At 40.3% G+C, this 144,179-nt stretch overlaps 1 protein-coding gene across 1 annotated transcript; it reads left to right on the top strand.

Annotated features, from left to right (window-relative positions):
• The first annotated feature begins 65,970 nt into the window (after positions 1-65,970).
• On the top strand, positions 65,971-142,858 carry LOC136884715 (uncharacterized). The gene is made up of 3 exons (XM_067157000.2): positions 65,971-66,054; positions 80,130-80,267; positions 142,345-142,858. Exons 1-3 carry the CDS (start codon positions 65,997-65,999, stop codon positions 142,713-142,715), a joined length of 567 nt encoding a protein of 188 aa, XP_067013101.2. The 5' UTR covers positions 65,971-65,996; the 3' UTR covers positions 142,716-142,858.
• The last annotated feature ends 1,321 nt before the right edge of the window (positions 142,859-144,179 follow it).

Here is a 144,179-nt window from a genome sequence, read left to right as displayed (position 1 = left end):
CCAGATCAAAAGGGTGAAATATAGAGGATTGGCAGCCTTAGCCTCAGTCAGAAATTTGCTAGTCAAGTACCCGGGGATCAGTTATAAAACACTGAGACTTGTGTTCAGGTCGGTAATCGTTGGGAGGGTATTATACGGCTCAGAAGTTTGGGGGCTGGATGAGAAAAGAGAGGAACTAAGAAGGATTGTTAGTAGTTTTGCTAAGTTAGTAATGGGCTTACCGAGGTGTACAGCAAATGTAGGGGCGGAATTAATGTGTGGGGAGGATTTGGAATCAGAGGGTGTGAAAAGAATAGTTAGATACTGGATGAATTTAAAAAGACAGGAAGGTGGGAGAGTATTACAGGCAGCATATGCACAGCAATTTAAGAGCATGTATAAGGGTGGATGGTTAGAAAAAATAAAGGGATATTTGGGGAGGATAGGATTAGGACACCTGTGGGGGGAGGTTTGGTCGAAGACAGAAGTGAGAGGGATGAATATACTGGAAAGGAGAATTAGAGATATCCATAGGCAGAAATTATTGGGGGAAAGCAGACTAAGAAATTCGCTGACGGTTTTGACGAAAATAGAGGAGATAGCAGGGTTGAATATTAGATACGTCGATAGGACAAAACGGTATGGGATGATGTGGTGGCTTTTAGGTCTGCAAAGGAATACAGGGTGGTTACAGGGGAGGGATAAGACAAGATGTGTACTTTGCGGAGATGTGAATGATGATTTTCACTTGCTAAGAGACTGTGAGGTAACGAGGGGGTTAAGACATGGATTATTGAGTGCCGAGCATCGGGAAATATTGGGGAGAGGGGATGAGAACGCAATCCTGAGATGGATTATTACACAATGGGAGAAAGGGGGTGAATTGAACAGGTATTTATGTGCGACAAAAAAGGCATGCGAGAGTAAAATGAAGGAGAGTGAGTTAGAGGGTAGGCAGGGGAATAGGGGGGTGGAATAGTTAAAATTCTAATGGATTTGGGAATATAGGGATAGAGTACTTAGTTATGTGGAGTTGGGAAATGATACAGGATTGCATGGTCTGTTTGTTTTAAAGTTAGCTGGAATGCAAGTGCTGAAATGCTGAGTGTTGTTGTTTGAGGTCAGGAACAATAATGTGACGCAAGTACAGAACACAATAAGGACACTGGATGAATATGTTTGAACATTGAGTGAGGGACTGCTACAGCTAATGACTGCTAGATATTATTCTTATTATTATTATCCTTAGTATTATTATTATTATCATTCTTTATTATTTATTTTACTTTGCATGTGAACATGTATAGGGGCGAAGTCGCCTGTTATGTTCAATAAATGTATGTATGTTTGTTTTAAGACTAGTTACCCTTCGTGATGCAAGAAGTAGGATTTTAAATCACAAGAATTAATTTTACAGTCGGGTGTTATTTTTGATGAGAGAAACAAGATTTTAAATTATGTCCCACACCACAAACTATTGTTTAATAGCTAGATGCCCTTCTTGACGTATAAACTATTAGTATCCAGCCTCTTACATCATACACTATTGTTTTACGGTCGGTTGCCCTTCCTGACGTTAAAGGACTAGGATTTTAAATCGCAGTATACGCGACAAATCTGTTGTAGCGGGTTTTATAACTAGATGTCCCGGTACTGGCATATAGCCTACTCCTACCGAAGAAGCCTGCACAAGGCTTATCACCTCCATCCGACAAACGAATCACCCTCAACACTCTTGTACCCGCAATCATTCTCGCTACTTCGGGAGATAGCAGGTTCGAACTCCTACTGTCGGAAGCCGTAAAAAATAGCAAATGCTAGGCGAGGGACCTGCGCGATCGTCATAACATGATCTAGCCGGATGCCCTTCCTGACGGCATAAGTTGCCAGGATTTGAATCGCGGTATCCATCATTGTGTCTGACTTGCGTGTATGCAAGCTCACGCGTATTTTTTTTGCTGAGATATCATGCTACTTCCGTTCGCCAGCTATAGCGGAAACTCGCAGTACTGCGTCTATTTCGTCTTACAACTTGGAGGAGACAACATGTGTACATATAATTTATGATCTTTCATCCCCCTATTTTTTTTAAAAAAGAACATGTAAGTATGTAGTATCTCACAACATTCTTATCCGTGTGCGTGTGTGTGTGTGTGTGTGTGTTTCGAGAAAAAAAGAATAACGTGTATCAGTGTTCTAGTCGTGTTGCAATTACTAAGCGAGTGACCGAGCGAGTTGGCTACGCAGTGTGCTTTCTTGATTTTCGTATGACATATATCAGTGTATTTGCAATTACTAAGCGTCTTAGCAGTGCGGTGAACGAGTTAGCTACGTGGTATAGATTTTTTTATTTTCGCACTAAGCAAATCATTTGAAATGTTGCCGAGTTAGCTATGCGATATGTGCACAGTGTGTTTTTGATTTTCGTACTAGGCAAGTGATAGGCGAGATAGCTATGCGATATGTGCACAGTGTGTGTTTTTGATTTTTACACTAGGTAAATCATTGAAGTTGTACTTTTGCTCTGAACACATCAAACAATGTTCTTACAGTGTTCGATTCTAGTCTTGCTATGTTTCAATCTAATTTCCTTAGAACAAAGGTATCCCCCAACATGTTGTATCGGATCACATGTTAAGGTTAACGACATCGAGTGTAGTGTTCGATTCTAGTCTTGTTATGTTTCAATCTAATTTTCTTAGAACAAAGGTATCCCCTAACATGTTGTATCGAGTACAGTGTTCGGTTCTACTTGTTTAGTGATCTGAACACATCAATCAATGTTCTGATCACATGTTAAGGTTAAGGACATCGAGTGCAGTGTTCAATTCTAGTCTTTTTATGTTTCAATCTGATCTTCTTAGAACAAAGGTATCCCCTAACATGTTGTATTAAGTACAGCGTTCGATTCTACTTATGTAGTGTCTGAACACACCAAACAATGTTTTAATCACATGTTGAAGTTAACGACATCGAGTACAGTGTTCGATTCTAGTCTTGATCACTTATTTTGTGTTCTGAACACATCAATCAATGTTCTGATCACATGTTGTATCGAGTACAGCGTTTGATTCTACTCTTCTTATGTTTCGCAAGTCTAAACATGTACAATAATGTTATCGCTGCACACGCTTGCCTTCGCGATGCAGGTTTAAACTTGTTCGATATAAAGCTATGCCTTGACATAAGAGGCAGAGGTAGAGAAGGAGGAGGAGGAGAATGATAAGGTCTTAACAGCCTATGTATAGTCGTCATTGTTTAAAGATGACACCTGTCTAAAGAATTTTTCAAATTATCCACCACCACATTTCAGCTAAAAGGGTAGCATGGTGCTCTGTTGATTAAGCACATAGAATTTCAATTTGCTCTCCACCGCATGCATAACAGCAACCGTTATCTTGCGCAGTAGCCTCTAAGCTAGCTTTCTTCATAAGAGTAGCCGCCATCTTGTGCGAGCACCCCCTAGGATGTCTCATAAGGAGCTATGTATAGCCGCCATCTTGCGTAAGCATCCTTAGGGGGGCGTCTCTAGCCATCTTGTGCAAGGATCCTTAAGCCGCCTCATAAGAGCAACCACCATCTTGCGCAAGCATCCCTAGGGTGTCTCATAAGGAGCCTTGTATAACCGCCATCTTGCGCAAGCATCCTAAGGGAGTCTCATAAGAAACTATGTATAGCGATCATCTTGCATAAGCACCTTTTAGGAGTCATGTATAGCCACCATCTTGTGCAATTAGCGTCGAGTGATGGCTGCTGTAGAATTTTTCTTTTTAAATTATCCGCCACCATTTTTCAACTAAAGAGTGTAGCACTGAGGTTTGCGATGTAAGATGGCGGATGACAGCTGACAAAAAGCGCGTGAGTTTGTTTACTAAACAAGAGCACGTGGAATTTTTTCAATTTGCCGCCACCACATTTCAAAGGTATCTAGCTAAAGATGGAAGCACGGTGCTCTCTTGATTAAAGATGGCGGATGACAGCTAACAGAACTTTTCAAATTGCCCGCTACTACAGAGAGCAGCACGGTGCTCTGTGGATTAAAGATGGCGGATGACAGCTGACGAAATTACCCGCATGATAGCAGCACAGTGCTCTATTGATTAAAGATGGTGGATGACAGCTGTCAAAAAAGCACGTGGCTTTGTTTCCAAACAAGAGCAAGTAGAATTTGCCGCCACCACATTTCAGAGGTATCTAGCTAAAGAGTACAGCACTGAGGTTTGTGATGCAAGATGGCGGATGACAGCTGTCAAAAAGCACGTGAGTTTGTAAAGCACGAGGAATTTGCCACCGGCATAAAGAGGGCAGCACGGTGCTCTCTGGATTAAAGATGGCGGTTGACAGCTGCCGGAAAAGCACATGGGTTTGTTTCCAAACAAGAGCGCGTAGAATTTACCACCCCCACATAGAGGGCAGCACGGTGCTCTCTGGATTAAAGATGGCGGATGATAGCTGTCAAAAAAAGCGCATAGGTTTGTTTCCAAACAAGAGCATAAAGAATTTTTCAAATTGCCTCCAATACATTTCAAAGGTATCTAGCTAAAGAGTGCAGCACTGAGGTTTGCGATGCAAGATGGCGGATGACAGCTGTGACGTACCACATTTCAAAGGTAAGTAGCTAAAGAGGGCAGCACGGTGCTCTCTGGATAAAAGATGGCGGATGATAGCTGTCAAAAAAGCACGTGGCTTTGTTTCCAAACTAGAGCATAAAGAATTTCTCAAATTGCCGCCACTACATTTCAAAGGTATCTAGCTAAGGAGTGCAGCACTGAGGTTTGCGATGCAAGATGGCGGATGGCAGCTGTGACGTACCACATTTCAAAGGTAAGTAGCTAAAGAGGGCAGCACGGTGCTCTATGGATTAAAGATGGCGGATGGCAGCTGCACGTGGATTTGTTTACAAACAAGAGCATAAAGAATTTCTCAAATTTCCGCCACTACATTTCAAAGGTATCTAGCTAAAGAGTGCAGCACTAAGGTTTGCGATGCAAGATGGCGGATGACAGCTGTGACGTACCACATTTCAAAGGTAAGTAGCTGAAGAGGGCAGCACTGTGCTCTATAGATTAAAGATGGCGGATGACAGCTGTCAAGAAAGCACGTGGATTTGTTTATCTCGCGCTAGTGAGGTTAAGTTGGTAGCACTAAGGTTTAGACCCGCCAAGATGGCAGCACTGCCGATGACAGGTGACGAATTTGTAACTACTGCGATAAAGAGGGCAGCACAGTGCTCTGTAGTTTAAAGATGGCGGATGACAGCTGTCAAAAAAAGCACGTGGCTTTGTTTACCATGCGCTAGTTAGGTTAAGTTAGTACTACTGAGGTTTTAGACCCGTCAAGATGGCAGTACTGAGGTTAGCGATGCGTTGTTGTCTGTCAAAAAGCACGTGGCTGTCAAAAAACACGCGGATTTGTTTATCTCGCGCTAGTTAGGTTAAGTTGGTACCACTGAGGTTTAGGCCCGTCAAGATGGCAGTACTGAGGTTAGCGATGAGTTGTTGTCGATGATAGCTGTCAAAAAGCACGTGGCTTTGTTTACAAATTCAAATTTCCCGTGGGTGGTGGAGGAGACCTCTGGGAGATCTCTGGCTGTGGTGGTGGTGGAGGAGGCCTCTGGGAGCCCGGTGGTGGTGGTGGCCGCAGAACTGTCCAATTATACTACTAGTAGTGAAAGAAGAAACATACCCCCGTTAACACTTTTGGTAAAAAACGTTAGTCTCTTCTTTTTGTTACTTTAACCTTTCCTCCCTTCACGTTGAAACTTCTCGTCAGTACTACGGAGCCGAGATTCTTAAATGCAGCTTATCATCCGCGACTTCAGGGGTTACTTTCGTACGTGACCGGTAATTAATTCACACTCAAACCGGAAAAACAGCGAGGCTCCACCGATTTTCCGATTACTATAAGTTTTAGATTTTCGATTCCTGTCATATTAGCTCCCAGCATCACTGTAACCCTTTCTTTACTTGTTAAAAGTTCTCACAAATCACAAATGCCGTATTGCACAGTTAATGTTCCACAAAATTCGAGTTACTTACAGAGTGTTCTTTGCTTCAAGAGAGGAAAGCTTAGCTTCGAGAAATCGAGAACGTGTAACCGAATTTCGAGTAACAGAGAAATAAATACACGTGAAGAATGGGACAAACGGCCGGGAAATTTAAGTTAGTTCGAGATAATGAAAATTCGAGATATCGAGGTTCGACTGTACATGTTATCTGCGTCGAGTTTCAAACACAGGATTTCAAAATACTGTAGTAGATGTATTTTTCCTTCCTTCCCCGTAACATGCAGGTAACATGTTTAGAAGATATGGTTCCGAGAAAAAAGATACAGTACGAAAGTATGTTGTCGGATAGGCTACCAAAAACCTTGCTAATACTTGGATTTCTTGGTTCCTTTTTAGCCTCGGGACTATGATACTGAATGAATGTATGAAGTTTTAACGTACCGTACACGCAAGCACATTAATGGTGTCCCGACATAAACAATCAACACTGCCCCACTCCAGTACTGAAAAGGAGGGGAGAGAGTAAAGGGATAGTGTTGAAGGCCACTCCAGTACTAAAAAGGAGGGGAAGGGAGTGAACAGGTAGTGCTGAATACTAGTGATGGGCAAAACTCTCGTTCGAGATACTCGAGACTGACGTCACCACTCTCGATGCATCTTCGAGGTCTACATAGGGATGGGCATAACTCTCGTTTGAGATACTCGAGCCTGACGTCACTATCTCGATGCATCTCGAGGCACGCTCCAATTGGACCTCAGCCAGGACGAATATGGTAGAAACAGAAATGATTAGTGAACATTGAACTCGAGCTGATAGCATGGCTCAGTTAGCTAAATGGCATCGTTGGGTATTATCCTCCGCTACGTTTTGTGGTGGTTCGAACCTTCTCTTCAAATATTTTTGTTTGTTTTTGTTCTGCAATCGGAGTTTCGGCTACCAAACACACGCCTGTTCTTGCAGAAACAACCAAACCGCTAATAGAAGGAATTCTAACGTTGATGACTTTATAAAATAACCAACAGATAATAAAATCTCTTCCACTTGAACACATGCAATATAAACCAATCATAATGTAAACAAACCTGATTACCTCGTGACCATGTTATCAGATGAGTTAGCTTTGTATCTGTATTGCACTGAAAATAGTACTCATAATAATGTTATTTGTTTTACGTCCGTCCTAAATGCTGGTTCTTGACAGACACCGGGGTTTGGAATTATGTCCCGCATGAGTTCTTTAACGTGCTGGAAGCCAACGACATGGAATTGTTACCTTTAAAACAGTAGGTACACTGACAGAAGATATTGAACACACTGTGATAGAAATGTACGAGATTCGACAGAGGGTTATCGCATTACTCTCTGTTTTATGTTGTGCGTTTTGGTTATTACATATTACAGGCTTTGCTTCTCTGGGTCTTGTGTTGTACGTTTTGGTTATTGAATATTGCAGGCTTTTTCTCTGTTGTGAAGGTATTTTCACAGATATAAGGTTGTTTGCGAAAACAGAATAAATCATATTATATTTACCGGTTCAACTCTATAACGAGCCACTGGAGACCACGGATCCCTTGTACCAATATACACAGAAGGTTTTCCCTGAACAATTTCCGAAAGTTTGTCGATGGTGATCGGCTTCATCCTGTATATGTGCCTTCAGGTCTGGTAATATTGTAGCTGGTCTTGAATGATCCTTTTCATGGAAACGATCTGTTTGTTACCATACTTATATAAAAGTATCGATAGTCCAGAAGGAGACTTAAACCGTGAACAAGTCACTTTTAAGATACATGCATACATATACCGGTACCAGTATCTTTATGCCATTACCAGTATATTTTCCTTTCTGTTCAAATTATTATACAACTCGATGCGTCGTAAAAGAAATGGTTTCAATAAAATCTTAAAAATATGTCACACTCTTCATTACTATTTATTTCACATACCCAGTCCCCGAACCATAGGAACTAATCAATGAAGGAAAAAATATCTCACCTTGCCGAGAATCGAACCCGGAGGCCGTTGGACCAAACGCCAGCACGCTAACCATTTCGCCGTGGAAACGGACAGTCCACAAGTAAAATGCAGGAAGTACAGGTAGGTAAGTTGACTGCGAGTAGATTATAAATAAGTGGGCGTATCGTCATTAGTTGTTACAATGATGTTATTTGCTTTACGTCCCACTAACTACATATTAAGGTTTTCGGAGGCGTCATTAGTTGATCAACAGGCGAAGTATAGTTGAGGGATAACATACCGTATGTGCATGATGTCCCGATTCAACTTTGAGATAGGATTACGAGTCATAGACTGCATCAGTTGCTCGAAATGCATCGAGAGCTCTCGATACGTTTCCTAGCCACTGCCTCGAGACAAAGAGCTCATGCGCCTGACGTCACTATACGACATCGAGATAGCATTATGAGGCACGTATTGCATCGCTTGCTCAGAATGCCTCGAAAGCTTTGCATCACGCGACCCATCACTACTGAATACACAGTGTGTGTATTCCGGCGTTATACTATAACATTGTAATAAGATTGCTCCTATCCTATCACAGGTGAATCGAGGACGTATTATTGGCATGTGGAAGGCTCACATGGTCCCCCAAACAATGGCACAAGCAATACCATGCAGTCTTAAGACAGTTTGGAGATGGATAGAAATATGGCAAGAACGAGGTGAAGGATTGGTAGACCCGATATAACGCAACTACAAAATATTCCTGACTAGTATAAAATACTTTTCGGTTAAAAATTTCCTTTACCTCTTAATACTGTAATTAACAGAGTAGGCTACTTTTTAATTATTTTTTTATGTTAAAATGCTATTTGTTCGGGGCGTCCACCTATAGAGTTCTTTTGCCCCTACTTGCACAATATATGAACCTGCATGTAATTGGAATCGCGGAAGTGTTGAGTGTTGAATGTGAGAAACGTTAAGGACGACACAAACACGCAGTCCCCAGGCAAGGGATATAATCATTTACAATTAAAACCCCCTGACCCGGCCGGGAATCGAACCCGGAGCGGCCGGACGCGTTGGCCCGTACACCGCGGGGCCGGACGAAGAGGTAACCTAATGCTGTACTTCAATACATCCGCCACTGTGCCCATTTCGATCACAACGAAGTCTTGTAGCGGGCTGTCTGCATGCAGTCCATGCAGCAATGCGTTATGCGAGAAGGTGAGTCATTGTGCCTTCGACACTACCCCTTCACTCCATTCCCCCATGCTTTGTACTGGATTGGCCTTCAATACTACCCCTTCGCTCTCTCCCCCTCTTTTCAGTACTGGAGTGGGGCACTGTTGATTGTTTATGTCGGGACACCTGTACCTACTGTAGCCCTGTCTGTATGCATGATAAAATGTGTCTGTTGTATTATCGCCAATCACTTCTTGACAACGTTTAATGTAATCTTTGACACAGTTTACGAAATCCAAAGTGCTGGTGAACAATGGAGAATACACTGCCATACGAAATGTTCAGCATGCTGGCAATTTCCTGCAGTGTTATGCGCCGAATCTCTCTGTATGCTTAAGTCATACTTTATAAGTCATATTGAACCATACTGTTCATGGTCCATTGGAGGCAATATGTAATTCATCGGTAATGATGGAATGAAATGGCGTATGGCTTTTTTAATGCCGGGAGTGTCCGAGGACATGTTCGGCTCGCCAGGTGCAGGTCTTTTGATTTGACACCCGTAGGCGACCTGCGCGTCGTGATGAGGATGAAATGATGAAGACGACACAGACATCCAGTCCCCGGGGCAGCGAAATTAACCAATGATGGTTACAATTCACGACCCTGCCGGGAATCGAACTCGGGACCCCTCTGACCAAAGGCCAGCACGCTAACCATTTAGCCATGGAGCCGGACATCGGTAATGATTATATGAGCCAACAGAAAAAGGGCGTGAGGTGTAGTCATAGCGCGCTGGGGAGAATCAACGCGTCAGTTCTGGGCATGGCGATGTGCGTGAGCAGGGGCGGCCGTACCTTATGTGCTGAAGTGCTGCAGCACACTGTCTGTTGGAAAAATAAATTAGTTTAAAACTATTATCTACAATCAAATACAGTGCATTGAAAAAGATGTCAGCCAAAGAATAAGAAATTATTGAACTCCCCTCACAACCAGGTGACTACTGGTGCGCTCCACGCCGGGTGCTGTGTGGTCACAGCTCAGCGAGAGCTAAGCTTTTAGCCAGAAACCAGGAGCTGTGCCTTTTGCGCATGCGTGCCCAACGTTTCCGATACAGAGAGATAGGCTGTGGAAACAACAGCCGTCAGCCGCCAAGACATCACTTCACAGCGATTCTTTCGTTCGACCACAGACAGGCAGCACTAGCACTAGTCACACTTGCATTACGACCAATATGAGAAGGTGGCAGCTGGCACCCTCTTTACTCAGCGATAGTATCTATGAGGGGATTGCTCAATGCAAACAGGAAAACAAAATACTGTAGAGATGTTCCCGCCAGGTCTTTTAATACCAAAGAGGATAGAATACCACCGACTTGCCTATTCCATAGCCACATTTATAAATCGATGAACTATAAAAATTGTACTTTTTATGTTGTCAAAATAAGGACATGGTATTGTTATTTTCTTTAATTAAAATGTCTAGTTTATAAATGTCACTATAAAAACATAACATGTAATTTTGCATTACGCCGTTGCTGGTTTTATTTCAATGATGTTGATGGCATTGGGAAGTTCTGTTTTTGCGCGCTCACACCAAGTGTTTGAGTTCGTGAATATTTTGACATTGCAGGTGTTATTTTGTGTTTAATTATATAGTTTTTTTTTTATGAGGAATGTGTATATGTGTTGGGGTTGTTTGCGTGTTTGTTCAGTTTGGAAAACTAAGTGGAGAGCCTCTTGAAAACCTCATACCGGTATGTTTCTAAATATTTTTATTTTTTGGAGTGCGGATGGGTTACAGCACACAGCTGATTTTCTGCACCAGCCGCCACTGTGCGTGAGAAGGACAGAGAGAGGTGATGTCAAGCGATTTACTTATGCCAATCCACTGGCGAAAAATAGCGGGAGACTTCAGGGTTGATGGGACAATAAACTTTAGATCTATCTTCGCCCATAGACTGAATCTAGAGTAACTTATATAAAACGATGGAGAAACCAGGAATAATTTCCTGAGTATTATGATATACTTGATTATGCTAATTATCATCCCTGCAATTATAATGTGTTCGCGATAAAGACCGTGAGAACCAAGCTTACTCTTCACAAGGGAGTTAAGTGGACTTCAAGTGTATTTGCCTGGGAAGAACACGGCATGGCGTGGCTTGTCGACCTAATAAATACTGAGTTCTCGGAGCAGAGAGCCCATTCTATTCTCAACTCTGATCTTGGAAGTGCGTAATGTGTGTCGGTCGCGCTGAAATTTAATTTGTGTAACAAAGTGAAATTATTTGAACAGTGTTCGATAGTTTGAGAACTATTCTATTGTTTGGACGGTTAGAACACCGGTCAGCTACTTCTAGGCTGAATAGTAAAGCGAACAGCAATCAGATAATCATGTTTCGAGCCAAAGACATTCTCTGTCTAGCTATAGTTCCGTTTTTATGAGTTTCGACTTGACAGTTAGCCGGAAGTCAGGCGGTGGTGCCAAATTGCTACTAATACAAATAGCTGATTGACGATACACAACACGAACAGAAATGTAAATACTGGAATATAAGTCCATAATCAGTTATTCTTTGTAGCAACATATATGATTCACACAAGATGAATAATAATAAACAATGCATTTAGGATTAGGCTACAAGATAAAAATATGTCAATGCTCGAACAGATAAAACGTGAGAAAATTAAATTAAATTTCTACTCACCATGTAGAAGATCTCGCATTGCTGTTAGATTCAGTTTTCCGTAACGAAGGAAATAATCCTACAAAGCGAATATACCACTCATTTCTGAGTCACTATCGGCATTGCCATCGTCCGTTGAGGTTTCACTCTCGCTTGACCCTAAAGAGATAATAAAGTTTTCAACATAATCGTCTGTGAGACTTTCTTTCTCCCAAGCTTTAATCATCTCGGATTTCATGTGTCTCACAACGTTGCTCCAGCCCTCCGCACTTATACGGCCTACGGCTTCGAAAATAAGTCTTTCAACTTCCAAAACTGTAAAGAGTCGGTTATTCTCAGCTACATAATCCTTCACTTGGGCCCAAATCAGTTCTATGGCGATAAAATGGCAATGGTATAGTGGAAGGTGAACTACTTTATGCCCGTTCCTTCTGGCCATTTCATCCACCATATAAACTGGGCACTGGGCCTTGTTTTGTTTCAAGATATGCATAAGATCCCCCTTTCCCATGCCATCGCGAACCGAAATATTGTGCTCCTTCAACCACTGAATCAACTCATTCTTTCTAGCCGCCATTGTTGGTGCTTTGTCAAGAATGACTCCCTAACATTACAAACAATATCCCGGGCCTGGCTCCTTAGTGGAGTACCGCGTCCGAAGGGCTTTCTTCTCTTGGGAGCTTCATCCTTAGACGTAGGCGTCAACATGACAGAATATAAAATTCACACACGGGCCTAAAATTAACCTACTATATAACTACCGAAAGAAATATTAAACTAAGCTACTATATAAACTAGATGACCTGTTACACACTATTCACTACAATATAACGCGCTATACTATTAAAATACTAAACAATTAATTTATAAACCCTACATTACGAAACATAAACGAACAACAACGTAGCACAAAGAGACACAAAGACCGCGAAAAGAACCTAGCACAATACAACACACAGCTGATAGCACGGGGTTACAGTAAACAAGAGATCGACAACACCGCTGACCGGAACTGGAGTCTAACGCGCTCTGTCGGAGTGATATGCTGCCTAGGATTGTCTATTGATTAATTAACTTACCCTCCGCCAAAAGGCAGCGCTCAAACGTCAAGTCGAAACTCATAATAACTCAACTATAGAATCGCCCGCTGTGTAGGCTTAACTACAGTAAAGCTATTGCTCGAAAGAACTGTGCTGACTTATATCGAATCATACAAATCAGTAGTCTCAGTAATTGCGCTTCTCGGTGTGGACAGGAAATAAACTGCTGATGGTTAGGGTGATAAAAAAATTGAAGCTGGAACTTTGTTTATAATAGCACCAGCTTTAGTAAGCATAGATGTAGGAGGAAGGAACTAGCATCAAATATTGTTTTGTAGCTTGCTAGGATAAAGGTGCGTGTGCGGTTGAGCACAAGACTTTACCAAAGAACTTTCCGGAAAGGGAATAGAAGGAGCAACGATGCTAAGGGGAGATAAACATAGACGAATAAGAACGTTAATTCTGCGTCTCATTACAGTAAGTGTTAGCCCGCTCAAATGTAACCGTCAGTGAGCGTTGATATCATACTGCCATCCCAGTCGTACGAGAGGGCGTGAAGAAGACAACAAGTGCCGCTGGGAGAAGAAGATCGACGGATCAAGCAGAAGCCAGCAGTAGAGGATCATCACGGTCAAACAGAAGCCAGCAGCAGAGGATCACATGGTCAAGAAGAAGCAAGACCATGGTGCAACCGCAAGTGATGAACCGAGAACTGTGGACCAGTGACGACTGCAGGACCATGGAGGGCTAGGCGCCTATGGTCCGAGATGGAAGACCGCTGAAGGTCGTGTAACAGATAAGGTTGGACAGTCTCTATTTTTATTGAATGGATTAGGGACAGGATAGCTTCGCATATGTTTGTAAATACTTAGTTAAAGCCCTTCACGCAAGAATGATGTATTTCTCACACTCAGGACTTGCATGCGTAGGAAATGTAGCTTTATATCACGGATTGTTAGTTTGTCTTATGATGAGGGATTTAGAATAGAGATAGTGTTGTTTGTGTAAATGGATTTGTGGATTATCTCAGGGATATTGTTTATTATTTATTTATTTTATGCCTTTGTATGTGGCGAAGTTAGGGCTCACGGGCCTCTCTTACACTTAACAAAAACGTAGAGTACATAGCCACATGAAATAGAAAAATAGAATTGTTAACAGTCTCTAAAAACGACTTACTGTAAATTAATGGATTAATATTAGCCTATAACTTATTATAATGTTTTTTAAATAATTAATATTATCTGTTTACATCACCTAGCTCTAAATCATACTTGCACTTATATACACTAACATTGATACAATTTGATCACGTATTTAAGAGGAATTATAGATAAGACCGTTTAAATGAAACTATTGAAGTGCTATTGCGTATACTGACAGGGAGAGTGTTCCATAGCCTTGCACCAGACACTTGAAGAGAGTTTTATTTTCATGCTATGTGGAAGAATGGATTGTTTCACTTTTAGGGGTTGGAGAGATGAATATACCTCTCCGCAGACACTTATTATATGGTCATTCAAGTTTAATGTGTCATTCATGACAACGCCAATTTTCTTTTTACAGACTTCTGAAAAGGTATAGCTTCACTGCAGAGCATGAGAGTAGGCTGTTGTGTGATGTTTAGCGTATTTAAAAGCCTAGATTGTCCTATTATTATAGCTTGCGCTTTCTTCGGAATAATTAATAGGCAGTGCTATTTTGCATACGAGCTAATTAAATTTAGAGTCCAGTTCAATTCGTGGATTGCTTTGTCAGTGTCGGAAACTTTGAAGTGTGAGTATATCTGAAGATCGTCAGCATAAAGGTGGTAGTTGCAGTCATTCAGATGAGAAGAAATGTCATTCATATAGATTAAGAATAAAAGAGGTCCAAGAACAGACCCTTGGGGAACGCCAGATAACTTAGTCCTCCATTCTGTAGTCGTCATCTTTGATACAACTTGCTGTCGTCTATTTTTGAGGTACGGGCCCAAGAGCTCAATAGCAGAATGAGCCATGTGAATTTTTTGTAACTTGGCTAACACTTTGTCTATATTTACAGTGTAAAACGCACTACTGAAGTCAAGTAGGATAAGTAGTCAGTTTTCGTTCGTCCATAGCCCGTCTAATGCCTTCCGTGATTTTGATTAGTGTTGTTCCAGTACTGTGTCCTTTCTTAAAACCAGACTGTAAGGGATCAAGTACAGAATGTTTTTCGAAGTATTTAAGTATTTGTATATGCATAATTTTCTCCAAAAACTTAGAAAGTGCTGTAAGAATGCAGACAGGCGGTAGTCAGATGTATTGCTTGCAGGAGAGTTTTTTGGAACTGGCATAATGAGTGCATCTTTCCATATCATTGGGATATTGTCCGAAGTAAGGCAGGTATTAATTAAATGCGTTATGATATGTCTTGCAGTACAGGGTCATTAAAAGGAGAGGGACCAGTACGGTCTAGCAACATCGTTAGAGAAACCTCTTGAACTAAGTCAGCTACTTAGATATAAAATTTGCATGCGCATGAATTTCAGGTTCAGTTATAATAAGATCAGATGTCCTCAACATTGTAGTCAGGAAAGTCATCACTGTAGTTCCCTCGAGTTTCCCTTAGACATGAGCATGGCACGAACTGCGGACCACAGAGTCCAGAGATATGGTATACAGACCAGAAGTAGTGATATATGACTGGCCTGTAGATGGTGTGGATGATAGGCCCATTGTTTGCGTGAGCACGCAGGATAAAGGAGATAAAGAATACGTTGCGATATTGATTGGCCTGTACATGGCTCAGCGGATGAGCCCATGATTTACGTAAATACGCAAAAGATAAGAGTGATAAAGTGTACTTTTATATGTGATGGCGTATAGATGGCCAGGCAGAGAAGCCTCATAGTTTGCGTGTGTACGCAATGTAAGGAAGTTGTTACGATTTGTAACGGCACAAGTAGACAGACGAGCATTGTGAAGGGCCTGTATTTTATGGCAGTCTGCTCAGCTGTTGTAATGGCTGTCGTGGTGACGTGTGGCCGTGTGGAGGACCTCGGATGGAATGGGGAGCTGTTGATGACGTCACGTTTGTTTTGGTTTGGCGACAGAGAGAGAGAGGCGAGACTCTCACCCCACAGCAAGGCCAGACATTACCCCCAAGGAGGCCAGGGGCTGGTCGAGATAAGACGGTCTCTGTTATTTCCTTATGCTGCAAGATCTCCATATTTTATTATTGTACATCTCTTACAGGTTTATTGAAGCTGTATTCATTTGTGTGCGTTGTTATTATTTTGTTTCACTTTGTCGGATTTGTACGTAGACGAAAGAAACGGAGCGAAACAAATAGTTGTTGAATCCAAAAAGAAGTCGTGGGAAGATTTTAGTAAAAACCTGGAAAGGCTAGGTCAAGCAGCTGGGAAACCTTTCTGGACAGTAATAAAGAATCTTAGAAAGGGAGAGAAAAAGGAAATGAACAGTGATTTGAGTAATTCAGGTGAACTCATTATAAATCCCATGGAATCCATGGAGAGGTGAAGGAAATATTTTGAACATCTTCTCAACGTAAAAGGAAATCTTCCTGGTGGTGTTGCAAACAGCCAAGCTCATGAGGAGGAGGAAAATTATGTTGGTGAACTTACGCTTGAGGAAGTGGAAAGGATGATAAATAAACTCCATTGTCATAAAGCAGCAGGAATAGATTAAATTAGACCTGAAATGGTGAAGTATAGTGGGAAGGGAAGGATGAAATGGCTTCATAGGGTAGTAAAATTAGCATGGAGCGTTGGTAAGGTGCCTTCAGATTGGACAAAAGCAGTCATTGCATCTACCTATATGCAAGGGAACAGGAAGGATTGCAACAACTATCGAGGTATCTCATTGATTAGTATACCAGGCAAAGTATTCACTGGCGTTTGGAAGGGAGGGTGCGATAAGTAGTTGAGAGGAAGTTGGATGAAAACCAGTGTGGTTTCAGACCACAGAGGGGCTGTCAGGAACAGATTTTCAGTATGCGCCAAATAATTGAAAAATGCTACGAGAGGAATAGGCAGTTGTGTTTATGTTTCGTAGATCTAGAGAAAGCATATGCCAGGGTACCGAGGGAAAATATGTTCGCCATACTGGGGGACTATGAAAGTAAAGGTAGATTATTAAAATCAATAAAAGGCATTTATGTTGACAATTGGGTTTCAGTGAGGATTGATCGTAAAATTTCTTGGTTCATGGTACTTACAGAGGTTAGACAAGGCTGTCATTTTTCACCTTTGCTGTTCATAGATTACATGGATCTCTGCTGAAATTTATAAAATGGCAGGGAGAGATTCAGTTATGTGGAAATGTAGTAATCAGTCTGGCCTATGCTGACGACTTGGTCTTAATGGCAGATTGTGCCGAAAGCCTGCAGTCTTGAAACAGGTGCGATGAGTATGGTATGAAAATTAGCCTCTCGAAGACTAAATTGATGTCAGTAGGTAAGGAATTCAACAAAACTGAATGTCAGATTGGTGATAAAAAGCTAGAACAGGTGGATTATTTTAAGTATTTAGGTCGTGTGTTCTCCCAAGATGGTAATATAGTCAGTGAGATTGAATCAAGGTGTAGTAAAGCTAATCCAGTGAGCTCCCAGTTGCGATCAACAGTATTCTGTAAGAAGGAAGTCAGATCCCAGACGAAACTATCTTTACATCAGTCTGTTTTCAGGCCAACTTTGCTTTACAGGAGCGAAAGCTGGGTGGACTCGGGATATCTTATACATACTTTAGAAGTAACAGACATGAAATTAGAGAGAATTATTGCTGGTACAAACAGGTGGGAACAATTCCAGGAGGGTGATCGGAATGAGGAGATAAAGGCTAATTTAGGAATGAACTCGATGGATGAAGCTGTACGCATAAACCGGCTGCGGTGGTGGGTTCATGTGAGGCGAATGTAAGAGGATAGGTTGCCTAGGGGCATAATGGACTCTGTTGTGGAGGGTAAGAGAAGTAGAGGGAGATCAAGACGGCGATGGTTAGACTCAGTTTCTAAGTATTTAAAGATAACAGGTATGGGACTAAATGAGGCCACAGCACTAGTTGCAAATAGAGGATTGTAGTGACGGTTAGTAAATTCACAGAGGCTTGCAGATCGAACGCTGAAAGGCATAACACTCTTTAATGGTTATGTATGTATGTATGTATGTATGTATGTATGTATGTATGTATGTATGTATGTATGTATGTATGTATGTATGTATGTATGTATGTATGTATGTATGTATGTATGTATGTATGTATGTATGTATGTATGTATGTATGTATGTATGTATGTATGTATGTATGTATTGAGCGCATGACCTTTGTGCCCAAGAATATTATGTATTAAATTGTCACTTGGAATAAGGAGTTCGATTTCTTGATAGCGCGGAGTTGATACGTGGCAGGGGATGGCTACTTTCCGTCCCACACTCTGGGATACGTGACGTCATTCGCACGTGTCGACCGCGGAAGAATCTAAGTCATTTCGGTGGATTATTTCAGAAGAGCGCGTGTGTATGGCGTACCCAAGCCAAGTCGACTAAATAGAGTGCCTATCAAATGAGGTCATTTATCCAGCTAATTTAATATGTATAAATTTTAAATGTCCATGAAAACTACCGCCGGCAATGTAGCAAGTATGTGGTTACCTTCAAAACTCTTGTAATTACAGTTCAGTTAAGTCAGAGAAGTTGGCGGGAAAAGGGAGATGCCCGGAGAGATGGGGTAGTTTCTATAAATAAGAAGGGACGCCATGATGAAGCCCCCCTGCATTTTGTATCACGAGGCTGAAGACAGAGGGGTTGAGCTGCTCTGTAAAATCGAACGACAAAAGTAGACTAAGTCCAACCAACAGATTTTAGCCGTTGTGGCTGGGGTCTTGACTCCATGTGGAGATAGTTTTTCTTGAGTGGAAATAATTGTACAAAAGGACGGTCAAGGTACCGAAGGAATTTGTATAAATTGTGTGTAGTAAAGAAAGTAATTCGTGTGCGGGAATAATTACAGTCCGTCGTGTGCGATCAACAAGAACGACAAGTGAAGGGCATTTTCTTTTTTATGCTTTATTTCCAGCAAACCGGAAGACAAAAATGATCTGTACAGCCAGAAATGTAAAAGTGGCTAAATAAAAATGCCAGGGTCACAGGTGAGCCCTAAGATGAATGCTGGCGTGACTTAAGGTATGTGACTTACCATCTTACCACCTATTACATCTTGTTTCATGATTTTTATTAAATAATTGTTGAGATAATGTTGCATTAACAGTGTGATATGCAGATAGGAGGATGTTGTGATGTTTATCGTCTGTATTCTTATTATACGCCGTGGAAGTCTCGGGCTCACCGATGAACAATTGTTTCCGATTAAATACAGTATGTCTATGCAGGAGGGAGAACTGGCCCAAGGGCAGTTTCTCCAAATGTGGAAGGACTTAAAGGAGAGTATGAAATCCATCAACGATGAGTTTAAAGGTATGAAGGAAGTCGTAGGAACCATGGACAATAAGTTGGAAACAGTGGACAATAAGCTGGATAGTGCAGAGGTAGAATTAAAGGGTGTGAAGGAAGTCGTAGGAACCATGGACAATAAGTTAGAAACAGTGGATGTCAAATTAGATAGTGCAGAGGTAGAATTAAAAGGTATGAAGGAAGTTGTTCAAAATATTGACATTAAAGTGCATGACACTCAGGAAAATTGTAAGGAAGCTAGGAAAGATATTGGTGACTTGAATGTAAAGTTGGAACAAAACACTAAAGCACAGGTTGACTTTAAAAATGAAATTAACCAGCAGTTCATAGAAACTCGCGAGCTACATCGTGTTCTTAGTGAAAATCAGGACATAATTAGGGGAGACCTCGATAGGCACGTCAACGAAAGTAGGGAACTACATAAGCAGTTGATGTGAGATCAAGCTGAGCTTAGGGCCGATCTGAACACAGAGGTAGAGAAGTTCCTGCGTGAAGAAGATAAGTCAAAAGTCTTCACAGCGATGCATGAACATAACGAAATGTTGTCTAAAGAGATAGCCGTCGTAAATGCCAAAGTAGACCAGGTAGCCGAAGACGTCAAGGTAACTGTAGACAAGCGCACTGAATCCATTGACGTGAAATTAATCCAGATGAATAAACAGGATATAAGAAATTAGGTACAACTCAGGAAGAAACGGCTAGGAATACTGGGGAGGTACAAGCAGATATTGAAGAACTGGGAAAGGATATAGGCGATACGAGGGTAGACTTATCCAAACAACTTAAAGATACCTAAGATAAGGTCATAACCCTGAATGACGAGTTGACATTTGTTCATGAGGCTCTTAAGGGGGAAGTTAGTGCCCAGAAATTAGAAACAGTGAATGTTAAACTGGACAGTATATTGCGACGTCTAGATGACATGCAGTCTCTCAAATCAGTGTCATAAGTAGTTAGGCATGAGGAAAACCAAGTGAATGTCGTAAACCATATCCAAGAGAGTAGACCGGTTAGGGATGCTTCGCAGGCAGTTAGACAAGAGAGTAATGGGCAACGATTTGAAACTAGACTAAACCAGGATAGTAAGAACTGGGAACGACCTAGGTACCTGTACGGAAAGTGGAATAGATGCCGTGATTAATGTAGGAGGAACCAGGGTCGATGTCGGGCAAATTCTTACCAAAGACGCAGACACCATCGTGGAAATGAAGCCAATAGAAGATGGAATAATTACAACTCCAGACGTTCTGATCTATGGCATGGGTCTGAAGAGAAATGGGAAAATATAAACGATTTGGTGCCAATAACAAGAAGAGGCCCAAGAAAAGCAGCAGTGATGAGTGGGATGAAGATTCAGATGAGAATGCCAATGATGACGACTATAGTCCGTCAAAAAGGGCTAAAGGAAATGCCAATAAGGGTAAACCAGCTGCTAAATTGAGGAAGATGAGGAGGATGATGAAGAAGGGTAAGCCAGCTGCTAAAATGAAGAAGATGAGGAGGATGAAGAAGAAGAACGGTAAAACCACCTGCATAAATGAAGAAAGGCAGTGAAAACGGTAGTGATGAAGACAGGGATTTGAACCCAGAAGCTTTGCATTTCTATGTGAATGCAAGTTCGTCCAAAAGTTGGAAGGAGACAAAACACCTAACTTCCAATAAGTCAACTACAATTCACTGGAGATCGATCCGTTAACCAGAACTCTCCAAGCAACCAAGAACTACCGGGAAGCTGAAGGCATCAACCAACATCCGTACACCAGGAGATGAGCAACTGCATAAGAGAGAAGAAAGGAATTTATGTTCAAAGGTCATGTTTCATCAGACGTTGAAATTAGAAATTTCACCATCTGGATTGTTTTAAAGGAAATTCCTTGTCACTGTGCGAAAGGAATTCGGTGTCTTGGTGGAAATATGAACCCATGACCTTTGTGCCCCAATAATATTATGTATTAAATTGTCAGTTGGAATAAGGAGTTCGATTTCTTGATAGCGCGGAGTTGACACGTGGCTGGGGATGGCTACTTTCCGTCCCACGCTCTGGGATACGTGATGTCATTCGCACGTGTCGACCGCGGAAAAATCTAAGTCATTTCGGTGGATTATTTCAGAAGAGCGCGTGTGTACGGCGCACCCAAGCCTAGTCGACAAAATAGAATGCCTATCAAATGAGGTCATTTATTCAGCTAATTTAATAATGTATACATTTTAAATGTCCACGAATACTACCGCCGGCAATGTAGCAAGTATTGGTTACCTTCAAAACTCTTGTAATTACAGTTCAGTTAAGTCAGAAAAGTTGGCGGCAAAGGGAGATGCCCGGAGAGATGGGGTAGTTTCTATAAATAAGAAGGGACGCCATGATGAAGCCCCCTGCATTTTGTATCATGAGGCTGAAGACAGAGGGTTGAGCTGCTCTGTAAAATCGAACGACAAAAGTAGACTAAGTCCAACCAACAGATTTTAGCCGTTGTGGCTGGGGTCTTGACTCCTTGTGGAGATAGTTTTTCTTGAGTGGAAATAATTGTACAAAAAGGACGGTCAAGGTACCGAAGGAATTTGTATAAATTATGTGTAGTAAAGAAAGTAATTCGTGTGCGGGAATAGGTACAGTTCGTCGTGTGCGATCAACAAGAACGACAAGTGAAGGGCATTTTCTTGTTTGATGCTTTATTTCCAGCAAACCGGAAGACAAAAATGATCTGTACAGCCAGAAATGTAAAATTGGCTAAATAAAAATGCCAGGGTCACAGGTGAGCCCTAAGATGAATGTTGGCGTGATTTAAAGTATGTGACTTACCATCTTACCACCTATTAAATCTTGTTTCATGAAGTCTAAATTATATGTATTTGAAGGGGGTATATACGACGCAGTTGGTCGCCCCTATGTGGTTTTTTTAAATGTCAGAATACGACGAAAAGGGGTCATTTGTTTTATTTTCCACTTGGATAAATTTTTGAAGTCTTGCGAGTGCCGTATGATGTTGTAAAAAGGTTATTAAATAGGGTTTCGAAGGGATATCGCGTCCAATGTAGAACGTCATTTCCGTGTGTTTATTGCCTACATTTTGTGATGTCAAATTAAGATCTTCATTCGACGTAAAAAATTTCTGTCTGAAATTTGACGTAAATAATATAAGAAATCCATGGTTACCCATTTTCAATCGAGTGGAAGCGCGCTATCGGGTGAGAGTATAGAGTGATGAATTTGTTCACGGAGTGAAACGTTTCTCTAGGCCCATTTAAACTGTCTGACTGACAATAAAAAAATTAGTAGAATTTTACAGTCGCTTTGCAAAGTCCAGTTTTGGAAATATACGAGTTCATTATGCGAAGTGTTCATTAGTAAGGTATTTGTACGAATTAGGCGGCGTGGATTCGAAGTATTTTGATTCCAGTCTTGTTTGTCAGTGAGAGCCGTCCAGTGGAGACGAGAGTTCTGAGTTGTCGTATTGAGTTGAGATGGAATTTGTGAATCCAGGATAGGCATAAGCCCGTAGAAGATTTCGTATAATGTTTGGGATGGAAGGTAGAAGTAGAGAATCCATGCCGGTAATAATTTGCGACATGTACAATTAGTGTGGGCATTTTGAAGTATAATCTATGTGTATTTTGTTGGTTAGAAATATCGTATTTGTTTAATTACGTCGGCAGAGTTTAAAGGTTGCATTCTGAGAGGCCGGTCAGGTAGAACGAACAGATGTCTCATATCACTGTCAAGCGAGGGTTGGGGCGAAATGCCGTCAGCTGATAGGGGCTCGCCGCTCGAATAACGGAACATGCAGAGTGTGTTACGCATTGAACTGAGATTGCATTTCTCAGCAGAGGATAACGTTAAATGTTGGTTTTAGTTGAAATTTTCGTCCGGGAATAACGTGTGTGTTATTAGATACTGTAAATTTATTTAACTGAGATCGTAATATACATTTGAGACCACGAACTTAGAGTACAATGAGTAAGGTTAGCCAATTTCAGGGTTGTCCAAAATATAGAGCGATGGTAATGATGATTGTTTGTCTGTGAGGAGTGCGCAAACTTTATGAAATGTTATGACGAGATATGACATCGTAATTGGCTTACATTATACGGTGAATTACTTTGGTTTGTACGTAATTATTAGTGTTATCCAAGTGTTAATAATGGCTAGGGTTAGATTAGATTTTAAAGTGTGAGGTCATGAAACAAGATATAAACGGGACATGAATGATGTAATCTTTCTTTTCCAGAAATAGGAATCAACAGATAAACATCAAACATGATAAAAATGAACTACGTCAAGACTTGTGAAGAAACAATTCGTCTGTGGAAATAGAATTTGTCGTTCTTTAAGATTTCATTAAATCATTTAAATTGATTTAATTATTAAATTCAGTGAAATCGTATTTTGAAAAAACTTTAAATCAAGCGAATGACTTGGAGATGCATTCTGGAAATCTTAGTTTGTTTTCTGGGGAATGTGTAAATGTTAACGTAACGATTAAGGGGACATCTCCGAAGGTAATGGATTTTACTGCCACAAAGCATTGTGAGCATTATTGTTTTTGTTGTATTATTTAACTTTGATTGATTGAGCAGTGAATGTGCTGGGGTTAGTAAAGTGGAAACTTTGGTCATCAACCGATGTAACTTAATTGTGTTTAGCTTTCAGCTTAGAAACTTGGATGGTCGTGGGGTCATCAACCTCAGTGACTTAGAGTAGGGCCATATGCCACTGTAGCATCATTTCCCTTGCGGTCATCACCCACAATGATTTTAAAGTAACTTAAAAATTTAGATGTCGGTCCATGACATAGTCGCAGGTCACATCGATTCAATTAAGGTCCATGCCGCATAACCACTGTGTGGCACACACCGATTGGACTGCCTTAATCATACTCAGAGTCCAGACTTCGTGTTACGAGGTCTGGACCATAAAGAATCACTACGATGGTACATGTAGTCTCACATGGAAGCCGAATTTAAGGATTTCCAGACTTTCCTTTCTTTAATTAATAATTGAGACAATGGTTTCTAGTAATAATGCCCATCAGGCAGTTACGTCAAAGGCTCACACCAGTGTTCTGACCTTCTATGTAAAATGATTGTCCAGTGGACACGATTGAGTTAAATGATACCGTTGATAAATCAGGAATGCTTCAGGAATTACTTGAATACAGTCGGGCCGCTGGCTGTCCGGCCATGACGTTTCTCAGACAGTGTTGCCGATTTTCAACCATACGACATAAACAAACACACACACCTGAAATATTTCCCGTATACGTAGTTCAGATTCTGTATTAATGTGACGGAAATGGGTACGGAAATGTACGAAAATTACCTCTGATATATTGAAAAACAACACTAGTGTAATCATAATAATAAAACGTTCCAATTAAAATTAACTGCACTCCAAGAACAGCGTAAGGATAATAACAAAACGTTACAGTCGAAATTGAGCACACTCAGAGAATAGAATAACTGTAACTCAAAAACAGTAGGCTATAGACGTAATATAAAATAACAACATTAAAACCGAACTGTGTGAATAGTATCACCGTAATTTTAATAAATCAGAATAAAAAATAAAACCCTGAAAATAGTATCAACGTAGCAATAAAACGCCATCATGCTCATAGAATAGTAGCGCCGAAATAATAAAATATTGTAATGAAATGAAACAAATTATGTACTCACAGGGACTAATCCAAAGTGAATACGCCACACTCTCCGAAAATATCGGTGTCTTCTTCCTTGTCACTAATGTCACTGGAGTCACTGCTATCATCCTCATCCAGGGAAATAATTTCTTCCACTCGACATTCAACAATTCCATAGGCTTCTTTAGCCTTGTATAGATCACCCGGTGTGACTCACAGCACTTTTCCACTTATCCGCTGTAACAAGTTTGACTGCCTCGTGCACTAAGCGTTCAACATCAGTCAGACGGAAAGATTTGATATTTTCGGCAACACATCCTTTAACTTGTGCCCAAATTAACTCGATTGGATTAAAGTGGCAGTGGTAAGGAGGAAGCCTAATTACCCTATGACACTGAGCCGAAGCGATGGAGTCCACTTCGTAGGTGCAAAATCTAGGCTTATGGAGTCTTACACTTGTAGCAGCTCCGCCTTCGTCCTTTCTGCAGATATCCCCGGTACATTTTTTCCCACCAACCACTGAAGAATGATATATTTTCTGTCTTTCATTGTCGGCGCTTTGTTTAGTTGCACAGAGTGATAGGGGGCATTGTCCATAACAATTACGGAATTGGGACTTAGGTTTGGTAGCAAAGAATTTTTAAACCAGTTGTGAAAGTAATCCCATTCATTTCTTCGTGATAATCACGAGTGCTCTTTGATCTGAAAAGAAGCATAGCTCCCGGAACAAATCCATCAACGCCACCTGCATGAAGTAAAATAAGCCTAATTCCTTCGCAATAGGTGCTCTAAAAGTCCCTGCTACAGTTTCATCTGTCCAGGCCACCTTTTTAGAAAGTTCGGCATTTACCCACGTTTTATCTAAACACACCACTCTCTCAGGACTAGTCTTCAGAATTTCCCCCAAAATCTACCTCGCCATGCTACAATTTCACTTCTCTCCATCGCAGCTTTCCTCCCTGCAAATTTCTTCCAACGAAAGCCAAGTTCTCTCAGTATTTTATTTAAACTGGTCTTTCCTCCACTGAATAAGCGAGATTCTTTCAAGGTGTCAAGTAATTTATCACGCGTGGGAAATTCCCTCCTCTTGTTATAACTAAAAAATGTTGCCTTATCGCATCCTTTTGAAATGCATCTAGTGATGTCTTGGTCTTCGTTTTTCAGGAGTACGCAGCATTTCAGAGGATGTATTAAGATCCACTGGAGACTTTTCTTTTGTAACACTTTTCACAGTTGTCCTACCTACTTTTAACGCGTCACAAACTCGACCCACCACTTTTGTAACAAGAAGAAGAGGCCCACCGTTATCACGCTCTTTCTCAAAATATTCACGTAGCCGGTATATAAATTCACGGCTTTGACTCTTTTAACAACTGATTTTTTTCTTAATCGTTTCCGATGATCCACTGGCCATGTCACAATAACAAAAACAAACGGCTTACACACACAGTGAATGCATGCACTTCATGCAGGCTAGCGAGCAACTGAGGCCACGTGTTTCTCTTCAAAGAAGTGGCATTACCACACTAGCAGTACAAGAGAGTCATGGCGACATGAACGGTGATTGGTGCTTGCTGTAAAATCTTAAATCTGGCGCGCCAGTGACGTCAGGCATTACAAACCATGACGATTATTCTACCACAAGCAGAACTCTTAGTATTCTTTGTGGTAAAATAACTTGAATTAAAACAATAATATCAAATCGACGAGGGGTGTATATTTCTATTATTTAATATTAAAATCATACGGCACATTGTAAATTCATAATAGTGTTTTCAAAGTTGTATGTATAGTTTCAAATCGCCGCAGGTTGGCAATACTCTTCTCTACTCTTATTCTTTCTTTTCACCACAATCTGTCAGGACCGGACAGCCAGCGGCTGGACGATAAATAGAAACATTTTTAAACAAACCTTTCATTTGAGTAGATAGTTTAGAATTACTGAACCCTATCTTTACCTCAGCAAGTGACCAAAAACCCGATACGACCCAAGAGATAGATCTCATGAAATTTTGCTGATAGGTAAGAAGGTAGGTATCCTTCCGTATGGACCAAAGGGTTCAGTATGTATGTATGTATGTATGTATGTATGTATGTATGTATGTATGTATGTATGTATGTATGTATGTATGTATGTATGTATGTATGTATGTATGTATGTATGTATGTATGTATTGTGGCCGTGAGTAGGTCACAGCTGACTGGACAGGTGTTGGTGTGTGGCTTGTGTTCGCTTGTCGGCAAGAGGGAGTGTGCGCGACCTTGGCGAGGACGACAACAAGTTTTTTTACGTGAAGAGGGTGGCTGGCCGACTAACAAAATAAAATAAAAAATGAAGGTTGGCGAGAGAAAAAAGTTGCTAGCGCGTGTCACTTGTAATTGCGAGGAACGATATGAATGAAATATTTATAATATCTTTGGTGGCATGACATGCATAATTACGAATGCTCAAGGATTAAATTAAAATAAACTGGATAAATAATAGTACATTTAGATGATATAAATTAAAAACTAAAATTTTTGAACTAATTTACACGACCTTTTGGCTAAAATGGTGATAAAATTATATATTCATACGGTAGAAGAATTTAGTATCTAAATTGACTTTACTTCCGTGCGTGTGTACCAGACACGATATTTAAGTCATGTGATAAGAATACTCACTCTCACATACTGACGTGTTCCAGAACTATCATCTTCAGTCGCTCAGAGCCCTTGCCAGAAAGATTTTCAACGTAGAACATCGTGAATACTGTCGTCAGGAATAGTGGCTTCACTCTTGTGCTCTACACTTCTGATAATTGTCTACAACGTAGAACAGTGCTGTGATCAGACGTCGAATGTGCAGATATTAATCCCTTAAGTACGTGTCATTTCCAAAATACAGTTACGTGTGTGTTTGGAGTTTATTCTAAAACACTTTGTGTAAGTTTCAGCTTTCTCACGAGTGAACGTGGAGGACCTGAACGTGATCATTTCCAGAAGAGGACGGAACTTCGTATTATGGATTACCTGTGCTTCACCATGAAGTGCTAAACCATCGACCACCGTCGGCGGCGTCGGGATGCAGATTCTTTCATCCTAGCATGGCTGATTGAGAATCCAGACTTCCAGACGTGAAGATATCTCCTTAAGTTAAGTCGATTACGTCTCATTTATATCTGTTCTATGTAGTTTTGTTCTATTCTTTCTTTCTTCTTAGTAATTTATTTTGACACATTTTATGGTTGTATCTTTTGCTCGGATATGTCGTAAAATTAGCACATGCGATTGTTTAATGACCATGTGGCCATGAATTTGACAGCGAGGGTTCTGATAGAGTTACCCATGTGTTATCGAAACCATCTTTGCTTATCGAGTGAATTTCGTTACGAATATGAGTTGATTTATGTCCGATGGATTTAATGAAAGGATATTTTGTCAATATTTTCAAAATTTTCCTTGAAATGGAACTTCTACTTGTACCTCGTGTTTGAGATAACGTGTCATCGGGATATTAAGTCTGAATTCTATGTATGGATTTAATGAGAATATGTGCATTGTGGCATGTGATGATTAATTGGGTTAATTAATCATCGAGACACATTTAAGTGGATATTATGTATTTGTAGGACGATGGTAGGTTCTTATATGTCGTGGCTACACATATTTTATATTAGGATGCGACAAGTTAGAGTCGTCATTGTGGCACACTGTACGTGTAAAGTATGTGGAATGATTGCGCATGATATGAATCTTCGTGAAACTGAGTTTTTCACATATTAATGTCGTAGTATTAGTAAGCCTTATATTGATTAGGTTGTAATGTGAATATGGATTATTCGAGACGAATGCAGTGTAGTCTAATATTAGTGTCTTCAGATGAAGAAAACGAAAGTCCATGTTAATCGATGTACTTCTTAATTCGTGAGAATATCCCAATTTTGCTCATGTAATTCAATAATTTCAAGTTGAAGGTACAGGTGAATGTTCGCGAAGGCCTTAGGTTTGAAGAACAGATCTTCGATTAAATATCTCAATAATATTTGATTCGTGACTATGCAAGTTCATTCGTTAATGCAATATTTCGCTCTCATGAGGTAACTCGATCTTGTTGGAACGTAATAAATCTGTTAACAGGAGAGTGATATAGTTGATCGACACTCGTCGACATGTAAATATTGTAGATATTTTCTTCTTGATAATCACAGTCATCTTGATAATTTCAGTAGTTAGCTGTAGATGTAGTAATTTGCTAGTAGTTAGAGAATTATTTTCTATGTGTTTTGTTCTGATAATGTGTGACACTTTGATATTATCGATGGATAGTGGATGGGATTTCCACATGGATGATATTCTCTCCATTTATGAATGTTCGTAAGCTCAGAAGGCGTTTTATTTTGTTCAATTATTGATCAGATGCTTAAAGTTCAGCATTAATTCTCACGAAAAGAGATGTGGGACGACGTGAACAGATATATCCGACGTCTCGGATTAACTTTTAGAGAAAACAAAGGCAAATTCAACTTTTCATTTTATAACTACAAAATTGTTGATATAACGAATGTAAATTTTATTTTGCTATAACTGTTAACTTATTGAATCTTGGATATTTATTTATTATATTCGTTCTTACAATTACTGCATTTTTTCCAGATTGTCGATGAAGGCTTGACCCAGACCTCATTTTTCTGAATAACAATTTTTGATTCAACTTTAAATAAATAATTTAATGACTTTAAAGACTATAAAGAAAATTACAAATGTAAAATACTCTGTTAGAATATTAGGGAAAACAACTGCCGTGTACCATCCCATTTGTTTGCATTTAGGTTTGTTACATCAAGAGCCATATTAAATTACATAAAATAGCGATCATAGTCATAATAACAGACTTCAGGATGGCTAATATTTCATTTAATTCAATAAAAGTGTCATATTTGTTTTATACCTTGAACATGCTTATTTTTCGAACCCTATGTTAATCCTGCCACATTCATTTATTTTTATAAGCCTACAGCCATCGAACTGAGCACCTCTGGGGTGTCTCGTGTTCGCTGACTGACTACGTCGGGGACAGTATGTATGTATGTATGTATGTATGTATGTATGTATGTATGTATGTATGTATGTATGTATGTATGTATTTTTCTGAGTTGACCGAGCTCGATAGCTGCAGTCACTTAAGTGCGGCCAGTATCCAGTATTCGGGAGATAGTAGGTTCGAACCCCACTGTCGGCAGCTCTGAAAATGGTTTTCCGTGGTTTCGCATTTTCACACCAGGCAAATGCTGGGGCTGTACCTCAATTAAGGCCACGGCCGCTTCCTTCCCAGTCCTAGCCCTTTCCTGTCCCATCGTCGCCATAAGACCTATCTGTGTCGGTGCGACGTAAAGCAACTAGCAAAAAAAGTCTGAGTTGAGGTTACGTGTAGAGATGTTGCACTTAGACGAGACGGGGTCTCGCGTTCGTATCTCTGCTGTGCGTGCTGTGAGGTCTGTGTGTGTGTAGTTTATACGTATTTTTGGGGAGTATCCAGTCCTGTAGTGCAGTGTAAATATTTCCAAACATATGGGAACTGATAGTGTAAGTTGTGCGAAGTAATACCCTCCCGAAATCCATGTAATTTTTTTCAAGTGTTTACCCGTAATTAATTAGGATCGTGGCTGTCCAAAGGTAAAATCATCTCAAGCACTAATGAAATTTCTCCGGAGGACGCAGAGGAAGACTGGTTTTAGCCACTTCATGACTGTACAAATTGTACTGTATAAATTGTATAAAGATTAATGTCTGTTCAGGGGTTTACCATTTACCCTTATGTTTGTCATAAATTGTTATTTGATACGAGATCCTTCTTTAATTCACACGAAAGTAAGCAATAGCCCTAGGTTACACTCCTGTCCCTCTTAATTTCATTTTATAAGTCACGAGGACGTTTCCACGGATGTTTTCGACTGTGCATCCCGGTGCAAAAGAGGACAGGAATTTATGGTAAGATATGTGCCACTATATTAGCGACCCACAAAGGTAGGTATTTCTACGATACTGCAGTACTTCCGATACATTCTCAGCATTTGCTTGACTGGTACTGGAGTCTATAGGGTTCAATATATAGATAAATTTCAGGGCATGTTTGCTTGCATATTTTGTACTGCTTTAGGTTACAAATTTCAGAACACTACTTATCAGTAATAATTTTTACTGTTCTCAGTAAAAAAAGAACTGGCGTACCGGATATAGCTTTTAGTGCCAGGAGTGTCCGAGACAAGTTCGGCTCGCCAGATGCAGGTCTTCTCATTGACGTCCGTAGGCGATCTGCGCGTCGTGATGAAGATGAAATGATAATGAAGATGACACATACACATGATTCTACAAGACTGCCCTGACAATTCACATGCAGAGTGACAATAGGCTACATATGTATACATTTTACTTTTCTGCGAGGAGTCTACGGGGTCCCGTCTGCACTGCAGGCCCTAACGTTCCGAATTTCAACGTTGGATTTTACATGTAAAATTGGAGTAGTTAAAGCGATCTTTAGGAACTACCTCTGGAATCAATTAACTTTGGTGAAGTTTTCGGTGAATCAGATCTAACTAATAAAATATACATATACGTGACTCACTTGTGATTGAGAATAAAGTAAACAACAATTTCTTAGTGGGCTTCTCAGACCCCGCCCTTGGTAATGCACGGGAAAAAATACCTTGGTATTGCGAGGGTTAAGAACTACGAGGGCGAATCAAAAAGTAAGTTACACTTTGAAGTTATGGCCATTTATGAAACCACCTACACATTGGCAACACGACTATGAAACATACAATGTAAGTTCATTTTTCCACATAGTCCCCAAGAAACTGTACACATTTCTCGGAACGGTCAACCAACTTTACAATTTCGGATGCGCAGAAATCACCTCCGACGCTTCGTAACTACCTGGAGACAGCAGTTTTCACCTGCTCATCGTTTCGGAATCGACGTCCACCGAGATCCTTTTTCAGCTTACCGAATACTTGATAATCGCATGGCGCTAAATCTGGACTGTATGGAGGGTGTTGCCACACCTCCCACTTGAATCGCTGCAGCAGTTCGGACGTTCGGCGGGCCACATGAGCTGTTACGTTATCGTGCAACAAAATCAGAGCGGCGCTCTATTTTCCACACGTTTTTCTTTAATTGCCTTACGCAACCGGTTCAAAGTTTGACAATAAGAAGACGAGTTGTTTGTCGTGCCTTTCGGCATAAATTGCACGTGCACCACAGCCTCCATGTCAAAGACCAATGTCGCAATTACCTTTCCTGCAGAAGGTGGTGCTGATGTGGTGTGAACCTATTCCATCGATCTTCTCTTTATTTCGGGGCTGAAGTGGTGGACCCACGTTTCATCCCCTGTGATGATTCACCGCAGAAACTCGTCGCCCTCCACAGAATACCGGTCCAAAAATTCCAGTGACGATTGGAAAGGTTATCCCTTGTGAACAGACATGGGACCCATGTTTGATACAGTTTACGAAATCCTAGAACACACTGCCATACGAAATGTTCACCATGCTGGCAATCTCCTGCAGTGTTATGCGCCGATTCTCTCTAATGATTCCATCAACATGATCAACATTTGCAACGGTACTGGATGTTGCAGGCCTGCATCCGCGATATTCGTCCGTGAGATCAGAGCGACCGGCGTCAAATTGCACCAGTTTACAATACCTGGGCGAGAAATTGCACGCTCACCATATACAGCAGTGATTTAACGATGAATGTCCGTGCAATTGAGCCTTTGAGCCCATAGAAATCTGATCGTTGCACGCACCTCCAATTTGGAGTGAACATCCAGTTGACGCGCCATTGAGCCTAGCCCTCTCTGGACATACAACACGGCGGGATGGATGCCACACTAACCTTCCTATCGAACGTGTCAGCAGTTAGTGTAGCTTGCTCCGCAATGGCCACGGTCACGGCACACGGCGTGCTCTCGCGGCGAGCAGGTGTAACGTTTAGATTCATCCTCGTACGACAAAAAATTAGGTTTCCCCTCTTCCTCTTTCTTTCCTTCTTTATCTTCTGTTATTATCTTTCTGTTTTTAATGTTTAATCTTTCTTCTCCCTATATATGGGGGTACTAAATACCCCCACAAAATTTCGCGGGCGGGGGGGATGCTCGAGCAGCGTAGCTCCCCGGAGTCAGCGCTCCTACTCACAATCACGAACCATGTCGTACGATCAATCGAGAAATAATTTCAAAGAGTGTAAAAAGTAAGTAAAAAGAACAGGTTTGATTCAGTTGAAGAAAGGTACATGCGTGCAGAGGAAAGGTGTCCCGACAAACAATCAACACTGCCCCACTCCAGTACTTCAATGGACGGGAGGGAGTGAAGAGGTAGTATTGAAGGCCACTCCAGTACCACAAAATAGGTGAGGGGCGTTTTTAAAGGCACAGTGAGTGTATTGCTTTACACCCACTATTATGCCATTTTGAAACACAACAGTCTTGTACCTGTAGAAATGCGTAAAGCGAGGAGTTGGGTGAGGACGCCATGCTTTGTTTAATATCGGACACCATTTCTGTGCATGTGTGTATCGATGTCCATTCTTTGCAATCATAGATTGTTTATTTAATCCGTTTACCCTCCAAGGTTGTTTTCCCCCGGACTCAGCAAGGGACCCCACCGTTACCGCCACAAGGGCAGTGCCCTGGAGCGTAAGACATTTGGTCGGGGTTACGGCTGGGAAGGAGGACCAGTACCTCGCCAGGGGCTGAACAGAGACCTTGTGGGGGATGGGAATATTGGGAGGGATAGGCAAGGAAGAGGGGCATTAAATTAGATACTATACAGGCATTTGCTTGGAGAATAAGTGGGAAAAGATGGAAAACCACTTCGAGAATAGCTGAGCTGAAAATCAAACCCCCTCTGCTCAGATGACAACTCGAAGCTGAATTGACCCTCTTCCAGTCCTCGTACCATTTTTCAAATTTCGTGGCAGAGCCGGGAATCAAACCCGGGCGTCCGGAGTGGGGGCTGCTAATCGCATTGATCATTACACCACAGAGGCGGACTATTAACCAATGTTAATCGTTTTGCTCCCCGTCTTGACACACCTTATTACAAATTCTTACATGAAATCGACAGTTTCTGCTTGTCAACAAAGACAAAATTTTACAACTCCATGAAGATGATGCAGACTGAACGTCTTTTGCATCACAGAGAAATGTTTTATAAATCATTAGTTTTCTGCAATCCAAATATTTACTAGCATCCCTGTGGGGGTAAAATCAGCACCAACGTCGGCAACATTCAAACAAAGATTCAACCGTTACTTGTGGGAAATATGCAATGATGTTTAAAACAAAATATCGGTTGTCATTTGGGTCATTCTCCCAAACAATCTTGCAAAGTGTCCGGATCTATTCTTGTAACTCTGCAACTCTTATGTAATGTAAATATAAATACTCTGTAAATACAGTCATGATGCGAATAGTTCATATATTATATTGTATGTGTTTATATGCCCAACCACTTATTAATAATTTTATATATACAAACTATATTTAGATATGTAAGTGCTCGTCAGTATGTAATGTCCTGTACAAATCCTATTTATAAGCCTGCAGGTTCGTTCGATTTAATTGAAATAAATGAATATATGAATGAGTGAAAGAAACAATTGATAACTTAGAGGACATTACCAGTCACTTCAAGAACGTAGTTCATCTTAAGGATGTCCGGCTCAATGGCTAAATGGTTAGCGCCATGGCTTTTGGTCCAAAGAGTCCTGGGGTCGATTCTCGGCCGGGTCGGGGATTTTAACCTTAATTTGTTAATTCATCTGTCTCGGGGACAGAGATAATATTAGGCATGGCCCCATCCTCACGGATATGCAGGTCGCCTATACGTCATCTACTAGAAAAAGGCCTCCACCGGGCTTCCCCGGAGGCCATACGCCATTGTTATCTTACGGATTTGCTCTCAGAACTATTCAGTTTCTTAAAAATAGTGATGGCAATTCCCGTGACAACTTCAACAGCTGAGAGGTTTCTACTAGGCCTTAAGAGACTCATGGCTTATTTCCGTACCACTACAGCACGGGAGAGATTAAATTCATTGTACCTTCTGCACAAGGAGGCTACCAAAGCGTTAAATCTGGAGAAGGTAGCAGGTGATTTAATACCAAGAAATGCATTGAGAAATCGGGCATTCCTTCAGAGAACTACATTTCCCAATGGAGTCAGTTCAGGCGGTAGATCTGGTGGTAGAGCTTTTCACATTTCGTATCATGAAATGAACAATTTGTATCTATGAAGCAAGTTCTAGATTTTTTACTTGTGGTCATTTTTGATAGCTTCGTACATTCTTTCAAAATATTTATAAATCAAGTTCTATTTTTCTGTTTACTCTCAGCTGTTGATTTATCGTAATCGGATTAACCGCGTTGCGACTTAACCGCGATATCAAAAACACTAAAAATGCACGAGTTTTAGGAGTTACAGTACCATACGGAATTACAAAGAGTCGGGAAAATATTGCCAGAATGATGCTGTCATCACCGAAAAACTTGATTTGAGAAATTTGAGAAGCAAAATAACTAAAAAGTGTTTCTCGGTATAAAAGCAGGAAACAATGACTGATTATTTTCAGAAACAGTATAGTTAGGCTGTCTGAATATCTTTCTTTTCTTATTAGTTTCAACGGAAAGTGCTGTTTATTTTTCCATTTATTAATCGCGCTAAGTGCTAGTTTTACTGCCACGTATTGGGTAAGTTAATAAAAAATAATACAGTGGTATCATTTATTATTATTTTTTTATCTGTACTTTCAGTACGCCTGTTCTGTTTTTACTTTTTGCGTGTTAACCGCAATTTTACTTATCTGGGAAGCCTTAACCCTACATTATCCCGGTTAATCGAGAGTTGAGTGTACTTGTGAATATTATTGAAAACTCGATACATAGGACTCGTTCAAAAATGTATTTGAGAATCAAGCTGTATTGTTGTTGTTTCTTTCCTCTTCGTTTGTGAATATTATTAATATATAGGAATGTTTGCATTAATAGTTGTTCATAATTTCAGATGCCTGTGTTCTTGTTAATGATTGTCCCCCCACCGATAATTACGCGAGGACTGTAAGAGATATGCAATTAAATAATATATCACTCACAACGTGTAAACTATTTCTGTTGGAATGTTGTGGTTTTCTCATAAAAATAAAATGTCAGGTATCATATCTTGTACATATTTTAAGGAATGCAACATTGAGGTCATGTGTTCGTAATTCATATTACTTTAGTCGAGTAGTTTATCTTCGTTTGTTTAGTTCTTTGGATGTTTTGAATTGCCGTGTGTGTGTGTGTGTGTGTGTGTGTGTGTGTGTGTGTGTGTGTGTGTGTGTGTGTGTGTGTGTGTGTGTGTGTGTGTGTGTGTGTGTGTGTGTGTGTGTGTGTGTGTGTGTGTGTGTGAAAGTCAGTTGTAGTGAACGGCTCGTAATAAATGGATGTGTGTGATGAAGCTGGTGTTTCAATGGTATAATTTGATTACATAAACCGGTGTAAGCAAGCAGAAATTAAGATATTTCAACAGGTTATGGGCCAAGAGCTCCAGAGCGTCAAAACGCCGCAGTAAATTTCGGACAATATAAGTGGAAATGGATTAACGAGAATTAACGTCGGACGAAGCAAGGTGTGACATTATTGACTGTAAAAATGGCGACCTCGTGACCGGTGAAGAAACACTGAATAGGAATGTGGCCAAGCTTACAGTGGAGAACTATTTTTCGTGGGCATTAAAGGTGAAACAAGAGCTGTTGTTGAAAGATGTATGCGAATCAGTAATAGGGTATGAGGATATGCCAGGTTGTCAGCTGTCTCAGATAGAAACGAGAGGACAAGCGCGAAACAATGTGATCGCGTTAGCGGTTATTTTCAAATATGTCGGAGAAGATTTTGAAAGTCACATTGCAGATAATGAATTAGCGAAAAAGGCATGGGAAAACTGGACGAGTTGTGTAATGACGGAGGGCTAGTGAATGGTGCTATGACCCTGAAACAGTTAACTCATTTTGTAAAGCACAAGGACATGAGTGTTCAAGAATACTTCGCAAAAATAAATCAACTGTGGAGGAGAACAAGCAAAGCTGGATACGAGTTCACAGATCAACAAGTTGCAGGAATGATCATCGGAAATCTTACAGAGGAATATGAAGTTTGTATCCCTTCCTTGAAGCTTATTTGGCGAAATTCACCATCTCGAAGGTGAAGGCGAGATTACTCACGGAGGAAAGCAGAAGGAAACTTCAGCAAAATGGAGGAAAGGCTTACGGCACTGGAAAACGTGAGGAGGATGAAGCTCAAGTCATGGTTGTTCAACAGAAGCGAGATATCAAGAAAGAAGTCGTGGGACGAGGAAAATATAGTTGTTACAATTGCAGTAAACAGGGACATGTATCTTAATATTGTCGCAGTACCCAAAAGTGCTTCAATTGTGGTAAGTCGGGACATTATTCAAAAGTATGTCCAACAATGAAGAGTGACGAATCATCGCAGGAGAGCAGATCAGTGAATGCGACTGGAAAAGTGGTAAGCTAAGATATAATACATGTAGTAGATAAGGCGATGAGCATGGTAGTTTCTGTAGGAACTGAGAAAATTAGAGATAGGCTGTTCGATTCAGGTGCGTTCCATCATATGTGTCCAACAAAGGAGATGTTTATAGACATGTTAACAAATGTAACCGGGAATGTAGAAATAGGAGATAACAGTAAGCTGGATATGAAACGTATAGGTAAGGTGAAAGTAAAAATGGCCACAGGATGGACAATTACATTTACAGACGTGTTGTATGTACCACACTTAGGTGCAAATTTAATATCAGTTGGTAAGTTAACCAGCAAAGGTTTCAAAGTAGGGTTTGCAAGTGAGAAAGCAGTGGTTGTAGATAAGAATGGAGATGAAACATTGTTTGTTGCAAACAGGAGGAATGATGTGTATGCAGTACAAATAGAGGGGAGAAATGATATTGTAGCTGTGAGTGACTGTGATCAAATAATATATCAAGAAAGTAATAACAATGCAGCATTTAAAAGTGATGGGCAGGTTAGGTTGTGGCATGAGAGATATGGACATGCACATTCTGAAGCTTGATTTAAATTGCATATGTTAGAATTGAAAAGGAGTAATGATATTAATAATTGTTCTGTATGCATTCAGGGGAAACTAAGTAACAAGGGAGTACCTAAGTTTTGTGAGCGTAAGGCAGAAAAACCACTTGATGTTGTGCACACTGATGTAATTGGGAAAATTAGTCCACCATCGCTTGGGAAATCTCAATAAGTTGTAAATATGATCGACGAATACTCCAGATTTAATGTGGCTGCATGTGTGAAAAATAAGGATGAAGTATTGGAGGTGTTTAATAGGTATCAGGCAAATGCAGAAAAGTTACATGGTGTAGGAATTAAGGTAGTGCAATCTGACAATGGTTCAGAGTATACATGTAGCAGGTTTCAAGCACAATTGCAAAAATGTGGTATTACTCACAGGAGATCTGTACCGTATACTCCACAACAAAATGGATTAGCAGAGAGGCAGAATAGAACGATGTTTAATACTGTTAGATGTCTATTGATCCAGTCAGAGTTACCAAAGGAATTCTGAGGAGAAGCGGTAATGACTGCAGTGTACTTAAGAAATAGGTGCCCATCCTCAGCAATAAGTTTTCGGATACCGTATGAACTGTGGTTCAATAGGAAGTTGGATCAGGAAGAAATAGGTAGATTAAAAGTATTTGGATGTCAGGCGTGGGCTGTGAGGGCAGATAGCAGGAAGTTAGATCCCAGAGCAGAGTCATGCGTTACGATAGGTATTGCAATACGTAAAGGTTGGACGGTAGAACATCTAGATGTAACTAGTGCTTACTTAAACAGTGAAATCAGTGGTACTATATACATGGAACAACCAGAATTCTTCGTAGAAAATGATGTCGAAAGTTATGTATGTAAATTGAAGAAAAGCATCTATGGACTACCTAATTTGAGTAAATTGAAGAAAAGCATCTATCTATGTGTATGTAAAGGAGTATTGTATTATTGGCTTGTATGTTGACGATATTATTGCAAAAGGTGACAAAGAGTTTGTTAAGTTGGTTAAAATGAGGTTGGCAAATGAGTTAGAGATTAAAGATCTAGGGAAAGAAACAAACTTACTGTCAATAAAAATAGAACAGACAAAGGAAGGGGTTATGTTGAGTCAAAGTTTATTCATTGACAAATTACTTGCTGATTTTTCCATGAGTGACTGTAAACCGAGTAAGACTGTTTTACCAAGTGGTTATTCAGCAGCTGAAAATGATGGCAGGAATTTGATTGTACCATTTATCGCAGTGCAGTAGGAAGTTTGCTATATTTGTCAAATAATACTAGATCTGACATTGCATTTGCGGTAAGTAAAGTTAGTCAAAATTGTCAAAAACCTAAGATTAAAGATTGGAAAGAAGTGAAGCATATCATGAGATATCTATGTGGTACTAGAGATTTAAAGTTGTGTTTCAAAAATTGTGGGGAATCAGTACAAGTGTTCTGTGATGCAGATTAGGGAGGAGATACTAAGTCTAGAAGATCAGTGAGTGGATATGTAACCACAGTGGCAGGGGGAGCAGTATCATGGTATAGTAAGAAACAGAGTTGTATTGCTAAATCTACCATGGATGCTGAATGCATGGCAATGGCAGAGGTATCTCGAGAAGTAACTTGGATGAAAGATTTGCTATCAGAGCTAGGGCTGGAAAGCTTTATGGATATACCTTGTAAAGTTTTTGCTGACAATGCAGCAGCAATTAAATTGAGTAAAAACGATATTGTGAGTGAAAGGTCAAAACATATTGACATGTACCATGAATGTAGAGAGCTAGTAGAAAAGGAGTGCATTGAGTTTGTATATGTAGCATCAGAGAGAAATGCTGCAGACTTGTTCACAAAGAGTTTATCAAGCAACAAGCTTAAGAGTTTGTATAAGCATATATGTTTGCAATGAGAGGACAGTTGATTGAAGTGCAGTATTTTTTTTTTAGAAAAGGGGGAGTGTTGGAATGTTGTGGTTTTCTCATAAAAATAAAATGTCATGTATCATATCTTGTACATATTTTAAGGAATGCAACATTGAGGTTATGTGTTCGTAATTCCAATTAATTTAGTCCGAGTGGTTTATCTTCGTTTGTTTTGTTCTTTTGACGCTTTCAATTGCCGCGCGCGCGCGCGCGCGCGCGCGTGTGTGTGTGTGTGTGTGTGTGTAAGTCAGTTGTAGTGAACAGCTCGTAGTAAATGGATGTGTGTGATGAAGCTGGTGTTTCAATGGTATAATTTGATTACCTAAACCGGTGTAAGCAACCAGAAATGAAGATATTTCAACAATTTCAACTAGAAGATTAAAACTTACAAATCTCTATCTCTATACCGTACTCATTAATTTCTATTTTGCACTTTACGATGTAAGATCGATCACACTTTCCCCTCACACAGAGAGTACACAGGTATCTCCGAAATCATTAAAAGTAGTTCGTGGGACGTAAAGCCAATGTATATATTTATTTATTTTCACTTCTCCCATAAGGAGGTTGCCCATGAGGGCAAAGTACCTATGCTAAATGCATTTATTACTATATAAATGATTTCTCAATATGGATAGTGAACCTTTCAAGGCTATGAGGACACATTTTTCGTCATACTCTGACAGTTTGAATCTTGAACGGAATTCTTCGAAGAACTTAGGGATTGTTCCTCTTGCACCGATCATGATGCCTCGATGTTATCCAGTCCGTATTCACGTCCGTAGAAGGGGATAGTTGGTGCATAGATGCTCTTCTTTTCCTTGAATACTTCATTGGGCTGCTTAACGTGCGATTCAAACCGAACCGTAGGTTCAGTAATATAATCCATTGTTGTTATTTTTACGGCTATCGTATCAACCCTACGGGTACTGCCGTTCTCCAATAAATCTTGGATCTCTTCGTGCACTGTGCAAGTAACGTCTCACAATGACTGAGCATGGTGTCTAGTAAGTCACAGGGTTTCCCAGTAGGGACAGTATCCCAGGACATGAGAAAGGGTTTCTATCTCGTTGTGGCAATGCCGACATCGGTTATTGAATAGCGTATACGAGTCCAACACACGGCCACCTAGATTCCTCGCTGCACATCCTCTTTTCTGCACAACTTGTAAGCAAAGATAATGCTTGTAAGGAGCGCTAAGGAGTCTCAATTTCAGTAGTAGCCGTGTGAGCGCTAAAGGTGTGTTTTGTATTGCCATCTGACAGCATTCAACTAAAGTATAAGAATGGCGGTAATAGCCGGCTATTTGAATTTCTATCGCGTACTACTTCCTAGCGAATTCCGATTTTTAACGCGTTCTACTTCCTAGCGTTTGGCGGCAAGGGTGGTTGATTTGAATTTTTAGAGGGACGTACTTCGTAGTGTTGCGCAAAAACCTGCATCCTTGTTTAGCTTTCTGTGCGTCCCATGTGTTTCATTTTATCTATTATTACGTTAAAAATTGTCTTGGATTCTGGATGAAATTCTCGATTTACAGTTATTATTCTGGGCTTTTCTATTATTACGTTTAACTCTGCTTGGTTTTTGTAATACATATACGGTTTTTTTAACGGCTATTACAGCCATTCCAATAGTTTAGTTGAATACTTAACCGACAGATGGCACATACAAACCACACCTTTAGCGCTCTCACGGCTATTTCTAAAATCCAGACTCTTTACCGCTCCTTACAAGCATTCTCTTTGTTTACAAGTTGTGCAGAAAAGAGGGTGTGCAGCGAGGTACCCATCTTGCCGATTGTTGGACTCGTATACGCTACTGGTTATTGTCCTGGGACCTGCCCCAAGGATCGTATAAGAGAAATAGGTCCGTCACTTCCTTAGTATTAAGAACATTGTGTCACTCCTGTACAATAAAGTTCACTGATAAAACAGGTCATGGAAGCTATAGTGGCCCCTTTTTCCTCCGCCAACATAAGGAAATAAATACCACGATAGTACGTCGTAATAAACTTGACAATAACAGTTGTTATTTTGTTAAAATTTTAATTGTGATAGAGATAATGGCTGCATTTCGGTAGGAAAGTTGTATCACAAGCTTCTCTCGTATCTTTTACTCGAAAAGTAAATTGCAATTACCGTATTTGTATGTTGGCAATCCTGTTATTACGTTAGCTTGTATCGTTGTTTCACCGTTCACATTTTAATGTAAATTTACATCTATTAAATAATAAATGCAACATTGATTACCGAAAATGTTAATGCAATTCATATAAAACCTCAAAACGCCCATACTTACCTAAATCACGACCTAACATAACGTCATTCTTTCGCTCGTTCATTGAACCCTTCCCACGATTTTTATGTATGGGAATGGAAAACAGGAGAAGGAAAGGAAGAAGTAAAACATAGCATAATGCACACAGTTTATATTTTCAATTTATTTATTCCAAACAACAGATAAGAAACACAAACACACACACGTTTAATCGCAACAGCTAGGTAGTTCAATGTGAAGTAAGTTCATGATTCATCATCATTTCATCCTCATCACGACGCGCAGGTCACCTATGGGTGTCAAATCGAAAGACCTGCACCTGGCGAGCCGAACATGTCCTCGGACACTCTCGGCACTAAAAGCCATACGCCATTTCATTTTTTATGATGATAATACTATTACTTCAGACTAAAAACGAGTATAATTCTAATTTCACTCCATACTCTCACGAAACTGGATCAAAAATCTCGTCCAATTCGAAAGAATCTCAACAAATTTTCATCTAACAAGCACTATTACTTGCCGTACGACCAAGTTCCCTTCGCGCGCAACGATAACGGTGTTGTGTTATGAATTTGCTCAAATACAGTAGAGAAAATACGCGACACTTACGGATTCAGTGACTTGACATGAAAAGTCGCGCTAAATTCAAATATCAATGGAAATGCATATACGAAAATGGATAAATAATTACGTCTAGAAAAAAGTTTTATTGAGATATTAACTTCCAAGTTGCTAAAACAATTCTGGATAAATGAAGAATTATTTAAAAGGTTATTATTTAAAGACTGAAATTAGACATATAAACAAGATGTGCAATGGACTGCTGTGAAATGGCTTGATCTTTCATTTACGCATTACTTTTTTGCTTTAGCATTCCTCCCTGAAATTTTACGGTTAGATTTGTCTTTTCTCTAATTTAAAAACACTGTATCATCATATTAAGACACTTGTCAATAAAAATACCGGCACATTCTTTACACATATGATGCAATGAATTAACATTTAATATTATTTAATATTTCCTCTTAACATGAAGCCTACTAACAGAAAGAAAATCTATAAAATAACGACTTTAATCTGAGAAGAGCGATAAAAGAAAGGAAAGTATGAAAATGTTGTCGATAGTGATGCTTTAAGGAATATTTTGTACAATTAGAGTAAAAATGTAACATAGCCTTGGCTGTATAGTCGAGGATTTCTAAAATCGCTGGCTTGGAAATGATCTGAACTGATCTTATAATTCTTATATAAGCGTAACTAACGTCCCTTCTTTCTTGTACACCTTATCCAAATCACTTCCGTGACATTTCAAAACCCACAGATCACACCTACAACAACACATCGGTATCGAAGGTTAACTGCTGCACTATACAAAAAAAAATATATGTATTATATTTTAAGCCAGTTAAAATATAGGTCGAGCAGGTCAGAAGATAGTGAAGTACTATAAAAATCTCTTTGTCACTGGAAGAATATATATATGCAAACGCAATATTATTTACATTTTCTTGTCACGGTGGAGGCGAAAAAAAGACCGCGCATTCTTCTCTACTTCATAGTTACTGCAACCAAACACAGCACATACCTTTCTCCTCAGGTTGAGAGGAGATATCAAGGAATGACACACGCTACTATTTAATTATGTCAACTCACTGAAAACGCATTAATAACTCCAAAATATTCACACAAAAATACACGTGCTCTTATGACAGAATCCGTAGTTCTCAGGTCTGCCCGCTAGAGAGTGCTCTAATAGCTGTCCCTCGATATCTCGCTGAGTGTCCCGTATTGTCTCTGCTGTATTTGATTTGCTGTACTACGCAACAGCATGTGTAATGCCAACCACTGCCTTCTAAATTAACCCTCCAAAAGGGAATTTTAGTTTTCACTTGTTGGCGGAGATTGAAGGACCCATCTCGGAACTGCTTAGGACGCTCCCTATGAAGGGTCGCGGCTGCGAAGTTAGCGGTCATTTTTTTTATTTTTTGCAATTTGTTTTACGTCGCACCGACCCAGATAGGTGTTATGGCGAGGATGGGACAGGAAAGGCCTAGAAAAGAGGAAGGAAGCGGCCGTGGCCTTAATTAAGATACAGCCCCAGCATTTTTCTGGTGTGAAAATTGGAAACCACGGAAAACCATCCTCAGGGCTGCCGACAGTGGGATTCGAACCCACTATCTCCCGGATGCGAGCTCACAGCTGCGCGCCCATAACGCACGGCCAACTCGCCCGGTGAGGTCATCTTTTAGAGCATCACAGATACGGTATCACATAACAATGTGCACAAAAATAACGTCTTTAACACATTATAGTAAGATGTAATAAGTGTTCTGCAGATGTTATTATCTTTCTTTAAGCCCGCCTGGTGGCAATGATCGTTAAGGTGCTGAAGTCTAAACAGTCTGACACCGTGGTTAGCTGGTTCGAGTCCCGTTGGTCGAAAAAATAATCACCATCAGAATGTTGGCAGACTGGGTAGGAGAAGTGGTGGTATAAAATTTCTAATCATTAGATTGCATGCCAAAATCCTGGATTAAATTCCAAACCTCTCCGCAGTGCTCATATGGAATTAGGACACATGACGCTGTTGATGTTGATTCTTCCGTTGAATGGGGACGTTAAGCCTTGAGCAGACCTCCTGGTGCTATTCGACAGGAGTAGGCTCTCCCTATTATCATATATGTATCACGTCATTCATTTCATCTCATTAGCTCCTCTGATGCAGTTGACGCCAGGAAGGGCATCCGGTCATAAAAACCCGCCACAAGATTCATCTCACCTCATACCCAACCCCGTAGAGAAACGGGACAAACACAGATGTTGTTACCTTCCTTTGGCCATTCGGCTGCAATACATTCTTATTTAGAGCATCACGATGGTCACTGCAAGACAAGACCATCATGGTGTGTTATCCAATTGTTCGGTGAAAGGTTTTCTTTAAATAACACCTTTTCCCGTTTGAGGAAGCTGACACCGTTTTTGGAATTCCTGATCTCTCACTAATTGTCTTATTTTCTCGGAATACAAACGACCATTTCTGTAACTGAATAAGCTGACGCAAGGTGAAATGTGCAGTTTTTTTTTTTAGGCATTTGTTACTCACCTCAGAGAGATGCCTACTTCTCAAAATGTACACACAGTTGCCATTCGCTTCGTGAAATCGCTGTGTCGTACATAATAATTTATTATGGAATCCGTAGACTGTTATTCTTGTGATCACATGTAGTAGGTAGTTCATAATGCTTTAGTCCATTTCGCTCTATCAGATGTGGCTTAAAATTTCAGCCGTAACTTGTAGACCCTATATCCCGTTCATATTCCTTTCTTCGAGAAGTTTATCACTCTGCCTTGTGAACGACAGTGGTTGACGGATTCAACTCCTCAATATACAATAGAATGGTTATTTAGAGAACATGGGCGCCCACATGACAGTTTCTAGAGGGGGGCCCATACCTGGGGGTACGAGTAATTTTAATATTTTGGAAGATAAATGGCGATTTGTATTCTGCGGTAGAATAACCCACGGTATCCGCTGCCTGTTGGTGGTGGACGGTACTACCGCTTTTACGTAATACTGACTTTTAAATCATTTTCTTGAAAGGAAAACACGCGACTACACTAGATTTTTGCCTTTTCCTGTGAGCTAGAGGGGGGCCACGGCTCCACCTTGTCACCGGTTATGGGCGCCCTTGTTAGAGAATTCGTACAGGAATCTCGGTTGCGTATTCGCTGATACGCATTTTATTTACCATTTAGGAACAGTGCTTTTAGGTCCATAAGTATGGTTCCTAAATGTAAAATATAACTTCTCGGTGCAATTAAATAACTGAGGTCGAACATCTGCTCAGAGACAATAATCTAGGCCTGCTGAAACAGTAATGTACATTGGATGATAGTTGAATGTTTTTTAATGTATTCTTAATTTTCTTAACGTGCGGAGCGAGAGAAATATTCTACTCATCATTCCAAGGAAATATTACAGTGCATGGCTGATTTTAGCCTACGAAAGTGAAACTACAACTAATTTTAGATTACGTATTTTACTATTTACGGTAAAAGATACGATTATCTAATAAGATTATGGAGAAGATGTTAGGCATATTACTCCTCGTCTTCACGGTGTTCATCCATACGAGTAAGAGCAATCTTAGCACTTCTACCTTTTCATTAGTGTAGTATTGGCGAGAAATTGTTGCGATAAACTTATGTGTAGAAATGAATTGTCCCTACCTTTAATTTACATATTTCTTACATATTTGCGTGAAGTATTCCAACATTTATTCAGACAATGATTAATACTTTAGCCCGGCTGTGAAGATTTTTACACCCGCGCAACGAATGTCGTTTGTTTCCACGCTCGTGGCCTCCTAGGAAAGGATGTTGTCAAACGGTGCCAGGGAGTAAAGAATACAGGGAGCTGCTCGCTACACTACTCTCTATGACTATCGCTTGAAGCCAACGGCCACGCCCCCCAGGGTTACCAAAACATGGCAGTTCTTACGTTGGGGATATATAAAAACTAAGACATTTTCTCGGGAGTAGGGAAACTTCGAATCGCTCAATTAAGTAGAATCGTTTCAAAATAACACGGCGATTAACTGTAACAATTTTTTTTGGCAAACAGACCTATTAATGCTTTTTTACTAAGCTCTAATAAAGCTTTTCTCATGACCCGCAGCCTTAAATCTACCCTCTCGCTAGTTGAATATCGGTACCGGTACTACAAACCCAGTATATTAAAAACAGTAGATGCAGATCTTCACCAGATATCAGTATAGATAAGGAGTAGGCTATTAATAATGGCATACCGCAGTCTGAATGCTTTAGGGGAATGCGCAATAAATCACCAAACTGGGCTCAGCAACATTGCTTAGGCCTAATATGTACTTTGGAGTGGTGGCGGTGATGAATGTTTTAATAGGAAGTAAACCCATGAAGTAAACCATTCTCTGACACAAGTAGAAACAACGCAGGACTCAGCTAAGGGCCCCTTGGACGCCAACCCACACTCCGAAGTTAAGAAACCTTTAGGCCCTTAATCGTCTTTTACAACACGTGGTGGTGATTATTGTTTTAAGAGGGAATACAACTAGGCAACCATCCTCTATTAACACTAATCAGAGAGAAATGAAGATATCAGCCAAAGAAAGACAAGGGCCATGAAGGCCGAGAAAATGAAAGACTCCCTAGCCCTCGAATCCTCTTATAGGGTTGGGATCGGAAAAGAACAAGAGTTGACCATCGGAGGTCGGACATGCTAGATTAAAATTAGCCTGGCAAAAGTAAGTGGAAGGAATGACAGGACTCAGCTAAGGGTCCCGTGGTTGTCAACCCATGCTCCCAACCTGAGAGCTCCTGGGGCCCCTTCCAGTCGCCTCTTGCGAAAAGCAGGGAATACCGTGGGTTTTGTACTTCTACCCACACCTCCCCAGGGACTTTAACGACAGGCAGGGGATACCTTGGGCCTTATTCTACCGTGCAGGAAGTACAACTGGGCAATCATCCGCTATTACACTAATTAGGAGGAAAAATGGAAGGGATCCCATACTTTGAAAAATGAAGGTATCGGCCAAATCAAGATGCGGGCCATGAAGGGCGTGAAAATAAAAAATCCCTAGGCCTCGAGTGCTCTAATTCTGTAGGTAAGAAGGGAATGCTTCAAATATAGTAGGTACTGCATTCACCTTCAAAAAACTTTCTTCATAGACCGATAAAATGATTCCGGTTTGAAATGTGCTGAACATATTCTGGTGTAAGGAGAAGGTATCCAACTTTCCCTTCTAATGGCCTTAATCCACTCTGCTCTCCTTTCTTCATGAACAGGAAACCTCAGGAAGAATTGATGATAAACAACAAATCTAACCTAAAAATTCTTACAAAAGTGGACGGTGCTTCTGAGACTCCGAAATACAATAGAGGTAGTATAATGTACATATTAAAAGCCATACTTAGAATCTTACCCGTGAAATGTTATTCCAGGAATATTTTTGGATTTCCGATTCTTGCAACCGTATGCACAACATGACATTGTAAGAGCTACAACATCAACTAAATATTAGTATCTCTTTTACATTTTTGCGTACCTATCATACAGTGTTTGCATCTGAAAATTCCCGCAAATACTATTTGCGAACTTCGTATTCACTCCAATGAGCTGTAACAGATTTGACTATCAAGAAAGAGCATGCGTTCTCGCGCTTATTTACGACCACACCCCCTATGTAGACCACTGTCATTGGGCTTCACTCTCAGAGCTCCAAGGAATCTCCCTGAATGGTGCTCAATGCTGACAACCTCTGTACTTAGGAACTAGTCATATTGACAAAGATAAGAATTCACAGACATAGCACTCCTATTCGTCGGTGCTAGCCCTGGATCTCAAAAGTAATATATTTATTGGTCCAGTGATCATGCTATTTTGCTATTTTAACTGCCCGCGCTAGTCATATTCACAAAGATAATAAGAATTCACAGACATAGCACTCCGGAGACATTTTATTGTGCTGGGCTTGGTGACGGATTATGATTAACATAATTGACTGCAAAGACATCACGTTGCACTTCACATTAGCCAATAGAGATGCAAATAGCTACTTCAGAAATGAAAATGGCGTTTAACAGTCTTCATTAGATTATAAAAGTAAATATACCTCTTCGGGCGGGACAGTGGGTTCCTGGACTTCGCAATGATCACATCTCTCCTCTGAGATTCTCTCCAAGTAAGATTTCATTATTTCCCATTTAATATAACATGACAGCTGGGCTACATTTTTACCCACTGGAACCATACTCTAGTTCGGGTCTTACCAGAGACTTATATGCCCCCTCCTTTACATCCTTGCTGCAACCCCTAAACACCCTTATAACCATGTGCAGAGATCTGTACCCTTTATTTACAATCCCATTTATATGATTACCCCAATGAAGATGTTTCCTTATATTAACACCTAGATACTTACAATGATCCCCAAAAGGAAATTTCACCCCATCAACACAGTGTTTTCATACGGTAGTACGGTACTGCGTAGTGTAGTATGGTGAGGGAAAATGATGTGGATTGGACAGTAAATTACCCTTGACGAAATTCGTTCAGTGTCGATAACCTTTTAGTAAGCCTACATACTAGAGCATGGTACCGGTACCCTTTTTGCAAGATATTCAAATGCATTCAGGTATGGGCGAATGGAACGCTTCAGTTTTGTAAAGCCTATGGTAGAATCGGTGTAAGCTGCGAAACGGGTGTGTATTTGTCTCAGTTCATAGCGTTGTTTACGTTATTATACAAGGCTGGGAAATATAGGCCACACTGGTCGTGAAACTGGCTCCCGCTCGGGCTCGTGAAACACATCGTTTTGCCGCTAGGTGCGCTCTTCTTAGCCATAAAATTGCGCGGGCGAAGTATACTCATTCAAACATTCACGAGCATGTCAAGACTTATTTTTGTACTTTGAGTTTTCTTGTGCTAGTGCGGGTGATTATAATTTAGCAACTGAAATTAATGACCATATTTACGTAATGCGAACATCGGATAATTCTTTTTTAAAAAAACATGGTGTACTGTAGTGTTCCTGGATGTATACCAAAGATCTGAAAGGATGTGCTATTTTATTTCACAGATTTCTGAAAGACGAGGAAGTTAAAACTAAATGTTGTTTGGCAATTTCTCGCCAAGAAAATAGACTGGCATTTCTGTGGAAATTTAGTGTTCATTCCACTGTTTGCAGTCGGCATTTTAAGGACTCAGATGAGTGTAAACACAGCGTTATAAATCCTATTTTCAAATGCCGTTAAATCCATATTTCAAGTTTTTTCCGGACACAAACACACACATTCCATACAGGAGGATCACATAAGGCTACAGAAGTGGGAAATGAACCTAAACTTTAAAAGAAAATTGAACTTAATGTAGAACCAACCACACATACAGCCAGCGAAGAGAAGAACCCTCCAACTGTAATTATCAGTGAACCATTATATAAAACTGCAGCACAGAGTGTTCTATTAAACTTAAATTATACAGCACCACTGCCTTGTGATGTAAGGCCATACTGTACCTCTGATGACGTCAAAGTAAGAGGCGAACTGTTTCCTCCGTCCGACCCGTTTAATGCAAGGACATGATGCATCTGTACCTTTGTAATTTCCGTATGAAATATTTACAAATGTTGTATTAATATTACAGGTGAGATCACTAAAACCTGTAATTGCATCATAACTCGTAAGTCAGGTCTATGTAATTTTAGGAGAAGTAGGTTTGAAGTGCAATCTATGCGGTCAAAGCTTCAGTGTTTTACTCGTCAATGACCCAAAAAATAATTATAATGCATTAATACAAATGTGGAGACATCAAACGTGAAATAATAAACTTTACTTCCATACCTCTAGATGGCCATAAATACAGTAGCTTTATTTTTGTTGTTGTTGTTGTTGTTGTTATTATTGACACTTCTGGCACTATCCTTTGAAGACTTTCTTGAGACCCTTTCTTCTATACAAACTTTTGTATAAATTTTTGTTTAGGAATAGCCCATGTTTTCTCAAATATTAATGCACTGATCAGCCAGATCTATTAGTTACTTCCCACTTTCACAGAAACAGCCAAAGAATGGTTTTTACTCGCATTCATTTTGGGGAGAAAAGGCACCATGTACTCAACATTACAAACCCAAGAAATAACCATATGTAGGTTCCAATGGTTACTGTCCACTTTTATACATGTTCAGTATCAACAATAAAATGCTCTGCTGTAAATCTGTGTAACAAGAAAGTCAAAAGCAGAACTCATCATCAGCTCTGGAAAATGAGTGAAACATACAGCTTTATTCTTCGTAACAGGTATTTTTTTGATTGGGATTTTAGTTTTTCATAACGGTAAAATGAAATGGTGTATGGCTTTTAGTGCCGGGAGTGTCCGAGGACAAGTTCGGCTCACCAGATGTAGGTCTCTTAATTTGACTCCCGTAGGCGACCTGCGCGTCGTGATGAGGATGAAATGATGACGAAGATGACGCGTACACCCAGCCCCCGTGCCAGCGTAATGAACCGATTATGGTTAAAATTCCCGACCCTGCCGAGAATTGAACCCGGAACACCCATGACCAAAGGCCAGCACACTAACCATTTAGCCATGGAGCCGGACTTTCATAATGGTAACCTGCCCCCATACGAAGAAAATGGAGCGTCAGACATCAGGTCGGGGGATACAACTGGGGAGAATGACCAGTACCTCGCCCAGGCGTCCTCACCTGCTATGCTGAACAGGGGCCTTGTGCGGGGATGGGAAGATTGGAAGGGATAGACAAAGAAGAAGAAAAGAAGTGGCCGTGGCCTTAAGTTAGGTACCATCCCGGCATTTGCCTGGAGGAGAAGTGGGAAACCACGGAAAAACACTTCAAAGATGGCTGAGGTGGGAATCGAACCCACCTCTACTCAGTTGACCTCCCGAGGCTGAGTGGACCCCGTTCCAGCCCTCGTACCACTTTTCAAATTTTGTGGCAGACCGGGAATCGAACCCGGGTCTCCGGGGGTGAAATTCGTGTTGACTGTGGATCCACACTACGATGACTCATAACATCAAGATATTGGTGTAAACAAGTTTCCAACAAGACATGTTAACATCGTATTGACGGATTATTTCACTGTAACAAAAATGGATCATAAGCACCATTCAGAACATGAGGTTTCTCCGTAAATAACATAATTAGCTATATATTAGCAAATTTTCTTAAAGCACTTGTCACAAGATTCATGCTGAACATAAGAAGACATTCAAAACTTGTCTTAGAAAGGTGATTCTAGCAGGAGAACTGAAAACTAAATTCTGTGACCCTACTTCTCATGGCTCATTTCCCAGTCTTGTATAATAACGTAAGCAACGATTCCTAGTAAGTATGCCAACAGCTGAAGCCATGTTGAAACACCGGATCCCGTGAGATCTCCGAAGTTAAGCAACATTGGGCGCAGTCAAGATTTGGATGGGCTGCCATGCGCTGTTGGTGGGGGGTAAGGGAATGGAGGAGCGGAAAGGAACTGGCCACCCTACCGTACGTAAACTGGCACATCTCTGCAGAGGTTCGGACCTGCCTTCGGGCAGAATAAACCCTTACCTGGTAACATCACTGCTATCATGCCGCAGAAATCAATTGGGGCTTCTGTAATCTTTGCGTGAAGTTCTTGAAGTAGCTTGGTGTATTGTCTTGTAGATGCAGCGTGATCCAGTCAGAATTTCTCTGTAAAAAAGGTTTCCTTTGTTAGTTCATATCACTTGAAGGGTGAAGGGTTGTATGTAGATATCATTGAGCAGTGGTATAATTATATGAAGAAGAGTGTGTAAAGACTAACCAATCGCAAGTCCGAGGAATTAATTATACGCAGGTAAAAATCCCCAACCAGGCCCGGAATTGAACCTGGGGCCCTCTGAACTGAAGCCAAGGAGTCAGACCTTGAAGCTCTTTTTTTTTTTTTTTTTTGCTAGTCGCTTTATGTCGCACAAACACAGATAGGTCTTATGGCGACGATAAGATTAGTTAAACACACTGCTCTAATGGCTATGCCTTGTCGATAGAGCTTTCACTCCCTCCGAGGTTCACTATCTTTCAAAACAGTTTCCAAATACTCACTGTGAGCACCGAGAAAACATGTAACACTATCATACTTTCATTTTCTCATATCATTAATTACTTCAAAACAGTGGTACTCAGATATTTATTTGGTCTCATTAATTAATTATCTAAAATATAAATTTCTAAACTCTTTTATGTCCGAAAATCTGGTGGGGCTAAGCCCCTTTAGCCATTAATGATGCACCACGCCTGTTTCTTCCCAGGTACCTCGCCCTCTAGAATATTCTTGATCATGGTGATGTATCTAAGCATATGTCCTGTAAATTTAATTTTTCTCGCTTCCATCTCTGCTATTAATTTCCTGTAATACTTGTTTGACCGAGCTCGATAGCTGCAGTCGCGTGAGTGCAGCCAGTGTCCAGTATTCGGGAGATAGTGGGTTCGAACTCCACTGTCGGTAGCCCTGAAGATCATTTTCCGTGGTTTCCCATTTTCACACCAGGCCTTCACACCTATATTAAGGTGCTTCCTTCCCTCCCCTAGCTCTTTCCTATCCTATTGTCGCCGTAAGACCTACCTGTGTCAGTGCGACATAAAGCAACTTTGTAAATAAAAAACGTGTTCACAAAGGAGACTCTAGAAGAGAGTACCGTAGCAAGTTAGCACTACCCGAAAAAGTATTTTCGAGCAATAACTAACGCAGTGTTGTTTATCATATCTTACAAACTTATTAATAAATCCCTTAAGTATCTACTGAAGACTAATGTGTCCATATGTACCAGCCTTGTTAAAATCTGATCGGTGTAACATACTGCCCGATGTAAACAAATACACTTGGAGGTGCTCAAATAATTCAGCCCCGTGACAGAAGATGCCGCAAGGGAAATCCCCAAGGAATCGTTGAAGTCATCACAGACTTGATTAAAGCAGCAGGAGTCCAGGGTTTACAGTGGATACAGAGGCTGCTCAATGCAGTTTGGAAGGATGACAAGATACCTGCTGATTGGAGCAAGGGAGTTATTATCCCTCTGTTTAAGAAATGAAATCACTGAAATGCTCCAAATACTGGGGAATAACACTCTTTTCTCATGGGCTTAATATTCTTGATAAAATCTTAAAGAGCAGACTGTGAGTCATCATAGACCCACAATTAGATGAGGAACAATATGGCTTCGGGCCTAATAGGTCTACAGCAGACCTTATCTTCAGGGTCCGTACAATGAAGAGAAATATTGGGGGAAAAAAGGCAAAGATCTGTTTATGGTTTTCCTTGATATTGAGAAGGCATATGGCAGCATTGCAAGGGAAAAGATATGCAAATACCTGGAAAAAAAGAAAAAAAGAAAGAAAAAAAAAGGAATGTGCTGGAGGGACTGGTGAGGAAAGTTCAGTTGCTGTATCAGCACTGTACCAGCTGTGAATGATTGGCTGATGGACTTTCATCCTGGTTCCAGACCAAAAGTGGAGTGCAGCAAGGCAGTGCACTATCCCCATTATTGTTTATCACCATTATGGATGATATAATGAAGAACATCAAGAAAACCTCTGGTGAACTAAATGCAATGGCCTTCGCTGGTGATGTTATGACCTGGGGAGAAACAGTCGAGATGAATGGAAGGTTAAGTTCCAGGAATTCAATCTCGAGATAAACAAACCCAAAATAGTAGCGATGCCCATAAATAGAGAGGGACAACCAGCAAACATCATGATAGAAAACCACCCACTGGAAAGTGTGGAAAACTTAACATACCTCGGCAGTGTAATATCTTGAGATACACTAACCACAAAGGATGTGGCAAATAAAATGCAAAAGAGCTTTCACTTTTACCAGCAAGTATGAACACTCCTCTGGGATCCCAAAGTATCAACAAAATCAAAGCTGGTGATATTCAGTCAGTACTTCATACCAATCTTAACCTATGGTAATGAAACCTGCACTTTCATTAGGAAGGTTGTTCCTGAGGTCCACAATTCAAAAAACCAAACTGGACAAGTTAAGGAATGATGAGGTTAGGAAGGAAGCTGGTATTATTACATCATTGTTAGATCGGGTCAGCATGTCCAGATTGAGGTGGTTTGGGCATGCAATGAGGATGGAGCCAACAAGGACAGCTTATATGGATTTGGAGAGACATGTGGTAGTAATACAAATGGTGGGAAAATAAAGAACCCACTGGTCGGACATCATAAAGATGGACATTGCAGATTGGGGAAGGGCACTGGAGGACGTCATTAACAACAGAACGCATCTCAATAAGACTTAGTGGAAGAGACTCGCCAAAAGTACCCAGGAAAATAGAACTGTAAAATAAAAAATTAAAAAAATCTCTTTATTTGCAAATGAGGTGTCTACCTCGGTGGCAAATGGTACACTAAAATACATTATTGTCAAGCAGTAAATTTTAAATTAACAAGAGAAGAAAATTTTTTTTTTCTAGAATACAATAATATACAATTTATGCTAACAATTTTTTTTTTCTATTAAACAAACAGATCATCCTTAATAAATTTATATTGTTTACAAAATTCTTCTTATAATATCTCCTATACTTACAAACATCTTCTTCTTCTTAGCGTGCCTGTCCGCCTCGGACGTTGGCGATCAACATGGCTATTCGGGCTTTATCCATTGAAATTCGGAACAGTTCTGCAGATGTTTTGTTGAACCAGGTTTTAAGGTTGTCGAGCCAGGAAATTCTTCTTCGCCCAGGAGATCTTTTTCCTTCTATTTTCCCTTGCAGGATAAGTTGAAGCAGCTCATACCTTTTCTGATTCCTCATGATGTGTCCAAAATATTGTAGTTTACGGCACTTGATGGTGTTGATCAGCTCTGGTCTCTTGTTAGCTCAGCGTAGAACCTCAATGTTTGTAATTTTCTGAGTCCATGATATTCTCAAAATTCTTCTGTATAGCCAGAGTTCAAATGCTTCCAGTCTAGCAGTGGTGGCTTTTGTAAGCATCCATGTTTCCACACCGTAAAAGAGAACTGAAAACACATAGCACCTAAGGAGCCTCATTTTGGTATCCATGGTAAGATCGTGATTCTTGAAGGTTGAGCTCAATGAATTGAAAACACTTCTCGCTTTTCCAATGCGACACTTTATCTCTTGCAAATTGTCCCATGCTTCGTTAATGATGGTACCCATGTACGAATACTGTGAAACTCTCTCTATACTTGCTCCATTGAGGAACAGATTCACGCCTCAGATGTTCTTCTTACTGATGATCATCAATTTTGGTTTATTAGTGTTGATGTCCAGACCATATCTCTTGTTTGTTTCAGAAATTTTGTTCATCAACTTCTGTAGCCCTTCCATCGTATCTGCAAAGACAATTGTGTCACCTGCATAGCACAAATTGTTGAGTTTTACACCATTCACTGAAATTCCTTCCTCCACATCAAATAGGGCTTCTTTGAATACGTGCTCAGAATACAGGTTGAAGAGTATCGGTGATATTATACATCCTTGCCTGACCCCTCGGCGTATTCTCACTTGCTCAGATTGGTCTTGATCTATTTTCATGACTGCAGATTGGTTCCAGTATAAATTTGCTATTATTCTTAGATCTTTCCCACCAATTCCTGTTTTCTTGAGTACGTCTATCAGGTGTTCATGAATCACGCGATCAAACGCCTTTTGATAATCAATGAGGCATGCAAATACATTACAGTTGATATCCCTACATTTTTGGAACAGTACCTGTACACTAAATATTGCTTCTCTAGTGCCAACTGCCTTCAAAAACCCAAACTGGTTGGATGCTATCTGTTCTTCACAAATACTGTATATCCGCTTGTGTATCACTTTAAGAAATAATTTTAGCAGATGGCTCATTAAACTGATGGTACGGTAGTCCCCACATTCTTTGACATTTGATTTCTTAGGTAAAGCAATAAATTCTGATTTTAACCATTCTGGAGGGATTTTACCTGATGAGTAAATGTCGTTGAATATTTTTGTGATCATTTTTATTTTTTCCTCACTGAGCAGTTTGAGAAATTCTGCTTGTATGCCATCTTGCCCAGCTGCTTTCCCTTCCTTCATTTGTTGTATTCCCGCTTCCACTTCACTTACTAGGATATCTGGTCCTGTTGTATCTGATATCTGGTTCCTCTCTCCTCATGTCATCTTGGAATAACTGTTCCGGATATTTCTCCCATTTTTCTTTTTTTCTTCCTTGTCGATTATGAGGTTACCACTACTATCTACAAGTTTTGCACAGTTTGATTTGCGATATTTTTTTGTTGCCTCTCTGATCTTCCGGTGAACATTAAAATCGTCATGTCTACTCTGATAAAACTCTATTTCTGCACATAATTCAGTTTTCTCTTTCTCTTTGGCTTCTCTAATTTTCCTTCTGATTGTATTTTGAACCGCTCTGTATTCCATCAAATTACCTCTTCTCTTCCTTCATTCTTCCATTAGGTCCAGAATCTCATTTGTCATCCACGTTTTCCTCTTTCTAAAGTCCGGTCTCAAATGCTCTTCTTTTACTCCTTTTATCACTTCTTGTAGGTGTGTGAGTTTTTCATTAACATCGTCACAATTGTCAATCAATTTATTGTTTAGAGCTGTCTTGACTGTCTGCTGTATGGTAGCATCTTTCAATTTTCTCAAGTCGTATTTCCGTGCTGTTTTGGGGACAACATATTTCATTCTGATCTTAAAATTTCCAACCACTGGGACATGGTCTGATTGTATGTCTGCTCCTGGATATGTTCTGACAGATGTACAACCATTTCTGTATCTTTTGTTCACCATCATGAAATCAATCTGATTCCTCACAATGTGTCCTGGTGTGTCCATGGGCGATTTCCATGTGTATAACTTGCGTGGTGGTAGTTTAAACCATGTATTCATAACCACTAGCCGATTTGTTTCTGCAAATAGTTCCAACTCATCTCCTCGAGCATTCCTGTCTCCTAGACCAAAGGGTCCGACGGCGTTTGATGTTCTTCCCGCCCCAAGTTTTGCATTAAAGTCGCCCGTGACTATGTTGAGGTCTTCTCTTTTATTCAGTATGATTCCTACCCCATGTTCATGCATACCATTGTCTGTACCCGAGTAGCAAACTCGGTGCTCGTCTATGTTGATGGTTCCAGATCCTGGCCATCGCATTTCGCTTACTCCTAGAATATCTATTTTCATTCTTGTCATCTCCTTTATTGCATTGTGGATCTTTCCCGCCTGGCTCATCGTCTTCACATTCCAAGTTCCAGTCTTGACTCTATCTTGATATTTCAGTCTTTCTATTGCTGTGCTTGTATCTGCCCCTCCCGGAGATCCGATTGAGGAGCTTACTCCGGATACTAATTTAGATGCAAGCATAGCCATGGTGATTACTAGGGAAAATTAATTGAGGTGGTTTCCTGTTGCCTTCCTCAATCCGCAGTAACCACGTCACATCGTAACATCCAAGGATGCTAGGACGCGAGGCAGCTGTATGCTGATACAAGGTCGATGTATCGATCTTCTTATCAGCATTAATAATATAGCTGCTGCCACTATATCATGTCCTCAGTTGATCCGCGGGTGCAAACACCACTCTCTCACGAGAGCCCCTATCAGCCATTGGGATGCGCCGTGTCGGGGTTGAGGACTTCCCCATCCAGATCCGTCTTCCACAGAGTACAGAAAAGCCCCTACTCAGTTCAGAGCTCTTCCCCTGTACAAGCTGCATATACAGTATGTGGAATTACTTCAGATAATACTATGCACTGGTATAAGATTCAAATTTACATTGCATTTATTTACTTTTTTTTTTACCCATTTTGGAACCTAAGTAGCATAACGACCTGCTGCGACTTAACCAGAGCTCCTTTTGCCACCGCTTTTCAGAGTTCCTGAAGGGCCTTCACAGCTACCGTAGCGGTCCCAGGGCCCTCGAAGTCCCCACTGTACTTCACCCCTACAGGCAGTCCCCTACTTTGGCTGTCCAAACTCCATGGACCAGGGGATTGAATTAATTTTTTTCTTTTAACACACATTTTTTATTTACAATAGCCTGCACTGGTCGAATGCCCTCTAACATTTCATTTATTTTCCCTCTTGCTGCTTATTCTCTTCTTGAATACCTGTACAGATTTTGGAAAAGGATCAAACGCTAGCCCTGGTAAACTGTTCCACTCCTTCACGCCCTTCCCAATGAATGAAAATTTACCCTAGTCGCTTCTGCTAAAATTCCTTCTATTTTTATACTTGTGGTCAGTTCTGCCAATATAAATATTTTCCAACTGAAGCCTCTCACGGATTTCTCCCCATGCTTCTTCTCCTGTATAGGCTTTATATAATCCTGTAAGTCTAGTTTTCTCCCTTCTCTTACTTAAAGTTTCCCACCCAAGTTCCTCTAACATTTCTGATACACTACTGTTTCTCCTGAAATCCCCTGTTACAAATCTTGCTGCTTTCCACTGCACTCTATCTTTTTCTTTTATTAGGTATTCTTGGTGAGGATCCCAAACAATGTTTGCATATTCCAATAATGGACGAACCATACTTAAGTAACTTTTTTCTTTTAATTCTTTGTTGCATCCTTTAAGTAGCCTCATTATGACATGTAACGATCTGTATGCTTTCCCAACAATGTCATCAACATGACCCTTCCAGTGCAAATTACTTTCAAATCTCAAACCTAAGTATTTGCACTTGCCATCTTTTGGGATAACTACCTCATCCAAAGTATATTCAAATTCAGTTTTAAAGCTCCTGTTTGTAAAAGTTGTAACAGTTGATTTGCCTCCATTAACCTTCATATTATTTTCTTCAACTCATTGTTGGATACTTTCAAGGTCCCTTTGTAATTCTGAACAATCCTCAATGTTATTTATTTCCCTATAAACAATTATATCATCTGCATACAATCTTATTTTTGATGTTATATTGTTCCCTAAATTATTTGTGTATATTAAGAAAAGTAATGGACCGATTATACTACCCTGTGCGATTCCCTTCCAAACGTTCTCTTCCTGTGATATATTATTTCCTACTTTGACTTTCTGAACCCTTGAATTTAGAAATGTTCTTATCCAATGTATAACCCTTTACGTCCAATCCTATTCCCTCCAATTTCTTTAATAATATTCCATGTTCCACTCTATCAAAGGCTTTGGAAAGATCTATGGCTATGCAATCTAACTGTCCTCCTGAATCCAACTGATCTGATATGTCCTGCTGAAATCCCACCAGTTGTGCCTCACAAGAAAATTTCTTTCTAAATCCATACTGGCTCCTCATGAACCAATTTATATCATCACATATCCCTCTGATGTACTTTGCTATTAAACTCTCCAGTATTTTACAAACTATACTGGTCAGGCTGATTGGTCTGTAGTTCTCTGGTTTCCTTTTATCACCCTTTCCTTTATAAATTGGTATTATTATAGATTCCTTCCATTCTTTTGGTATTACACTATTATTTATGACACAGTCAAAGAGAAATTTAAAATAAGGCACTATGTACCACCCCATTGTCTTTAATACCTCCCCAGTAATTTGATCTCTTACTGCTGCTTTTCCTTGCTGAAGCAGTTGGATTTCACTGAAAATATCTTCATTTGTGAATGAGAAGCTTCTTGTTTCCCTATGTGTCTCTCCCTCTCTATCTTCTGTTACTGTTTCCAACTCCTGACAATCTTCTACTGAATCTCTGAATTTCCTACTAAATAGATTTGCTTTCTCAGTATCTGTTGAATAGTGTTCACCCCCTTCTCCCACCATTGTAGGAATTTGGATTCCTTTTCCTTTTTGATTCCTAATATATGTATACATCTCTTTCCATTTCCCTTTGTGGTCATTACCCATTCATATATTTCTCTTTTGCTTCCTTTTTCACTCTATTCAGTTCCCTCATTAGCTGTTTTCTAGTTTCTCTATTCTCCCTACCCTCTTTGATTTTCCTGTTTACTATTCTACATTTTCTTTTTAATTTCCTTATTTCCCTTGTATAATAAACAGGGTCTGAGGTCATTTTACCCTTCTTAACAGGTACAAATCTCTTCTCTCCTTCCAAAATGATTCCTTTAAATGTAGCCCAAAGTGTATCCACATTACTCCCTTCACTTATCCAACAACTGAATTGTGATTTAAGTTAAGTCCCAAATTCATCATCATTAGTTTTTCTGTATAATTTCTTGTCTTGTGTGACCCTCTTATTAAGCCTTTTTGGTACCAGTCCTACATCCATTATTACAGCCTTATGGTCACCTATTCCTTCAATTACCTCAGTTTTATCTACAATTTCCCATGGTTTAACCAAGAATACATCTAGTAAGTTATTGAGACAAGTTGGTTCTTGTACTACTTGTGTATATCCTCCCTCCCATTTTAATTTATTTGCCAGTTTCTGTTCATGGGCTTCACTTGCAGGTCCATTCCATTCAACTTCATGCAAGTTTAGATCTCCCCCAATTATTACCATATCATTATTATTGTTTTTATGAGTATAATCTATTATTTTCTCAAATATTTCCATGTCTCTTTCCTCTCTTCCAGGCCTATATGTTCCTATAATTCCCACCTCCTTCATATTATGACAAACTAATTTTATCCCTAATATTTCATCCCTTTCATCGGTAAACCATTCATGTGAACAATTATTTTCCTTCACCAGAATAAACACCCCCCCACCCTTTTTATCTCCACGGTCTCTACGATAGACTGTATACCCTTCTGGAAATACTTCTCTATTACCCACCCCTTCTCTCAACCATGATTCTACTCCTATCACCACATCAGTCTCATAAGATTCCATCAATGTACTGAATTTTATTTGTTTATTTACTATACTCTGACAGTTTACCAAGGGCAATCTCAGACCCCCTTCCTCCCTAAAACTTGTCTGTTGTAATTGGGTAATAGTTGACTCATGAGTTGAGAACGTCCCTGGAACCCAGATCTTTGTACATAGATCTTGATTTAAGGATCTGGGTTTTCTGGCAAGTTTCCCTGTATATGCCAATTTAGTGGTATGGGTTTTCTTAAGTGCATATTAGTTTGCAAATCTCTGTTGATAATTGTAGCAATTTGTCTACAGAGAGTTGCTTTTCCATTACCATTCAGATGTAACCCATGTCTAGTGAACATTTGCCTGCCAAGACCTAAAGTATCTACGGTACTACATAGACATTTCTAAAACTCTTACTTAATCTCTTGATTTTTATATTTACATCATGTACAGCTTACTCACACATGAGTCTTCTATAAGGTCATACCTGTGTGGCACATTAACTACAATTACTTTTGAGTCAGTTAGTTTCGAAATCTTACCTCTGAGGGTCGTAATTAGTTCCTCACCTTCATTTGCAGCAATGTCATTTGTACCACTCACAATCACCACGTAGTTGTCCTTCTCTAACACAGGATCACAACTTGAAAGGACGTCTTCAGTTTTGACACCTGGTTTTATTAGTCCTAAAACCTCAGTTTCTGGATTATGCAGCTCATCCTCGATGCCTTCTGCCATACCCCGCCCTTGACTGTCTGCGTAGAGATGAATTTTTGGCGATCTTGACTTCCGGTTGGTTTTCTTCTTCTGTAGGTTACCTCCACTGGATTTAATATTATTCGGAAAACTTGATGTGTCTTCTTCTGGAACTTGTTGCAATGACTGAAATCTATTTTGGCACTGCAAAGAGTTTTTTCCCGGTTTTAAGTTGTACCGGTACAACTTCGGCCACTTTTTCGTATATTTTTTAAATAAAAATTGTGAAATATTTCCTCTAATTTTCTGAAAAATTTAATATAATTTCTGCCATGTTTGTTCTTCATTTCTAAATATGAACATAATTATAATTGTTATTCAGTAATTAATTATGATTATCGAAAGAGTGGCCGGAGTTTCCCCATGTTTTGGGGTAACTTCGGCCGCCATAAAAATAACTCAGGAAACGACGTTTTCTTCGATATAGTGTTACGTCGGCCTCTGTGAATGTTTTTTAAAACCTGCAGAACGCCCGGTATCAACAATCACAAACAAATTAAAACGATTTGCAGTGAAACAGAAGTATAGTGATCAAATTCCCATTTTTCACAAAGAATGGGCTATTTTATTTAGCCTAAGCGTACAAGCATTTTATGATATTACAAATTACGTGTTGCATTGCGTAGTTATGTATAATGGTAAAAATAATAAATAAAAAGTACGAAAATCATAAAGCCCAATAGTATGGAGAGAAAAGGAGATCGAAAAAGAAGCAATCTTGTAGACTGTTCTCATAATACACCGTCTTCTAAATTAGAAAATATCTGGGCCGTCAATCAAGTTCTTAATTGCGCATCGTCTGTGTCATCTGATATCCGTCTATTTATCATTGAAAATAGGAACAGTCTTTCCTCTCCCTGTCGGGATAAACTTCCCCGTTTATTGTTATTGTAGTTTTATTAATCTCTTCTAAAGCATTCTTGACGTAAACAGGATTGTAATTACAATACCCGCGGCCGCGTAATGTTTTCCCGTACGTTCTGGGCTTGGCCGAAGTTACCCCGGAAGAGGACAACTTTTATCAGAAAACTATTTCCTGAAAAACCTATTTGAATAAAATGCATCAAATTAGGTTGATAAGTTACCAGACGTACGTACATTTTGACCCCATAAACCTTTGAAATGGAGAATAGAATGCTGGGGCTGGAGAACAGTTTGTTTTCTGCTGTTACCAAACAAGACAATAGTCGGGGCTGCGAAAAAAATTGATTGACTCAAAAAATGAGCCTGCCAATGTTCTTTGGACTACCGAGCGTTGATAGAGCATTCTATTGTACATGCATTTTAGTTGTTGCAAGTGGTTCATCTTTTTCCGTATAGGAGGCAGGAGAAAATAAGTGTTGCTATTCGTCAGTGGCCGAAGTTACCCCGTTTTACGGTACGTATTTTCTCCCATATGTTTAACATTAGGCCTAAAATGGCTACGCGTCACTTCCGTCCACGGCGATCTTTCTTCTCCACTGTCGTCTTACTTAGCTTCCTTGGGAGCGGTACGAGGTTTTGTATTATATGCACTGCCTGCTCGATCTGCATCCGATGGCTGCTTCCATCGGATGCAGATCGAGCAGGCAGTGATTATATGTCTTAAATTCTAACCACCGCCGTCTCAATCCTATATACTGCCTGCTCTATGCTATGCGGTTAACATGCTTCTCAGCGTGAGCTCTTAGTGTCACGAACCTCCGCTAGGGGCGCCAGCTAACGCACCCAACTTATCTCCGTACCCACGTTATTGTGCGTCTACATCGAACATTTATGTGTGTGTCTCTGTTTGTAAAATTATTAATTGTTGTGTTCCTCTCTGTATATCAAAGCAGGAAATCCAAATTCTTCAGGTGTGAGGATTCCTGTTATCCCCCCAAAGTAAGGAACTTTGGGAAAATTGGCTTAACGCTATATCAAGGCAAGGATCAACCAAGGGTAATCAAAGGATTCCATCTGATTATTCTCGTGTTTGTAGCTTGAATTTTAGAGATGGAGATAAAATATACAACCAAAAGGAAAATATATTGAAGCCAGAGAGCGTGCATAGTCGGTCTTCAAATTATCCCCGTTACCTTCAAACCAGAAAAATAGCTCCACGAAAGACCAGGCAGCGACAAGATATTTCTTCGAAAGAAATATGTGATGAAACAACCTCTTCAACCGCAGGAAATTCATTGGATGACGAGTACGAAATTCATTTGAACAACGATTTATCAATCCAAGTCAATATTCCAACGAGTAAGAATGACAGCAGTGATCAGAAAATCAGACATTAGAGGCTCCGTTCAAGAATTCTGAGACTGCGATAACAGCTGATGACTAACCATAATGAAGTTTAAAGACTACAGAGACAATTCGAAGAAAACCCAGAAATTGATCGTCTGAATAAAGTAAAGGAAGCGGCCAAATATAAAGGAGAAACGACCGTTTTTAAAAATCAAATCCATAATTTTCGCAAGACAAAATCCGGGCAGTCAGAACAAATCACGTGGTACTATGTGGCGTGGGGAATAGTATCCCAAACGGTTACGAATATGGCACGACTGCTGCTCTAGTGTCAGCTCCGTCACAAAGTACTCTGGACAGGTAGCCTAAATGGAAAATGTTGATAGTATTTGTCGGGATTTCCCAATTAATGAAGGAATGTAAAACTCTCGACCAACAGAGAGGAGTGTAACAGTGATCGCCGATTAAATGGATAATTAGGTAAAGCTCCTCTACGACCGAACCATTGACAAATTCGTTTGTGTGGTCAATGTTGAAGGTATATGCGGCACAGATACTGTAAAATCTGCTGCTCTAGCGAATAAACTGTTGTCTTTTCTTGAAATCCGACGTTCAAAGAAGTTCTCTAGTCCTGCTGCCTACTTCCTCCTTAAAGGCTTAGGGTCTCCGATCTATCCCTTTTAGTTCAGAAATTATTACTGTAATGCCTTTCGGCAAAACAATCCAGATTGTGTGCATTTCTATTCACCAGCAGATAAAACACTTATGCTTGAACGATTATTTCATCGAGTACGTTAAAATAATTCGGTTGGAATCAAAACGTGAAAAACTGAAGTGTCTGGCTAATAAGACGGCAGATGCTGTCTCGCTAACTGTGAAATCTATAGTGGAATGTGTGTCTTATCTGTTAAAAATCTGTTATTTCATCTTCTCACTGGATGATTTTCTGGAGACGCAATAGAAGTTGTATTTAGTTCAGTGAGATTGGGTGGTATATTTAATGACATGACGAACGTACACACTGTGCATTATGTGCTATAAAACGTATCCTGAAATCTGGTCATGAACAAAGGGTCAGCGAAATAGTGGTAGAAACTCTTTTGCGTCCACTGCTGGTAAATAACAGTAAGAAAAGGACTGAAAAGGTGCTCCGTTACTCGTGTCGAAAAAATTCTGAAAATTGTACATACCATGCAGCATGGGATGATCCTAACATATCTACTGTAAATGGTAAGATTTTATATATTTTACTTTTCTATATCTTAAGCCAAGCTCAAATGTGAAATGTTAGTTTCTGCATGTGTACTATCTTCTCAATTAGTGACATGTTAAGGATTATTTTTCATTTTATATTGGTGTTACGGACCAACTCTCATTTAACCAACATGTGCTCTGGGTGCAGTAAGTGCTGCCATCTGCAATGTCGGTGTAAACGCAATTCTCGCGGCACAGAGCAGGCAGTATATAGAGATTGAGACGGCGGTGATTCTAACTCACTCCCCACATCATGGCGGAGTCGAGTGGGGGACAGACTATGGAGGAGGAGTCTGTAGAAGTTGATATTCGTGAGTACTCTATGGAAAATACACTTGTGTTAAATGACCCAACCCCATCGGATCGTAACCGTGCTTCCTCTACTAAGGTTGATGTGTATGCTCTTAAACCTGAAACGCAGACATACGATGATACCCATAAAGGCCCCTATCTAGTATTTGTGGAGGCCATTGAAGAAAGTAAGAAATTGGGCAGTATACATCCCATGGCTTTGGGAAAACTTTTTTATGACCGTAAATTTTCAGGTGTTACTCAAATTGCTCGGCGAGGTCGCCATAGGATTCAAATTGAGTTTCAGACAAGCACAAAAGCTAATAACTTTCTCACCAATCCTATCTTAAAGGAAAAAAAATCTTAAAGAGTTTATTCCTTCCGCGTCACTATATAAGATCGGATTTATTCGAGGGGTTGATAAAGATTTGTCCGTAGAGGAAATTTGTCAGGTTGCTGAATCGACCGCCCCTATCATTGGTGCTCAGAGAATGAACTGCCGCTCCGTTCAGGATGGCCGGTTCAGTTATATTCCAACTGGCACTATTAAACTCACATTTCGTAGCCAGACTTTACCTGCCTTCGTCTCCATTTATCGGGTTCGTACCCAGGTCGACCCATTTGTCTTTCAACCGACTATCTGTTGGCGATGCCAACGATATGGCCATACCAGAAAAAACTGTAGGGCTCAACTCCGTCGATGTGCCAATTGCGCACAAGATCATGAAACTACAGTATGTAAGAATCCTACCAGACTTTGTCTCAATTGTTCCAGGGAGCATTCCGTGGGATCTCTACAATGCCCAGAACATAAACGACAACAGGCTATGAAAAAAAAGCAGGCTTTGGAAGTTTCTCCTTTATCCTCCGAGTCATTTTTTACCCCAGTGTCCAATAGATTCAACCCCCTTTTGACCCTACAACAATTTCCTCCACTCCAGAAATCTGCGCCGGTTCTACAGAATCAGCAGCCCAGAAAACATAAATTTACGGCAGTTGTCTCATCCCCCACTTTGAGTCCGGATAGGTCACCAAGGTATGATGTCCAGGGATATCGTGAACTCCTCAAAATACCTCCCTCAGCTACGACTGCCATATCTTCCACTGCCTCTGTATCCGGGACGCACACTCCCTTTCCTTCCCAGCAGGCTGTGTCGCCTGCGACCGCAAAGCCAGAAACATCCCGGGCTTCGAACCCGGTTTCGAAATTAATTCCAGCTATTTCCGATAAACTTGGGGCGTATGCTAAGGCAGCTGAGCACGATGCCACATGGTCAAAAAGGCTCCTTACTCTACAGGAGGAAGTTGTGGCTCTTTTACACAACCTCGAATCTTCTGTTGCTTCACAGAATAGGTCTACCAGGAATGCCGGTAGTAATGTAACCAAATAACACGTATTCCCTCTGATTATGGTTGTATATCTACCTCATATCCTATTCATTCCCAATTTCGCGGTACCACAATATAGACGTGTTCGATTCTCGATATCTAACCGTAGTTACCTTATCCATTTCTTTTCTATCTCCCACCCGGTCTAGTAGTTTCGATACCTTTCTTTCTCCCCTCGGTGTTGACCCGGTCTGTTTGTGATTAGTAGAAAGTCGCCAAGTATCGGTCGCTTTGGCGTGAAGATTAGTCCCCTTGTGTCCTTGTGTTTTTCCTGTGTAGTCATGTTGTTTCATTCCTTAATTTCCCACCTTTTTTACACTTTTGACTTTATTTGTCCACCTCCTCCATATTTTGGTTTCTTTTTTCGGTTACGTGGCTGGGTATACCGCTCTCAAGCGAAGCCCATTAAATAATGTAGACAAGACAAGACAAGACAAGACAATCTTCCAGTTTCTTTATTCTGCCCTTTAAGCTTTCATTTTCAAGTTTCAGAGCACATAAGTCTTCTTGTAGCATTCCTAAAATCTTAAGCATAGATTCGTAAGTTTCTCTTTCTTGTTGTTCTACATCACTATCAGTTTGTTTACACTCGAGACACAGCCACTCACTTTGTTCAATATCGGACCTATTTACAATATTTGCACAACGAAAATGGTACCATTCATCACACTTACGACACAGAATCCCATTTTTTACTACTCTTCTGCATTTGCCACATTTTTCACTGCATCTTACACCATTATCCACCACGGATATCACAGACTCACACACAGTAGTCGCCATCCTGAAATGATGATGACAGTAGATTTACTTGCACGTAGGCTTAAAGAACTCCTTTGGGACAAAATTCCGGCACCTTGGAGACACTGAATACAGTAAAAGTAGTTAATGGGACGTAAAACCAATAACATAAATATTATAAAGGGTTATAATAATAATAATAATAATACCGTAATGGCGTGTGGCCTCCAAAGAAGCCTGGGGCAGGTCTTTTGAGTTGACGCCGTATAGGTGATCTGAGCATATGCAAGGATGGAGGCCGACCTATGGTGAATTCTAATGATGAAGACAGCACTCACATTCAGTCCTCAAGCCACTGAAATTAGCCAATGAAGGTTAAAATCCACAGCCTGGCTGGGAATCAAACGAGGTCCGACTGGACCAAAGGCCAACATGCTAACCAGTTAGCCACGGAACCAGACATTATCAAGGATGTACTATATAACATACATCTTTACAATTTTAATGATATAACTTTTGAACCAATAATAGCAAACATGTGCAATCTGTTCTGAATTATTAACTGCCTGTGATAGAATACACTCACGGTATCCCATGCCTGCAAGTGACTAATCTCATGTTTTAATCCGTATTGAAATCTGTTGATATACAATAATAAAGTTTTATTATGAATCCACCTGTTCAATACATTATAATGTTGTCACATTTAAAATAAGTTCATTAGTTAAAAAGTTATATATGGGACATGTTTCGCTCCCTTATAGAGCATCATCAGCCAAATCTGAATCTCGGATAATTGTTATTTACGTAAATAATGACTTAAGAACTATTAGAACATTTTTGACAAACTTAAAACTTACTCTATTAGAATATCATAAAATATAAAATTTTAATGTAAGTTATCTTCCTATTAAGCACATGTAATTAAGCCATGTATACAAAGATTTTATATTTTATGATATTCTAATAGAGTAAGTTTTAAGTTTGTCAAAAATGTTCTGATAGTTCTTAAGTCATTATTTACGTAAATAACAATTATTCGAGATTCAGATTTGGCTGATGATGCTCTATAAGGGAGCGAAACATGTCCCATATATAACTTTTTAACTAATGAACTTATTTTAAATGTGACAACATTATAATGTATTGAACAGGTGGATTCATAATAAAACTTTATTATTGTATATCCCATGCCTGACATAAAAGGCGACCAAAATGGGACCGGAGGCTCTGAATTTGGGGTTAGCGACCACGGGGTTCTCAGCTGAGTCCTGGCATTGTTTCCATTCCTCACTTTCACCTATCCTGTCTGACCTCCCTTGGTCAACCCTTGTTCTTTTCCGACCCCAACGCTATTAGATATTGAGGGCTAGGGAGTCTTTCATTTTCATGCCCTTCGTGGCCCTTGTCTTTCTTTGGCCGATCCCTTCCATTTTTTGCCTCTGAATAGTGTTAATAGAGAATGGTTGCCTAGTTGTACTTCCTCTTAAAACAATAATCACCACCACCATCTTAATGTTGATTTGAAGCCCATGCCTGGTGGCCATAATCGTTACGGCATTGAAGTCTATATGCTCCGACACTGTGGTTAGCCAGTTCAAGTCCCGCTGGTCGAAAAAGATTTCACCATTAGAATGTTAGCCCGCAGGGTAGGGGAGGTGGTGATACACAATTTCTAATCACTAGATTGTTTGCCAAAAGCCTGGATTAAGTTCCAAACCTCTCTGCAAGCTCATATGGAGTGAGGGAATATGACGCTGTTGATAGTGATTCGTCCATCGGATGGGGACATAAAGCCTTGAGCAGAACCCTTGGTGCTATTCAACTGTAGTAGGCTATATGCCAGCACCGGGTTACCCTTCCTACTATCATATATCACGTAATTCATTTCATCTCATCCATGAACTCCACCGATGAGATTGACGTCGGGAAGGGCATCCGGTCATAAAAACTCACTACGAAGATTCATCTCACTTCATACCTGACCCCGCAGAGGAACGGGACAAGGACTGGACATACATACATTCTGCAATGTTCTTCTATCACTGTTAATAGTCTCTGGCTCATGATGAAGGTTTGAAATTATGAAGGTGTAGTCATGCAAACCAACGATGACTTACTTGTCTGCCTCCAACTATAGTGCCACCATTCCAGTCTTCAAATACTTCCCTCATAATGTACTCACTGCAGATGCTGAATAGGAGAAGGGAAGACTGCACCCCTGTCTCACACCAGTGAAAGGTGAGAAGACATCTGAGAGGGTGTCATTGACTCGTGCTGTTGCCGTGTTCGAAAAGTACAGTTTCCGGATCAAGTGAAATAAGTGTCTCAGTGTCCCCATTTCTATGAGAATTGTCCACACTTTCGACCATTTTACCATGTCAAATGTGGTAGTTATTTTTACTAACAAGTAAACCTTCCCTCATTTGATACCGATTTGCCAGAAACCCATATATTTTCTGAAAGCTTATGTAGAAAAAGTATTAAATCTTAGGGGTAGAGGGACAAGTATTTAAGAGCTATAGGACCCAAAAAGTATCAGTAAAGTGTTGGAAACATGACACCAAAAGTTGCTAAAATGCTAATTTCTCGTATTTATATGAACTAATAGTATGGTAAGAAGGTGGAGATCTCAATAAAAAGGAGGAAACACCTCATTAAAAAGAAACATTAAACGTAGGGATGTTGAAAATGTGACTTTTTATTGACTTCAAACAAAATCTATTATGGGAGACAATGTGCAATTCATCAAATAAACAGTAAGATGGGCAGAAAGACAGTTACCAATGGGCACATTTTATACAAGCAACAGCCGCACATTTTGCACATGCATCATTTGTCACTGAATCAAAGCAGTAATCAATTGGCGCAATCCACACTCTAGGTTCGTCGTCCAAGTATCCGCCCTTATAAAAAGCATACTTAATCAAGTTTTTTAAATGAGGAGCACTGAAATGATATAGGGAAAAGGACTGCAGAGCCAGACAACTATTGCAAAGCCAAATGTGCTCCTGTGTCTCAATAATGATTGTGTCTGGTATGTAACAAACAAAAGATTTGTGTTGTCTAAAAAAATGAATATCTAGAGACTGAATCTTCCCCGTACGTCCTCCCCCTGTGGGTGGGGGCGGTAGAATAACACCCACGGTATCCCCTGCCTGTCGTAAGAGGCGACTAAAAGGGGCCCCAGGGGCTCTGAACTTTGAGCGTGTGTTGGCGACCACAGGGCCCTTAGCTGAGTCCTGGCATTGCTTCCACTTACTTGTGCCAGGCTCCTCACTTTCATTTAAATTATCCGACCTGACCTCCCTTGGTCAACTCTTGTTCTTTTCCGACCCCGACACTATTAGGTTTGCGAGGGCTAGGGAGTCTTTCAATTTCAAGCCCTTCGTGGCCCTAGTCTGCCTTTGGCAGATATCTTCATTTTTCGAAGTGTCGGATCCCTTCCATTTTTTCCCTCTGATTAGTGTTATATAACGGATGGTTGCCTAGTTGTACTTCCTCTTAAAACAATAATCACCACCACCACCACCACCCCGTACATCCTTCAGGTACCAGTTCTTTTTGTAGGAGTTTACCATCATGTACTTCAGAAGCAGACAACGCATGATCTTTGTTAGAATACCATGAATCTGCTAAAAGCAGAATTTTCTTCCTGTCATCAGGTATAGTCACAATAGAACCGTTTAACGTCTGCTCTCAAAATGTTCGCTGTTTTTCCAGTATACGATCTTATATTCAGATGATCTGCCGGCTTTGACTGCGGGAATTTTCCAGATGGCTCGGATACAAGCACATACGTTGGCCACAGTATTTTGCCTTCCATTGAAATCACAGGCATAGGCCTAATCACTAAACTGTGCTGTGTACCAGAGACTGATCCAACAACAGTACAAACAACTGTTGTTCCCCTGGTTTGCAAGGTTCGATGGCCATGTAACTCTTCGTCAAATCTACTCTGGTAAGCACTGAAGACACGTGTCAGTGGAAAGTTTTCTGTAATGATGCGGTTGCGAATCTTTGCAATAAAATCATCACTCGCCTGTGACAAGTTTGCCTCCTTATCCTACCAATTCCTGCCAACTTTGTGGGTTATTGCTCTGTCAACAATGTTATTCCACTTCTTGAAACAATATACCCAGGAATCAGAAGCTTTAAAATCGACTATATTTTGCGGATCCATCGCTACCTATCTTAAGTTGCATGGACCACAGTCGCAACGTCTGGTCATGAATAATTGCTCCTTCTGTTTCCTTTTCTTTAAAATTCTGCAAAACAGCCTGATTGATTTTTTGGATTGACGGCGTATTCATTTTTTTCTTCGAATTGTACAGAATGTTCATGTTCTTAATTTTCTTGAACTGGTTCATTACTAACGAATGCGACAGACGTTTCGTCCGAGGTTCGCCTGTCATAGGATCTGTGGTCAAATACACCTAAGCGTGCTGCTTGTAAGCAGTCCAGTTACCTTCTATCATATTTGCTGGACCATCATGCTTTCGCCTTTTGGGCGAAGGCACATACTCAGATGCCGATGAACTCAAAGCAGATGGAAGCGATTGCTGCAACAAGCATTGCAGTTCCACATCGGCAATATGATCTCCAAAGTCCGTTTTCTCATCCCATTCCTCTCCATCGCCTCCAGCAAATCCTAACGTCCAGATCTCTTCTACAATTTCCATATCATTTTCCAGGAGAGTAGTTATGTGTTTTATCATCTCCGATTCCTGGATGATCGGAGACCGATTGCTTGTTCTGAATTGGGAGACCAAGGCAGCCACAAAGTCTTTAGGATCCATCTGCGCTGTAAGAAGAAGACATACAATATGTTAGTACTTTACAGCAACATCACATCACCACCCACAACGTATCATTAAAGTGTGTATTGATAGACATATTCCCGTAATGATTAATCGACAAGTGATGGGTGTGCAAAGTGTAAGGGTGTGCTTTTGTAAAATGTGTCCATTCTGAACTCTTTCTTCCTGTCTCACTATTTATTTGATGAATCGAACATTGATTGTCTCTCATAATACAGATTTCATTTGAAGTCAATAACAAGTCACATTTTCAACATCCCACCGTTTATTGTTTCTTTTCAACGAGTTGTTTCTTCTTTTATATTGAGATCTCCACCATCTCACCATATTATTAGTTCATATAAATACATGAAACGAGCATTTTAGAAACTTTTGGTGTCATGTTTCCAACACTTTACTGATACTTTGTGAGTCCTATAGCTCTTAAATGCTTGTCCCTCTGCCCATAAGATTTCATGTTTTTCTACTTGTGACATAAGCTTTCAGAAAATCAGTATCAAAGGAGGGAAGGTTTACTTGTTAAATGCAATTGAGTTTCATATCTATATATTTAAAGAGTTTACTCAAAACAGCTTTGGCAAATCCGTTCGTCGGTTCTACTGGACCGATTTGTTCATTTTTGTTTTATTCTCTCTGGAATTATGTACCAGTGAATCATGAGACACTGATAGGTCTCTTAAGTTCAGCCAACTTTGTGTCATAAAATCAAATCATTAAATGCTCACTCCAATAATTGCAGGCGAAGGCCTACCCTTACCCACAGTACATTCTGTACTTAGCAGGTTGCTGAGCGACTAACACTTTCATTAATATTCTGATGTAGGTGATTTTAATCGTTAGTAATGTCATTATATGTAGCCATGTTTGATTACTTCATGTCAAGCCAGGGAGTATACACTTCCTCTGATCATGGAAAAATACTATTCCCTGCTAGATACTCTTTGATTCACTAACCTTTCCCAGCTCCTAAATATATTAAACGGATGGCAGAACGTTCCTAATAACTTACATGCCGCTAAGAGAAAAAAGTCTACGTACAAATAGACCCCATCATGACATACGCTTTAATCGTTATCTGGGAACACCTATTAAAGGATAACCTAGCTACACTAGAAAGAGTGAAAGCCATGTATCATAAAAAAGTTCTCTGCCTGGCAAAAAATAAAAATAAAAAAAAAATAAAAAAAAAACACTACTTCGAGACTAACCTATGAGCTCACGACAACCATTCTATATAGAAGAACTGCAATTAAAAATACCATTCTACAGCACAATACCAAGCTTTACATCAAGAACTGCAGGATAAAAAAGTGAATATATGGATAGATATTTCCAAACAGATGGCATGATGATGTCAGAATGGATGAACTCTGACTGTACACTGTGCATACCATAATGTGTTTCTTTTTAATTCATAAAATCATTGAAAAGAGCAGGCAAAACAATATGACTGCTAAAGGCCTATTTATAATGAATAGTGCAGAGCAGCACGAGTCCACTAGTATTTATAAATGTTGTTTTAATTTAGTTAAATACTACAGTATTTTTATTGAGCTTCTGTGGCTCAGGCAGCAGTGTACTGGACTCTCACTCTCTCACTGCTAGGTTCCACAGTTCAAACCCCGATCACTCCATGTGAGCTTTGTGCTGGACAAAGCAGAGATGGGATAGGATTTTCTCCAGGCAATGCGGTTTTCCCTGTCATCTCTCATTCCAGTGACACTATCCAATACCATTTCATTTCATCTGTCAGTCATTAATCATTGCCCCAGAGGAGTGCGACAGATGCTGTCTGCCAGCATTATTCCTATCCTCGCCACTAGATGAGAGCTTCCTTCATTCCATCCCTCACCTGGTCAAATGACTGGAAACAGGCGGAGGATTTTCATTTTCACTACAGCATTTTTATTCAACTCTAGTGAATAACAATTGATAAGTATTTGTTACGTGAATTAAGGTAGAATTAAGAGTTGTTTGTTCATGAAGGAACTGAGTGTCACCCCCTGTGGGTGAGGGCTGTAGAGTAACACCCATGGTATCCTCTACCTGCCGTAATAGGCGACTAAAATTGGCTCTAGGGGCTCTCAACTTGGGAGTATGGGTTGGCGACTACGGGGCTCTTAGCCAAGTCCTGGCATTACTTTCACTTACTTGTACCAAGCTTCTAACTTTCATCTATCCTGTGTCTTGGTCAACTCTTGTTCTTTTCCAACCCCGATGGTATTAGGTATGGAGGCCTAGGGAGTCTATCATTACTGGGTGAGCAGGTTGTGCGGTTAGGGGCGCGCAGCTGTGAACTTGCATCCGGGAGATAGCGAGTTCAAACCCCACTATCAGCAGCCCTGAATATAGTTTTCCATGCTTTCCCAGGCAAATGCTGGGGCTGTACCTTAATGAAGGCCACAGCCGCTTACTTCCCACTACTAGGCCTTTCCTATCCTTTCGTCGCCATAAGATCGGTGTCGGTGCGACGTAAAACAGATTATAAAAAAAGATAAGAGTCTTTTATTTTCATGCCCTTTGTGGTCCTTGTCTTTCTTTAGCTGATACTGATACCTTCACTTTTGAAGTGTAAGATCTCTTTAATGTTTTCTCTCTGATTAGTGTTACAAAGAGGATGGTTGCCTAGTTTCACTTCCTCTTAAAACAACAATCACCGGGCGAGTTGGCCGTGCGGTGAGGGGCACGCGGCTGTGAGCTTGCATCCGGGAGATGGTGGGTTCGAATCCCACTGTTGGCAGCCCTGAAGATGGTTTTCCATGGTTTCCCATTTTCACACCAGGCAAATGCTAGGGCTGTACCTTAATTAAGGCCACGGCCGCTTCCTCCCAACTCCAGGCCTTTCCTATCCCATCGTCACCATAAGACCTATCTCTGTCGCTGCAATGTAAAACAACTAGCAAAAAAAAAAAAAAAAAAAAAAAAAAAAACCAGTAATCACCACCACCACCACCTAACTGTTTGTCTCATTTCACCGACCCTCACCATCTTCTAGCCAAATCCCCTGTGGGTTGGGGCAGTAGAATAAGATCCATGGTATTCCCTGCCTGATCTAAGAGATGACTAAAAGGGGCTCCAGGTGCTTTTAATTTGGGAGCATGTTTTGGTGACCACAGGGCCCTTAGCTGAGTCCTGGTACTGCTTCTACTCGTTGTGCCAGGTTCCTCACTTTCATCTACCCTATCCAATCTTCCTTCGTCATATCTTTTTTTTTCCAACCCTGACGGTATTAGGTTTGCGAATCCTAGGGCCTTTCATTTTCACGCCCTTCGTGGTGCTGGTCTTTCTTTGGCCGATACCTTTAGTTTTCAAAGTATTGGTCACCTTCCATTTTTTCCCCTTTGTTTAGTGTTAATAGAGGTTACGCAGTTGTACTGCCTCTTAAAACAATAATCATCATCTCCACCATCTGAAGAGGTTAAGCTTTTTATGTAAAAACTACTACTACTACTACTACTTTTTTTTTTGTAATGGCAGGGGAAAATCTTTTAAAGACACCACTCTGCGTGGGAGTTGGATTTCCACCAACTAAAAACCCCTGCCCTCTTCACTCAGACCATTCTGGAACTGCTTGTCGGCATGACATCAGAATGGAGTGATGTATATTATTAAGTTCTTCCTTTCTCTTCTTTCTCCTTCATCCCCATAATGTTTGTCGCCATTGCCTTTACTGTGTTCCAGGCAAACGGGCTCTCTAACATAATCTGAACCAGATTCCGTGGTGTGAGTCGTCGGCCAAGTTGTTGGCAGGCTTTCCTTCGTTCTTCTTCCCATCGAACACAGTAGAAAAAAGTGTGTTCTACTGTATCCCTTTCAGAACAGTACCGACAACCATCTCCCTGCGTCTTTCCCATCTTCATGGCGTATACGCCGAATCTTCCATGTCCTGTCAGGATCTGCGACAGATAGTAATCTACCTGCCGATGTCTACATTTAAGCCAGTCTCCTATGTTGGGTATTAGCTCTTTTGTCCATTGGCCAACATCGGTTGTGCCATCCCATCGGTCTTGCCAGTCTAGTAAGAGTTGGTTCCTTGAGGCTTTCTTTTCTTCAGCAGATATAGTCGGACCCCTTTCATGCCAAAGTTTTCTCTCTACAACGAGGAGGTCAGTGGGAATACTGGCAGCTACAACTTGTAAAGCTGCTGTCGAAACAATTCGATATGCACAGGTAACTCTGAGCAGCATTTTCCTCTGTACTCTTTCCATAGCTCTTCGGTGAATCTTCCTCCTGAGTGCATTGTGCCAGATAGGTGCAGCATAAAGTAAAATGGAATATACTGCAGAGCACATAATCTGTCTCTTAACTGTTCTTGGTCCCCCTATGTTAGGCATAAGTCTGGCTAATGCCGATGCCTTCTTCACTGCCTTTTGGGTTACTGCCTTCACATGTGCACCAAATGTGCAATTCCTGTCAATAAGAACCCCAAGGTATCGTACAGACTTCCCTGGGATAATCACTGTATCATTTAATAAGAAACGGACATTTTTCCAATTCCTGGAACCTTTCAAAATTACAGCCTCGGTCTTATGTGGAGCCAATCTCAACTTATTATTTACCATCCAAAGGTTAACTCGTCTCAGTGATTCATTTACTCGGAAGGTCAGTTCTTCTACATTCTCTGCTATTACCACTATTGCAAGGTCATCTGCATAACCAATAGATGTTGTCCCTTTTGTCAGCTGCAGGCGTAAGACACCATCATATAGAATGTTCCACAAGGTGGGTCCTAGGACAGATCCCTGTGGAACGCCAGCACTCATTTCAAGATCTTCTAAATTATGAAATCGTATTCTTCGTCCTTTGAAGTACTTAACGATAATTTGTTGTAGATACTGAGAAATGTTCATCCTATGAAGTTCTCTCAAAATAATGCTCCAAGAAGCAGTGTTAAAAGCATTTTTGACATCTAGCGTTATCAAGGCAGCCCATTTCTCACTGCTTTCTGCCTGTATTTGAATCACCCTCCCAATAGCTTGGGTTGTGGTTCTACCCTTTCTAAATCCAAACTGGTTCGAAGAAAGTCCTCCCTGTTGTTCAAGTTCTTTCTCCAGTCTAGTTTTAATCAATCCTTCGTAAAGTTTGCTCAAGTTGTTTAATAAGCAAAGTGGCCTGTACGCTGATGGATCTAATGATAGTTTCCCTGCCTTCAATAACAGCACTAGCTTGGCTACTTTCCACTCATCGGGGAATTCACGCTTTTTTAATAAATGATTGAAGACTGATAAGATCCAACCAGGTGCCACCTCAACCGCATACTTGATGGATTCTGGTGGGATTCCATCTACACTTGGTGCCTTACCAGTCTTCATATTGCGTGCTACCTCTTGTAACTCAACCAGAGTAAACGGTTCTGCAACACAAAAATCTGATTCCGTTTCAAGTCTGTCATTAGTACAAGGGAACAACTCCATTGCTATGGCTTTCCTTCTATCAGCTGGGAGCTGAACTGGTACCCTGTTGATTATTCGACCGGTCACTATCTTATATCCCGCTCCCCAGATATCACTGTCTAGATCTTCGCATAGCTTTCGCCAGAGATTTCTCTTAGAATCCTTTATTAGCTTCATTAGTTGCCTCTTTGATGCCTTATAGTCAGCTTCTAATTGTATTAAGTTGACCTGGCTGATTTTTTTCCTAGATCTTGTAAGAATTCGTCTCTTGCGATTGCAGTCTTTCCTTTGCATGTCTATTTCATTGTTCCACCAGTAAGGGACTCGTGTTTTATATTTTGTTGATCCCCTCAATCGGCTGGTCCTACAAGCATCTTTAAGAACGGCAGTTACATCTTTTAGAGTATGTTGCACTGTATCTGCAGTTTGTGACATCCACTCGATTGCAATTTTAAAAGTTTCCCAATTATAGTTCCACACCGTTTTCGTGATATCATTAAGCTTCTTCGATCCCGTAACTTGAAAGTAAATAAAACGATGGTCGCTGAGAGATTCATCTTCCATAACTTCCCAGTCAACAGTGAATGATGCTATACCGTGCGTTGAGCAGGTGACGTCTATGAAAGACTCTGAGTTCCCTCTGGAAAAAGTTGGTAAGATTCCAGTGTTATGAACCACCAAGTCTAGGGTCGCTATCCATTCTGCCCAATATTCTCCCCTACGATCTGCAGTTAGTGCCCCCCACAGAGGCGACTTGACATTTAGGTCTCCGAGAATGATAGATTCAATACCTGACGCCATGCAGTCCTGAACTATTGCATCTACTTCAGCTTTGAAAATATCAAAAGGATGTTAGGAGAGATATAACAACAATAAATCTGATATTGCTGAAGTTGAATACACAAATATCCTTCTTCTGCCCTTATGCTTAGCACCTCCAACTTATCATTTAAAAAATATGCAGCTACATCACATCTTTTGTCCGTGAACCAACCACCTTCAGCTACTCGCCTTCTGTTTGGCTTGCTAACAAGCACTAAGTCTACTTTCTTTTCCAACGCTGTCGCATACATGATGTCATGACTGTCGGATTTCCTCATGAGATTCGCCTGCAGTATGTCCATTATTGGTCGTTTAAATTCAACTTCCTTGCCTCTAATATTAGCTTCCTGTAAGTAGGGCATTTCATTTGATCTGAGCGGTGGCCCTTCACTTGGCGCATGGTGCAAAACAAAATGTTCCCACAATCCTTCGCCAAATGGCCTTCTTGTCCACAATTTAGACAGCTCCGTGACGGGTCATCCTTAACGTCGCAGTGTGGTGCTTTATGTTCAAATCCAAGACATTTAAAACACCTTGCAACTGTAACTCTTTCCTTCACCATACAGGTTGCGCATCCCACATTTATTTTCTTTTTCTTTAACAGTATTTTCGATACTACTACTACTACTACTGAGCTCGATAGCTGCAGTCGCTTAAGTGTGTCCAGTATCCACTAATCGGGAGATAGTGGGTTCGAGCCCCCTCTGTCGGCAGCTCTGAAGATGGTTTCCCGTGGTTTCCCATTTTCACTCCAGGCAAATGATGGGGTTGTACCTTAATTAAGGCCGCGGCCGCTTCCTTCCACTTCCTAGACCTTTCCGATCCCATCATCGCCATAAGACATATCTGTGTCGGTGCGACGTTAAGCAAAATAGCAACAAAAAAACCTGCTGCTGCTACTACTACTACTAAGTCTCTGTGTTTTTCCAGGTGACGCTCTAACCTGTGTTGTATGCAGTGGAGATGTTACTCCAGATTGTAACGTACCCTTCAATATGAAAACTAAAACTAGTTCACCATGTGAAAAGACTGAATGCTCTGGTAAACTCTTCAAAAGTGCAGACAAATGTAAGTATTATACATTTTTACTGTCATGGATTTAAGAGGAGACCCTTCTTATTTTCTCCCAGAAATGGCCCAAACACCAAAAGTGAGATTTGGATGCTAGTAAATACTCTGGAACTTAGAGCACACAGTATTATTTTCCTTTTTTTTTTCATGTACAGCTATTATTAAAGTATTCCGGAGAGTTTAATCACAGCCACATTTCTGAAATTTCGGAGTTTGTTACAGTGATTAAAAACTGTCAGTTTCACTGCAGTGGTTCCACATACTGAGCTGAAGATGGCAATGCATGCACAGTGATCCAATCACACACATATACGAGGACGGTTTGAAAAGTTCTCGGAATCACCGCTAGATGTCAGTGCTAGAGCAACAAGGTTCCCGCGCAATAATCACACATCCTTTGTTAGTGAACACATGGTGCATCAGTGCTCTAGCTACAGGAGTGTGGTAGTGACGACTCTTTGTTGTTGTTCGCGCGTAGTGATTTGTGACAATGGAAAAAACTGAGATTCGAGCAGCGATTAAATACTTTGTAAAGAAAGGTATGAAAGCAAAGGAAATTCATGCCGGCTTTCAGAACACACTGGGGGACTCTGCTCCTTCATTTTCAACTGTTGCCAAGTGGACCAGCGAGTTTAAATTTGGTCGGGAGAGCTTGGATGATGATCCGCGTGGTGGACGGCCAAAAAGTGTTATGACCCCAGAATTTATCGCAAAAGTGCATAAAATGGTCATGGAGGATCGTCGACTGAAAGTGCGGGAGATTGCTGAAGCTGTAGGGATGTCTTCTGAATGGGTATATTATATTTTAACCGAAGAATTGGGTATGAAAAAATTATCCACAAGATGGCTGCTGCGGCTCTTGACATTGGACAATAAACGCACCAGATTGGAAATGTCCGAACAAAGTCTGGCCCGTTTTCAGTGCAACCAACAAGATTTTTTGCGCCGGTTTGCGACTACAGATGAAACTTGGGTCCACTACTATACCCTAGAGACAAAACAGCAGTCAAAGCAGTGGAAACATAGTGATTCACCACCACCAAAGAAAGCAAAGGCAGTGTGTTCGGCTGGTAAGGTCATGGCCTTAGTTTTCTGGGGTGCAAAAGGCATTCTGCTGATAGATTATCTTCCTACTGGCCAAATAATTATGGGGCAATACTATGCAAACCTCCTAGACCAACTACAGGAAAAGATACGCGAAACAAGGCCTGGTTTGGCAAGGAAAAATGTCACCTTTCATCAGGACAACGCTCTCCGCCGCGCACAAGTGTTATTGCCATGGCAAAACTTCATGAACTGGGGTACAAATTGTTGCCACATCCACCTTATTCACATGATTTGGCACCATCAGACTTTCATCTATTCTCCAAGCTGAAAATTTTCCTCGGTGGACGGAGATTTTCTACAAGGGAAGAACTGACAGCCGAATTGGAGAGGTATTTTGCAGGCCTGGAGGAATCTCATTTTCGAGATGGGATCAAGGCATTGGAACGTCGCTGGACCAAATGCATTAGTCTACAGAGGACTATGTTGAAAAATAAAAGCACTTCCACTGAGGTAAGGTACTTAATTCTAGTACATTCTGAGAACTTTTCAAACCACCTACGTATATACGTGTAGATGGGCAGTAATAAGTTTCATTATGGATCCGTATCGACAGTTGATCACTACCAATGGTGAGGACGGTCCACCTATTCAGTACCTTTAATTTCATGTTACTATATTTTATTATTACTGGGACTAGTTTCGACCCTTATTAACACTTTCAACACTACCAATTTTTAACAAGAACCCTGGCAGCGAACTGAATCTTCTTCCTGAATTTTATTACATTATTACACAAAAGCGTAACATAGTACATACCTGATTTTTGTATCATATGAAGGTGTCAGCCATCCAAAACAAAGATGTTACTCAGGAAGTAAACATCTTAGTCTTTTGAAAAACATAAAAAATGTATGAGAGAAAAACATTTACATTCACGTTTTACCAATAAGCCAACTCAAACTATAAAAATGAATCCTTTAATGTGGCTACTTAAGCCACAAATAAACACAAGTACATTTGAAATACAAGCCTATTTAGGAATAGTTTGTTTCGGTATAGCAGCCGGAAAACATTGGATGGACTATGCAAAGTCCAACCTTGCAGCATCATCTACAGTACTTTCTTTCCACAGTACAGGTGAATCATCAGCCTGTGTCTCTTCGTCTTAATGAAAAATAAGCCCAAATACCAGGAGAGGTGAAGTATTCAGAGTAAAATAATGCAGTTAGAAAAGACTTCCACTGGAAAGTGATGTAACGAACAAAAATCTTGCCCAAACTACACTCATGTTCATAAAAACCAGAACACCTTGAAGTTCATATTCACAGGACATGTGCAATAGTATGTTCTGAAGAAGTGATTAGCATTTGAATCATGTTGGCCCTCAGGTGAAAGAGTGATACGGTATGGTTCTCACATATGTCTGCGAGGCATCTTGCACATCTGCTCAAGACACACTGATCCATTACCTTTGGTTTATAGCGACAACAAGAGACGAAGGCACATTTTACCAGTCGGTGGTGGTGCGCCGAGATATCGATGCGGACCTTGAACCGACACTGACACTTCATCCAAGTGGCATTGCAGGACAGATCTGCGTCCTCCTCGTCTGTGGTGGAACAGTGGGACAGTGGAACTCATCGTACACTATCAGGAGTGACAGTCCGTAACCGTTTATTACAGTCTGGGTTACCGGCACGTCATCCAATTCTCCGCCTACCTTTGACTAATGTGCATAAACATGCTAGACTGCAGTAGTGTATGGAACGACATCACTGGGGACAGGAATGGCAACAGACGTCAGTGGCTTTAAAGGGTGTTTAAAGGTGACAACCCCATATCGTTGGCTTCCAACACGTTAAAGAACTAATGTGGTACAAATTCCGACACCCGGTATCTGTTAAGAACGGATCGTCGTTAAACAACTTGGATTATTCATAACTTTTGACTCAAACCTTTCCGGGCTGTGGTTCCTTATCTCAAATTGATCCATTTGCCGTCCTCCATCATCCCTGACAGTTTGTAACATCATCACGGATACATCCTGTATAATGCTAAAGATTATGGCAATTGTCCTTTTAATATATTCTTGAGTCTTGACTTATCTTGATGTCAGTTGGTTAACATGTATGTAAGGAATATTTTTGTTCCAATAAGTTGTACCTTAGTTAATAAAATATACATTTATGAATTATTGTGGTGCTGAAGGGGACATTCACAACTTCTGGTTCGATGAAATTATTATTTTGTATGGCATGCAGAGGATGGTTTCAAATATGAAGGTAAAACTATATACAAGTAATAAATATTTAGTAATATTCACTCATCACTAAATATTACAATTTAATGTCCAAAGAATTAATCCACTTCACTGCATCTTCACTTGCATTCTGAAAGTCTTCATATCCTCCGTTGAAGGACTGCAATGGGCGTTCCGTCACAATACGATGAATTGTCTGCACTGCATCATCACAGTCACACTGAGGCTAGGAGTTTTCCCTCACTTGTGTAGCCAGAAGTTACATCTTCCGTGAATGGTCCGCACTCTGTTCAGAGACGTCTATATCCTTCTTGTGAGATCGAAATCAGGACATTTCCTGCATGGATCAGTGATCAGTCCTAACTGATCAGGGTTTGATGTAATCCATTCTTCCCACAAAGTTTCATCAGTCTCTTGCCTAGTTGCCATGAGGGATGTCAAGATTTTAATCTCCCTTGCTTCTGGGGATATCAGTCCTGATGTATGGGTAAGAAATCATTTGCAGTACATTTTAACCATTCTTCTTTTAGAGCTGTTAGCCTTCAAAGGTGTGGAGGATGAATGTTGGATAAAACTGGCAGCCAATTGTGTGGTGTGGCTTTGAAACTGCCTGATATTGTCCTCATTGTATCAATTAACTGGACATCAAGTTTTCGTGTGTGTGCACTGTTGATCCATATGGAACTACAATATTCAGCAACCAAGTATACTAAGGCGAGAGCAGTTGTACGAAGAACAGTCACAGTTGCTCCTTGACTTGTACCACAGAGTTTTTGAAGGGTGTTGTTACATGTTCTGATTTTAGCTGCTGTTCTCCCTATGTCAAAGAGCGGTCCAGCACAACACCCAGATATCTTGGTTGAGGGTAATACTTCAGCTGTTGACCTCCAAATTGTACTTGCTCCAATAAAATGATCCATCTATATGAGTTAATTGTGAAGTAAATGTCCCCCCATGTGCACAGGATCTGATGTGCGAACAGCACAGAAATTGACACCGAACTTACATTTTTACGTTTTTAGGTATCGAGACTAGTTTTTTCAATATGGGGATAAGTTTTCACTAACCCCATTAGGCTTCGGTTGTATGAGTGGTTTAATATTAGCCTAGCTAAGACTCATATGTGCTTAAATACTGTATGTCCTAGTTGTTCCTTTGAGTAATCAGTCCCTAAACTGGTTTGATGCAGCTCTCCATGCCACCTCATCCTGTGCTAATCTTTTAATTTCTACCTAACTGCTGCATCCTACATCTGCTCTAATCTGTTTGCCATATTCATACCTGGTCTACCCCTACCATTCTTATCGCCTACACTTCCCTCAAAAACCTACTGAATCCGGGAAATAGCGGGTTCGAATCCCACTGTCAGCAGCCCTGAACATGGCTTTCCGTGGTTTCCCATTTTCACACCAGGCAAATGCTGGGGCTGTACCTTAATTAAGGCCATGGCCACTTCCTTCCAACTCCTAGGCCTTTCCTATCCGATCGTCGCCATAAAACCTATCAGTGTGACGTAAAGTAATTGCAGAAAACAAAAACAATAAACAACTGCACAATCCTGGGTGTCATAAGATGTGTCCTATCATTCTATCTCTTCTTCGGCACCAGAATCGCTTTCGCGTGGCTTCCAAGCTACGTTGGGATTGGGGAAATGAACTTACGGATGAAGCTGCAAAGGAAGTGGTACTTTTACCTCCAAGACCTATGAATGTACCTGCTAAAGATATTTGGCGTCCTGGGAATTAGGGTGGCCAGCTATCCAGACTCCCCAATAAGTTGACCCCCTGAGAGAGGAAGGGGTAGAATAACACCTACGGTATTCCCTGACTGTTGTGAGAGGTGACTAAAAGGGGCCCCAAGGGTTCTTAACTTTGGAGCGTGCGTTGGCGACCACGGGGCTTAGCTGCATCCTAGTATTGCTTCCACTTACTTGAGCATGCTCCTCACTATCCTATCCGACCTTCCTTGGTCAACTCTTTTCTCCGACCCGACGCTATTAGGTTTCTGAGGGCTAGGGAGTCTTTAATGTTCACGCCCTTTGTGACCCTTGTCTTTCTTTGGCCGATACCTTCATTTTTCAAAGTGTTGGATCCCTTCCATTTCTCTCTCTTATTAATGTTATATAGAGGATGTGTGCCTAGTTGTTCTTCCTCTTAAAACAGTAATCACCACCACCACTCCCAACAAGCTGAGAGCAATTAAAAAGGCAACTACCATGTGGTGGTCCTCTTTCCAGTCTTCACGAAGAGAGGCCATAGTATTGTGTAGGCTGAGGATAGGTCATGGATGATCTACGCACTTTTATATCCTAAAGAGGGAAGACCCCCCAGTGTGTTCTTGTGGTGCCAATTTCACCGTGGCCCATATCCTCACAGAGTGCGCCGATCTCTCTGGCCTAAGACGGAGCCTCGGCCTACAGGAAACACTCAAACACATATTAGCCGATGACATGACTACTGCTGATCTCCTCATCCGCTTTATGTGCTATGGTGGACTAATCAAGGGTATGGAAACTGCAAGTGTTCTGTTACTTAGGAAATGCACGTTTCCTTTTGATTCGTTTTTCGGCTTAATTCAAAAAAATTTTGTACTATTTTGTATTTTGTTTCAAAATTCCTTTGTTGAATAAATTATTTTATTTTATTTTTAATTAATTTTCCACTTAATTTGTTCAAAGAGGATGAATACCTAGTTCTACTTCCTCTTAAAACAAAAATCATCACCACCACCATCTGGTCAAATTTAGCCAAATCAATCTCCTCTCACCAATTTGATTCAGTATCTCTTCATTCATAATTTGATCTATCCATCTCACCTTCAGTATTCTTCAGTAACACCACATTTCAAAAGCTTATATTCTCATGTCAACAAATTCCAGACATGCCTAATTTAGCATTATATTGATGTCTGTATTTGCATTATATTCTTTTCATTTTTGGTTTTTATGGCTGAAGATGACTCAAATTAATAAGGGTCAAAACTAATCCTGATATCGGCAGTGTCAGAAGGTAAACTGAAGGCAATGGATGCACTTCACTATAATGTTGCCTTCACATATAGATTTATGATACGAAAGCAAGTGGGAGTATACATGAAACCAAATTGCTGACTTTATACAAATTTTTATTAAAAACTAGCTGCACTATGCGTCATTGATGGGTTAATCATATAGAACGTGCAAATTTATCTAACTCTCTAGCTACTTTCCACCAATATTCAGGCATGCTCTTTTATTCGGGACACAGTAGCAATCCCATCTTATGGGAGATGAGTCTCAACAGAAGACACAAATCGCATCACAACAGTGGTCAATGTAATGTTGAACAGTTTTATGAGCTTTCGATATTGTGGGCCTTATGTAAGGCTTTTCAGGCGTTTGCTCTATTAACCAGCGTTTCGTCTTAGGTCTGACACTAGACTCATCAGAGTGGCATGTGTCAGAATCTACCCACTGACGCTGGCGTGTATGCAGGTGAACTTATCAGAAGCCCTATATAAGAGGCACAGTTTGATAACTGCATATGGGAGATAAAACTCCACAATGGAATTATTGCCCACCTAGCAATTCCGAATGGAAATTCTAAGTTCCCAAGGAGGGAAGTAGATATTTTTCCACCATAGAAACGCTGGTTAATAGAGCAAACGCCTGAAAAGCCTTACATCTGATCTGCTTTTATGACATGCTTTATTGGTGGAAAAATATCTCTTTCCCTCCTTGGGAACTTAGAATTTCCATTGTAGGCCTTTATATTTAGTTTTCTTCCGACTCTGGGATATTAGGGCATCTAATGTAAAGGCAGTCCTTTATTCTTTCATGGCTCCCTTTGTCTTAATCTTCAAGCGATCGTTCCTTTATGATTTTCTCTGATTTTTATCATCATCTTCACTATTTTCCTTGTCGATAGGAACCACACGTTTTTATACCTCACCATGACAAAAACTATCGCCAGTTAATATGATTAAACAATAATTCCATGTTAACAACAGAAAAGTCTAAATTCATTATTATATTACTACTAGCAGTTTCCCGCTGGCTCCGCCCGCAATGTACAAAGTATGGTGTCGTTCGTTGCTATCCTCACGGATGTACTTGCAAAATTTCGAGTTAATGAAATAAAGCACATGATCTGCCGTGGTAATAGAATATAATATTATGTCAATAAAACGCTTGAAAATACATCACACAAAGAAATTGATTTAAACGTTCGTTGGAACAACACTACGCACAGAACTGTTAAAAAGTCCTTCAAAGATCTTCGTCATGGAGACAAATGTACTCATAACTTTTCTCAGAATTTACCAATTTAAGTAGTTATTACCTCAAAAGAAAGTGCTTGATCCACTGAGTGTTTTTAGACCAAAACGAACTGCACACCTCAATTAGAACGAAAGATATGATTGCTTCAATGAGAAAAAATGTTGATGAAATGAGACGTCAAATTGAATGTGCACTCATAACTTTCCTCAGAATCAACCAATTTGAATAGTTAAGAGCTGAAATGAAAGAGTTTGATCAACTGAGTGTTCTCAGGCCAAAACGAACTCCGTACCTCAATTAGAACCAAAGATATGATTGCTTAAAGAGACAAAAAATTGAAAATATCAAATAATTTGAGGAAGGCAGAAGTTAAGTGATTTATATTACCTGATGACAAATCTGTACATGAATACCTTTCAGTTTTAAAAAAATGAAGGAAATCAGCCAGATAGAATGGCTGAACTGAGTGACTTTAGTTTTCATAAATTTTTTAAATATATATATATATATATAGTCTGTACGGTAAAACTGTATAAAACATTGGTAAAACTTTATAAGACATAAATCATTGGAACTTGCATTCTCTATAACTTTTGTTATGATATGTAAAATTTTTCAACAGGACCATTATCATAGGTATTTAAAAAATTAAATTTTAGGCATATTACCCTATACTACCATTTTATCCAGCGTGAATAAAAATTATTTATAACATAGACTGTAGCACCTTATTCCTGAATTTACATACCGATTTTCATTAAATTCTGTTCACCCATTTTCTCGTGGTTCGGCATTGATGTGGACTTAGCAACAAAAATCAAAATTCATTAATATCTCTGTTATCATAGCCGGTATGGTATAAATGTATAATACATAAATTATGACACATTTAATTCTATATAACTTTAGTTATGTAGTATTTATCAATAGGACCACTAATGATATAGATGTTGATTCCCATAGGGAGCCTGAAATATTTGTCCCGAATGAGTAAATTTATAATACCAATATAAATGGTCCATTATTAGACATTATAAATTTTCCAGCTAACTCATTCCTGCCTGCCAGCGTTTTGCCCCAGTGTGCTAAGTTGGGCTCATCAGTTGGTAAATAGCACACCTACCAAGACACATGGCTAGTGCATACCGTAGAGGCCACCAGGAATTACATAGCTGGAAAATTTATAGTGTCCAATAACGGACCATTTTAATTGGTATTAGGACCACTAGTTACGAATATTTGAGAATTAAATTTTAGGACTCACCTAAACTACCATTTCACTCAGGATGAATGAAATGATTTGTGGCCTAGATTGTAGTGCATAATTCCCTGACTTTACATACCGATTTTCATTAAATTCTCTTCAGCCATTTTCTCGTGATGTACGTACGTACATACATACATACAGTACATACAAATCAAATCAAAAACTCTTTATTTGTATATTTGTACCTCGGTGACAGCTCATCCTTACTAAATTAATATTGTTTACAAAATTCTACGTATAATATCTCCTGTACTTACAAATATACTCAACTCATATACAGTATGTGGAATTACTTCAAATAATACTATACAACTGGTATAAGATTAAAATTTACATTGCATTTATTTATTATTTATTTATTTTTTACCCATTTTGGAACCTAAGTAGCATAATGACCTGCTGCGTCTTAACCAGAGCCCCTTTTGCCACCACTTTTCAGAGTTCCTGAAGGGCCTTCACAGCTACCGGAGCGGTCCCAGGGCCCTCGAAGTCCCCACTGTACTTCACCCCTACAGGCAGTCCCCTACTTTGGCTGTCCAAACTCCTTAGACCAGGAGATGGAATTAATTTATTCACACACATTTTTTATTTACAATAACCTGCACTGGTCGAATGCCCTCTAACATTTCATTTATTTTCTCTGTTGCTGTTTATTCTCTTCTTGAATATCTGTACAGATTTTGGAAAAGGATCAAACACTACCCCTGGTAAACTGTTCCGCTCCTTCGCGCCCTTCCCAATGAATGAAAATTTACCCCAATCGCTTCTGCTAAAATTCCTTCTAATTTTATTCTTGTGGTCAGTCCTGCCAATATAATTATTTTCCAACTGAAGCCTCTCACAGATATCTCTCCATGCTCCTTCTCCTGTATAGGCTCTATATAATCCTATAAGTCTAGTTTTCTCCCTTCTCTTACTTAAAGTTTCCCACCCAAGTTCCTTTAACATTTCTGATACACTACTCTTTCTCCTGAAATCCCCTGTTACAAATCTTGCTGCTTTCCTCTGCACACTATCTATTTCTTTTATTAGGTATTCTTGACGAGGATTCCAAAGACTGTTTGCATATTCCAATAATGGACGAACCATACTTAAGTAAGTTTTATCTTTTAATTCTCTGTTTCATCCTTTAAGTAGCCTCATTATAACATTAACGATCTGTATGCTTTCCCAACAATGTCATCAACATGACCCTTCCAGTGCAAATTACTTTCAAATCTCACACCTAAGTATTTGCACTTGCCATCTTTTGGGATAACTACCTCACCCAAAGTATATTCAAATTCAGTTTTAAAACTCCTGTTTATAAATGTTGTAACAGTTGATTTGCCTCCATTAACCTTCATATAATTTTCTTCAACCCACTGTTGGATACTCTCAAGGTCCCTTTGTAATTCTGAACAATCCTCAATGTTATTTATTTCCCTATAAACAATTATGTCATCTGCATACAATCTGATTTTTGATGTTATATTATTCCCTAAATCATTTGCGTATATTAAGAAAAGTAACGGACCGATTATACTACCCTGTGCAATTCCCTTCCAAACTTTCTCTTCCTGCGATACATTATTTCCTACTTTGACTTTCTGAACCCTCAAATTTAGAAATGTTTTTATCCAACGTGTAACCCTTACGTCCAGTCCTTTTCCCTCCAATTTCTTTAATAATATTCCATGTCCCACTCTATCAAAGACTTTGGAAAGATCTATGGCTATGCAATCTAACTGTCCTCCTGAATCCAACTGATCTGATATGTCCTGCTGAAATCCCACCAGTTGTGCCTCACAAGAAAATTTCTTTCTAAATCCATACTGGCTCCTCATGAACCAATTTTTATCTTCACATATCCCTCTGATGTACTTTGCTATTAAACTCTCCAGTATTTTACAAACTATACTGGTCAGGCTGATTGGTCTGTAGTTCTCTGGTTTCCTTTTATCACCCTTTCCTTTATAAATTGGTATTATTATAGATTCCTTCCATTCCTTTGGTATTACACCATTATTTATGACATAGTCAAAGAGAAATTTTAAATAAGGCACTATGTACCACCCCATTGTCTTTAATACCTCCCCAGTAATTTGATCACTTCCTGCTTCTTTTCCTTGCTGAAGCAGCTAGATTTCTCTGAAAATATCTTCATTTGTGAATGAGAAGTTTCTTGTTTCCCTATGTGTCTCTCCCTCTCTTTTGTCTTGGTTTCCAACTCCTGACAATCTTCTACTGAATCTCTGAATTCCCTACTAAATAGGTTTGCTTTCTCAGTACCGTATCTGTTAAATAGTGTTCACCCCCTTCTCTCACCATCGTAGGAATTTGGATTCCTTTTCTTTTTTGATTCTTGATATATGAATACAGCTTTTTCCATTTCCCTTTGTGGTCATTACCCTCTTGAAATATGCCATTCACATAATTCTCTTTTGCTTCCTTTTTCACTCTGTTCAGTTCTCTCATTAGCTGTTTTCTAGTTTCTCTAATCTCCCTACCCTCTTTGATTTTCCTGTTTACTATTCTACACTTTCTTTTTAATTTTCTTATTACCCTTATCTAATAAACAGGGTCTGAGATCATTTTACCCTTCTTAACAGGTACAAATCTCTTCTCTCCTTCCAAAATGATTCCTTTAAATTTATCCCAAAATGTATCCACATTACTCCCTTCACTTATCCAACAACTGAATTGTGATTTAAGGTAAGTCCCAAATTCATCAACTTTAGTTTTTCTGTACAATTTCTTGTCTTGTGTGACCCTCTTATTAAGCATTTTTTGGTACCAGTCCTACATCCATTGTTACAGCCTTATGGTCACCTATTCCTTCAATTACCTCAGTTTTATCTACAATTTCCCATGGTTTAACCAAGAATACATCTAGTAAGTTATTGAGACAAGTTGATTCTTGTACTACTTGTGTATATCCTCCCTCCCATTTTAATTTATTTGCTAGTTTCTGTTCATGGGCTTCACTTGCAGCTCCATTCCATTTAACTTCAGGCAAGTTTAGATCTCCCCCAATTATTACCATACCATTATTATTGTTTTTATGAGTATAATCTATTATTTTCTCAAATATTTCCATGTCTCTCTCCTCTCTTCCAGGCCTATATGTTCCTATAATTCCCACCTCCTTCATATTATCACAAACTAATTTTATCCCTAATATTTCATCAGTAAACCATTCATGTGAACAATAAGTTTCCTTCACAAGAATAAACAACCCCCTCCCATTTTATCTCCTTGGTCTCTGCGATAGACTGTATACCCTTCTGGAAATACTTCTCTATTACCAACCCCTTCTCTCAACCACGATTCAACTCCTATCACCACATCAGTCTCATAAGATTCCATCAATGTACTGAATTTTAATTGTTTATTTACTACACTCTGACAGTTTACCAAGAGCAATCTCAGACCCCCTTCCTCCCTAAGAATTGACTGTTGCACTTGGGTAACTTGAAATTCCTTACTTTCCTCAGTTTCATTTTCTAGTTGACAGCCAGGTTGAAGTACAGCTGGCTCTTTCTACTAGTTTTTCCGGTCAGTATTATAACTCAAGGGAGTTGCCTTTTTTACAGTACATATCTTAAGATTAATAAAATCAAGAACAATATTTGCTATCTTTCGTTTACCTAAATTGTTTAGATGAAGGCCATGCTTTGTGTAACAGTGTCTCTTGAAACTGCTGCATTCAATTACCTGGGTATTACAAAAATGTTTACAAATTTTAACCATATCTGTATTAACTTTGTCCACTTCAATGTTCACACACGAGTCTCTAATCAAATCATGCCTGTGGGGCACATTCACTACAAAGATGTTAGTGTGAGTCAGCTTACCTAGTGTCATTTAAGTTCAGAAATGTCATTCTTAGCGTCGTTGTGAGCTACGTCGTTCGTTCCGCCGATAATCACTACTGCATCACGACTTCTGAGATTTCTTGCTGCCTGCTCCATGTTTTCCAATACCTTCTTGATTGGGGCCCCAGGATAGATAAAGGCCGATGCTGCAATATCTTCATTGTTCATTTTTGTCGCAATTCCCCTCGCCTGCCTATCACCAAATATAAGAATGTTCGACACTTTCGCTGGTGGACTGTGTGGGATTTTAGGCCTGACTTTGTCGCTTCTCATAGCGGAGTTTGCGCTAAACATACATACATACAGACAGACATACATACAGAAATGAAGGAAAAATAAAAAAAATGCATTTCCTTGTTACTATGGACATGAATGATACAGATATACCATTCTCTTTAAATTCTAAGCAATGTACAAACAAAACTCTTATTTTATATATAGACTAAACAATGCAATATTACTCAAACGTAGAAATAATTATAATGGTAGCCAGCATGGCTCAGCACCAAATAGAGGATGGTTGCCCAGTTGTATTTCCTCTTTAAACAATAATTACCACCACCACTTGACAAAGAATTTGCCTACTTTACTGATGCTCTAATGTAGATAGCCTATTACACTTTGATCTATGCTCCAGGGTCTCATCTCTTATAACCTGCTTCTTTGAGAGATGAAAACAAGCACTTTTCATGGTCTCGGATACTTCCCTACAATACTGGGTTACTGATCACCGCAGTTTGGTACTTGCTATGAGCAACATATTTTGTGCTCCCGTTCAGTTAGCACTGGTATGTACATATCCACTGTATTTTATATATTGTTACACTAAGGTCGTCTGATGAGAACTCGCGTGGATGTGGGGAGAAGGGTAAGCATGGCTGCTGCACAAGCACCAATCTTAAACCTCAAGGCCTGAAAATAAACATCTGTTCCATCCACGGTGACTCCTTCCAACTGTGGTGCTGTTAATGATGTTTCAAAGTGGTAGGTCAATTGTGCTTTAGTTTCACAATTGGTGTAAGTACTGCATAATGGGCAGTTTAATAATGAACATGCATCTGTTTCAGAGAGCTCACACAGTCTATCAGGACTGATATTTGTGTAGATCATTCCACATTAAGAAAACAGTATTGCTCCTACGGACCTACAAGGATTGAACAAACCCCCTCTTACACACCCCTAATTCCTCACGATTAAGGAATATTATAATGTACTTTATGTTGTATTAGGAAAGAAAGAAAAAATGATGAGGCGTTTTTTGCCCGTGCATCATTAAAATAACTACTGAAGATTTTCTATTTAACAAATACATTTGCAGGGAGGAAGTTCAATGGCGGGAACATCCATCACTTTGTTGCCTTCCTTCAATTTCCTTGTCTTCTACGAGATGACTAAAAGGGGCTCCAGGGGTTTTTAACTAGGGAACATGGTTTGGTGACCACAGGGCCCTTAGCTGAGTCCTGGCATTGCTTCCAAATGTTGTGCCAGGTTCCTCGCTTTCACCCCCCATGTGGGTGGAGGCCGTAAAATAACACCCACGGTATCACATGCCTGAACTTCGGAGTGTGGGTTGGTGACCATGGGGCCCTTAGCTGAGTCCTGGCATTGCTTCCACTTACTTGTGCCAGGCTCCTCACTTTCATCTATCATATCTGACTCATCTAGGTCGACTCTTGTTCTTTTCTGACCCCAATGGTATTACGTATGGAGCCTAGGGAGTCTTTCATTTGCATGCCCTTCGTGGACCTTGTCTTCCTTTGGCTGATATCTTCATTTTTTGAAGTGTCGGACCCCTTCCATTTTTTCTCTCTGATTAGTGTTATATAGAGGATGGTTGCCTAGTTGTACTTCATCTTTAAACAATAATCACCACCACCTGCACCATGCTCAATTTCTTTTTTTAACATTAATACAGTGATTTATTTACTTTATTGATGAGGCCAGGCACCACATGCCGCAGCGAGAGGTTAACTTCATGGACACTGCAATGAATTGAGAATTTATACCAGCCACAAATTAAGAATGTGTCCATTTTAACCATATCTTCGTGTACCATCCTGACAATGTCCAACGGCATTTCAGCATGATTTTAACAGGCACTACGGATACATTTTATTTACGTTGGTTGATGTGGAAACACCATCTAGCAGTTCTGTACCAGCTGGTAGTTATTTATAGAGGCGTCCAGTAGCTTGCATACTGCTAACACCAATCAAGTATAGATTTGGTGATTGACGATCTGACTACAGAATCACCAAATACCAGATCCCGTTTTGTAATTGAAATTTTAATGATTGGCAGTGATGGAACTAACAATTCTGTGAATATTAATGCAAGAAAGAGTCTGGATGATGAGCATACTCCAGATGCTAAGAATTTAGAGCCTAATTTATTTTTCAAATTTCACACATATTTCATCCCAGATTTTCATGTCAATTGTGTGTTTGTACAGCCAAGGCCAAAACTAGTCCCTAGTTTAGTAATGTAATTCAATAATATTGCATATTACAGTATTGAAAAGGTGGGCCATTACGACATTAATTTAATAATTATTTTTGAAATCTATGTGCCGCCGTTTTTCCGTGATGCTGTTCATCAGAGCTGTTCGAAATGGCAATCCTGGCTTACTGTTTTCTTAACATGGAGTGATCAGCTTAATGTAGTCTCTGTTACTCGTTTCATACATAAAAGCTGCCGTGACTTCTCATTAGATGCAGACAGTAGCTTTTACTATAACTGTTTCTTATTGTTAACATTGTGTAGTTCGAAAGAATCCTACTTGTTCTTAGGCGTCACTTATAACCTGCTACATTAAGATATACATATTTGGGCCGATTGCAGAAATGATGACTAGTTTTAAGCCTTAGACATCGTCTACCTAAACAACGTGTAAATCGTTCACGATCTTCCATTGCATAAACAATGTTCAGATCAAAAATTAGATGTATGGCTTTTCAGGCGTTTGCTCTATTAACCAGCGTTTCGTCTTAAGTCTGACACTAGACTCATCAGGCATCACTTTCGGTGGAAATTATAATCTCATAATATTATCGACACTAAAGCGACACGCCACAGTACAGGGAAGTGTGGCTTTCATTATAGCGTTGTTACAGTGAGTGTAATCTACTCATAAATACGGTAGCTTCGACGAAGGGAAGATGAAGCAATAGTAATGTGTAACCGAGTGTGTTGTACGGGCCATATAGATGTAGCTTGCATTCTGGAGATCGTAGGTTCGAAATGCATCATCGGCAGCCGTGAAGATTGTTTTCCGTAGTTTCCCTATTTTTACACCAGGCAAATACTAGGGCTGTTATTATGGCCACGGCTCTTCTTCCCCAGTCCTCTTTAAACGATAATCACCATCATTTGCCTTTTCCTATCTGATAGTTACATGTAATTAATCTCATAATAGAACCGTATTGAGGACAATATATTAAAATTATAAAATCCTTTTATTAACAACCACCTACTCAATACAATACATTACTCATTGAATTATAAAATAATCATGGGGTATCTTAAATAATGGAACATGTTTCGTTCGACGTAGCGAACATCATCAGCCGTTAATTTACAAAGATTAGGTCAGGGCCCTGAGCTGAAATGATAAAAAATGTTAAAAGAGCGACAATGCCATAATAGAAAGTAAAATGATAACATTAGACTTGAAATTGTAACAATATGTACAGATTAACAGCAAGTGTTTGTAGTGGAATACATTGAACGATGGTAGTCTGTAAAGTTAAAACAATCATGAGGTTGTAAAAGTAAAAAAAAAAAAATAGATATAGTGGATCTTAAAATATATGTCAATGCGTGAAGCGTGGATTAATTATTGACGATGGAGTTCTTAAATTGAGCAAAAGCAAAAGTTAAAATAGAGTTTATTGAATAGTACGAGTCAAACTGAACCAGTTAAAAGGCGCATGGCGACGAAACTAAGGTTGAAATGATGTGAACTCCAGTAGTTAGGAATTCTGTAGGAGAGCCAAACACAATGCCAGAAGGAAATACAAGTTGAACTAGTCCGTATTTACACGCTAGCAGTAAAATTAATCGTATACAACGTAGGACACCAATGTGGACTCGTTAAAGAGTAACTATGATCTTGAAAGTAGGGAGAGTTCCAGCAAACCAGAGATGGATGGAGCAGATTATGGCACAATTGGAGTTAGAAATCTGGAATGAAAGAAAAGGGAGGAAAAATAAAGTTATGTTATAACGGAAAAAAAAAAAATAAAAAAAAATAAAAAATAATTGAAAAAGGAGGCTTACCCTTGGGACTAGTGTGAGGTGTTCGCTAACGTTGGCTGCGTGAAGCAAACTGGCGAGTAACCTTATTGCTGCTTCTAGTGTTGTATGTATGTATACGTAGAGGCGGGGAGTGAGTCATGTGAGGAGGAGGGGTGACCGATTCCTTGGGCGGGTCGGGTATTCGTGGAGGGGGGGTCGCATGAGAGGGCAGTAGAGTAGTAGTTGTTGTATTATTAACAGTTGTATAATTAAAGATTCTCGTAAAGTTATTATTATTTATATTGAAAAGAGAGAGTAGTTCTGGAATTTTCTCGATTATTGGACTTTTAATTTCTGAAGTATCATTTAAATTTTGATGTCCGTTAAAATGCTGGTCTAGGAATATGTAAATGTTCTCAAACTCTGTCATAAGTTTACTTTTATTGACGTATTTCAAGATTTGAAGGTCTTTATCAATTGTAGTCTCTTCCATATGGCCAGAATTAACGGCTATAATCCCTTAATGATTAATAAAATCATTAACAAGATAAAATTAAAAACCGCAACGAAATTGATTCCGGACAAGCCTAAAAAAACGAAATATGCTCCCTTCACCTACACGAATCCAGGCCTATTTCAAGTTACTAACCCTCTAAAGAAATACGATATTAATATCGCTTATAGAACCCGATATACGAACCGTAATATATTCTTCAATTCAAATATAGTTAACATTAATCACAATAAATTCTCGAACTCTGGTATCTATAGGCTTAAATGCACCCATTGTGGATTCTCCTACATCGGACAGACTCGACGTAGCTTTTTGACCAGATACCTTGAACACTACAACGCTTCGAAACATAAAAAAGTATTCCGCCATGAGCACCCATATGGAACAGACTGGCCACAGTTTTACAACAATTGAAAAAGACCTTCAAATCTTGAAATACGTCAGTAAAAGTAAACTTATGACAGAGTTTGAGAACATTTACATATTCCTAGACCAGCATTTTAACGGACATCAAAATTTAAATGATACTTCAGAAATTAAAAGTCCAATAATCGAGAAAATTCCAGAACTATTCTCTCTTTTCAATATAAATAATAATAACTTTACGAGAATCTTTAATTATACAACTGTTAATAATACAACAACTACTACTCTACTGCCCTCTCATGCGACCCCCCCTCCACGAATACCCGACCCGCCCAAGGAATCGGTCACCCCTCCTCCTCACATGACTCACTCCCCGCCTCTACGTATACATACATACAACACTAGAAGCAGCAATAAGGTTACTCGCCAGTTTGCTTCACGCAGCCAACGTTAGCGAACACCTCACACTAGTCCCAAGGGTAAGCCTCCTTTTTCAATTATTTTTTATTTTTTTTTATTTTTTTTTTTTTTCCGTTATAACATAACTTTATTTTTCCTCCCTTTTCTTTCATTCCAGATTTCTAACTCCAATTGTGCCATAATCTGCTCCATCCATCTCTGGTTTGCTGGAACTCTCCCTACTTTCAAGATCATAGTTACTCTTTAACGAGTCCACATTGGTGTCCTACGTTGTATACGATTAATTTTACTGCTAGCGTGTAAATACGGACTAGTTCAACTTGTATTTCCTTCTGGCATTGTGTTTGGCTCTCCTACAGAATTCCTAACTACTGGAGTTCACATCATTTCAACCTTAGTTTCGTCGCCATGCGCCTTTAACTGGTTCAGTTTGACTCGTACTATTCAATAAACTCTATTTTAACTTTTGTTTTTGCTCAATTTAAGAACTCCATCGTCAATAATTAATCCACGCTTCACGCATTGACATATATTTTAAGATCCACTATATCTATATTTTTTTTTACTTTTACAACCTCATGATTGTTTTAACTTTACAGACTACCATCGTTCAATGTATTCCACTACAAATACTTGCTGTTTATCTGTACATATTGTTACAATTTCAAGTCTAATGTTATCATTTTACTTTTTATTATGGCATTGTCGCTCTTTTAACATTTTTTATCATTTCAGCTCAGGGCCCTGACCTAATCTTTGTAAATTAACGGCTGATGATGTTCGCTATGTCGAACGAAACATGTTCCATTATTTAAGATACCTCATGATTATTTTATAATTCAATGAGTAATGTATTGTATTGAGTAGGTGGTTGTTAATAAAAGGATTTTATAATTTTAATATCTGATAGTTGCCGAAAACTTATACGATTATATATATGAAAATCCCATACAACCCACTTTTTAGTTTTCATCATTTTGTGTGTTTACTTGGCTGTAAATATAAGTGAATCCCTCCCGGTTGATGTATGTGACAGCCCTCAGACGATCGGGACACGTAATTCTAATATGTATGTAGTCAAAATGACCTATAATTTCATGAAAATTACCCCCATGTACATAATAAAATATATTGGTTGCAAAGAATTGTATTCAGGTTGACAGTTACCGGACTGTCACTTTGTCAGTCTCAAGAAACAAGTCTCTCGTAAAGCAAAACCTTATTTTAAGTTAATCTCCCCGTGCATGTCAAACGAATTGCTGCGATTTAGCAGCTGGCGACCCACAGAGAGGCCGTCGGACTAACCTTTCTGCCCAGAATCATCTCAAGAAGATAATACAAATTACATATTTCATGGTACATAACCTCTGATTGTGATTCGCTCCTCTCATTTGAGGTTAAACAGTGCTCTCGGTAGTGTTTTAACATGACCAGTTGAACATCGGTTTTAGACAGTGTCTAAGTGATAAATAACATCTCTGCAATGCGGCAGCCATGCTTAGACACTGTTTAACCGTAGACATCGTCTAAATACCGTTTCTGCAATCGGCCCATTAACGTGTACTGCCCTTAGGCAGATCTTCACACAGCCACTCTCCATGCAGTCCTGCCTGCAGTCGTCCTTTTAGTTCTTTGTAATTTTCTGACACCGTCCACCATTTGTTACCCATTTACTGATCCTTCTAGAGCTTCCACCAGCAAACACACTCTTCACAGCCAGTGCCCAAGCCAGTTCCTCCTCTTTGTATGGATGATCTGTAATAACTTCTCCTTTTCTCCAACTCTTTCTAATTCCTGGCCGTTACATACCCTTTTCACCCATTATACCCTTTTCGTCCTTCTCCATAACCACATCCGAAATGCTTTCTAGTCTTTTTCATCTATCTTCCTTAGCGTCCACAGTATTGTGTAGTCTGAGGAAGGATAGGTCACAGATGATCCACCCATTCTTATCTACTAAAGAGGGAAGACCCCCTCCCAACCAAGTGTGTTCTTGTGGTTCCGACTTCACCATGCCCCACTTCCTAAAAGAGTGCGCCGATATTTCTGACCTAAGACGGAACTTTGGCCTGCAGATGACACTCAAATGCATACTAGCCAACGATGTGCCTACCTCTGATCTTGTCATCCGCTTTATGTGTGAGAGTGGATTAATCAAGGGTATGTAAATTTCAAGTGTTCTGTCACACAGGAAACTTACATTCCCTTATATTTGTTAGTGACCTTTTGGCTCAATACAGTCATTTTTGTAATTCATTTCAAAATTCCTTCATTGAATAAATAACTTTGTTTTATTTTAAATTTCTTTTCCACTTAATTTGTTCAAAGAGGTTCATTACGTAGTTGTACTTCCTCTTAAAACAAAAATCACCACCGCTCTCTGCTCCATATGGCGCCACACACTAAACAAAGCATTTTGCCATCCTCTTCCTTAACTTCAAGTCCAAGTGTCCACATAGAAGTCTCTTCCTTTTGTTGAAGGCTTCTTTAGCGATGGCAATGTGCGTTCTTACATCCCTACTGCTCCTCATTTCATCCATTATTATGCTTCCTACACATTTGAAAGCTGACACATGTTCAATACCAACCAACCGACCGACCAACCGCATTTAGGGTGGTCGCCCAGGTGGCAGTTCCCTACCAGTTGTTTATCCAGCTTTTTCTTAAAATATTTTCAATGAACTTGGAAATTTATCAAACATTTCCCTTGATAACTTATTCCAATCCCTTACTCCTCGTCCTGTAAATGAATGCTACTTAGGTTCCAAAATGGGTAAATAAATAAAAAAGCAAATGAAATGTCGTATGGCTTTTAGTGCCATGATATCCCAGGACGGGTTCGGCTCGCCAAGTGCAGGTCTTTTTATTTGATTCCCGTAGGCGACCTGCGCGTCATAATGAGGATGAAATGATGATGAAGACAACGCATACACCCAGCCCCCGTGCCGTAGGAATTAACCAATTAAGGTTAAATCTCCAACCCGGTCGGGAATCGAACCCGGGACCCTCTGAACCGAAGGCCGGTACGCTGACCGTTCAGCCAACGAATCAAACAATAAGTAAATAAATGCAATGTAAATTTTAATCTTATACCAGTTGTATAGTATTATTTGAAGTAATTCCACATACTGTATATGAGTTGACTATGTTTGTAAGTACAGGAGATATTATAAGTGGAATTTTGTAAACAATATAAATTTATTAAGGATGAGCTGTGTGTTTAATAGAAACAATTGTTAGCGTAAATTGTATAATATTGTATTCTAGGAAAATTTTCTTCTCTTGTTAATTTAAAATTTAGTGCTTGACAATAATGTATTTTAGTGTACCATTTGCCACCGAGGTACACACCTCATTTGCAAATAAAGAGATTTTGATTTTATTTGATTTGAATATTTTCCCCAATCTGTCCTCTTGAATTCCAAACAAAAGAAGATATATCTGAAATGTGACAGATACCAGATAGATTATATAATGATAAAAGACCGCCAAATCATGTAAGAGCTATCCAGGTGCAGAAGTGAACACAGACCACAGTCTGACATTAATGAAGAGCCGACTGCGTTTAGGAAGAAGGGTTATAAAACAACCATATAAAAGATGGAAGTGTAAAATGTGACGAGCAAGCTTTAAATGAGTTCAGAGAAAAAAACAGATGGACAAAACTGACCTCAAGAAGAAACTAACTCAAATGGCTGATGTGCATGCTTTGGAAGACTGGGAAAGGAAGTTTACAAAACTTGGTTCTTTGGAGATATACTGCAGTTAATGGAAGAACGTAGGAAGTGCAAAGCGAGAGAATATGCAAAACTATGGAACAAGATAAATAGAGAAGCAAGGAGAATAAGAGAAGAGTGGTACAAAAAGAAGTGCAATGATATAAATGAAAATATGATGAAAGGTAATACAGTTGTGTCCCAGAAACTCGGCACTCGATAACCTAGCAGTCCGGATAACTCGGCCACACCCAGACACTGAAGGGTTAAAAAATGGGGGCATACGAGCAATGTTTTTACCACCCAATGTCACAGCGTTACGCCAGCCAATGGATCATGGAGTTTTATTTTGTCTCAAGAGAAGATACAAGCACAAAAGATGATGGTCAAGGTCTTATCCAGAACTAAAAGAAAATTAACCTATTAGATGTTGTTGGATGGGCAGCGACGCTTGGAACAAGTTAGAGTCATTAAGACCAGTTAGTTCCTGGCAAAAACTCCTTGATCACAAGGGAAATTAGTTCGTTGAACATGGTAATGCAGAAAAAGTAAACTTACTCAACTCCTTAAAAGAGTTCCTGGACGTGCAGAAACTGATGAAAATGATGTTGAACAGTGGCTCCAGAATGATACCGAGCAAGACATTATATCCAATGCAGAAATTATTACTGCTGTCATATTTAATGAGAAAATGATGTAAAATGATAAAGACGTTGACATTGAGGACTGCACCGTACAAGCTCCTAAAATATCACATAGTGAGGGACTAAAGCCTGTCACCGAGCTTGATAGCTGCAGTCACGTAAGTGCGCTCAGTATCCAGTATTTGGGAGATAGTGGGATCGAACCCCACTGTCGGCTGCCCTGAAAATGGTTTTTCATGGTTTCCCATGTTTACACCAGGCAAATGCCAGGGTTGTACCTTAAATAAGGCCACGGCTGCTTCCTTCCCAACTCCTTGCCCTTTCCCGTCCCATCATCGCCATAAGACCTATCCATCTCGATGCGATGTAAAGCAACTTGTAAAAAAAAGCTGTCAAAATCGACTTTCAGTATTATGAACAACAGGGTGCATCGGTAATGGACTTACTGTTCCTTCGTCATCTTCGTGATGAAGCTACAAAAGGCAGAGTGCAGTGCAGAAAACAACAGGACATTATGCATTTCTTTGAAAAAGTAGCCAGTTTTTGCAAAGTCAGATAGTACATTTTCATTATAGACAGCTTTATGCCTTCATAAATTATTTTTCTGAGGTCTGTCTTATCAGGTACTGTACTTTGTGTATTCATTAATTTTCTGAGGTCTGTTTTATCAGGTACTGTACTCTGTGTATTCAATAATTTTCATTTTTATGTAGTAAAGGCTTTATGCCTTCATAAAGTATGTACTTTTCCTGTGTTTAAGGATATTTGGGCAGTTTACTCTCTGTTGTATTCTCAAGCAAACAATACATACAAGTACAGTACTGTATTTTGTGAGGAGATACTTGTACTTATTCTTTTTTTAAACCCATTTCCTGATAACCCGGCATTTTCACAAACTCGGCCACCCTTCGGTCCATACTAGGCTGAGTTTTCGGGACTGCTGTAGGGAGAAAGCATACGCCGAGATTCAAAAACAATTTGGAGCAAGAAAAAAGGCGCTGAACATCATACAGAGTAATGGTGAAGCCCTATCTGAAGAAAATGAAGGAGCACCACGTTGAAAGAAGTACACGGAAGAACTCTACTAAGGAATTATTGATACAGATATCCTGGAAAGTGAGGATCGAGTGGAAGTTGATGAGCTAGGACCACAAATACTCAGAGAAGAATTTGATGCGGCCCTCAAGAGACTATGACACAGAAAGGCTTCAAGGACCAGATGAAATCCATGCAGAGGTCTTACAGGCCCTAGGAGACAAAGCCAAAGACAATGAAATGTAATCCATGCAGAGATCTTACAGGCCCTAGGAGACAAAGCCAAAGATAATGAAATGTACGTAACAGGAGGAATTCCAAAAGATTTTGAGCAAACTATCCTTATTCCTACCGCAAAAAAGCATAGAGCAGAGATGTGTGAAGATCACAGATTGTTGATCCTCCTCTTCCATGCCTCTAAAATCATAACTCAAATTATCTACCACTGGATAGAGAGGAAGATGTATGTTTGAGTCATCAGTCCATAGACTGGTTTGATGCAGCTCTCCATGCCACCTTATCCTGTGCTAAACTTTTCATTTCTATGTAACTATTGCATCCTACATCTGCTCTAATCTGCTTGTCATATTCATACCTTGATCTACCCCTACCGTTCTTACCACCTACACTTCCTTCAAAAACCAACTGAACAGTCCTGGGTGTCTTAAGATGTGTCCTATCATTCTATCTCTTCTTCTCATCAAATTTAGCCAAATCAATCTCCTCTCACCAATTTGATTCAGTATCTCTTCATTCATGATTCGATCTATCCATCTCACCTTCAACATTCTTCTATAACACCACATTTCAAAAGCTTCTATTCTCTTTCTTTCTGAGCTACTTATCATCCATGTTTCACTTCCATACAATGCCACGCTCCATACGAAAGTCTTCAAAAACATCTTTCTAATTCCTATATCAGTGTTTGAATTGAGCAAATTTCTTTTCTTAAGAAAGCTCTTCCTTGCTTGTGTTAGTCTGCATTTTATGTCCTCCTTACTTCTGCCATCGTTAGTTATTTTACTACCCAAGTAACAATATTCATCTACTTCCTTTAAGACTTCATGTCCTAATTTAATATTTCCTGCATCACCTGTCTTTGTTCGACTGCACTCCATTACTTTCGTTTTTGACTTATTTATTTTCATCTTGTACTCCTTACCCAAGACTTCGTCCATACCATTCAGCAGCTTCTCAAGACCTTCTGCAGTCTCAGATAAAATAACAATATCATCGGCAAATCTCAAGGTTTTGATTTCCTCTCCTTGGATCGTGATTCCCTTTCCAAATTCCGCTTTGATTTCCTTTATCGCCTGTTCTGTGTCAACATTGAAAAGGAGAGGGGACAAACTGCAGCCTTGCCTCACTCCTTTCTGGATTGCTGCTTCTTTTTCAAAGCCCTCGATTCTTATCACTGCAGACTGATTCTTATACAGATTGTAGATAATTCTTCGTTCTCGGCACCTGATCCCAATCATCTTCAGAATCTTAAATAGCTTCGCCCAATCAACATTATCGAATGCTTTTTCTAGATCTACGAATGCCATGTACGTGGGCTTATCCTCATTGATTCGATCCTCTAAGATCAGAGGTAAAGTTAGGATTGCTTCATGCGTTCCTACATTTCTTCTGAAGCCAAATTGTGATGATGATGATTGTTGTTTAAAGGGGCCTAAAATCAAGGTCATCGGCCCCTGATGGTACGAAATGAGACGAAATGGAATGACAAATTAAAAGTCTAAAATTCTCCACTGACCAGAATTCAAAGCGTGAGAACGAAGAAAGAATGGATGGACATGAATTTAAAACAATGAATGGATGCGACCCGCAATGCTTTACATTCACACAAACTGATGTAAAAGAATAGGATTACTGACCAAGGGACTGCTGCTATAGCATAACACTGAAACGATGATGCTTGCAGTCTAAAGGGAATCCAAAATTCAAGTTATCGGCCCCTCATAACGGTACTTATCGCTAGGAAAGTAGAACCATGGTATTTGTCATGGTGCGGTACTAATCAAAAGTAGCAGAGACTCGCGGTATTCCACACATTATGGTACAACTCACAGGTTATGAAATTCAACATATAATACAGAACTATGTTTTTCTCACTTTGTGGCGCCATTTACAGGCAACGCAAACCTATGGTGTTCATCACATAAGAGTACTAGCCACAGGCACCTTCCCCTATCCCGTGGTGTTCCTCATATAGTGGGTAACACAGTCTAGCTCGAGCGGTCGAGGAGAGAGGTTGCGTAGTGAAGTGCGTGCTGTAAACATGGTCGGCATTGAACAGTACCGGGCCGCTATTGGGAAATGGCAGGCAAGGCAGAAGAAGGAGACCAGGAGTGGATTGGTGATAAGTACGGACGGATTAAAAATGAGTGAAGCGGTGCTGGTAGTGACAGTGATAGCGGTGCTACTGGTTATTGGGGGGGGGGGGTGGAAGTAAACCCAGGCCCAAATACCAGTGGAAAATATAGTACGGAGGATTTGGCCGCACTCAGGGTGGTTGTAAGTGAAGTTATGCAGGAAAAGTGTCAATGGGATAAGGTGCAGGAAATAAAGGACATGATGGAGGAGCAGAGAAAGGAGATAGGGAACATGAAGAAATGGCTTGAAACGAAGACAGAGGAATCGAGCAGGAGAGTGGACAATAATGAGAAAGAAATCGAGTTATTGAGAGGGGAAGTGAAACATCTGAAAGAGGAGGTGATGAAGATGAAGAAAGAAGTGGAGGGGTACAGGCAGGAGAGATTGGAGAAAGCCATATTTATATATGGAGTTGAGGAAGGGGCGAGGGAGAGCAAGATTGAACTGATATCTAAGGTGGTGGAAGTTATACGTGATTCAATGAAGATAGACTTTAGTCAGATAGACATAGACGATGTAGAGAGAATTGGTAAGACTAAAGGTCGGAGGCCAATTAGGGTAAAATTTTTATCTACCCTAATGGCAGAAATTGTGGTAGGTAACAGTAAGAATTTACAGGGACAGGAAATAAGGGTGAAAAGAGACATGGGAAGAGAAGGAAGTGAAAATATAAAGATCTTGAATAGGCACCTATGGAGAGCGAGGAACCAGGGGCTAAAGGCCCGAATAAGAGGTCTGAGGTTGGAGGTGACAAACGGGCGATGGGTTAGAGTACATTCAGTGACGAAGCTAAAGGAAATGGACGAAAACGAGAGGGTTGAGGGTGGTGAGAGGACAAGGCAAGATGGGAAGAAGAAAGAAGAAAAGAAGAGGAGGAGGGACGTGGCAGGAGAGGAGAGCATCTCAGAAGAGAATGGGCAGTGCAGCCGGGAGACAGAAGATCAAGATAGTGAAGTGGACGGTGAGAGTGAGCAGCAAGAAACTGGGAGAGTAGAGTGTAGTGGTGCAGTGAGCAAGAAAGGACAAGGGAAGGTGGATTCAGAAGTCCAAAATAGTGAGGGGGTGAGTGGGGGTGAGCAGCAAGAAGCGGTGAGAGCAGGGTGCAGTGGTGTAGTGAACAAGAAAGGTCAAGAGGAGACAGATCGACAGGAAGGTAAAAAAATTATGAGTAAAGTCAGAAGTAAGAGCTTAAAAGACATATGGGGAAAAGTACGTAAAGGGATGGAGGATACAGAGGACGAGAGGTCGATAACTACTAGAAGTAAGAATAGAGGGGGAGACCTAGAAGGGAGGGAGGGAAAGTTATAACTATATTGGAAAATAGGATGTGTGAATATTGAGGGACTAAGGAACAAATTAGGAAACAAGAAAGTTCGGGAAGTAATTGAAAGTTTTGATGTTGTGGCACTCTTGGAGACGTGGTTGGAAACAGGGAGGGAGATTTCATGGAAGGGGTTTGAGATAAAATATAAATATAGAAGAAAAGAGAGGAATAAGGGACGAGCACCAGGAGGGATGATAGTTCTAATTAGGGAAGAAATTAGTGAAAGAATAGAGGATATAGAGACCGATATGATGGAAACCATATGGCTGAGATTGAATTTGGAAGGGAGTGAGGGAAGGAGGAAGAAAATAAATCTAGCTTTTGTTTACTGCCACCCTAGTAATTCAGCATATGCAAATAAATATTTTTTTGAAGAGTTATTGGTGGATATTGGTAGGATAAGGGGAATGTATCCAGGTGAGGAGGATATGTTGTTATTTGGGGATTGGAACGCGAGAATAGGGGAACAGAGCCCAGTTTATAGTAGGGAGGATGGAATGTGTTTGTTGGAAAGTAGAAGGAGTGAGGACAAAATTACAAATAGTTATGGAGAGAAGCTCCTAGAGATGTGTGCTGTGGGAAATTTGTATATTCTGAATGGGTGGATTGAGGGTGACAGGACGGGGAAATTGACATATGTTACTGAGAAGGGTGGTAGTGTGATAGATATGGTTTTAAGTTCGGAAGGGATGATTGAGGAAGTTGTAAGAATGGAAATAAGAGACTGGGTTGAATCACACCATTTCCCGGTGAGGGTTATTCTGAAAAGGGAGGAAGAGAAGTGTACAATGAAGGAAGATGAGACAAATGATAAACGAGGGAGTGGTTATAATAAGTATAAATGGACAGAGAAGGTGGGCCGGGATTGGAATAGGGTAGTAAAAGAGGAGTTACATCTTCTGAAATATGGGTGGGAAAGGGCGTTAGAAGAGAATAATACTGATAAAGCCTTGGAATTGTTGCTACATCCAATAAAGGTGGTAGCGCAGAAGGCGAAAGCTAGAAAGGGAAATAAGAAAGAGGGAGAAGAATGGTTTAATAGGGAGTGTGAAGGAATTCGGAGGAAGGTGATGGACGCGTTAGGAGAATATAGAAGGAAAGGTGGGAGCCAAGAAAGGGAGTTTTTCTGTAGATTGAGGAAGGAGTATAAAAAGAAAATTTCTGAGACAAAAAAGACGTGGTTAGAGGAACAAATGGAAGCCATAAATAATGACTGCAAGACAAATAATTTTGAGAGAGTTTGGGATAAGATTAATAAAATTATTAAGGGTGGAAGGAATATAGAGAGAACGAGTATTGAGGAAGTGCAATGGGTCAGGCACTTTGATGAATTACTAGGAAAAAAGGGGGATGATAGATGGAGAGGTTCGGGAGAAGAAGTAATTTGGAGGAATAGGAGAGTGGCAATTTATGACCTGGATAAAGAAATCACAAGAGAGGAAATCCTGAGAGTGATAAGCAGAGCCAGAGCGAAGTCGGCCGGGGGGTGTAATGGTATAAATAACAAGTTTTGGAAGGAAATTAGTAAAAATGAAATAATGATAGAGGGCATGGTTAAACTATTCAATAGGATATTTGAGGGAGGTAATTACCCTAAGGAATGGGAAACAGGAATTATATGCCCTATATACAAGGGGAAGGGTAGTAGGAACAATGTGAACAGTTATAGAGGTATATCTCTGTTGGATTCTTTGAGTAAAATATATACTGGTGTGTTAGCGAACAGAATAAGCGGGTGGGCGGAAGAAAATGAAATTTTGACAGATTACCAAGGGGGATTTAGGAAAAAGAAAAGAACAGTGGATAATATAATGATAGTAGACTATTTTAGAAAAGTATAAGAATATGGCTAGAAGTACGGTTTATGTAGCAGCAATAGATTTTGAGAAAGCTTTTGACAAGGTGAATAGAGAGGCCCTATTAGAGAAATTAGGCAGGCTAGGGATTTCGGAGAAGATGTTGAGGGCAGTGGACGGAATATATAGGGTTGTCAGGTTTTGTGTAAAATTGGGAGAAGGGAGACTGAGTGGACCATTAGAGTCCAAGGTGGGTTTAAAACAAGGATGCAAGTTATCGCCAATACTGTTTATTTTATTTATCAACGATATTTTAGAGGGTTTGGGGCAGAAAATTGGGCTGTACCAGTAATTAATGGTTTTGAAGTACCAGGACTGATATTTGCGGATGATGTGTTATTGATGACGCTAACCTCAGGGGCGATGAATAGGGCCTTAGAGTCAGTGACGCTATTTGCGAGGAAATGGGGATTGAAAATTAATGGAAATAAGTCTAAAATATTAGTAGTACAGGTGGACAAAAGAAGAAAGATAGAAGGTAATTGGGTAATTCAGGGAGAAAGATTGGAACAGGTAAGGAAGTTGGAATATCTAGGAGTTATTTTTAATGATAAAGGAACTTGGAGTGACCAGATCAAAAGGGTGAAATATAGAGGATTGGCAGCCTTAGCCTCAGTCAGAAATTTGCTAGTCAAGTACCCGGGGATCAGTTATAAAACACTGAGACTTGTGTTCAGGTCGGTAATCGTTGGGAGGGTATTATACGGCTCAGAAGTTTGGGGGCTGGATGAGAAAAGAGGGGAACTAAGAAGGATTGTTAGTAGTTTTGCTAAGTTAGTAATGGGCTTACCGAGGTGTACAGCAAATGTAGGGGCGGAATTAATGTGTGGGGAGGATTTGGAATCAGAGGGTGTGAAAAGAATAGTTAGATACTGGATGAATTTAAAAAGACAGGAAGGTGGGAGAGTATTACAGGCAGCGTATGCACAGCAATTTAAGAGCATGTATAAGGGTGGATGGTTAGAAAAAATAAAGGGATATTTGGAGAGGATAGGATTAGGACACCTGTGGGGGAGGTTTGGTCGAAGACAGAAGTGAGAGGGATGAATATACTGGAAAGGAGAATTAGAGATATCCATAGGCAGAAATTATTGGGGGAAAGCAGACTAAGAAATTCGCTGACGGTTTTGACGAAAATAGAGGAGATAGCAGGGTTGAATATTAGATACGTCGATAGGTCAAAACGGTATGGGATGATGTGGTGGGTTTTAGGTTTGCAAAGGAATACAGGGTGGATACAGGGGAGGGATAAGACAAGATGTGTACTTTGCAGAGATGTGAATGATGATTTTCACTTGCTAAGAGACTGTGAGGTAACGAGGGGGTTAAGACATGGATTATTGAGTCCCGAGCATCGGGAAATATTGGGGAGAGGGGATGAGAACGCAATCCTGAGATGGATTATTACACAATGGGAAAAAGGGTGTGAATTGAACAGGTATTTATGTGCGACAAAAAAGGCATGCGAGAGTAAAATGAAGGAGAGTGAGTTAGAGGGTAGGCAGGGGAATAGCGGGGTGGAATAGTTATGCATATAAGGGAAGGGGATAGTATGATAAAATTCTAATGGATTAGGGAATATAGGGATAGAGTACTTAGTTATGTGGAGTGGGAAATGATACAGGATTGCATGGTCTGTTTGTTTTAAAGTTAGCTGGAATGCAAGTGCTGAAATGCTGAGTGTTGCTGTTTGATTTACTGAGTAGGTGTAGGTCAGGAACAATAATGTGACGCAAGTACAGAGCACAATAAGGACACTGGATGAATATGTTTGAACATTGAGTGAGGGACTGCTACAGCTAATGACTGCTAGATATTATTCTTATTATTATTATTATTATTATCCTTCTTCTTCTTCTTCTTCTTCTTATTATTATTATTATTATCATTCTTTATTATTTATTTTACTTTGCATGTGAACATGTATAGGGGCGGAGTCGCCTGTTATGTTCAATAAATGTATGTATATGTATATAGTGGGTAACAATCACAGGCAAGACAGAACAATGGTAGCTATCATCCTATGGTCCTGCTCATATGGTGGTACTAATCACAGGTACTGCAAAAGCCCGCACGGTGCTCCTGTGTGCTGCTAATCACAAACCTATTTGGTACCTAATATAGTCGTACTACGCGCAAGTAAAAGCGACCCATGATGCTCTCCGCGTGGTGGTACTAATCACAAGTAGTTTCATGGTTCCAAGACAATCATGCCTTGGTCTCCCCTTTTAGTCACCTCTTACGGCAGGCAGGGGATACCATGGGTGTATTCTTCGTCGGCATCCCTCACCCACAGGGGGTTGTGTGTTTGGTCCGTGAGAGGTATTTTATTTCCCTCAAATCCGCCGACAAGCCGGTTAGGACCCCCTATCCGCCACCTGGGACGCGCCACGTGGGAGTATCACCTCTCCCCCTGCTACGCTGGTTCGTGGTGAAGCCAAATTGATCTTCTCCCAACTCAGCTTCAACTTGTTTTTCCATTCTTCTATAAATAACACGTGTTAAAATTTTGCAGGCATGAGATACTAAACTAATGGTGCGGTAGTTTTCACACTTGTCAGCACCGGCTTTCTTGGGAATAGGTATAACAATATTCTGCCAAAAATCGGATGGGACTTCTCCTGTCTCATACATCTTACATACTAAATGGAATAACCTTGCCATGCTGGTTTCTCCTAAGGCAGTCAGTAATTCAGGGGGAATGTCATCAATTCCGGGTGTCTTGTTCCTATTTAGGTCACTCACAGCTCTGTCAAACTCTGACCACAAAATTGGGTCTCCCATTTCATCAGCATCAACAGCCTCTTCATGTTCCAGAACCAAATTGTCTACACCTTTACCTTGATATAACTGTTGGACATGTTTCTGCCATCTTTCTGCCATCTTTCTGCTTTGTCTTCTTTCCCTAGAAGTGGCTTTCCATCTGAGCTCTTAATAATCATACACCCAGATTTCCTTTCTCCAAAGGTTTCCTTGATTTTCCTGTATGCAGCATCTACCTTTCCCAGGACATACAACCTTCCTTGCACTTCTCCTTCAGCCATTCTTCCTTAGCTACCTTGCACTTTCTATCCACTTGATTCTTTAATCGCCTGTATTCTTTTTTGCCCTCTTCATTTCTAGCATTCTTGTATTTTCGTCATTCATCAATCAGATATAAGATATAAGATATAAGAGATCAGAAGAACAGTTCAGATTTAAGTAGGGAAGGGGCACATGCGAAGCCATTCTTAGTCTCAGAGTTGTGGTGGAAGTAGTATTGAGGGTTACCTCAGCTAATGGTTTATGACTTAACATAAGATTCAAATATATTATTAACTTAGTACCATACTTTATAACAGCGGGAAAGTAAGCAATGATAATAATAAGAAGAAGACATATTGCTCGAAGGGAAGATGACAGCTGGACGAAGCTAGTGTTAGAATGGAGACCAAGAGATCATCAATGGCCTAGAGGAAGACTGCCAGACAGGTGGGACAACGACATAAAGAGAACAGCTGTTGCTACCTGGCAAAAAATTGCTTGAGACCGTTCCACCTGGAGAGTTCTGCTAAAGACTTAACTGAGTTCACGACTTAAAGAGGCCACATCATGTAATGATAAAAATTGGCTGATGATGATGATGGTGTATATTTATTGAACGAATCAACGACTTCCCGCAATTACAGGTTGCCACAATGGACAAAGTAAAGCATATCAAGATAGATAATGTTTTTATCACATAGAAATGTAGCGATGATATGGATTTTTTAGGTTATGGAGGTCCGAACAGGTGAGATTTCAGGATTTGTACAGATCCGCATATGGTGGTGGTAACTATTCTGTCGATGCTGTTCATAGGCAGGTCGAACTTCTTCCAGAATTCTATGAACAAGGCAGGTATTGTGCCACGAGCACCAATCATTAGGCTGGCTGGCTGGCTGGAACTGATGAATTCTACTGATGTCGTGATATACAATCTCCCGCATTGCCCCGCGTCGTATCTCATTCAGGTTAATATGGTGAAAGCAACACTCGATCAAGATTTCTCTGTCATGCTTTAGATCGTAATGATATGAGAAAGTTCAATTGACACTTTGACTTTTAAAGAGCGTTGAATTAATATGATTTTATCTGCTTGAAGCCAGAAACGATAGCACTAAGTATCACAGTTTGTATCACAGTTCGTGTCACAGTCACATTTAAGTGGTATTTGAAACCTTTGATCTCTCCCAGTTTGTTATCGAATACACGAGGAAATGTTTTCAGAACATCTTGTTTTGCCCTCTCCAATTTTAGACTGAGCTCTGGGTCTTCAGCCACACCGATTAAGGACATGAAATACTCCGGGCCCACGATGGAATCTTCTCATGGTAGGGACTCTATATCATCCACTACAGGATCACCCTCTCTACTATCAGCTGCGGCTGGCACTTCCTCGCTTTCAGCGGGCATAATATAGTCACCACTGGCGTCTTTGATTTGGGCTCCTATTCCTTGAACTTCCACGTCCCCTCTATCCATCAGCTGTAGCTCTACAGAATCAGTATTATTGACATCATAATCTATAGTTCCTCAGTGTTTAATCTTGAAATCAGATCCCAAGATAATGTTAAAATTGAGACGTACCACCACTAAAAATATGCGCTGAAATGTCTTTGCATTGATCTTGAATTCAACAAAAGCCTGCGTTTTGCATCTGATACTCTTATCAGGAATGATTCCCTTCACTTTGATTTGCGCTGCTGGTAAAAGAAGAATGTTAGTTTGATTATAAAGTGATTCGATCAATTTATCTGAAGTAAGGGGTGCTTGAGCTCCAGAGCCTACAAGAGTAATGATGTTTGAGTCACCAATACATATAGTAATAACAGGTAAAGATCTCAATATAATCAGTCTGCGTGATTGTATGCCTTCATAAAGTAACTCAGTGTCATCAATGTGCCTATAGCTAATGACCATTGTACAAGAAGTGTCTAATTGCTCATCCTCTCCTTGCTACTCAGGCAATCTCCTTATTGGGAATTTGGAGTTTTTTTGTTCCATTTAGGTTGGTATCCTGATCTGTTTTATTCTGAGATCCATAGTATCTCTGGTATTCTACAGAAGTGGCTCCCAGTTCCTCTTGAGTACGGTTCTTATCTATCACATACTGCCTAGTGTCTTTCCACCTTCTCTCTAATTCTTCTCTTCTCGAATCCCTAAGTTCTTCTGGAGTTTTCTCCGATCTCCTCCAAGAAGTTCATGGTTTATATGGGTTCCTATCTGTATTACGTTGTGTTTGGAATCTTCTAAATCTATTTGAAGTAGATTGACTATTTCTATTTTCTTCCCTGGGTCTAGGATTGTCTCTTTCCGGAATCTTCAATTCGCTAGAATTGGCAACCGTTTCCTTGATTTGGTTGGTCTTAGATTGCGTGTTTGCTGTGTCTAGTCTCCACAAAGTAGCATCAAAATGTTCTAACATCTTAATGTTCACAGCGACTAATATCTCTTGCACATGGGATGGAAATTATAAAGTTAGTATTTGGATCAATTCTAGATCAGGCAATGGAGGATCTAAGAATTGTAACTTTTTGAGTTGCATCAAGCAGTAGTCTGAGTATCGTGAAGTATTAATTGAGGTGTTATACTTCCTAGAGTAGAGTTGCATTTTGACTAAATGCTGGGTTTCTGTGTCCCAAAAACGTTTCAAAAAAGCTTGTTTAAAATCCTCATAAGTTTTGAAATTACTCTTGAATGTTATAAACCATGACAAAGCTCTATAGCTCTACCCTCTAGTAGTTGCACTCCTTAGTTGAAATGTGGTGGCGGAAAATTCGAAGTGCTTTACAAACTCACGTGCTTTTTTTGACAGGTACCATCCGCCATCTTGATTCAAGAAAGTACCGTGCTGCCCTCTTTAGCTACATACCTTTAACATGTGGTGGCGGCAAATTCGAAGTGCTTTACAAAATCACGTGCTTTTTGTCATCCGCCATCTTTAATCAAGAGAGCACAGTGCTACACTCTTTAGTTGAGATGTGGTAGCGGCAAATTCGAAGTGCTTTACAAACTCACGTGCTTTTTCGACAGCTGCCATCCGCCATCTTTAAACAAGAGAGCACAGTGCTGTACTCTTTAGCTACTTACCTTTGAGGCGCAAAAATTCTACAGCAGCCATCTTTAATCAAGAGAGCACCGTGCTGCACTCTTATGTGGTGGCGGACAATTTGAAAAGCAGCCATTTTTAATCGACAGAGCACCGTGCTGCACTCTTTATCGTAGTAGTGGACAATTTCTACGTCACAGCTGTCATCCGCCATCTTGCATCGCAAACCTTAGTGCTGCCCTCTTTAGCTACTTACTTTTGAGGCGGACTATTTGAAAAATTCAATTTGACAAGCTGTTATCCGCCATCTTGCATCGCAAACCTCAGTGCTGCACTCTTTAGTTGAAATGTGGTGGCGGACAATTTGACAGCAGCCATCTTTAATCAATAGAGCATCGTGCTGCACTCTTTAGCTGAAATGTGGTGGCGGGTAATTCCACGTGACAGCTGTCATCCGCCATCTTGCATCGCTAACCTTAGTGCTGCCCTCTTTACGACACTGCTGGTAATTTAAAATCTACGTGACAGCTGTCATCCTCCTTCTTGCATCGCAAACCTCAGTGCTACCCTCTTTAGTTGAAATGTAGTAGCGGATAATTTGAAAAATTCTATTTGACAAGCTGCCATCTTTAATCAACACAGCTACCGCTATCTTACAGCGCTTACCTGCACTCTTTAGTTGAAATGTGGTGGCGGACAATTTTATTCGACAGCAGCTATCTTTATTCAACAGAGTACCGTGCTGCTATCTTTACGGCTACTACATCGCTAATTAGCACTTAGGAGCCTACGACACAAGATGGCGGTGACTGTTATAGCCTCTTCTTCTGTTAAGGCATAGCTTTATCGAACAAGTTTAAGCATGCATCGGGAAAGCTAGAGTAAGCACGTGCTGCAGTGATGAAGTCATTGTGCATGTGTAGACCTGATCGTTTTCTTAAGAGTAAGTAGGTGAAAGGAATGCAATAAGTATGCATTATAAAAGCAAGAGTGCTGCAGCGATGACCTTATTGTAGGTGTGCATGATTAAACCCGTTCGTTGACTAAAAGCTTTAGTCTTCGAGAAACAGTGATAGAGAGTGAAGTGCAAACATGACGAAAACATTAATAGTTGATGTGCCATGCTTTAAAGTAAACGGCAACAACTTTGTGTTTAAAGAGGTGGCTGTGTTAGATTGCAGTGTGTTGTGGGCACCAAAACTTGTTAGTTTAGTATTTAGCCCACCGTTCCCTTACTGTTTGCAAACAGATGAAGATAAAAAGCAGAATCAATGGATTGAAAACAAGTTAGGTTTGAAGTGGGAAGAAAAAGGAATACCTCATCGTTTTCTACCTTTAATGATGAATGCACATTTGTCAAGAGCAGATCTTGTTCTTTTAAAGGGCTGTGAAAAGAAAGAATGGTTGCGTGATTATCTACCACCATCGTGTGAAATTATCGACATTCATGAATTGGGGTGTCCATCATTTAAAACTCTTCCAAAAGAGCATAGTAGAGAAACAAGTAAACAGTCTTTCCAACATGTATTCATGCTCTTTGATTGGTTGTGTTGCAGTGCATGCCGGGAAGTGAACAACGTATGTAAACTGCAGTGTCTAATTAACCTTAGTGTAAAAGAAACATTTGTAGAGTAAAGACATCATGTCATTTCTAACAGATACTAAGTGTAACGCAGTTGAAAAGGCGATCGGAAAGTTTTATGCATGCAAAAAGCAACTAAACACTTTTACTGATGAAGAGTTAAATGCATTACCAAAGGCATTTTTGGTTAATGTAGCTGCGAATGCTGTAAAGAAGATTTGGGATAAGGTACCTCGTGAGTGGACTCAAGATCATGTTTTGTCAAAGCTTCACACGTGCAGTTTACATCATGAACACGTGAGTTTAGGTAGAAGACCTTCTGTGAGACAGTCAAATAATTAAACTGTATCACGGACCTGTATGTTCTAAGTTAGCGAATGATTCTAGAGAAATATCGCTAAATATACATTTTCAGTTGTATATACACTGACTGACAGAGCAAATGCAACACCAAGAAGGAGTGGTCAGAACTTTATGCCAATTGCAGGGTAGACTGACGTCACTGAGGTATGCTCATGATGTGAAATGCGCCGCTGTGCTGCGCACGTAGCGAACGATAAATGGGACACGGCGTTGGCGAATGGCCCACTTCGTACCGTGATTTCTCAGCCGACAGTCATTGTAGAACGTGTTGTCGTGTGCCACAGGACACGTGTATAGCTAAGAATGACAGGCCGCCGTCAACGGAGGCATTTCCAGCAGACAGACGACTTTACGAGGGGTATGGTGATCGGGCTGAGAAGGGCAGGTTGGTCGCTTCGTCAAATCGCAGCCGATACCCATAGGGATGTGTCCACGGTGCAGCGCCTGTGGCGAAGATGGTTGGCGCAGGGACATGTGGCACGTGCGAGGGGTCCAGGCGCAGCCCGAGTGACGTCAGCACGCGAGGATCGGCGCATCCGCCGCCAAGCGGTGGCAGCCCCGCACGCCACGTCAACCGCCATTCTTCAGCATGTGCAAGACACCCTGGCTGTTCCAATATCGACCAGAACAATTTCCCGTCGATTGGTTGAAGGAGGCCTGCACTCCCGGCGCCCGCTCAGAAGACTACCATTGACTCCACAGCATAGACGTGCACGCCTGGCATGGTGCCGGGCTAGAGCGACTTGGATGAGGGAATGGCGGAACGTCGTGTTCTCCGATGAGTCACGCTTCTGTTCTGTCCGTGATAGTCACCGCAGACGAGTGTGGCGTCGGCGTGGAGAAAGGTCAAATCCGGCAGTAACTGTGGAGCGCCCTACCGCTAGACAACGCGGCATCATGGTTTGGGGCGCTATTGCGTATGATTCCACGTCACCTCTAGTGCGTATTCAAGGCACGTTAAATACCCACCGCTACGTGCAGCATGTGCTGCGGCCGGTGGCACTCCCGTACCTTCAGGGGCTGCCCAATGCTCTGTTTCAGCAGGATAATGCCCGCCCACACACTGCTCGCATCTCCCAACAGGCTCTACGAGGTGTACAGATGCTTCCGTGGCCAGCGTACTCTCCGGATCTCTCACCAATCGAACACGTGTGGGATCTCATTGGACGCCGTTTGCAAACTCTGCCCCAGCCTCGTACGGACGACCAACTGTGGCAAATGGTGACAGAGAATGGAGAACCATCCCTCAGGACACCATCCGCACTCTTATTGAATCTGTACCTCGACGTGTTTCTGCGTGCATCGCCGCTCGCGGTGGTCCTACATCCTACTGAGTCGATGCCGTGCGCATTGTGTAACCTGCATATCGGTTCGAAATAAACATCAATTATTCATCCGTGCCGTCTTTGTTTTTTCCCCAACTTTCATCCCTTTCGAACCACTCCTCCTTGGTGTTGCATTGTCACTGTCAGTCAGTGTATTTTAACATTTTGTTATAGTGATTGTGTTAAGGTGTTATCTCGTAGGTGCTTAAGCTATTTCTTGAAGATTTCGGGGAGTTAATCCGCACGTCTTTACGATTTGAGAGGAGACATCTTGGACGCAAAGAGGGTAAGCTAAAAGATATGCCTGATTCACTTAAAGATACAAGCAGTAACAATAGCCACCAGCGCTGTGGGAAATGTAGCGGAGATTTTGACAACATAGGTAGCGCTGTTTGCTGTGAGGGGAACTGTAAACTATGGTTTCACAAAGAATGTACACAATTGACTTCTACGGAATATAATGCGTTGAAAGTGAAGAAAGGCAATCTGTTATGGATGTGTAATATCTGTATAACCCAACTAGAGTCCTACGGAGTGAATACGTCCCCGCCAGAAGATCATGAAATAATACAAATCGTAACAAAGAACAAATTGTCTTGTGAATCCTTGAAAGGGAAGTTGGAAGAACTGAGTGAAGTCCTTATGTCAAAAATGTCCCTTATCCTCGAGGCACAACTCCAACAAACCGAATGTCTATCAACTTACAGGAAAGAAATAACTTACGCAAATCTTACCTCTACCCAGACAGCCCAAATCCAACCTGAGATGAAAAGTCGCAGGCAGCTTTCGTCAAGAACAGATAGATCGGTAGATACCGAAACAGTAATAATAAAAATATGGAGCGAATACAACATTCAGAAGGTAATTTTCAAAATAGAGGATACGAACATACTTCGTTCGAGAAAAGGTATGATCAAGGCGGGGAACAGCAACAACTGAGGGAAAAGAGACATGGTATAGGTACCAAAAAGAATGTTGGGAAATTATGTGCAGCAGAACGTCTGGCATGGTTCTATGTCGGAAAAGTGAACACGGCTGCAACAAGAGAAGACTTAATATCCTACCTAGAAGAAAACGGAATTGCAGATATCAGGGAATGCACACTCCTGAACTCCAGGTCTACAACAACGAAAGCTTTCCGAATTGGAATTCCGTTTTCCGACAAGGATAAGCTCGATAACGAAGATTTTTGGCCAGAAGGAGTGACTTTTCGTCCCTATAGATTCTACTAAAGATAGAAGACATGGAACAATAATAAAAGACATACAACAAGCAAGACAAATGATGCGGGATCTGACATAAAATGCTTAATATGGAACGTAGAAGGACTGGAAAGTGTACTTGGAGCACTGCCATTCGACATTTTTTCTGTGTATGATATAGTGTTGCTTTCAGAGACTCTTGCAATCAAGGATCCATGTATTAATATGAGATACGCAGTTCATGTGCTAGCTACAAAGGGTGATTTGGGGAGGCCAAAGGGTGGTCTTTCTTGCCTATTGTCAGCGAGAATGTCTCCTTTTAAGCTATTATATAAGTCGGACAATGTGTTAATCATCCAAACAGTGCTTCTCGCAGTTATGTGTGTGTATTTTCAACCTGAGTGGAAAGACTATGACATTATTAGTGAGCTGATGTCAGGGCTATCCAAAATAAGGAAAACAGATCATCTTATTCTTGCTGGCGATCTTAACTTTCGGATTGATATCTCAAATAAAAAAGCAGATGCTGTAATATCCTATTTGGAGTCGGAAGGTTTCTCACTACTCAATGAACGGACCGAGAAAACATACTTTTGCCCCAGTGGAAGTAGCACGATCGACCTGATTTTCAGTAACAGGATTGGACCAAGTATAATAGGACCCTCAGTATTAAGAGATGTGGCAATTAGGAAACACCTGCCTGTAGAAATTACTCTCTCAGGCTTCATCGACCCACCTATCATCATCGCCCCCCTGAAACCACCGGTGCGGAAACTGGATTTGTTCAAACTGGAGGCTTACTCTGATTCGGTGAAAGCGATTATGGAAATAATACATCTCGGCGACCTGAATGGATCCCTTCGAGCTATAGAAGATATCATCAAGGATTCTGTTATACCAAGAAGTTTGCAGGAAAGGAAAGCTAAGCCCTGGTTTAACCGAACTTGCTACATTAAAAGGAAAGAAACGTTACGGGCCCTTCATCAAGTAATGGAAAGCCAAACTCAGGAAAGACTCATAGAATATGCAGTAAGAAGAAAAGAATACAAAAGGGTAGTTAAAGAAGCAAAGAAACAGTTCCAGAAAATATCTGAGGAAAATCTACTAAAGAAAGCCGAAGAAGAGCCTTTTTCAATTCTGAAGCAGAGGCAGCCGAAATTCACAAGACAGATCCCATTGGAAGTCTGGGAAGATCACTTCACGTCACTACTCCAAGCAGAAGAGACGCGAGACATGATCGACGAAGACGGCAATGACAGAGCTCCAATCAAACTTTTTACGACAGATGAATTAGAAGACATCCTTCGGAACAGTAAAAACGGTAAAGCAGGGGGACCTGATAATATATTTTACGAACATATTAAAGACAGATGGGCTATACTAAAGGACTCAATTACAGAACTCTTGAATCAATGTCTCAGACAAGGGAAAATTCCAGATAAGTGGAGAGAATCAACTATAAAGGTGATGTATAAAGGCAAAGGAGATGTGAACAACCCAGATGCATACCGAGGAATTGCTTTAGAGTGTACACTTTTGAAGATATTAACGAAGGCTCTAGCAAACCGTCTGAATGATCTACTAGATGACAAATTACCGGAAGAACAATTCGGGTTCAGAAGAGGTCGTTCAACGTTGCAGGCAGTACATTGTTTGATGGAAGACATTCAAGAGGCACTTAAAGTACAGAAAGGGAAATTGTATGCGGTGTTTGTTGACTTTCGCAAAGCATTCGATTCTACAAGTAGAAAATTGATCCTCCAGAAATTAAGAGAGATTTGCGGTGAAAACTGTTACATAAAATTGATAAAAAATATATTATCGGAAAATTATGTAAGAATTGATGATGACTTAACAAAGTCTAAGCCAATCCTACAGACTGTAGGGAGTTCTTCAAGGAGATCCTTTGAGTCCACTACTCTTTAATGTCGCAACATATGACATAACGAAAGCCATCGTTACAGAGCAGACAAGTATCTATCTATACGCAGACGACATGGTAATTGTCGCGTCTTGTAGAGAAGAACTACAAACAGCACTTGATACACTGTCAAAATGGTGTGAAGAGGCCGGTTTGTAAGTTAACAAAGAGAAAACAGTAGTGATGGTTTTTAGAAGAGGAGGAAAACGAGCGGCTGCAGATACTTTCTATTTTGAAGATTCTCTTCTAAATTCTGTGAACTCTTTCAAATACCTTGGAATAACTCTCCAAATGAACGGCAAAACATTCTCAGCTCACGTGAAGGAAAGATCTCTTGCAGCAATAATAGCATTAAATGATATAGAGCACATCGACCAATTATCAATTGAGACAGCAATGAAACTGTTTCATCTAAAGATTACTCCAATTGCAACTTACGGTTTAGAACTAATATGGACATTCTTGAAAAAGAAAGACCTAAAGGAATTAGAAAGTGTTAAAGCTACCTTCCTTAAACGAATCCTTTGTGTGTCCAAATACACGCCTTCGAGACTTGTTTACGAACTGACAAGAGAACTGTTTTTCATCGAAGACCTACGGTTTTCTATGACCCTGCAATCGACGACAGAATACCAAGACTTCCTGCGTAATTTGAAATTTAAAAAGACCGAAATATGGAGTGACTTCTACACAACCGACGCAATGACTACAACTGACTGGCAACAAAGTTGTTTTGAACTGAGACACGCGGTGACCCGTGCAGCGGTCCACGGATTTCGCCACAAGGCTTGTGCTACTCTCCGCTTTCACGATCCGAATATTGACTGTGTATGTCGATGGTGCAATAGTCTTTGTGGCCGCTACCACGCTTTGGAGTGCCCAAAGAGAGCCTACTCTCTGAAAAGTCTCTGTAGTGAATAGTGCTATGTATTCTATTCTTTTAATTGACCATTGGTTGCAATAAAGATTTATATAAAACTAACGAGTTGTCTTCGCTTATAAACACTTATAATGGCTGTGGAGAGAGTAAACAAGGAAAAGGTGAAGAAACGTGCTGGGAAAAAGATGAGAAAGCATGTTGGGCGTGGACTCATCAATAAAGTGATTGATCTTTTCTTCGAGCTTCATCTCCCCTGCGGCCCTAGAACACGTTCGCCTGACACGTAGTTACATGCTGCCTGCACAGAGTATGTCGTGTAGCTGTTAAAATCTGCTTCGTAAAGTTATGCTGTGTGAGTGTGTTATTACCTAGTGCTTCAGGTGCTCAGAAGAAGATAGCAGCACTTGTCGTTGTTGGTGCAATAAACCGAAAACTGAGTGAAAAAGACTGTAAAATAAATAAAGGATAAAATTGTATATATATATATATATATATATGTATGAATTGTCAAAACATATTACAGGTGTTGTTTAATCCTACAGCATGTCCTAGTGACTTAGAAGAAAGGAGAGGTAGAGGATTAAAAGAAAACACACATAAGATTTAAAGTACATCCTCTTTATTAATCCATGAATTAAAGCTGTTATTAAAACCAAGCCATTTAACATACAGTTTATTCCCACGACGTCGAATAACACGTTCAACTAAATAGTGATCAGGATATTTTGTTTTCTGCAGTTCTTCGATGTAGAATCCTCCTTCAATAGGCTGTCCTCTGAGATCGCGAAGTAAATACGTAACTGGATTAGTAAGCTTAACACTTCTGATTTGAAAGAATTCAGTGCTCCAGTTAGCTGTGTATCCTTTTGCAAAAATAGACTTGTGTTTGCTGATGCGAACAAAATCACTTTCTTTAAAGCGATAGCGACGTGGATCAGCTGTTTTAATTACAAGATGGATAGCATCTAGACGAGGTATATTCTTATTAACAAGACCTGTCTTTGTTCCGATAGTGCGATGAGGTGTATCGTTGTAGGTAGATAAAAGTCTAGGTAGCAGAGCAATCCAATGATATGAACCTTGTGCTGTAAATTCTCGCCACATCATTATTTTGAGTGTACGATTAAAGCGTTCTACAACACTTGCCTTGAGATTGCTGAACGCTGAGTAGTGTTGAATGCCAAGTAACTTGAGGTAAGAAGAAAAATCCTTGTTGTAAAACTCTTTACCTTGATCAGTTTGAAGAAGCCTTGGGCAGCGTTTCGATTCTTCAACAATATGTTCCAATGCTTCTTTAACTTGAGCTGCTGTTTTAGAACGCACGGGTTGTGCAAAAGCAAACTTCGAGTACACATCGATAACAGTAAGTAGATACTTATACCCCTTATTACTAGAGGCATATGGAATCATTTCTACTAAGTCTGCTTGCCAGAGATCATCTTTTCCTCGTGTAATAACGCCATTTACGACAGTAGGTGCGACGTGCTGGTTTATGTAACTCATGTGCGATGTTCACCTTTACAGGTGAGATCTTCTCTTGACGAGCCATTACAAAATAATACCGGCATAACGTACTTCTCTTTCTATTTCTAGAATTTCTGATAAGTGATCTGTGTGACCAGCCTCTTGCGATGCTCTTAAAAGTTGTAATCGTTCAACGAGTAAGTTTGGGTCATTCCAGTATCTTACATCCACATACGGCAACAAAGGCTTGTAGATAACATCAAGACTACGTGCAGTCGGAAACAGCTTAGAAATAAACTCACGATATTTCTAACTCTTATTTGCATTTACAGCTTCTGTTCTCTTGTAATTACGTCGTGTTGCGTCAGTAGCAAAAATTATTGCTTTATATTTTTTAAGATCATCTTGTCAAATTATATCCTTGTCAGGTATTCGTGAGAAAAGAAGTTGTAAGAGTCCTTTCGTAGGTTTATAGGTAACACCTTTTACAATGAGTTTGTTGTTATTAATCTTAACATTTGAATTTCCTATCCAGAAACAGTCATCTTCGTAGCGTATACCGTAGGTAGTGTCAGTTTGTCATGTAAAAAGTTTTTCTATATAAGGTGCAAAGAGAGATCCATAGGCATCTTGAATAAAAGTTCTAAACTGATTGCGATACTCTGGTGTTATTATAACCTCAGACAAAGATGGTAGATTTTGCGTCGATGTAGTAGGTGTTTCAGCAATAACAACTGTAGTTAAAAACTCAACACGCTTAGATGGTGATGTATCATTAATTTCTTCTTCTTCCTTATCTTCCTCTTCCTCTTCTTGATCTACATCCTGCTTCTCTTCCTTATCTTGTTCATGCTTTTCTTCTTCTTAATGCTTCTCTTTATGATATGATGTTTGCATAGAAGCAAAACTTGAAGTAGACTGCGGTAATGAAGTAGAATTAAAAATTTCTTTGAGTGGTGTACTTAGTTGTGTTTTTAAAAATAAATCCGTGTCTGCTTGAATACGTTTACGCTCTTTAAATTTCCGTCGAATATTGTTTCAAGTTTGGATGATATGTTTTGTAATCTCTTTGCTAGATGTTAACATGATGATGGTTTTTAATCAATTAGTTACTGTAATTCTGTGTTAATGCATATAAAATGATCGAAACCCATGCGATATCGTCCATGCTGAACATCACTTTCTTTATCAATAACTAAAAAGCTGTAACGGTGTAACGACCAACATTTAGCACACATACGTTTAAAGTCATCGAATGTCATATCAGTGTTAACATGATCGTTATACTCATGTCGCATGTTGCGCTCATCTTGCCGAAAGAGCACAATAACATTTGCGTTGTCGCGTATCAACTGCGTAGGCACACGAGAATAGGTTTGACACAAATACATGCAATCAACATATTTATGCCGACCCATACTAAAGAATGCACGAATAACGTTTTGCTGTTCTGTTGCGACATCATCAAAGATCATAAGAGAATCAGGAAGCACTTGCTCATGCGAATTAAATTTAAAATATCTTATTCCATCTTTAACTAGATCGTGCATTACAGTTTGTAGAGTAGTATATAGCGGTTGATAGAGTGACTTTGCAAAAACGTAAATATTCTCGAAGCGTACACCATTTACAGAAGTAATAAGTGTAAGTAAAAGATTTGTTTTCCCGCATCCCGGCGGTCCTGATATAATACACCGAACAGTAAAAGGAAACAACGTTCCATGACGTTTTCTTGTAGTTGTACTAGAACTAGGTAAGAGATGTGGTACAATGTCGGTAACAGGTAGTGTGTCTTGCTGCTTTATAATCTTCATGATAACTGAATCATAAAGTACGTAAGGGTAATATATATATATATATATATATTAAACGAAACAAGAGGTAACGGTTAGTTTATGATTTGCTCTTGACTAGTAAAGTCGTGTACAGCATGGTGAAACAACGATATCCAAACGACATGAAGAAGAAGAAGAAGAAAGTAAAAACTGTTGGATGGAAAGATGTTATAAAGGCTGCACAAAAAGCTATTCGAGGGGAATACAATCCTCGTGTAGCTATCACTAAGGCATTACGCGCAGCAAGAACGAGAATTTCTCCAAAGTGCAGAGCAATATTTAGTAAACGTGCACGAATTATTCCTGTACCAAAATGAGGAGGATTTCTTCCTGCGCTGTTTGCTGGCCTAGCAGCTTTAGGGTCATTGCTAGGTGGTGCTAGTGCTGTAGCGAGAACTGTCAAAGCTGTAGAACAAGCGAAACAACAGTTGAAAGAGAGTGAACGTCATAACAAGACGATGGAGGCAATTGCATTACGAGGCAAAGGTGTGAACATGAAGCTAGCGCCATACAAGAAAGGGCTTGGTATCTACATTTCTCCAAAAAATCGTCTACTGAATGCACTGCCACATCGAGCTCTAACGCATGATGAAGTTTTCACGTTTGCTAAACAACTAGGAATTCATTATTTTCGAGGAGTGTATATGCGCGATCAACTACCAGCGCGCCCACGTGAACGTGAAAGTGCCGTAATTAACTTCGACGACAGTCGTGGACCTGGAACTCATTACGTTGCTTATGTAAAACGTAAATCTAAAGTATGGTATTTTGATAGCCATGGAAACTTACCTCCTCCTTTTGAGCTCATACGTTATTTCGGAAGCAGTGCAGACATTGTTTACAATAAAAACCGTGTGCAAAACTTTAATACACGCATGTGCGGACGATTATGTCTTATGTTCTTATATCAAACCCAGACAGTAGAGAAAGAACATTAGTGTCTACGTGATGACGAACAGTGAAAGAACGTTTGCTGTACGTGGAGAAGGACCTGAAACAACCTTCTATTTTAATCCGCCAACCGAACTTGGCTATCAGCCGCATAGTCTTGGACTAGTATCGTTTGAAAGCTACAATAAAATCTATAATGTGCGTGATGGTGTAAACAAGTTCTATTACGATGAGTATGTGCTAACACTACCCTCAGGTAGTTATTCAGTAGACGATATTCATGGCTATATTGAAAGTACGTTAATTGATCAGTTTGGAGAAGATAGTTTTAGTAATCATAATTACAAGTTCTCAATCACTATACGCAACATTACACATAAATGTGTTATTGAATCATCATTTAAGATTGACTTCAAATCACAACCTGATTCTATTGGACCATTGCTTGGATTTTCATTCAGGGAGCTCCTACCGAACGTACGTTACCAGTCTGATCAACCTATAACACTCTTAACATTACTTGTAATATTATTACAGACTTGAATAGTAATCTACAAACTTCGCATGTCCTGCACGACTTTATTGTTACAGAGGAACGTGGATATACTATTTGTGAGAAACCATCAGTAGTTCTTTATCATCCTCTGTCTGTAAAACACATTAGCAACATTACTCTTAGACTTGTAAATAAACATAATCAGCTTGTTCATTTACATCGGCATGCGTACGTAGCTTACAAACTACCAGTATGAAAAACATCTATAAAACACGGTGTACATTCCGAAGACTCGTGAAGGTGTAGTACGAGGTGGGCTTCATTCCTATCAACCTTTTACGTTTGGATTAAATAACAATGATGAAATTCATTTTATTATTAATCAGCAAGATGTATACACCTTACCACACGAAAGCTACCTCTATATTGAAGGACGACTAGAAACGTCGGATGGAAGTGGACCAAGCACATCACAACTAAACAACCATGCTCTAGCTTTTCTCTTTTCTGAAGCGAGATATGAAGTAAATAATGTTGAAATAGATCGAACGAAGAATGTTGGTATTACAAGTGCAATGAAACTCTACCCTTCTTTCTGTGATGAAGAAAGTAATCTTTTGCGGATGGCAGGATGGTGTCCAAAAGCTACTAACAACTGGATGATTAATGAGGATGGAACTTTTACGGGTATGTTATCACTGAAACATATTTTTGGATTCGCAGAATAATTTACACGTATTATAATCAACGCAAAACAAGAGCTTATTCTAATCCGTGATCGAAGTGATTACAATTCTCTTAAAGCAGTAGAAACACCAGTAGAATCGAAAATTGCACTTCATCGTATATTATGGAGGATTCCACATGTAACCTTATCTGATCGTGAAAAACTTCGATTGCTCAAGATTGTAGAAAATGATACACCATTACCTATACGTTTTCGAAGTTGGGAACTGCATGAATATCCTGTGTTACCACCTACAAACAAGCATAGCTGGGCTGTTAAAACATCACGTTTTACTGAGAAGACCTTGTATATTATTTTTGGATTTCAAACTAATCGTAAATTCAATCACGAAAAAGATAACTCACTGTTTGATCACTGTAAATTAAGACACGTTAGACTATATTTCAACGGAAATACGTATCCCTACGAAAACACAGACATTAACTTTGAGAAAAATAAGTTTGGGATGCTCTATGACATGTTTTGTAAATTTCAATCGTATTATCAGAAAGAAGATCGTCCGCAATTTACACCTCAAGAATTTAAAAATAAAGCACCGATTGTGGTTATAGACTGCTCTTATCATGAAGAATCTATAAAAGAATCTCCAGTTGATATTCGTTTAGAATTTGAAACATCTGAAAACATTCCTGCTAAGACAGCAGCCTATTGTCTTATTATTCATTTGAGTGATGTTACTTACCATCCGCTAACGCATATTGTTACGAGACTATAAATACGAATAGCTCTTTATCATTTACATTAGTGTGTGCTTCGACATCGTACGCTATGGAACAAAACTGTAAATGTGGGTGCTGTTTGCATGCTCATACGCAACATCTTATTCATCTTACACGAGTGAGTGAGGCTATTAAGATATTCTATAAACATAGATCGTCGATGCCGAAACATCTTATTCAATACTTACCACCAGGATTTTTATCTACGTACGCTGCCTCTTACGTACATAATTTTTGGGACATCCTTCCTCTACACAGTAAGATGTCGATCGAAGTAGCTTTATGCAGAACTTGTCAACGACATTACAAGCATCGAGGAGAAAAAGGTGATGATGATTGGGATGGACCAAATCCGAGGTTTGAACACTGTACACAGTGTATGAATGAACTTTCTCTAGTACCTCATGATGATGATGATTCCGAAAAGGAATAACAACAAGGTAAGTAGTGTATGATCTTCTCTGTAAAGCATAACATCCTTAGTATAATATATTTCTAAATGTTTTTGTTTAATTTGAATGTTGCAGGAGGCATACTGAAAAACGTTGTTAAGAAGCATACTAACCTTGTCAGCAGCATAACGAACACTGTTGTAGTACATTGTAAATAAATATTTGATCGCATTCAAAATGTTGTACTTATTGTATTCCTTTCACCTACTTACTCTCAAGAAAATGATCAGGTCTAAATATCCACAATGACGTCATCACTGCAGCACGTGCTTACTCTAGCTTTCCCGATGCATGTTTAAACTTGTTCGATAAAGCTATGCCTTAACAGAGGAAGAGGCTATAACAGACACCGCCATCTTGTGTCGTAGGCACCTAAGTGCTAATTAGCGATGTAGTAGCCGTAAAGATAGCAGCACGGTACTCTGTTGAATAAAGATAGCTGCTGTCGAATAACATTGTCCGCCACCACATTTCAACTAAAGAGTGCAGGTAAGCGCTGTAAGATAGCGGTAGCTGTGTTGATTAAAGATGGCAGCTTGTCAAATAGAATTTTTCAAAATATCCGCTACTACATTTCAACTTAAGAGGGTAGCACTGAGGTTTGCGATGCAAGAAGGAGGATGACAGCTGTCACGTAGATTTTAAATTACCAGCAGTGTCGTAAAGAGGGCAGCACTAAGGTTAGCGATGCAAGACGGCGGATGACAGCTGTCACGTGGAATTACCCGCCACCACATTTCAGCTAAAGAGTGCAGCACGATGCTCTATTGATTAAAGATGGCTGCTGTCAAATTGTCCGCCACCACATTTCAACTAAAGAGTGCAGCACTGAGGTTTGCGATGCAAGATGGCGGATAACAGCTTGTCAAATTGAATTTTTCAAATAGTCCGCCTCAAAGGTAAGTAGCTAAAGAGGACAGCACTAAGGTTTGCGATGCAAGATGGCGGATGGCAGCTGTGACGTAGAAATTGTCCACTACTACGATAAAGAGTGCAGCACGGTGCTCTGTCGATTAAAGATGGCTGCTTTTCAAATTGTCCGCCACCACATACGAGTGCAGCACGGTGCTCTCTTGATTAAAGATGGCTGCTGTAGAATTTTTGCGCCGCAAAGGTAAGTAGCTAAAGAGTACAGCACTGTGCTCTCTTGTTTAAAGACGGCGGATGACAGCTGTCGAAAAAGCACGTGAGTTTGGAAAGCACTTCGAATTTGGCGCCACCACATCTCAACTAAAGAGTGTAGCACTGTGCTCTCTTGATTAAAGATGGCGGATGACAAAAAGCACGTGAGTTTGTAAAGCACTTCGAATTTGCCGCCACCACATGTTAAAGGTATGTAGCTAAAGAGGGCAGCACGGTACTCTCTTGATTCAAGATGGCGGATGGTACCTGTCAAAAAAAGCACGTGAGTTTGTAAAGCACTTCGAATTTGCCGCCAGCACATTTCAACTAAAGAGTGCAACACGGCGCTCTCTTGAATAAAGATGGTGGATGACAAAAAGCACGTGAGTTTGTTTCCAAACAAGAGAATGTAGAATTTGCCGCCACCACATTTCAACTAATGAGTGCAGCACTGTGCTCTCTTGATTAAAGATGGCGGATGATAGCTGTCAAAAAAGCACGCGGATTTGTATCCAAACAAGAGCACGTAGAATTTTTCAAATTGCCACCACCACATTTCAACTAGAGTGCAGCACGGTGCTCTCCTGATTAAAGATGGCGGATGACAAAAAAGCACGTGGCATTGTTTCCAAACAAGAGCATATGGAATTTTTCAAATTGCTGCCACTACATTTCAAATAAAGAGTCGGCACGGTGCTCCCTTGATTAAAGATGGCGGATGGTACCTGTCAAAAAGAAGTATGTGGCTTTGTTTCCAAACAAGAGCATGAAGAAGTTTTCAAATTGCCGCCACCACATTTCAACTAAAGAGTGCAGCACTGTGCTCTCTTGATTAAAGATGGCTGCTGTCACGTGGAATTGCCTGCCACCAGAGTGCAGCACGGTGCTCTGTCTATTAAAGATGGCTGCTATCAGAAAGCATTTTTCAAATTATCCGCCACCACATTTCAAAGATATGTAGCTAAAGAGGGCAGTATGGTGCTCTGTTGATTAAAGATGGCGGACGACAGCTGTGTAAAAAGCATGTGGATTTGTTTACCGATTCAAATCTTGCGCTAGTTAGGTTAAGTTGGTAGCACTGAGGTTTAGGCCCGTCAAGATAGCAGTACTGAGGTTAGCGATGCGTTGTTGTCCGTTAAAAAGCACGTGGCTTTGTTTACCAATTCAAATTTCCCGCGGGAGGAGGAGCAGGCCCCTGGGAAGGCTCCCGGGAGGAGGAGGAGTGGGCCCGTGGGAAGGCCCCCCCGTGCGGAGGAGGAGGCCCCTGGGAGCCCGGCGGAGGCGGAGGCCGCCGAATCCCTGTATTATACTACTTTAGAGGTCGACGCTAATTAGGAACTACTGTAATATTTAGAGGCCGCCATGAAGGAAAGAAGAAGAAGACACATTATAATTCCAAACATGACAAATAATGTCTACGTACTTACACCAGTGATATACATATCTAAAGAAGTCAGTCACACCGATAGTATGAGTAACTAAAGCCAGTTTATGATAACCCGTACGAAGAACGGGTACTTCTGCTAGTATTATGTTAAAACAAAATACGTACCGGTATTTTGTTGTACAAAGGTTATTCTCGTTATAATCTATCAACATCGTATTGTGATCTAGCTTCTCGTCTGATTTCTTTCGTTCCGTGTGCACGACTCTAATCCTCTTTGAGTTTGTAACAGAACTGAAGTCTACTCTTATTTGAAAAACAAAAATCTCATACCACATTACAATAATAACAGCCGGTTTGCTTTTTGTTTTAGCCTTCTCCATATTTCCCAGCTTCCATAGGGTTTTGACAGTCAAACACTTGACTTCTTAATGCAGTGCGCTCTTGTATGATCATTTACGTCGGCAAAGGAATTCGTTTAACAATCTGCCGCATAATGTTTTCGTTATTGGCCCTCATATACAGATTTAATTTAGCCCGATTAATTCAACTCATTCCATGGCCTCCGATACATTTCTATCATTGATATTCTCGCCATTTATTCGCATTTAACAAACTTTACTTGAGGAAACTGCAATATTCACGTACTGTAATTATGTATTACGTGCCATGACATCTCATTATCCACCGTAATTTAACGAGATTTCACGGGGTTCAGAGCTTGTCTTTTTTGCCGATAACTTCAGTCCGTATAGTTGAGCGATTTATTTGGGTTTATGACATACCTGGACGTATAGTAATCGGACAGACGATTTCATTGATGTTGATTTCACCATAAACTTCCAATGTCTTCACCGACTCCAATCTGGCATTCATTGGAAGGTTATAGTATAACACGAAAGCCGAACCCTATAAATAAATTAAGGAGAATAAGTAGAAGAAAAAAGATCATTTTACAATGCTGTCTTCAGATGATTATTTTTTAATGGCATAACTTTCGGGCAGAACTATATACTTGTTGCTGGCTGCATTAATGGATACTGTGATACAAAGGTTTCTTCATGACCTCATGGAATGCATTTGAAAAGATGGTGGATCATAGCAGTAAATCGTAAGAAGTAACTCGGGATTTATACATTTTAGTTCATACAGAACAACTCTTTACAGCATTTAGTCTAACCATTTTACAAATAGGTTAACAATTAGAAACAATTTATTTTAGCAATGTTATATTCGCAAAGCAAGCTGCAGTAGGTCATCTTTTTAGAGCACACACATTATATTGTATTGTCATAGTCTTATTATAGCCAGTATAATAATAATAATAATAATAATAATAATAATAATAATAATAATAATAATAATAATAATAATAATAATATACTGTACTGTACTGTACTGTTCTATAGAGCAATATGTGAAATTTTATAGTATTCCGTTACAACGTAACGAAATGGATTTGGAAAAGTAGTAGATACACATAATTACACAAATAGACCTCCATTATGCAATAGCAATAGCTCAATAATTAATTAAGAAATGGTTCCACCTAATCGATACTTTTTCTTTTATTTAGCCTTAGGCTATTTAAAAAGACATTAAAAATAATTACAGAACATGTTTCGAATGCATTGCATTCATCATCAGCTGCTTACAATTGGCTTAGGTAAAAATAACTTAAAAAGGATATCGTGATTGATATTAAACATTAAAAAACATTAAAACGCAGATGTTAGTAGAACACATATAGGTGGGAAGGGGGGGGCGGGGGGGGGAGGGAGGGTGATTGAAGGCGGTTGTTAGTTGGACACTAAACTTAAAATTAAAAACACTTGTTGGACTAAAAAGTCTTAGGTTCACTATATATCTTGTGAGTTTTTCAGTAAAATAACTTGCTACTGGAAACTTGTAGATTCTTTGGTAAAATGCTCATGTTGAATTGTTTGTAAAAAGTTTGTCTTCTTAGAACAGCTTCTGGTTTACTCCCGTCACTTATTTCTTATTAGGTGGAAAGGAGTGGCTTGTTGATAAATGAAGTCTACTGTATGGTGTTTAAAAGGTTTGTTAAAAATTGGATCGTCTGTATTACGACCTGTAACTGGCAGAAGAAGATTACATCAATTAGTTTTGGTCGTCTGGAACGTAATGGCTAGGAAGGCTATTAGTGTTAGAAGGTGTGGAAATGTGAACTTACCCTTGTCCTGTTTGTTAACTCTACTTACCGTGCTGCGGGAGTAGGTTTGTTTCAGCTGTCTTCGACCTTGTGTTGTAGCGGTGTACTGTGGTCTGTGAGCTAACTTGGTTAGGAGGGAGGGGGGTAGCGAGGACGTGTCGTCATTTACTGTTTCGGGTGGGGAGGTGGCCACTGTCCGTGACGTATTGCCCTCGTGATTGCTTAGTGCGTTCACTGGGCGTGTTTGAATCCTTCGTAGTAACTCACGAGGCAGATACGTCACGGACAGTGGCCACCTCCCCGCCCGAAACAGTAAATGACGACACGTCCTCGCTACCCCCCCCCCCCCCCACCCTCCTAACCAAGTTAGCTCACAGACCACAGTACACCGCTACAACACAAGGTCGAAGACAGCTGAATCAAACCTACTCCCGCAGCACGGGAAGTAGAGTTAACAAACAGTACAAGGGTAAGTTCACATTTCCACACCTTCTAACACTAATAGCCTTCCTAGCCATTACGTTCCAGACGACCAAAACTAATTGATGTAACCTTTTTCTGCCGGTTACAGGTCGTAATACAGACGATCCAATTTTTAACAAATCTTTTAAACACCATACAGTAGACTTCATTTATCAAAGAGCCACTCCTTTCCACCTAATAAGAAATAAGTGACGGGAGTAAACCAGAAGCTGTTCTAAGAAGACAAACTTTTTACAAACAATTCAACATGAGCATTTTATCAAAGAATCTACAAGTTTCCAGTAGCAAGTGATTTTACTGAAAAACTCACAAGATATATAGGCCTAGTGAACCTAAGAATTTTTAGTCCAACAAGTGTTTTTAATTTTAAGTTTAGTGTCCAACTAACAACCGCCTTCAATGCACCCTCCCTTTCCCAAACCCCCCCCCCCCCCAACCTATATGGGTTCTACTAACATCTGCTTTTTAATGTTTTTTAATGTTTAATATAAATCACGATATCCTTTTTAAGCTATTTTTACCTAAGCCAATTGTAAGCAGCTGATGATGAATGCAATGCATTCGAAACATGTTCTGTGATTATTTTAAATGTCTTTTTAAATGGCCTAAGGCTAAATAAAAGAGAAAGTATCGATTAGGTGGAACCTTTTCTTCATTAATTATTGGATTACATTATCGATATGGACATGAAGTGGATAGTCTGTAATATCAATAGCTCACAGAAATACCGTATTTTACATCCGTAAATGCATATCCTCGTACCAACGTGGTGCATTTCTTTTCAAGCACACCCCTAATGGAAATGAACTGCATGCACCGTTTTAACTACACTGACTGACAGAGCAAATGCAACACCAAGAAGGAGTGGTCAGAACTTTATGCCAATTGCAGGGTAGACTGACGTCATTGAGGTATGCTCATGATGTGAAATGCGCCGCTGTGCTGCGCACGTAGCGAACGATAAATGGGACACGGCGTTGGCGAATGGCCCACTTTGTACCGTGATTTCTCAGCCGACAGTCATTGTAGAACCTGTTGTCGTGTGCCACAGGACACGTGTATAGCTAAGAATGCCAGGCCGCCGTCAACGGAGGCATTTCCAGCAGACAGACGACTTTACGAGGGGTATGGTGATCGGGCTGAGAAGGGCAGGTTGTTCGCTTCGTCAAATCGCAGCCGATACCCATAGGGATGTGTCCACGGTGCAGCGCCTGTGGCGAAGATGGTTGGCGCAGGGACATGTGGCACGTGCGAGGGGTCCAGGCGCAGCCCGAGTGACGTCAGCACGCGAGGATCGGCGCATCCGCCGCCAAGCGGTGGCAGCCCCGCACGCCACGTCAACCGCCATTCTTCAGCATGTGCAAGACACCCTGGCTGTTCCAATATCGACCAGAACAATTTCCCGTCGATTGGTTGAAGGAGGCCTGCACTCCCGGCGCCCGCTCAGAAGACTACCATTGACTCCACAGCATAGACGTGCACGCCTGGCATGGTGCCGGGCTAGAGCGACTTGGATGAGGGAATGGCGGAACGTCGTGTTCTCCGATGAGTCACGCTTCTGTTCTGTCAGTGATAGTCACTGCACACGAGTGTGGCGTCGGCGTGGAGAAAGGTCAAATCCGGCAGTAACTGTGGAGCGCCCTACCGCTAGACAACGCGGCATCATGGTTTGGGGCGCTATTGCGTATGATTCCACGTCACCTCTAGTGCGTATTCAAGGCCCGTTAAATGCGAGAACCATCCCTCAGGACACCATCCGCACTCTTATTGACTCTGTACCTCGACGTGTTTCTGCGTGCATCGCCGCTCGCGGTGGTCCTACATCCTACTGAGTCGATGCCGTGCGCATTGTGTAACCTGCATATCGGTTTGAAATAAACATCAATTATTCTTCCGTGCCGACTCTGTTTTTTCCCCAACTTTCATCCCTTTCGAACCACTCCTCCTTGGTGTTGCATTTGCTCTGTCAGTCAGTGTACATACCAACCTTTCTGACAATCTTAAGTTTCTGGCATTGTCAGGATTGAAGCCCGGGCCCTCAAGGAAGGCAGCCAGTAGCACCAACCGCTATATTACAGAGGTGGACTTAATCATATTATAAATACAGACACACACATTATAAATAATCACTTATTGGCAACTTTAAGTGATTCTGAACTTTTCTTCTCAAGCAAATTTTTTTATAGTGTTCATGCAGTTTCATTTCAGGAATTTCAATAGGTCCAACATCAATCCTGAGCCTTTTTATTAGAAGAAATTCCTCTACTCTCTTCCCCCTGTTGTAGTTCTCTTTCATTACGTTTGAGATGCGAGGTCGGGACCATTCACATGGTCGATCAGTACGCGAAGAGACATGTTTTGAGCAAACTGTATAAACAGCAGCTGATGCTGCTTGCTTCTTGTTTTAAGGGACCTAACATCAAAGGTAATCGGCCTAACAGCAGCTGAAATATGCTTACATTTCATGGGAACAATTATTATTCGCCTTTGTGAAATAATAACGATTGTTACCAAGGCCTTTCTTAGAAAACAGTGGTTATGTTTAAAATTAATTAAAATTTAAAATTAATCGCCTCCCGAGCAGCATTAACCTACGCTAACATGATATCGTCCCTGTTCTGCCAAAACGGCGAATGTTACAATGCTCTTCCTATCCATTATTTCCCTTAAGACTGGTCACGCCTTCCAGCTATATATTGATATGCGGTCCATCAGAACAATTTTCGTTGAGTTAATTTTCCTATGCGCGTGTGTAAAGGAAAATGAACCTTAAATACATCACACTCTAGGAGTGGGTAAATGTCATGCAAACATACATTCCTTTAGTATGGTACAGTAAGGTTCATTTTCCTTTACACACGCACATAGGAAAATGAACTCAACGGAAATTGTTCTGATGGACCGAATATCAATATGTGGCTGGAAGTCGTGACCAGTCTTAAGGGAAATAATGGATAGCAAGAGCATTGTAACATTCGCCGTTTTGGCAGAACAGGGACGATATCGTATTAGACCAAGGATATTTTTCTGAAGACAGCATTGTTGAATGTGTATATGAACATTAAACTCATTATCAACATTACTAATACATAAATGACTACGTTGCCTCTATCGTGAAATGGTAGGATATCTGGGGAACCAATGTTTCTTTCTGATCACATTTGCAGTTATAGCTCTGTTGCTATTTCCTGCAAACTGTTTTTCTTGTTAATTTATTACATGCCCACTTTCTGCAAGTTTGGAATAATGTGGCCAATTGTTGTTGCATAAGACACTCTGAAACAACACTGTTATAATTTAGTCGGTTATGGCAGTACGCGGTGAGACAACTGATATGTGCGCGGTGAAACGCATTAACTTACAATGTTCGCCACTCGCAGCGCAGCGGTCCATTTCTCCCATCAGTGCACGGAGCCTATAGATGTACGTACTGAGCGTGCATGCTCTGAATAACGACCGAAGTACTGCAGCGTCCATATTTAAAAACGGTACTTACTTAACAGGTAGGGACCCTCATAGAGGCAGCCTTGCCCAGGGAATGCCACCCATGCCTATGTGAGTCGTAGAACACACTGACCCAGTGTGTAATATCTGGTAAAGGGTCCCAGCTCAGGGTAAAGGGTGAAGATCTCAACAGCAGGAAAGACGGAGAATATGATTCGGTACGGTAGAGCTGGCGGAGGAGGCAACCCATTCCTCTGGGGGGTAGTACAGATGGAACCCACTGCCTTGTGGAATGAGGAGAAATCCTCAAAGGCTAAGGGAGTAAACCCCAAAACAAAATCCTCAATTATGTTAGGCCTAGTAAGCCAGTAAAAGAGCTTATTTGTAGTTGCTTTCAAAACACATAAGAGACTCGGAACGCATTTATCAACTAAATAAGATGCCAGCATAAGCAGACTCATATCAGGGATGATGGTTTATGGCTTGATGATAGACAGTATTTTGCAAAAATGCAAAAATCCCGGAGTAGACTAACACCGATTGGGACCATCAACTTACTCAGTCTCACAGGAAAATGTGAAGAACTAGTGGACCTCATGCAAAGGAGAAAATTAATGATAATGGGGCTGAGTGAAACCAAATAGAGAGGGAAAGAAATAATGAAGAAATTAAGAAAACAGTATACACTGTATTGGCATGGAAATGACAGAGAGATGAGGAATGGTGTTGGTTTGATCATGAGTAAAGATCTAGAAGGAGTCGCTGATATTCAGTATGTTAGCAACAGAATAATAAAGGTGACTGTGCATTTAGGGAAAGGAAAACTAACTTTGGTACAGAGGTATGCGCCTCAAACTGGATGTTGTCAAGATGATAAGAACCAGTTTCTTGATGATTTGGAAAAAGTTATCAGTAAAGAGAGAGTAATCATTATGGGAGATCTGAATGCATAGATTGGAACAGATAGAACAGGATATGAGGATGTAATGGGTTCTCATGGATATAGTGGAAGAAATATAGAAGGTGAACATTCTGTATGAGGAATGGGTTGGTGGTGAAAAACAGTTGGTTCATGAAGAGACAGAGCCATAAGATAACACAATACAGTTGGGATTGACTACAAAAGACTGTAATTAATTGGGGACGGTTGATCATTATGGTTTGAGACCAAGAGTGTAGTTCAGCAAGGAAGTGCACTGTCCTAACCACTGTTCATCACTGATATGAACGATTTAATGAAGAATGTCAAGGAAACGTTAGGTGAACTGAATGCAGTGGCCTTTGCTGATGATATCTTGATTTGGGGTGAAACAGAAGAGGTAGTACAGGCCAGACTTAACGTGTGGAAATCCCAGTTCCAGGAATATAACCTCAATGTCAGCAAGACCAAGACACAGTGGTAATGGCTGTCAACAGAGATGGGCGTCCAGCAAGTGTAAAACTAGGAGACTACCAGCTAGAGTGTGCGGATAATTTTCATTACCTTGGAAGTGTAATCTCCACTGATAATTTGATCAGAAAGGAAATTACAAACAGAGAGCAAAAGGGATCAGAATTCTACGAACAAGTAAGAACACTTTTATGGGATGACATGATTCCCAAACCGGCCAAACTGATGATGTTTAACAGCTATTTTATACCAATATTAACCTATGGTGTTGAAGCGTGCACCCTCACAAATAGAGATTCATCAAGACTGCAAGCATCAGAGACAAAATTTCTTAGATCTACCATCCAGAAGACTAAAACGGACAGGTTAAGAAATGAGGTGGTGAGGAAAGAAGCCGGAATAAAGACATCCCTATTAGACCAAATCGGCGGTATAATAATTTCGTGTGGCTATTTCTAGCCGAGTGCAGCCCTTGTAAGGCAGACCTTCCGATGAGGGTGGGCGGCATCTGCCATGTAGGTAACTGCATGTTATTGTGGTGGAGGATAGTGTTATGTGTGGTGTGTGAGCTACAGGGATGTTGGGCACAGCACTACCACCCAGCCCCCGGGCCATTGGAATTAACCAATTAAGGTTAAAATCCCCGACCCGGCCGGGAATCGAACCTGGGACCCTCTGTACCGAAGGCCAGTACGCTGACCATTCAGCCAACGAGTCGGACGGGCATGTGGTGAGGATGGAGCCTACAAGAACAGCCAGAATAAATTTGGAAAGACAGGTGGAGGGGAAAAGACCTGCAGGAAGACCTAAAATATGATGGATGGACATGATCAAGGTTGATCCAGTTACCAGAGGTTGGACAGTGGATGATGTTCTCCATGACAATTTGTAAATGGGATGCTTGTTGTTTAAAGGGGCCTGCCTAACATCTAGGTCATTGGCCCCTAGTTGTATATGGATGGGAAGAAGTGGAAGAGGCTCTTTAACAGTACCCACAAAACTGGAACTCTACAATGAAAAAAAACTAGCATGCTTCATATATTATTTTTATTTTTTTGTGAGGAGTCTGCAGGGCCCCTTGAAGGCCTAGGCCCGCCTGCTTTGCCCTAACATTACGCCACTGGTCTGTAGCATCACTTTTAATTATTTGAAATGCAAACAGATGCATGAGGTGGTTCTTTATAATAAATGGACCCACTGTCTCCATCAACAAATACAAAACATTCACCTCATTTTTTTTACATAGTTATCCAAATCTGACGTGGATTTTTGTCATCAAATTGGCAATTTTTTGATGCCGTCATCAAAGAAAGAAGAAGAACATGTGTGCAGCCATTTGCACACAGTAGCTGCAATTGAAAGTTAGAAGTGGGGGGGGGGGGGGCACAAAAATTTATAAAAAACAAAAAAAGTACCGGAGGTCTGGGGAATATAGTGGGGGATAGACAACAAAACTGAAACAAAACAGCTACAAAATGGTAATTTTTTATGCTCTCCGAGTAAATTTTGACAGAGAAGTAAAAGTTTACAGTCTACCAACTTAACTGCAGTGATAATATTTCTAGGGGGATTTTGATTCAACTCTATACAATAAAACTTTCACCAAAGGAACAATTACACGTGTGCAACTAAGGTTTTGTGCCATTAGGCCTACATACCAATCGTGCTTCTGCATGCTTTTACACTAGTCTGTACTACTTGCTGTAAAAGCAAAGCAAAGTCATCTCCGTAAAAGCCATGAAGGCCCTTGGAGTGGTGGAAAGTAAAGGCTTCAAGTATCCCTAACCTTGGCTCTTGGTGGGGTGAAGTACTCATTTTTGGTGTAGGCTGAGTGAACCTCAGGGCCATGTGCACATCCAAAAGTGGAAATCTCGCTTCTTAAATTTTTTGACTTCCTGATGGTGAATTGAAGCCACGTCCTACCGGGTGAAAAGAGCATGCCTTTACCGCCTCAGCTAGAGAGGCGCTGAAAAATCGATCAGCTGGATCGGATGACATTTTGTGCATATTTCTGCTAAGTATTTTTTTTATATATATATTTAAAGAAATTAAAGGAAAGAATTAGGTAATAGACAACTGGGTTTTAAAAATTGCTTTTCAAAAAATAATTCCTAGATTTTTCTCGACAAAGTGTGGGGGTGACAGTGTCCCCCCCCCCCCCAAACACTGCTACTGTTTGCACACGTACTCCTCTACTACTGCATCATCATGAAATCACATTCCTCCCGGTTCTTCTTTCAGTGGTCTAAATCATATCCTTCCTCCTCGTAGAAATTTAGATGCCTCTGACAAACTTCCTGGCGCAATTTTTTTTATTCCTGAGCGAGGAGAGGAGGAACCCACCTGACAAAACAAACTTCCAAAGGTTGTGTTCATTTTTCATGATGGCTTGAACACTTCCAAAGCTTATCGCTATGAATAAAGCAAATTCAGAAACTTTTGTGTGCTGATCTTAGTCAATAAATTCATGTACAGTACGAATGTTGTTTGCAGTGATGCAAATGGTCGGGCTCATTTTCCTCTACTTTCCGTCTTGCCAAAAATTGTTTGTGACATTCATACACCTTGGTCTTTGAAAGAGTTGCTTCCCCAAACTATGCATAGAGCCTTCTCAAAAGTTTTGAAGCTTTGGTGCCTTCTTTCATCAGAAACTTGATGATGTGCTGCACAATAGACGTGTGTACCTCCTGCTCGCTAATGGGGTACTGAAGCAAGCAGTCGCTCTGTGGTGTGTGATGCATCAAGACCCTACTCCAGACGTCTCCACTAGCATCCTCTCAAGGCCCTTCCCATTTCCGTTCACTACCAGAGCCGCTAGTTCTGAATTCCGGTTTATATTTGATGCACCAGCATACTTCAGTTCCAGGCCTTTCAGACCCATGCTTCGTCCTTCTAGGATTAATAAATATTGTTTGTTTCTGAAGGTTACCAAGTTCTTTTCTTATTTGTTTAAGCTGTGGCAGTCCGTGGGTGCGGGCCTCCTGGAGAACTTCCAGTACCTTCAGGTTTTGAACCGGTGGAAAATGCAGAATTCTCCTGCGATAAAGATGACTGCAATGAGAATGATAGCAACCTTCAAGAAGGTGGTGGTGATGGTGGTGATGGTGGTGATGGTGGTGATGTTGGTGATGTTGGTGATGGTGGTGATGGTGGTGGTGGTGGTGCTGATAGTGGTGATGTTGGTGATGGTGGTGTTGTTACCACCGGTATACCTAAAGCCGAGCCCAAAGCCAAACAACAAGAAACTTCTATGGCCTCGCTGATGAATAAACCTTTCATTCTTCTTTGCTATCTTTCTCCATTGTTTATCAAATCTTTCAACTAAAATGTCAAGGAATCCATGTTATACAATCAAATGTTTTGTTTTTCAAGCTCTTATTTTATATTAATTATTTTACTTTCCTCTAATTAGTACAAAGTAGTTGTAATAAACAGATTTCATGTCAAATAAAAGTTTACACAACTCTAGATGAAATGTGTTTTCAATTTTTGTGATTTATTTACATCCAGTGGGTGGAGTGGTGGTGGTGATTATTGTTTTAAGAGGAAGTACAACTAGGCAACTATCCTCTATACAACACTAATCAGACGGAAAAATGGAAGGGATTCGACACTTCAAAAAATGAAGATATCGGCCTAAGAATGACAAGGGCCATGAAGGGCGTGAAAGCGAAAGACTCCCTAGCCCTCGCAAACCTAATAGCGTCGGGGTCCGAAAAGAACAAGAGTTGACCAAGGGAGGTCGGATAGGATAGATGAAAGTGAGGAGCCTGGCACAAGTAAGTGGAAGCAATGCCAGGACTCAGCTGAGGACCCCGTGGTCACCAACCCACGCTCCAAAGTTCAGAGCCCCTGGGGCTCCAGTGGGTGGATGCCAAAAGTGTCACGTTTAATTACAGCCATTTTATACGGGTTGTTCAAATGGTTCCAGTGTACGGGACCTACACCAGGACTATTTGTTACAAGAACTGGAAAAGATCCAAAAGAAAGCAGCACAATTGGTTCTCGGTGATTTCTGACAAAGGAGTGTTGTTGTTTGTCCAACCCTTGTCCCAGTTTTTTAAAACCGGATGCCCTTAATGACGCTAACCTCATTAGAGGAGTTAATGAGATGAAATGAATGACGTGATATATGATAGTAGGAAGGGAGAGGGTGAAACCTGCTGCTGGCACATAGCCTACTCCTGTCGAATAGCACCAAGGGGTCTGCTCAAGGCTTAACGTCCCCATCTGATGAACGAATCACCATTGACACCGCCATATGCCCTCACTCCATACAAGCACTGCGGAGAGGTTTGGTATTTAATCCAGGCTTTTGGCATGCAATCTAGTGATTAGAAATTGTATACCACCACCTCTCCTACCCTGCCGGCCAACATTCTGATGGTGAAATTTTTGCGACCAACGGGACTCGAACCGGCTAACCAGACTATTTAGACTTCAACGCCTTAACGATCATGGCCACCAGACGGGCTATTTCCGACAAAGGAGTAATGTCACAATTGAATTAAAAATCTTGTAGGTTCCACCTTTTTTCACAGGGAGTAAAGAATTCAGGGAGATGCCTTGGAGCTCTGAGAGTGAAGCCCAATGACAGTGGTCTACATAGGTGGCGTGGTTGTAAATAGGCACGAGAATGCATGCTGTTTTTTTATAGCCAAATATATCACAGTTTATTAATCATCATAAATATTAGTTAATAGTGTTCTGAAGTGTTTCATTCTCAAAAGTATTGGAACTGGGTGTTAGTCAAATACCAAGCCCAACAAGATATCAAGAAGAAGAAGAA

The sequence above is a fragment of the Anabrus simplex genome, chromosome 13 (assembly GCF_040414725.1).
Source record: "Anabrus simplex isolate iqAnaSimp1 chromosome 13, ASM4041472v1, whole genome shotgun sequence".
NCBI classification, from domain to species: domain Eukaryota; kingdom Metazoa; phylum Arthropoda; class Insecta; order Orthoptera; family Tettigoniidae; genus Anabrus; species Anabrus simplex.
This window is presented reverse-complemented; position numbering and strand designations above follow the sequence as displayed.

What these genes read in the sequence shown, in the direction of transcription:
- LOC136884715 (XM_067157000.2), top strand. Translation starts at nt 65,997, where the DNA reads ATGGCGGAGTCGAGTGGGGGACAGACTATGGAGGAGGAGTCTGTAGAA. An exon ending in GTCTGTAGAAGTTGATATTC is followed by an intron (nt 66,055 to 80,129) that starts GTGAGTACTCTA and finishes GTGTTTTTCCAG; the next exon opens with GTGACGCTCTAACCTGTGTT. An exon ending in CTTCAAAAGTGCAGACAAAT is followed by an intron (nt 80,268 to 142,344) that starts GTAAGTATTATA and finishes TATTTGTTTAAG; the next exon opens with CTGTGGCAGTCCGTGGGTGC.